Below are 135,954 nucleotides of genomic sequence, written 5' to 3'. Positions count from 1 at the left end.
CGCCTCTCTCCCAAGATAGCAGAAGAAGCTGAAAGCCAAGAATATCTTGACGCCGTTGAAAGGATGGAGCCCGAGGTTGAAGATCTAGCTAGTAGGGTCGTAGATAGTCTAAATATTGATATTTCTCTTTCTGATGACAACGCCTGACTCGATTGAGCATCCCCTTGTAATATTACACTCCTTTTTAAATGAAGATTCTTTATTTTTGTTGATGTATTCTTCGCTTGGGTGTGGTTGAAGTTATTTGGCTTGCTGAGTACTTTGTCTTGTTTCCGTCTCTGCTCCGTAAAACAATTCTGTGCGTTATTCTGACGAGGCCCCTTGATTTGTCGGGTGCTTTCCTTTTCTTCCTCCCTTGTGATTCGTCGAGTGCTTTGTCCGTGCTATGACTTGTTAGATGTAGATCTTTGTGTTAACAACCTTTCGCCTGCGCTATGTAAAACGACTCGGTATAGAATGTTGCCTCAACAAACTTCGGTGTCCGAGTGCTTTCTTGAGTGGCGCTTGTGCTTTTGTGAGGAATCGAAAAAGTGCACTCACTGAGTGTAGCCCCCGAGCCTCTTGCTATTTGGAACAAAAAGTTGGAGGGTCTTGATTCTTGTCTTCAAAAAATTATGTGGCTATGTATCCTGCTTTCTCTGAGTTCTTCTCTTTTAGAAAAGAAGTCGGATGAAGAGTCTTGATGTGTTGTCGTCGTTGTAGTCTTGAGCTTCTTGTATTCTTGGTCCTTTGTCTTTGGTTCCGAGCCTCCGGGGGGGTAGTTGAAATGAAAGGCCGAGCTCCCTAGCTTAGTGTTGATTAAGCTATGATGTTGGCCGAGGCCCCGAGCGTATATCCGTGTTGTTTTGTTCGGGAAGAACTCGGATGTGAGGTCTTGGCGTATTCTTTGATAGTCTGTTGTTGTCAGATGTAGTTGTATGGTGGTGGTTGAGTGTAAATGCCTTTTGTTCACGGGTTGTACTATGCCGGTATATTCTTCCGAATATGCCCGTCTTCGAGTACTGCCTCTTCTCGCCTGAGTCGTCCATTATTGTGTCCTGTCTTTTCACTGTGTCCTTTGTTAGGCTTATTTCGTTGGTACTCCTAGTCCATGTGCGCCGATCCTTTGGTCTATAAATACTGTCCCGGAGTGCTTGTTTTCATTCATTGGATACTCTGTTGAAGCCTTGGTGGTCATGAACATGGTAGTTTGTGAAGTAGAGCAGCCCCCGGGCATGTTTTGTAGTTTCTGTGTGTCTTGTCGTAGCTGGAGGAAGTCTTGTGATAGGGATTAGAGGTAGGCTAATCCCGCGACAGCATTGTGCCAGGATGTACATGGTGGTAGTTGGAGGAAGTCTTGTGATGTGGGCTTCGTTCCTTCATCCGGTAGTTCTGGGTTGATCCTTATCGCCTGTCTTGAGACCGTCCGGTGCAGATCAACACCATATCCAGCATCACATCGGTCTTGGGTAGACAGATGCTCGCTGGCCTTCTCTGCTCCATGTTGCCCTGCCGTGCTGCCAATTTCCACCTTGGATGCACTGCGTTCGTCCTTTGAAGAAAACAGTGTAGCTGATGGCGGTCTGTCCTTCCGAGTAGCAATTTGGGATACGTAGTCGTTCCAGAGCCTAGTCGTGTCCGTGTTCCTCTTTGCTACTTTGCTTTTCGTGGTGCCGAGTTCGTTGGGTCTTGTAAGATTTGTAATCTTCTATTTTTGAAGTCACTTGTAATGTAACGAATCTTGTCTTCTGAGTTGTCTTTGACTTTTCTGTTGTGATCCCTATCGTTCATGAGACTACCGAATTCTTTCTTACATAACCGGGTTCTTTTGTTCCTCGTGAGGTAGCCCTTTTTTTCTTCTTGGTTCAACGAGTTGTTCTTGTGGCTATCTGATAACCCTGTCGTGGTGCTGCGCGGATAAGTCCGAAATCTGCCTGTTGGTTTGTACCGTTGTGTGGATTCGTGCCCTCCGTCGTTTTAGCTGCGTCGGTAAATGGACCATTGCGTTCCCACGCTGTGCTTTAACGGGCCTTATGGGCCATTTGTATCACTGAGAAATCTATTTAAAGACCTTTTATCTTCCTTTCCCTTGTCGCCCAGCTCTTGCCTTTAAACCCTAGTTCTCAGAAACCCGCCGCCGTCATTGTCGTCATCGCCCGAGCACCATTATTCTAGCTTCATCCTCCTTAGCGCCTTTGTTGCTTCCGCCAGTTCATGGGAAAGAAGAAGACCGCAAGCAAGTCTCAGGCGACCTTCGTGGACGAGGAGTCATCCCTGTCTTTGATTGAAAACCAGGAGTTTGTGGCCATGAGGGCAGCTCAGAAGGTTTGGCCGGCTCCAACAACCAACGAAGACCAGCTGCACGAGCTCGTTAGTGATGGCTTGATCCAAAGCAAAGTCATCGCTGAATGGAGAGTTTCGGGCGAGCATCGGGTTCCGGCCCCGGGTCCTGGTGAGATTGTCCTTTTTGTTTCTTTTGTCCGCGCTGAACTTTGTCTTCCTGCTTCTGTCTTCCTTCATCAGTTTCTTGGGTATTTCGGGGTTAGTCTGAACTATCTAACCCCCAATGCCGTTCTCCATCTTTCTGTTTTTGTTCACCTTTGCGAAGCCTTCCTTGGGATCCCTCCTTCTCTATCTCTTTTTCGCTTTTTCTTTTGCCTGAAACCTCAACCCCGCCGCGAGGAAACCAGTGCCCTCGGCGGTTGCGGGATTCAGTTTCGCCAGGGTCTCAAAATCAAGTTTTTTGATTATGACCTTGTCGATTCTATCAAAGATTGGCGTGCCGAGTGGTTTTACGCTGCCAATTTGATCCCTTCTCTTGTTGTTCACTCCGGATCCGGTCTTGTGGCGAATGACCAGTGGGACAAGAAGCTTGAGTCTCCTGCTGAGATTCAAGCGATCCAGCCACTCCTTGATAGGATTAGCACGTTGAAACAGCAGGGATTGACCGGCTTTGGTATTGTCTCAAGTTTTCTTCGTCGCCGGGTTCAGCCCTTGAAAGAGCGGGAACATCTCGGCTTTGAGTATTCTGGGGCCGAGGATCCTTCACGCATGGTCCCAGCTCTTAAGCTGACCGGTGAGGAGGTACTCGAGCATCTCCAGAAGATGCTAAAAGGAGTGAGCGTCATTCCTCCTGCCGTCTCTGAGTACTCGGCCAACAACCCGCCCCCAGCTGTGAGTTGTCTATCTTTTTTTTATTTGAGTTCTTTATGTACTCTTGCTGCATCCGTTCTTGCTTAGCTTTTCCTTGTCTTGGTGTTTTGTCTTTTTTCGTAGGAGCATGGGCGGAACTTTGTTGATCCGATCCCCCTTGATGTTCTCCCTGCTGTGGCGGAGACTAGGGATCGTCTAGCTGGTACTTCTGCAATTAGTAAGTCTCAAACTTTTACAGCCCTTCCTGGGGTTTCTTTCAGATTTGTTGATGTATATGAAGAGTATGTTCCTTGTCTAGTCCCTCGCGATCCTCGCAGTGTCCCAAAGAGGGGGCGAATGGATGGGTCTTCATCTGGCTTGCCTGTCTCCAAGAAGCCTCGCAAACCAAGTACTCCCTCAGGTACTCCAGTTGTTGCTAGCATGCTCTTAGGTGAGCACATTTAGTACTCTTTGTTCTTTTATTTTCATGTTTCTCTCTTGAACCGAGTACTTTTCATCTCTTTTTTAGCAGGTGCTCTGGTTTCGTTGGCTGAGGAAGAAGAGGATGATGAAGTCCCCCTCATCATGCGGCGGTGAGTTGTTTTTCATATTCTTGTCGCATTGAATCTTTCCTCTTTGTTTTTAATTTTAGTCTTGAACTTTTTTGAAGTAATCGGAGGTCAGGTGTGAGTTCTTCCGAGGCTCTCGCGCCGACTTCTTCCAGAGCTCCGGGGTCGAGTTCTTTGGTTGCCTCTGCCCCGAGCTGTACTGCTCCTCCGGTGTGGAGTTCTTCCACGGCTCCAGTTCCGGCTTCTTCCACGGCTCCGTTGTTGGCTGTCCCGCTCTCATCGCCGGGTGGCGGGGACGTCTTCGCCGTCGTGGTTCCCCCTGCGAGGCCTTCTCTTGGCTTCGCAAAGAAAAAAGTAGTCGGGTGAGTAGATTCTTGCTTTTATCTTTTTGGCTTTTATCTTTCTTTCTCTGGTTCTTATTGGTGCTTCCTTTTATCACTTTTCAGTGTTTCATCTTCTCTAATTTCTTCATCGACTTCTTCTCTGCCTCCCGCCGTGCCAACGAGTTCTGAGCCTCGAGACTCACAACATTCTATTGATGAAGTCGCGGCGGGGGCTTCAGAGCTACCTGGTGGAGTCGCGGACTTGGTCGCTCCGGAGGTAACTGTGGCCGTCACGCCGGGTCCTTCTGGGGGTTTGTCTCTGGCTTCCCTGGAGGTTGCTCTGGTCGCTCCTCCTTCACCCCAGCCGGCTTCTCTTTCCCCTTCTTTTGCCTCCGGCAGCCCCTCCCTGTCCGATGACGTGGTGCAACAGTTCGATGCCACTCATCGGTTATCGGAGCTGACCGCAGCCTGGGGGAGCTTGTCGACCCTCGCGACTTCTTTTGGTGAAAAGCTCCAGGTAAGTTTTACTGCCACTTCTCTTTTGCATGCTTGTTTTTCTTCTATCCTTACGCCTTGTTTCTCTTTGCCTCTTTCTGCTCAGTCTTTTTCTCGTGATCATTCTGGCTTCTTTTTCTCATCTGAAAATGAGAGGAAGTTGTCTTCGGAGGTGGACGCTCTGAAAGCTGATCTTGACCTTCTCCGGGTTGAGTTGGAGACGGAGCGTCAATTGCACCAAAAGGAGGAGAAAGCCCTTCGTGCCCGGGTAGTGGAGACGGAGAAACAGAGAGATGCTGTGGTGGAGTCTGCGAAGAATGAATGCAAAGGTGCCATGGGTTCTGCCTGTTTCTTCTTGTATTTTGACTTCTTTTTCCGCTGACTTGTTCTTTGGTGTTCTGTCTAGCTCTCCGAGTTGAGAAGCAAAAGCTCTCGGAGAGTATTGATGAAATGAAGGCCCTTGTCCGTTCTAGTCATAATAGAGCTGAGGAGGTAAATACTCATGCTAAGGAAGAACTCGCCCTTGCTAGGCTGATTAGGCGTGGAGCTGACAGAGATCTTGTGTAGGCCCAAAAAACCATTGAAGGCTTGTCCGGGAAGCTGGCGACGGCTACCGAGAATTGGAATGCCTTGTGGAAATCCTTTCGTTCGGTGGCCGATGTCCTTCGGACTCCAGCGGATGACGGGCAATCTTGGGCGCAGTTCATTCCCCGGATTCCGACTCGTTTCCAAGAGTTCGCGAAGAGGTGTGCCCAAGTATGTACCAAGAATGTGCTGGCCCAGGTCCGGGTCCTTGCTCCAGAAGCGCCTCTCTCCAAGATAGCAGAAGAAGCTGAAAGCTAAGAATATCTTGACGCCGTTGAAAGGATGGAGCCCGAGGTTGAAGATCTAGCCAGTAGGGTCGTAGATAGTCTAAATATTGATATTTCTCTTTCTGATGACAACGCCTGACTCGATTGAGCATCCCCTTGTAATATTACACTCCTTTTTAAATGAAGATTCTTTATTTTTGTTGATGTATTCTTCGCTTGGGTGCGGTTGAAGTTATTTGGCTTGCTGAGTACTTTGTCTTGTTCCCGTCTCTGCTCCGTAAAACAATTCTGTGCGTTATTCTGACGAGGCCCCTTGATTTGTTGGGTGCTTTCCTTTTCTTCCTCCCTTGTGATTCGTCGAGTGCTTTGTTCGTGCTATGACTTGTTAGATGTAGATCTTTGTGTTAACAACCTTTCGCCTGCGCTATGTAAAACGACTCTGTATAGAATGTTGCCTCGACAAACTTCGGTGTCCGAGTGCTTTCTTGAGTGGCGCTTGTGCTTTTGTGAGGAAAAAGTATTCCTATCTGGATGTAGCCCCCGAGCCTCTTGCTTTTCGGAACGAAGTGCTGGAGGATCTTTTGAAGTTAAATTTCGGTCGACTCAGCCAATTTGCTTTTTGTTAGCTTTTAGCTACCCTCATCAGCAAGTTATAGCGTTTTTTCAGCTATTTTGCTCTTGGTCGGGATGCTTAGGCAAGTTTTCAGCCATTTTGCTTTTTTGTTTCGGGTGTTAGCTTTTAGCTACCCTCATCGGCGGGCTCAAGCATTTTTTCAGCTATTTTGCTCTCGGCCGGGATGCTCAGGCATGTTTTTAGCCATTTTGCTTTTTTGTTTCGGGTGTTAGCTTTTAGCTACCCTCATTGGCGGGCTCAAGCATCTTTTCCGCTATTTTGCTCTTGGCCGGGATGCTCAGGCATGTTTTCAGCCATTTTGCTTTTTGTTTCGGGTGTTAGCTTTTAGCTACTCTCATCGGCGGGCTCAAGCATCTTTTCAGCTATTTTGCTCTCGGCCGGGATGCTCAGGCATGTTTTCAGCCATTTTGCTTTTTGTTTTGGGTGTTAGCTTTTAGCTACCCTCATCGGCGGGCTCAAGCGTCTTTTCAGCTATTTTGCTCTTGGCCGGAATGCTCAGGCATGTTTTCAGCCATTTTGCTTTTTGTTTCGGGTGTTAGCTTTTAGCTACCCTCATCGGCGGGCTCAAGCATCTTTTCAGCTATTTTGCTCTCGGCCGGAATGCTCAGGCATGTTTTCAGCCATTTTGCTTTTTGTTTCGGGTGTTAGCTTTTAGCTACCCTCATCGGCGGGCTCAAGCATCTTTTCAGCTATTTTGCTCTCGGCCGGAATGCTCAGGTATGTTTTTAGCCATTTTGCTTTTTGTTTCGGGTGTTAGCTTTTAGCTACCCTCATCGGCGGGCTCAAGCGTCTTTTCAGCTATTTTGCTCTCGGCTGGAATGCTCAGGCATGTTTTCAGCCATTTTGCTTTTTGTTTCGGGTGTTAGCTTTTAGCTACCCTCATCGGCGGGCTCAAGCGTCTTTTCAGCTATTTTGCTCTCGGCCGGAATGCTCAGGCATGTTTTCAGCCATTTTGCTTTTTCGTGAAAACAACTCGTTGGAGTTCATGACAAGACATGCTGTGGATGAATATCGTCTTTATTGATCATGAGTATAAACTAATACATATGTTGTTGAAGAGTATTGTCTTTTGTTGATTGTAGGTCCCTTGTGGCTTGCATATCTGTTTTTTCTTGAGTTGTTTTTACGCGTAGAATCTTCTTAGCTGGCTGATGTGCCATGTATTGCTGACTTCTTTTTCATCTTCGGTCATCAACTTGTATGTGCCTGGTCCGGTGACTTTTGTGACAATGAACGGGCCTTCCCATGGACTGAGTAGCTTATGTCGTCCATCAGTCTTTTATATCCTTCTTAGTACTAAGTCTCCAACTTGTAGTGATCGTGGTTGGGTACTCTTGTTGTAGTGCCGTCTTAAGCCTTATAGGTATCTAGCTGATTGGAGGGTAGCGTTTATTCTGACTTCTTCTGAGCTGTCGAGTTCTAATCTTCTTGTGTGTTCTGCTTCTCCTTCATCATATTGTTCTATTTTTGGGGAAGTCCAGATCAAGTCGGCGGGTAGTATGGCTTCTGACCCGTAAACTAGGAAGAAGGGTGAGTGGCCTGTTGCTCTGCTTATTTGAGTTCGTAGCCCCCATACTACTTTCGGTAATTCTTCAATCCATTTGGACCCATAGTCCACTAGTTCTTCGTATAACCTTGGTTTTAATCTGGCTAGTATGAGTCCGTTAGCCCTTTCTACTTGTCCGTTGGCTTCTGGATGTGCAACGGACGCATAGTCTATACTGAAACCACAGTCTTGTGCCCAGCTCTTGAATTCCGTAGCTGTGAAGGGGGAGCCTAGATCTGTGATGATTCGATTGGGCATGCCGAAGCGGTGCATAATGTCTTGGATGAACTCGACTGCTTTGGTTGCGCTGTACTTCGTGAGTGGTTTGTATTCAATCCACTTAGTGAATTTGTCGATTGCTACGAAGATGTACTCGAAGCCGCCTTTTGCTTTTTTCAGGGGTCCTACTTGATCTAGCCCCCAGCAGGAAAAAGGCCAAGCGGGTGGGATGCAGATAAGATTGTGAGCTGGTATATGGGCTTGTCTTGCAAACATTTGGCAACCTTTGCATTTTCTGACAAGCTCTTTGGCGTCTTTCAAAGCGGTTGGCCAGTAGAATCCGGTGCGAAATGCTTTGCCAACCAGTGTCCTTGAGGCGGCATGATTTCCACAGCAACCTGAGTGTATTTCATTTAGGATTTCTTTGCCTTCTTCAAATGAGACACATTTTAGTAATACTCCTGATGATGCTGCTCTTCTGTAGAGTTTATTCCCTACTAAAACGTAGTTTTTGCTTCTGCGAACAACTTGTGTGGCCTCTGCTTTATCTGCTGGCAGTTTATTTTCTTTGATATAGTCAATGAAATCTTGGGTCCATGAAGTGTTGATTATCAAGATCTGAACGCCTTTAGCCTGAATTTCATGTGTTGTTTCACCGGGTTGTTTGATAGAGGGAACTGATAGCTCTTCTATGAATACGCCGGGTGGAACCTTTGCTCTGTCTGATCCGAGCTTGGCAAGGACATCTGCTGCAATGTTAGAATCGCGTAGGACGTGTAAAATTTCTAATCCTTGGAAGTGTTTTTCAAGTTTCCGTATTTCAGCACAATAAGCACCCATGTTTTCTTTGGTGCAGTCCCAATCTTTATTGACTTGGTTGATGACCACTGCTGAATCGCCGTATATGAGTAATCTTTTTATTCCAAGGGTAATCGCGACTCGTAGCCCGTGGATGAGAGCTTCGTATTCTGCTTCGTTATTTGTAGCTTGCCATAATATCTGAAGGACGTACTTGAGTTGTTTTCCTTCTAGAGAAATGAGGAGAACGCCTGCACCGGCCCCGCCTAGTTTGAGTGATCCGTCAAAGTACATTTTCCAGTGGTCGAGGATTGTATCTGATAAGGGTTGTTGAATCTCTGTCCATTCGGCCACGAAATCGGCGAGGGCTTGAGATTTGATTGCTTTCCGTGGGGTGAAATTGATATCAAGAGCTCCAATTTCAACTGCCCATTTGGATATGCGCCCTGTGGCGTCTTTATTGTGTAGGATGTCTCCAAGTGGAAAATCTATCACTACGGTAATCTTGTGGCTTTCGAAATAGTGGCGAAGCTTCCGTGAGGTAATGAGTAGAGCGTAGAGTAGTTTTTGTACGTGTGGGTACCGGATTTTGGATTCTGACAGTACTTCGCTGATGTAGTATACTGGACGTTGCACTTTATACACGTGCCCTTGTTCTTCTCTTTCTATGACTATTGCTATACTGATTACGGTGGGAGTTGCCGCGATATATAGCATCATATCTTCATCTTTCTTTGGAGGTGTCAGGATAGGCGATGAAGTGAGGTATTCTTTAAGTTTTTTGAAAGCTTCGTCGGCTTCTATTGTCCACTCGAACTTGTCTGTCTTCTTTAGTAGTTTAAAGAAAGGTAACCCCTTTTCGCCGAGTCTTGATATGAAACGGTTGAGGGCCGCCATGCATCCTGTTAGTTTCTGCACATCTTTGACACTTCTAGGTGGGCCCATTTCTGTTATAGCTCGAATTTGCTTGGTGCTGGCTTCGATCCCGTGCTGACTAACCAAAAATCCGAGTAGTTGTCCTGAGGGAACTCCAAATACACATTTATTTGGGTTCAATTTTCATCTCCATTTCTTCAAGTTTTCGAAGGTTTGCTTTAAATCTTCAATTAGAGTGTCTGGGTTCTTTGTTTTCACCACCACATCGTCCACGTATGCTTCCACATTTTCACCTATTTGATTCCCAAGGCAAGTCTGGATAGCTCTTTGGTATGTGGCGCCGGTGTTTTTTAGTCCAAACGACATGGTCTTGTAGTAGTAGGCACCAAACGGGGTGATGAAAGATGTCTTGCTCTGGTCTTCTTCTTTTAGTGCGATCTGGTGATACCCTGAATAGCAATCGAGAAAAGATAATAACACAGATCCTGCTGTCGAGTCAACTATCTGGTCAATGCGTGGTAGCCCGAACGGATCTTTTGGGCAATGTTTGTTGAGATCTGTGTAATCGACGCACATACGCCACTCGGCCGTGTTTTTCTTCTTTACGAGGACCGGGTTGGCTAGCCAATCTGGATGAAGGATTTCCTTGATGAATCCGGCTGCCATCAGTTTTGTTATTTCCTTTTTAATTGCTGCCTTCTTGTCGGGTGAGAATCGTCGTAACCGTTGTTTTACAGGTTTGGAGCTTTCGTTAACATCAATTCTGTGCTCAGCCAACTCCCTTGGGACTCCTGGCATGTCGGCTGGCTTCCAAGCGAAGATATCTTTGTTGTCCCGAAGAAAGTTGGTGAGCGCGAGTTCCTATTTTGCCGAGAGGTGAGCACTGATAGTTGCTGTCTTAGAGGTGTCGCCTGTGCCTAAGTCGATTTGCTTGACGTCGGCTTCTTTTGGTGGTGCGATGATACTTGGTTTTTTAGCCGGTATTTCTAATTCTTCTTGGCTTGTTTCTGCAGCGATTGCGGCTATTTCTTTTCTTCCATTGTCAGCTTGTGCTTTAGCTGCAATTTGGATCGCCTGAACGTCGCAGTCAAAAGCACGCTTTAAATCGCTTCGAAGAGAAAGGATACTGTGGGGTCCTGGCATCTTTAGCAGTAAGTACGGATAATGTGGTATTGCCATGAATTTGGCCAGTGCTGGACGTCCTAGGATTGCATGATATGATGAATCGAAGTCGGCGACTTCGAATTTGATAAACTCTGTTCGGTAGTTTGAAGGAGTTCCAAAGGTAACAGGTAAAGTAATTTGTCCGAGTGGCATGGCTGCTTTGCCGGGTACTATTCCGTAAAAAGGTGTGCTTGTTGGTGTAATCATCCCGGCGAGTTGTAGTCCCATTTTCCTTAGAGTTTCTGAAAAGATGATGTTAAGCCCAGCTCCTCCATCGATTAGTACTTTGGTGACGGTCATACCAGCTATAGGCGGATCCAGAACCAATGGATAATGGCCTGCGTTTCCCACGCTAGTCCATTGGTCTTCTCTGGTGAATTGGATAGGATACTGTGACCAATTGAGGTATCTTGGTGTAGCCGGTTCTGCTGTCATAATGGTCCGCAGTGCTAGTTTTTCTTGATGTTTGCTTCTGCAATCCGGAGCCCCTGAGAAAATCACTGCTACCATTCCCCTAGGTTTTTGAAATCCTTTGTCCTCGTGGTTGTCTTCTTCTCTTTTCTGATTGTCCTCTTTGGTGTCTTCCTTACTATCTTTTCTTATGTATCGATCTTTGAAAGTATAGCAATTTCCGATGGTGTGCCTCCCACTAGGGTGCAATGGGCAACGTATGTTTTCAATGTCATCATATCTTCTGGGTTTGGTAAACTTCTTTGATTTGTCGGCCATTGCCACAGTATTGTCTGGTCTACGTTTTCTTTCTTGATGTCTGCTATTTCGATGATTTTGCTTATCCAAGTTGTCCTGGTTGTTTCTGTCCGGGAACCTTTCTCGTGTTTTTTCTTCTGCAGTAATCATCTTTTCTACTGTTCGTCTGAATTCTTCATTGTTTCTCGGATTTTCTTTGCAGAAGTCTTGAAATTGCCACCTAGCCATGATTCCGTGAGAGAAAGCTTCAATTACTTCTCGTTCGGTTATGTCATGCACTTAAGCTCGTAGTTCGCCGAATCGTCGATAGTAATTTCTGAGACTTTCACCTCCCTTTTGCTTGAGTCCTTTTAATTCTGCATGGGTGATTGGATGTGTAATGATTCCTGCAAAATTCTCACAAAAAGCTCTTTGCAAATCCTCCCAATTTCTGATAGATCCTGGGTTCAGTTTGTCGAACCATTGGAGAAGCATGGCTTCCAGTGCCATGGGAAAGAACAGGGTTTTGATATCGTCGTCTCCTCCGGCTAGTTCAATTGATTGTGAATATATTCTGAGCCATTGCCTTGGTTCAGTTTTGCCATCATACTTGGAGTGGTTAGACGGTTTGAATTTGTGAGGTAATCGTACCAATGCAAGCCTGTTCGCGAAACAGGGGAATCTGTCGTGTGTCTTGGTTTCTTTGAATTCGGATTCGGCACCTTCTTCTGGCCAACTGTCGTTCTGACGGGAATAATCTTGCGAGATTGTCTGGGTAGGTACCCTACTCCTAGTCTTCCTTGGTTGTTCAAATCGGTGGCCTTGATTATGTTCCTTCCTACTTCCTTCGTCATGGCTTCTACCCGGCCCAAGTCTTTCGAAAGCGGATTTCTTTTGATTTTGATCTTCTTGCCTGTGGGTTGTTGATCTGGCGGGTAGTCTTGATCGAGCTCTCTCTTCATGCGTTTTCGGGATCATCGATCGGAGCAAGTCCTGGAGCTGTTCATACTTCTCACTGGAATGTGAAGTTTTTCCGAGTTCTTCTAATGCTTCTCGAATCTTATCGTAAGGTGTATTCGCCGTGCGTCTCCCCTCGACTTCTCGTTGCGATTTTCTTTTGTCGTACTCAACCAATTCTGACTCGTATCTGATCCAAGCTTCCCTGCGCTGCCTAGCACGGTGTTGACGTCCTTGCTTCAACTTGTTTTTTCTTTCTCTAGCTTGTTTCTGACTATCTGTTTCTCCGTCGTAGCCTTGGGTAAAAGGTGATATGTTGGATTCTGATTCATCTGATGATCTGACATCGGGTGCTTCTGGGGGATTTAATGGTGACCGCGGTCGTCGAACCATGAGCACTTCTCGCGTATGAGTCGTTCTGTTATTGGCGTTAGTTTTCATGCTGTCGGAGTTGCTAATAACTTTAGTGGATGCCTCGGTGTCGTAGATTGAGTCTCCTTCTTGGTAGGGTAGAATTGCTATCGTCGTCGTGCCGACTAGTTGGGTACCGCTGTCCTCAGGAACAGAACCTGGCCAGTGGATGATGCAGTCTTGGGATGTTATTGTTAGCATGAGACCCTCCTGAGCTCCTGTCAGTGGTATCCCGCATCTTGGATTGAAAGACCTTTCGAACTGTCCCTGATAGGATTTTGCCATGTTGTCGAGCCCAAATGAAAAAGAACTCGACTTCTTGGAAGAACTCTGAGGGTAATCCGAGTTGTTTTGGGTTGTGCTCTGGAATCTTGCCAAAAAAGAACTCGGTTTCTTGAAAGCACTCGGATAAAACTTCGCCTTGATGTTTGAATTCGAATCGGATACGAGTGGCCGTGAAATCTGATTTGAATCGGATACTGTGAGCTGTGCGAATCTTCTGGTGAGCTGATCTGTTGTAGTTGGTGAAATATGAAATTCTTTATGATGATCTGGATCTTTGAGGAGATGGCCCTGAAGCTTGCCGTTGTTGTCTGCCTCGCAGATCCATGAGCCGAAGATGAAAGTTGATCCCGTCGGGAAGATTATGTTGTCGAGGTCCATCGAGTTCTTGGATGCAAAGTCGCCGAAATCCCCTACCTGGCGCGCCAGCTGTCGATGTTTTACCACCGATAGCCTGCCACGGGGGTACCCGAGGCAGTATGTTCGGGCTTCGGCGTATGCCGAACTCGATGGTTAACGCAAGACACAGTCGATTTATCCTGGTTCAGGCCCTCGATCGTAGATCGAGTAATAACCTTACGTCCAGTCGGCGTTAGCCTTTGCGTTGGATTGATTGTCAAGTGTTATGTTGTACAATGGTCCTGTCATCTCAGGGGTCCTGCCCTCCTTTATATAGTCAGGAGGCCAGAGTCCTAGTCCGTTTACAATGAGATTTTCTAGTAGGATTACTTAATAGCTATACTACTAAGATTACATGGGGAGAATCATAGTTGGACTAGATATTCTCTCTCCCTTGCGGGGTATCCTGTGGGTCCCGCATCGACAGCAGGCGGTAGGTCAACAAAGTCAGCACCAAACGGCTTCGGGTCTCCTTCCTGCACGAGGATCTCCTCCTCGTATTCCTCAATGACCTCTTCGTAATCCTGCTTATCCACGGGCATGAACTCTACCAACTCGTGATCTATATGCATAAAATGATGATGCAACATTTAGTAATACGACAACAGCAGCTCTTAAAATAAAATACATCTATCAATCTACTAAGTGAGTTCTGCCGACTAAGGTGCTAAGCTATAAAGTCAACGGTGAATGTGCTTGCTCTCATCTCGAGGCTACGCTCGGGGACTGGCTGCCTGCTCGGCTAGTCTTCTACTTTCTGACCCTAGCATCACGCGACTACGTCACCTACTGTCAGGTCGGGGACTAGCTGTGGGGGTATGACCCTCGGTATCCCCAAGACAAGACATGGGCCGCATCATCAGAGGTGGCCCGGCCCACAAGATCAAGACGTGCACGGCGCTGCTCGGCGTGCACCGCAAGACATTGTATAGTTTTAAATAGGATACTTTACTTATAACCCTGTCCCTCCAGACTATATAAGGAGAGGCAGGGGTCCCCTAGCGGACACGATCCATCTAGATCTATCTACTACATCTCAATACAATACACCAAAGACACAAGACGTAGGGTATTACGTCGATCAGACGGCCCGAACCTATCTAAATCACTGTCTTTGCGCCTTGTGTCACCATTCGATTCCTGATCACGCGCACCTCCACCGATCAATCTACCATCGTGGGATACCCTCGGTGGACTGTCGAGCATTTTTGTCGACAGTTTCTCAAGCGTAACGGTTCAGAACAAGAAGAGTTACCAACAGTTGGGGGGTGGATTATGATTATGAAGCGACCTCATGGCTAACGTCTCTGTCAAAGAAGTGAACAGTGGATGATCTGCACATTGTGCCTTGTCAAATGAGAGATGGTGAAGGTCGAGCAATTGACTATTGTGTAAGCTAAGCTTTCCTTATGCGGGTATGCATTGCATGCCAGTTTCATTTCTCTCTTCACGTACGCTTTCAACGGTAAACGTATACGCTTCACCACTTTTATTTTAGTCGTACAATACGGCATTTCATCCAAGCTACTAGCTGCTACTGCTGCTGTTCGTTACACGCTCTTGTTTCAGCCGCGGTGGCGGGGGCACCAGTAGTCACGCCACCACGGCCGCTCTCGCTTCCGCTGCCGCCGCCGCCGTCGCTTCGCTTCTTGAGTTCCCGGAACACCCGCGAGCTCTCCTCGAAGATGTGCGCGCGGCGGTCGTAGTCGGTGGGCCGGCGCCCCTCGTCGTCCCCCGTGATGGCCGCCTCCTCCAGCACCTCCAGCTCCTCAGGCACCAGCTCGGCCTCCTTATCCGCCTGATCGACCGCCGGCGCCGGTCCGTCCTTGCGCGCCTCAACGGGCTCCGTCGCCCCGCCTCCGCACGGCGCGCGGGCGCGCAGTCGCCGCGCGGGAGCCACGCACAAGCACCAGGCGACGCCGTGGCTCGTCGTGGCCCGCCGGGGCTGGCACGTCGTGCCCGTGCCCGCGCGCGCGCGCTGTACCTCCGGCTGCGCCCGCGCGGGGGCCAAGCGCAAGCGGCAAACGGGTTGCATGTCTCGGGACTCGGGCAACCGGCGCCGGGGATCGGTGAACACACGCTATGGGTTGGTGGTCCTTCGGGTGAAGACTGCAGAGCCGGGGAGATCCTGGCCGGTGTGGCATGCTGCGGCTTTATCCGTGGCGCGTGGGCGCGTGGCGGGAGCGGGAATGGGGAGGGCAAGACCCGGGCGCCTCGCACGCGTACGGGTGGCGGGGCCGCGCGACGCGTGGGGCGACCACGCATTTGGGTTGGTCGGGTCGATGGGCAGAGGTGGCTGGGTGAGTGGGGGACTGGGGGCGGACGTGGTGACTCTACGGACTACGGAGGCTGGACGCCTGGACCTGGACCGCTGGAGCGACCGTCAAGCATGGGCATATTTCGCTTCTGCAGTTCTGCAGTAGACGACACTAGACAGTAGTGCAGTCCGTCACGTCTCCACGGATGGATCATCATGACTTGAAGGCTGGGTACTGGGTGGGGAGCATGACGCGGGTGACCGCGCGCCAGTTCGGCACTTCGGCTAATCTGCAGACGCACGATACGATATCCACTTGCCGCCGTCCCACATCTTGTTTTTTGCTTAATGTAATGTAATTGCTGAACACGCACGCACGTCGTGGCTTAATTGCGCGGCAATCAGATTTTCAGTGCTAGAGACTATTTGGACTGGAGTACAGAAATTTTAAAGAAAACCGGTCCTCTATTCTGCTGACATCAGTGTTTAGAACGGACGAATACACAACCGAGAGAGAAAAAAAAGAGTTCGTGCTAAGGTAGTTTGGACCAGAACATGCTGTGCTGACGAGCAATGCCGCGGGGCCGAGCAAAAAAGAAAGGGCATGCATGGCCAAGCTCAATCAAATGGTCCCAACCGTAAGCCGAACCTAAAACTGTCTCCAACAAGAAACATATACCACCACTCCAACCCTAAATGAATAATAAGAGATCTAAAATCAGTCTCCAACAGATACCTATATGGAAGACCTATTTTGGTTGCCCGAAAGGCACAACCTAAAAATTGTCATCCTCTTTCCTGGAAACTCATTTGCAGAAAGGATTATCTTTTAGATCTTGTTGTTAGAGAAGATGTCGAATATATATTAAACATTTTGCATGTAATATTACTCAAAGAACGAATAAATCTTATATTTTAGGTGTTGTCATAAAAGATAGCCTAACGAAGCAACAAGGATGCGAGGCGAAAAAGTTCACAGATCCACGTCAGCGAACGTGCACGCTCGCACGGGTTCCCCCGGATCTTCTGAGAGACTGTTGTGTGCAGGTCATCTTTTGCCCTCCAAGTAGGTACGTTTGATCCTGGCATGAAAAATACTAGCGCTAGGCTAGACACAGTGTTTGGTAATAAAAAAAACATAGCTTTTTGGGGCAACCTTGCCCCGCTCGTCTAGAAAAGCATCGCTCCTGAGAGAGCCGATTCAGCTCACCTTCAACGGCAAATCACGCTGGTGCCGAAGAAAATGCGCACGAGACGATCTCATTCGCAACGAACTCCGCTTTTCCCCCGTCCACACCGCCATGTTCCTCGGCATCCCATGCGATTTTTGCTCCAACACCTCCATAAATCTAGCCAGATCTCAATTTGCAGGCACCATAATCTCCACACAGTAGCTCCATTCTTGTCCTCTCAAACTTGACCGCTGCGAGACCACAAGATCGATTTCCTAGGCTGTCTTCAGTAGGACAGAGAGCAGAGCAGGGGATAACAGAGAGCAGGGACGGATGAGCAGGCTCCTCCTCTTCAGCTTGCAAGGTCTGTAATCAATCCCTAATGTCTATTTTTTTTCATCCAGAGATTAATTGTGATTGGAATACGCCTGAGGACTCTTTAGATTGGGGATTAATTCCATAGAGTAGATGGTGTGCTTAACGATTGGGCTATGATATGGTGTGCGCGCAGCACACTGCAGTCTGCAGATCTATTTAAAGTATAATCCTGTGATTTCTAGTCAATCCCCTCCACACATAGATATTTGCTACTGTATCAACAATTCCTCGAATGAACAAGTACTCAGGATGGAGATTTAATTGGTGATAAGAATACGAATCGTGCAGAGGATGTTGACCTAGGTTTGCAGTACGATTCAGATTGCCTGCCTGAAGAGGAGGACGGCAATAATGGGGGAAGCTCATCTAATAAGTGTACTGCTGCTAGCAAGCCTGAAAAAGTGAAGAGGACTAAGCGTGATGATTGTGCGATCTCAGAGGTGTCTCATGTTCTGCGTGATATGTCTGACACCATGTGCTTCACTCATGGCGCTCATCCAAATGAAGAATTATTCAAGACAATTGATGCTACGAAGGAGTATCCATTATTTGTTCGACTTGAATTACAAGAGTATCTTGTAAATAATGAGAAGACTGCTGCTATGTTAAAGGGAAGACCATTGGAGGCCATCAAGGAGCACGTCAAGAGATGGTTTGTTAAAAACTATCCACCTCCGATGATTTGAGTTTGTTTAGATCAGACTTTACAATAAGCATGCGCATTTTATGCTTTTCATAGGACTAAGGAAAATAATGGACCCCCGGTTGCAACGCCATGTTTTAAATGGATAGTATTTTATTTAGACAATGGTTATTTTATATGTATTTTATTCTTATACAATTATGAGCAATTTGATTCAGCACGCTTGTATCTGTTTCCATGTACATAAATGCTAAATTGCAAGGAGAAGCGAGACAGCAAAGTTGGCAAGCTGTATACGCAACCAAACGATAAGCTAGCTGGCAAAAGAACCAAACGTGCTGTAGTGGCAAGGTTGACCTTGCTGAAATTGGCAAGTTTGTCCAACTGAGCTATATCCAACTCAGCGAGACTACCAAACGCACCCGTAATTTTCCACTCGAACTTTTACAGCACTCATACGAAGTTCAGTGACCGACCAGGCAAAGCTGAGCCCTTGAGTGGAGCCTCTCTTCCGCATGTGATTTTTTCTATAGAAAGAGCTTCAGCCGCTCGCCATGGATTACAAACCGTACACCACATGCGGCTGTGAGCGTATGAAATTTGTCTTCCAAGTCGAAGCACCACGACGATTCGGAACCATGCATAATACAGAGACGGTATCCCTAGTCTACTGGGTTCCTTGGCAGCAGAGGATGACCTGAAGCTGACCTGGATCCACTACTGCACTCCGTATTATTGGCTGCCAGCGCTCCACTCGTCAATTATTCTACTGCGAGTTCAACTTTCAAAAGAAAAAAAAAGAGGCTAGTTTGGCCGGCCGGGGAAGACGATGGTGGTGGGTTCCACGGAGATGGCACTTGTGCGCGACGACTTGATTTCCGAACGAATGAAGAAAAAGCCCGAAAACCTCTCTTCACGTCGCCTCCTCCCGTGGAAACACGTCACAACACACATGCATTTATTTATTTATCGATGCGCGCTTGATTACACCGCTATGGAAAGGGAAAGAAAACCTTTCGAAAACGTGCCCCGGTAGTCTGATCTGAAAACCGAGAAATGCTCCTGTTTTTGTTTGGTAGACTTCGGCTTTCTGCTTTCTTCTCAACTTTTTAATTACAAAACCTCAAACGTATTGTGTTTTTATGTATGTTGTAATAACGATAAAATATATCTCCGTTTCAAAACAATAAAATATATCTGGCGCCATCGTCAAGTAAAGTTAATTGTTTAGTCAAGGTGGTTACAACACAGTCTACCACTCCTTCCATTTTTAAAATTTGAGCGTTTTGATTTTTCTAGATATATAATTTTTTTATTTTAAAATAATAACAAAAGCTACGTACGTGGAAACAATAGACGACTTATAATTTGGAATAGAAGAGTAAGACTTTAAAGTCTAGGTTTAATGTCCTACAGATGTCTCATCATTAATATATATATATATATATATATTTCTTTATTGATGGGTAAAATGCTCGTCATCAACGAGACATCTATATAATTCTTTCAAACCCAATATCTAATAAGCCTCTTTCTTATTTCTTTTCTCTTGTGGACAATATTACCTACACATCTATTTCTATGAAGTTGTCTGACTAATTTTCTCATACTTAATATGTAAAGAAAAAACTCCGACACTAGACACACGCATAATAAGTATCATACTAAACGCAAATGTACAAAAGTCACTTGACCCTGACAAAATGTGCTACCAGGAGACATGTCATATATTTGTAAACTTTCACGTACTTCATTGCCAAACAAAAGCTAACAGTGTAACACCTCAGGTGTTTGCCACCAGTTAAGCAATGGGTTTGAGCTCAAATATGGCATATTAAGTGATGATGAAGATGTCAAGGTCAAACCTATAGAAACGAGCCCCAACCTAAACTTGGATATTGCACCTTTGCTTGCCTATAGACCCCTTTTCAAGATATATGCTTGGGTGGTGTTATTGGAATATCTTCATGTGTCTCACATCAATACCCCTCTATATGGATCACTGGAAAAGTTTCATGAAGTTTGGAATCAAAAAGTCACATGAAATGATAAGTTATATCCTTATTGGAATGATTTTACTAAGTGCCTGAATTGCACTATTAAGTGAATGGAAATGTAGGTCATCAATCAAACCTTGCAACCTTGCCCAAATGACTCTAGATGAACTCTATAACAAAAGTCATGAAAGGTTCATGTTGAGGAGAAGTCAAGAAAATGCCTCAATCGGTCAATAACTCTAATTTAAGCTTCATAGTGACGATACTTTGACCTATGTTGACCAACCACTTACAGTGCTTGCATGGAGTTGCACCTTAAATAAAAGTTGAAGATTGGGTAGAGTAGAACAAACTTTGTTTTTGGACTAAGAGCTAGATCAACTTGGAAATAAGTCAAACAGAGGCTCGAAGTGGGAACCTGCTGCTGATTTCAACACTTAGAATTATTCTAAGTCAGTTTCGCTAAGCAACGACGTTGGCATTCCGCGTTCTCTGAAATTCGTTAAGCAACTTGAGTTGGTCCAAAAAGAGAAGTTGAAGGTTATACTATGGAGAAGAGCATGCAAAAAGTTGCACTGAGTTTGACCGAGTTTTGACCTTCGAAAGTGAATTTCCGTGACCATTATCAAGGCGCTGACACTGACAGTTTGTGGCCTAATTACCCGCTGTTGAAGAGCTCTAATGACCTTGGTCTCTAAATGAAAAATGAAGAGCAGATCGTGGGCTACAAACTTCATTTTAGGCCCAAAGTCCAATTCGCACCCGAGACGGCCCAAATCGGCTTCCCACCATGTCCATTCCGGCGCCTGCCATCTGTTCGTCGAAATGCCGCGTGGCCAGCGCATGGCAGCCATGCCGAGCTCGCGCCCTGCCATTGCCGTGCGCCACTGCCGCGTGTCCTGCTGCCCTGTCGCGCCCCTGCTACTCCAAAGCGTATGCCCGAGCTCCCCCTGGTTCACTCGCTCGCCCTCCCATCGCCTCTCTCGCTCCAACCGCGAGCCTGCGCGCGAGTGCCAGAGCGCGGCCACCATGGGCGCCGTCGCTGAGCTTGCTGCCGTCGAGTCCTCGCTGCCTCCGAGCTTCCCCGCGTGCGCCACCACCCTCTCAGTCGTGTGCCGCTCCCCCTGCACCAATTGGCCGGTCACCGTTACCGCCGTAGCACGCCGCCGCCGCCGGCATTGCCTGCTGCCGTGGCCGGCACTCCAGCAGGACCCAGCCGGCCGAGTCTGGGCCAGGGCATGGCCAGGGCGTGGCCGCGGCCGAGCTGGCAGCCCCCCCCCCTCGCGTCCCTGGCTGGCCGAAGGTCCTCGCCGGCCGGCCGAACCGGCTCCGACGGCCTCCTCTGTTGTGATTCACGTGAAGGACCTCGCGCGGCAATTCGACTAAAGTGAGGGGTGTAACTGCAATGTCATAGACTCAGGTGAATAGTGACATAAGGACTGGTTTGTAATTATTTTGTAGGAACTTTGGAAATTCATAGTAATTCATAGGAAATTCGTAAAATAGTAAATGAGGACTTTTTGGAATCCTTATGAAATTCTCTGTGCACTAGATCTATAATATTACATGTTTTAGTTTAAATATTTTGCGGTAAAAATAGATTTGTGCAGTAAGGTTTTAATGCTAGTTGAATTTGTTATTTTTCATAACTATAGATCTAGGGCTCCAAATGAAGTAAAATTTTTGTGGCATGCTACTCATGTGATAGTTGATGTGTGGTAAAAATTTCATGAGTATTGGATGAAGTATGAGTGAGTTATTGGTTTATCTTGCTCTCACATGAATTCTTGCTTTAGCAACTTGTCTTTTTCGTAGAGGTTGCTATACATATCCAAATGGAGTGAAATTTGTACAGTAGACTATTGAGAGGATATGTGAGCCACTGTAATTTTTGTAGAAGTTATTGTGCACTTTTGATATATGTTCATTAAGTCACCTTGTTATCCAAAATAAATTAAGAAATGCATTAAAAGAATTTATTTGGTCATGGACACTAGGTTTTCTGGTGTTCTTTAGTCATGTGTGACATGTTGGTAAAGTTGGTTTTGCCTAATTATGTATTTGCAACATAAGTTAATAATTATTTTCTTGCCGATGTGGTTTATAGACAGATTTGGGAACTTAGCAAAGTTCTTCATGATAATGTGCTTTGTTGTGAAACTTGTTTATACAAAAGTTGTAGATAATTCATGTATCTAGCTTCTATTAAAATTTGGTGTCATTTGGCCAAGTAGTTTAAGAGTTATAGCTGTTTAAAGTTGGGTTTCAGAAATGGCTGCTTTCTGTCAATTGTAGACCAGTTTCTGTAAATGGGTATATTTGACTTAGTTAACTTGAGAATCATGCTGAGATGCTTAAAGATGAAATGTAGATAATTTCCTAAGCTTTCCAGAATGTCTTGTTTCATATCATTTGGATTTATAAAACTCCAGATATGATTGATTTATGAAGCTGCTGTTTGCAAGTCCAGAAATTGGCATATTCCGGTTATAGTTGTTGCTTCACCTTGACTTGCTTTGCATGTTGCTAAGTGTGGTTCATGTCCTTGGTAATTAAGTTAAATACACCTGAGATCTTGTGAGACTTATGTGCCATGTATAATATTATTTGTTATCTTAGCATGATAGATTGTGTGATGTTAAGTTAAGCATCGCAAAGCACTTAAGTGTGTTTAGTGTAAACGATGCTTGTCTTGCTTGCTATTTGTGATGCGTCTCATGGTACTATTCTTCATATTCATGCACTTGCATCTTGCATCTCATCTAGGTACGCTAGATGAACCGCGTGAAGGATGTGATGTTGGAGCCAAACCCGAAGACGGTGTTTGATGGATCTGTCCCGAAGATGGAAGGACTAAGCGAGTGCTAGGATCTGAGATGTCACCAGGATGGTGCAAGCTAACTGAACTGACTGGTGTCGGATCCCAGGCAAGCCCCGGAGCATTATAAGCCTCCTAATTTATAAAAGCAATTCTTTCTATATATGAGTTATATATTGTTGCATTAAGTTGTAGGAGTTGGTTGAAACCGTTGATGCATTTATTACTATCCTTGCCTACCTTATTACCTTTTTACCCTGTTAGGTCAGGATCGAATAACTGCTTAGCCTTGCTTAGACCGGTAGCGATCGGTGATATCCGGTCACCTACATTATAGGTGGTTACTGGAAGAATTTAGCTATGGAAAGAATGATATCCTGGAAGTAACCATGGGGTAATGTAAATGGAGACCGGACGGGATGTCGATAGAGAAGCAACAAGACATGGAGGTCTTGGGTGTGGATCTATCCCCGTCTGTGTCGATTAAGGACCGACCGTTGTTGGGCCTCGAGTCATGTTGAACGCATGCCTTACATTTAGCTGGCCGGATAAAGTACCTTCCGACCGCGAAGCTGGGAGATTTTTCGGGCCGAGTAGATTGCCCGCAACGCACTGTGCCGGAGCAGGTGTGGTAGGACACGGGGGCGAGATGATAAGACCAAAGTGCAGTCGGTCGGCCCCCGGGTACATGTGGTTCCTGGCAAACTCGAGATTCCTGGAAAGTTGACTCGGTGATCAATATCTCACTTTAGCGGGTGAGTGAGGTTTGTGTAAGGAATAAATCACCAGCTGGTTAGGAATCGATTCGAATCGCCATCGCTCCTGGATAGTGAGCACTTGACTCGAGTTACTTCATCGTAGTAATTATTATGGAACAATGATGGTTATCTGGATGGTATGGGATATGCTAAATTTAAATTGGTAGCTGGATGCTATTGGTTAATCAAGTGATTGCTATAGTACAGGTGCTTACCTAGATGGATAGGTCATAATAAAGATGATGCAAAGTACTTAAATTGGTTTCTTCATGATAGCTTATGCTTTTCGCAAATAAGTCAGCTAGCCCACTAAAGAAAGCCTTGCATGATCCTTGGTGTCATTTGTTTTGGTTTTCGACGGGTAAGTCTGGCTGAGTACATTCAAGTACTCAGGGTTTATCCCACCTTGTTGCAGGTGATGTTCTCGACCTGTTGATGATGGTGGCTAACCACCGGTGGGCTCGGTGATTCTATACTTACTTCTCATCTATATGCTTTTGTCGGATGATGTCACTTATGCTAGCACTATATTTGGAACTTATATTAATGTAATCATTTGAAAGCTATGTTGTTTTCACTAAGCGGTTTTGAAACCCCAAACTTGTACTATTATTTGTTAACCCCTTTGTAATATTATTTCCGCTGCAACCCGATGTATGTGATGTGTATTTGCTTAATCACGCGATCTTGGTTGTGATGTTGATTTACCGAGGTCTTTCGGGACACTCGGCGGACTACCGGGTTTATATGAGTGAAAGTTATGGGTGTGTCAACGTGTTAGCGGGGACAACCGTACTCGATCTTGTATAAATTGGGCGGTTCTGTCACAGCTGGTATCAGAGCGAGATTAAGCATAATACTATCATGTACATAGTTTTAAAAACAAAGTTTTGGTTTTAAAACTCCTATTTTGACTAAAACTTTTGCTACAAGCAAATTTGTCAAAACTTATTTGCAAAACTATGCTAGCGACATCTTCCTTTATGCCCAGTTAAGGACTATTAGGTGGCTATCTAAGTACTAACTTTGGGGGATGTACTTTATCGAAATTTTTCTTTCGTCGTCCATACGGCGTGCTATTGTATGGATGCCATTCGTTTGAATGGTAATGTATGGATCAATTGCCTCTACGCCCAGGTAAGTGTGAGTTGTGAGAGTATGACCGTCCAACTATCGGTCTAGGGGAGAGTTAGCTGTGGTTACTGGAATATTTACATGTTACACACATGTATATATGAAGGTACTTAATTGTGGGTATATCTGTCGGGTAGCTATGGATATCGAAGTATATACATCTGGGGATGTATATATGGAGAGTATCTTAGTTTACTACTTTCATTGTGTGCTTATTTATCTTTTTGTGGGGATGGGCTGCAATGAATTTGCCTGCAGGTACGCTAACCACGAATGCGTAGATTGAATGTAGCTGACGACTAGCTATATACCGAGAGAGTACGTGTTATGCCACCGACATAGAACGTGATTGTCGCCTTAGGCTGGTAATTTTTTGAGGACGAATAGGACGAGCATGCATCATGATTGTGCTTGTGCATAAATATGCTTTCCCTCACCTTGTTCTAATACTAAGTAACTTGTGATCAATGTGATGTTACTATCTTCTCTGTGTGAAGTTAAACAAGAATGCCTTGTTCCTTGTTGCTTGAATAGGAAGTGCTTGAGAAAAGTGTGTGCTTAGCCTTGCTAGAAATAATTGTGGTTACATGCTTAAACCTATAATGTCCTCTAGTTTAGTCAAGTGGTGGGTATGTATGCTTGTTATTTAGGTAGTGCCGTAGTTGTCACCCTTTTGTCCTCGGTAAGCGTACGAGTATTGAAGAGCGCTATCCTAGAACCACGTCCAAATTTTGGTAATCACTTGGTGGACACAAGACGTATATGGAAATTTGGCAAGAAGTCCCCTGCTTAGTTGTCTTTGGCAATTAAGCTATGCTCTCTTGCGTTGTGTTTTGATTTTCGGATCCCTTGCTTGTTGACTCCTAACCTTGTGACTACCTTTGTTTGCTATCCCTCCTTCGCATAGTGCTTGCTCCTATGCAACCCAATTTATGCCATGTGGGATTTCTTGTGGGTTGTATGTTCAGTAATGGTGCCATGATTAGCGATCTATGGTGCCGCGACGAAACCGAGAGCCTCCTGTGGGCGCGCACACAAGGTTGTGCTACTCGGCACGCGCTGGTATCAAGGTTTCTAGTCATGATCCATTACAGAACTGCACCGATATGTTATTCTCACTTGAGCTCTTCCTTGGTTATCTCTCCTTATCATGTCAAGCGATCTATATGCAGAACTAGATGCAATAGGACTTCCTTCTAGAGTAGTCCAACGGTTAACCTTTGAAGAACAGGTCACTAACAGGAACATAAATAGACTGCAAGAGGTGATAGACAAGTGACTCTACTCGACGTGACTGTCCCTATAATGACGTCGATCATCTAGTGAGCAACTTATGTCATTTTCATTGGATCAGAAAGGTGCACCACACTTAAGGTTGAACAAGTTATCAGTCGGAAGGTAAATGGACTAGGATATTATGTGATGTAGTAGGTCACCTAGTGCTCATGAGCTTCCTGTCCAAGTCTTGACCTTTATGTGCAAGGTGATCAACCGACCTTCTTTGGTGTGACCCCTTTCTGCTGACTTCAATGGCGACCATCTATAGGCTTTGACCACAATTTTTATTATCAAGAGTGAAGATTCGGAACCTTTTTAGTGTTGAGGGACAACTGATTTGTTACCAGTAGGAAAGTCAGTCTTCAGTTAGGTAACGACTATTTGGTAACTATGAAGGCCAGATCTCACAGAACAATGTTGATCAAGGAAACAACAAACCTGGCCCCGCAATGCAAGTGCTACTTCTTCTCCAAATGTGCTATCCAGTCAATTCTATCTTTGACAATCACGTATATAGTACAAGACGTTGTATCGGCTAGGTAGGAGCTAGCAAAAGCACGTCCCTGATTTTAGTTAGCATCTTTATGCCCTAAGGTGCCAATTACACATGTGTCCGGACTCTATTGGATGAAGTGCCGAAGGATATATAGGAATGGTTCCTTGTCAATGTAGAAATGCCCTACATGTGGAATAATGTTTTGTGCCCTGCGAAAACAGCCCACAAGTCCAATGCTTGTGCATAGTCAAGTTGGTGCCTAGAACGATGGTTGAAGTGTTACTAGAGAAGCATGTAAGGAAAACTCTAGCCTCCATCCTCAGCTAGAGAAAGGCTATTGCTGCTATGAGAAAGATTATAGAGTGCAAAACACACATCTCAATGTGCGAAGCGAAGAAAAGAGAGGACACGAAATCTGTCCAGATTTTGTGGCACTAAACCGGTTATCTTCAAGCCGGCGGTTAGTGACTCAAACGAAGTTGAATTGACCCCAAACTTGGTGATCTCATTCTTTGCTTAGGACCCTTCAATGTCCTAAGTTGGTTTGAGTATTAGTTGAGTAAAACATCGGATTTGAGAGATACCTTGTCGGCTCGGTTGCTGCCATTTTCAAACACAGCAGTTTTGGTAGATGAATTGTTTGGATGGTCAAACGGTGCCCATTTGAGTTGAATTTTGGTGAGTAGTTAGAAGACCCATGGATCTACATGTCCACAAAAATTTGTGCATATTGGAGCAGTAGTTTGTGAGATATGAATAGAAAACAAAAGGGTACAGAATCTGCAATTTCGCTATGACTGCGATCATCATTTGCATTAAACGGTTGTGTTTGTAATTCATGCCAAGAAATTACAACTTGTAGGTGTATTGCTGATTAGACAACCCTCCATACCCTTGAGAAGACTAATTGCACCCCTATGTGCCTTGCCTTTGCCCTCTTAGATCAGCAATGCATGAGCAGTCAAGGTGTTCTAGAAGTAAAAATTGTGCCCTTGCAATTCAAAAGCGATTGGAAAGGTGTCTAACCATATATTTTCTTGGATTATGGTTTTTGAGATATTGATTGGCCTTAGAATGGAAGCCTCGACGACAAATGTAGTAAGAAAGCTGGTTTTGCTACGATGCAAGTCAACCTAACTTGCTGTGCAACTGCACCACGAAGGCAAAATTGTGCTCAACCTGCTTGGTAGTGAACTAGTCCCTAGTTTTGTGATTACTTGCAACTTGTATTGTCCTCCAAGACTCGCTAACATCCTTCTACGTCAATGGTTCTCCAATGCTGACATGCCTTTGGTACCTTATATGTGTTTTTACCCAAGAGGTTGCATCAGATTCAACCCAGATCACTGTTGCAACTTGGATCCAAAGGCTCCCTAAGGAATGATCATCGAGAATGACAGAGTCAGCTATTACGTTTACCACTCACTCGGCAGACTCAGACCATACAATATTGTTATCAGAGAAAGAGAACTGCACACATGGAACCATTGCAACAAGTATCCTTCAGAAGATTATCATCTAATGCAAAGTCCATATGGTCTGTGCTATATCCACTCGGGAAGTAGATGCTGCAAGTATTTAGTCTATGTTTGTATCGCTCTTCGTACATCGAGGACGAAGTACGTAGGACATTGCTATCTTGGATTCCTCCCAAAGTAACAATACTTCATGAAGGCCAACGAAGGAAATTCTTCAGACAAAACTTACTACAAAGGACAAGTATCAGAAAGTGTCTTGACCAAATTAGCCTCTCTTATGCTTGAAGCTATGTAGCCTAAAGCTCTGGCTGATATGGGAAACTGGTAGCATGTCTCTCTTCCACAAAAGTCTTTCGTCCTGAATCTCGGGACGCGATTCTTTTAAGGGGGGAGGGCTGTAACACCTCAGGTGTTTGCCACCAGTTAAGCAATGGGTTTGAGCTCAAATATGGCATATTAAGTGATGATGAAGATGTCAAGGTCAAACCTATAGAAACGAGCCCCAACCTAAACTTGGATATTGCACCTTTGCTTGCCTATAGACCCCTTTTCAAGATATATGCTTGGGTGGTGTTATTGGAATATCTTCATGTGTCTCACATCAATACCCCTCTATATGGATCACTAGAAAAGTTTCATGAAGTTTGGAATCAAAAAGTCACATGAAATGATAAGTTATATCCTTATTGGAATGATTTTACTAAGTGCCTGAATTGCACTATTAAGTGAATGGAAATGTAGGTCATCAATCAAACCTTGCAACCTTGCCCAAATGACTCTAGATGAACTCTATAACAAAAGTCATGAAAGGTTCATGTTGAGGAGAAGTCAAGAAAATGCCTCAATCGGTCAATAACTCTAATTTAAGCTTCATAGTGACGATACTTTGACCTATGTTGACCAACCACTTACAGTGCTTGCATGGAGTTGCACCTTAAATAAAAGTTGAAGATTGGGTAGAGTAGAACAAACTTTGTTTTTGGACTAAGAGCTAGATCAACTTGGAAATAAGTCAAACAGAGGCTCGAAGTGGGAACCTGCTGCTGATTTCAACACTTAGAATTATTCTAAGTCAGTTTCGCTAAGCAACGACGTTGGCATTCCGCGTTCTCTGAAATTCGTTAAGCAACTTGAGTTGGTCCAAAAAGAGAAGTTGAAGGTTATACTATGGAGAAGAGCATGCAAAAAGTTGCACTGAGTTTGACCGAGTTTTGACCTTCGAAAGTGAATTTCCGTGACCATTATCAAGGCGCTGACACTGACAGTTTGTGGCCTAATTACCCGCTGTTGAAGAGCTCTAATGACCTTGGTCTCTAAATGAAAAATGAAGAGCAGATCGTGGGCTACAAACTTCATTTTAGGCCCAAAGTCCAATTCGCACCCGAGACGGCCCAAATCGGCTTCCCACCATGTCCATTCCGGCGCCTGCCATCTGTTCGTCGAAATGCCGCGTGGCCAGCGCATGGCAGCCATGCCGAGCTCGCGCCCTGCCATTGCCGTGCGCCACTGCCGCGTGTCCTGCTGCCCTGTCGCGCCCCTGCTACTCCAAAGCGTATGCCCGAGCTCCCCCTGGTTCACTCGCTCGCCCTCCCATCGCCTCTCTCGCTCCAACCGCGAGCCTGCGCGCGAGTGCCAGAGCGCGGCCACCATGGGCGCCGTCGCTGAGCTTGCTGCCGTCGAGTCCTCGCTGCCTCCGAGCTTCCCCGCGTGCGCCACCACCCTCTCAGTCGTGTGCCGCTCCCCCTGCACCAATTGGCCGGTCACCGTTACCGCCGTAGCACGCCGCCGCCGCCGGCATTGCCTGCTGCCGCGGCCGGCACTCCAGCAGGACCCAGCCGGCCGAGTCTGGGCCAGGGCATGGCCAGGGCGTGGCCGCGGCCGAGCTGGCAGCCCCCCCCCCCCTCGCGTCCCTGGCTGGCCGAAGGTCCTCGCCGGCCGGCCGAACCGGCTCCGACGGCCTCCTCTGTTGTGATTCACGTGAAGGACCTCGCGCGGCAATTCGACTAAAGTGAGGGGTGTAACTGCAATGTCATAGACTCAGGTGAATAGTGACATAAGGACTGGTTTGTAATTATTTTGTAGGAACTTTGGAAATTCATAGTAATTCATAGGAAATTCGTAAAATAGTAAATGAGGACTTTTTGGAATCCTTATGAAATTCTCTGTGCACTAGATCTATAATATTACATGTTTTAGTTTAAATATTTTGCGGTAAAAATAGATTTGTGCAGTAAGGTTTTAATGCTAGTTGAATTTGTTATTTTTCATAACTATAGATCTAGGGCTCCAAATGAAGTAAAATTTTTGTGGCATGCTACTCATGTGATAGTTGATGTGTGGTAAAAATTTCATGAGTATTGGATGAAGTATGAGTGAGTTATTGGTTTATCTTGCTCTCACATGAATTCTTGCTTTAGCAACTTGTCTTTTTCGTAGAGGTTGCTATACATATCCAAATGGAGTGAAATTTGTACAGTAGACTATTGAGAGGATATGTGAGCCACTGTAATTTTTGTAGAAGTTATTGTGCACTTTTGATATATGTTCATTAAGTCACCTTGTTATCCAAAATAAATTAAGAAATGCATTAAAAGAATTTATTTGGTCATGGACACTAGGTTTTCTGGTGTTCTTTAGTCATGTGTGACATGTTGGTAAAGTTGGTTTTGCCTAATTATGTATTTGCAACATAAGTTAATAATTATTTTCTTGCCGATGTGGTTTATAGACAGATTTGGGAACTTAGCAAAGTTCTTCATGATAATGTGCTTTGTTGTGAAACTTGTTTATACAAAAGTTGTAGATAATTCATGTATCTAGCTTCTATTAAAATTTGGTGTCATTTGGCCAAGTAGTTTAAGAGTTATAGCTGTTTAAAGTTGGGTTTCAGAAATGGCTGCTTTCTGTCAATTGTAGACCAGTTTCTGTAAATGGGTATATTTGACTTAGTTAACTTGAGAATCATGCTGAGATGCTTAAAGATGAAATGTAGATAATTTCCTAAGCTTTCCAGAATGTCTTGTTTCATATCATTTGGATTTATAAAACTCCAGATATGATTGATTTATGAAGCTGCTGTTTGCAAGTCCAGAAATTGGCATATTCCGGTTATAGTTGTTGCTTCACCTTGACTTGCTTTGCATGTTGCTAAGTGTGGTTCATGTCCTTGGTAATTAAGTTAAATACACCTGAGATCTTGTGAGACTTATGTGCCATGTATAATATTATTTGTTATCTTAGCATGATAGATTGTGTGATGTTAAGTTAAGCATCGCAAAGCACTTAAGTGTGTTTAGTGTAAACGATGCTTGTCTTGCTTGCTATTTGTGATGCGTCTCATGGTACTATTCTTCATATTCATGCACTTGCATCTTGCATCTCATCTAGGTACGCTAGATGAACCGCGTGAAGGATGTGATGTTGGAGCCAAACCCGAAGACGGTGTTTGATGGATCTGTCCCGAAGATGGAAGGACTAAGCGAGTGCTAGGATCTGAGATGTCACCAGGATGGTGCAAGCTAACTGAACTGACTGGTGTCGGATCCCAGGCAAGCCCCGGAGCATTATAAGCCTCCTAATTTATAAAAGCAATTCTTTCTATATATGAGTTATATATTGTTGCATTAAGTTGTAGGAGTTGGTTGAAACCGTTGATGCATTTATTACTATCCTTGCCTACCTTATTACCTTTTTACCCTGTTAGGTCAGGATCGAATAACTGCTTAGCCTTGCTTAGACCGGTAGCGATCGGTGATATCCGGTCACCTACATTATAGGTGGTTACTGGAAGAATTTAGCTATGGAAAGAATGATATCCTGGAAGTAACCATGGGGTAATGTAAATGGAGACCGGACGGGATGTCGATAGAGAAGCAACAAGACATGGAGGTCTTGGGTGTGGATCTATCCCCGTCTGTGTCGATTAAGGACCGACCGTTGTTGGGCCTCGAGTCATGTTGAACGCATGCCTTACATTTAGCTGGCCGGATAAAGTACCTTCCGACCGCGAAGCTGGGAGATTTTTCGGGCCGAGTAGATTGCCCGCAACGCACTGTGCCGGAGCAGGTGTGGTAGGACACGGGGGCGAGATGATAAGACCAAAGTGCAGTCGGTCGACCCCCGGGTACATGTGGTTCCTGGCAAACTCGAGATTCCTGGAAAGTTGACTCGGTGATCAATATCTCACTTTAGCGGGTGAGTGAGGTTTGTGTAAGGAATAAATCACCAGCTGGTTAGGAATCGATTCGAATCGCCATCGCTCCTGGATAGTGAGCACTTGACTCGAGTTACTTCATCGTAGTAATTATTATGGAACAATGATGGTTATCTGGATGGTATGGGATATGCTAAATTTAAATTGGTAGCTGGATGCTATTGGTTAATCAAGTGATTGCTATAGTACAGGTGCTTACCTAGATGGATAGGTCATAATAAAGATGATGCAAAGTACTTAAATTGGTTTCTTCATGATAGCTTATGCTTTTCGCAAATAAGTCAGCTAGCCCACTAAAGAAAGCCTTGCATGATCCTTGGTGTCATTTGTTTTGGTTTTCGACGGGTAAGTCTGGCTGAGTACATTCAAGTACTCAGGGTTTATCCCACCTTGTTGCAGGTGATGTTCTCGACCTGTTGATGATGGTGGCTAACCACCGGTGGGCTCGGTGATTCTATACTTACTTCTCATCTATATGCTTTTGTCGGATGATGTCACTTATGCTAGCACTATATTTGGAACTTATATTAATGTAATCATTTGAAAGCTATGTTGTTTTCACTAAGCGGTTTTGAAACCCCAAACTTGTACTATTATTTGTTAACCCCTTTGTAATATTATTTCCGCTGCAACCCGATGTATGTGATGTGTATTTGCTTAATCACGCGATCTTGGTTGTGATGTTGATTTACCGAGGTCTTTCGGGACACTCGGCGGACTACCGGGTTTATATGAGTGAAAGTTATGGGTGTGTCAACGTGTTAGCGGGGACAACCGTACTCGATCTTGTATAAATTGGGCGGTTCTGTCACAAACAGCTTGTTTGGTTCCCTGCATTACCTCCTAACCAGGCTCCAGGAATGTAGGCTGGGCCTGTTTGATTGCCTGTAAAGGCCTTGTAACCTGGCTCCACCATGCACCCACTACTACCCCTTAGCCTGGCTTACTAGAAACGAGCGGATCGGGCATTTCCGTTGAGCCAGGCTCGTCTTAGCGGTTGTCTCACCTCGCGCGCCCAGCAACAGGAGTTCCTCACCTCCTACCCCGGCGACGCCTCACCTCCCGCCCGACGAGTTCCTCACCTCCCGCCCGCGCTGACTCAGCTCCCGCCCCAATGTCGGCCTCACCTCCCACCTGCGCCGCCTCACCTCCCGCCCCGCATCTGGTGCTCCTCTACGCGTGCAGGGCCCCTACCTCTGCTCGCTCCCATGGCACCGGTCGTTGTATCCATTCTCCTCCACCCCGCCGGTCGGGGATCCATGCTTCTCCTCCACCACACCGGTCGCCGGATCCGTGTTCCTCCTTTTGGCAGAACCGTCTAATCTAATGTCCTCTCATGGATACTTGTTCTTCATTAGACGCTAAGTATCCAAGAGAGTGCACTAAATCATGTTGTTTCGTCAAGCACACCCCAAGGAGAACTCGAAAATCCACGTTTTTCCATCAGGATCATAAATGAGAGAATAAAGCTTACAATATTTTAAGCCATTTCTTACATCACTTAATTGCAGTAGCAGAATATTACCTCAATTGATTATAACAGCGGAAAATAACAATGTTATCAGACTTTTCAGTGAAAAATGTATATAACGGTAAGTTTAAGCGCTAACATGAGGAACATTTATATACATGGAATGATAATATGTTGTAAGTCTTTTCCTTTGCAAAAATATTTTATGAAAATTTTGAATAAACTCTATGTCAGCAATGTAAGGAAATCCTCGCTGAGCCCACTAGGAGGTTTCCACACACAAAAGCCTTCTACCATCCATCGATCACTTGCAACAGGGAGAATAAAACACTGAGTACTCAATTGTACTCAGCAAGACTTACCTGACAGGAGGAAAATAAAAGACTCTAAGGATATGCAAGGCTATCTGGCTTGTGGGTTATTGTATCTACAGGAAGCATTGTTAAACGTACGTCCTTATATTTAATTTTATTAGCCGTCATCATTAGTTCATTAACTAACCATTCTATGTAAGCATCTATGCTACTTTTCAAGCAGGTGGTGAGCAATCAGAACTATTTTACCATCTTTCATATTCCAGTTCTTACTACGGTGCTAGACCGTAGCCAAGTCACACCGTCTCACAGAAACGGCGATTCGTGAATCAATGTATCCCAGTTGGGTACCCCAAAACACACGCCCCATTTGTACCTCAGGCACAAATAAAGACCAACCCATTCCACTCCTATCATGGTGTCTAGGTCCCCGTCCAAACTTAGACTCTAAATCCCCACACTTGAGACTCGATCTCAATATGGTGCTTAGAACTTCACCTTTTCCCGTCTCCCATCAGTCGGTCTGAAAAGAGCTGAAACCCACGACAAGAGTATAACGAGCCTTCCCGCTACCATAAGCAAGTATGTGTTCAGGATAATAAGTCTGTGACGTGACTACCATTCACAACAACGGATGGTTCTCAATCGACACATGCGGAACAAATACAACTCGAGCCTTGCTCGAATGCCTAACTAAGTCCAGATCCAAAGTACTATTCCGCCCGATCTCCAATTATCATCCTAATATATATATTTCATGTGATAGTAATATGATAATAACAACAATAATATTTTTCCTATCTCTCGCGAGTGGTAGGTAATCACTCGACTTCTACCGGATCCTGTAGCATAGCAATCTACATGATCCTGACATACTAGTAGGACTCATAGAATAAGGATATATATATGAAAGTGGTGTTCATTCAACTCCTTAAAACTTAATGCACAAGTATAAAATAAAGTGTAGAATAATAGGGGTTATACACCGGGGTTTGCTTGGGTAAGATATAACCAAAAGTTAGCATTCCATCATAGCGACACAATCATCAGACACTATCTTTTCCGCTACTTTGGTCGACTCCATAATCCATTGATGTTCCTATTATGATATACGTGGATGCAACTCAGAGACGTAAATAATCAACGACAATTGCAACTCTAAAATACGATTACGCTCCGCAAGCTAACGTGCTAGCTTTAATGACTAACGTACTAGTCTACGTATACATGTCGTCAAGTAAGACTTTGTTTCCCAGAAAATGTTCTAGTTTTAAAATCTCAAGGTGTTTCGATATTTTATTGATTGAATATATATTTTTGAACTATGGCTCATTTAGCTACCTTAGCAAACTAATTATTATGGAGCTAAAAAATTATAGTGAGCACCTAATAATGTTAGAAATTTACTGTGAAAGTTTCAGAGCCAATACTATCACCATTTTATCACAAAAATTTCTACAAATTTATATTTTAACAATATTAAGCATCTCAAATTAATTATATAACTCCTAAGAATATAATAAAACTATGTGAACAAGTATACTAGCAGATAGATCATGATTTTAGAAACCTAACAAAATTAGTTTCATAAATTTTGGCCAACTACACAAATTTCTATTGAATTTACAAGTTTGTCTGATAAACTAAATTAGAAAATGCATTAGAAAAAGGAAAAAGGGCCGGTGGCGACTTAATCGGCCCAACAGCCCAGCACGGGCGTGGCTGCGCGCGCGTCGCGATGGACCAGCACGGCCCAAAGCCGGGGTCGCCCACGCGCGATGACGGTTTTGTAGAGAAGCCCCCGAGTTTCGAGGTAATAGTACGACTACCATGTGTAATGTTCCTATCGACAGTGGCTTTACGACCAAGCCCTCGGTTGTTTTCGTCCTCACCATGGGCAGGGCCCTGGAATCCCCGCGCTCGTCGGCGCGGCGACCGACGGCATAGGGTAGCTACGTCGAGCAACCTAGGCTCGCTAAGACGGGAGTAAGGGGTCGACCACCATCTACGGCTAAACGCGCATGACTGGGTGGCAGTTAGTGACTCGGAGGCGCACTGTTGCGAGCTGCAGCGGCGCGACTGTTCAGACGAGCCAAAGCAGCTAGAAGACTAACGAGTGAGCGGGTGAGCATAAAGAGCTTACAGCGAACTTGTCCGTGGTGATGGTTTGGTCAGAGGCGGTCCGAACAAGGTTGGCCACATGCAACCGAGCGGGGCGGCGGCGCTCTGCGATGGACATCAGCCCGTCATCATGCCGTCGACGAGCATCATGGCCAAAATAGCGCGAGCACTGGACGGAGGGAGTCAAGGCGAGCTCAGGGTTACGAGCAATTGAACTGCTACCACTCCTACATGCCTTACCTCCTGACCTACCGGTTCAGTGACGCACATGACCGGCGGCGGGGAGAAACCGAATTCAACCATGACAAACAACGACTAGGCTCGGTGTGAACGGGGCACCTAGCTAATTTCCTCTGCTACTCGTTGACGCGAGGAATTGAACTAGGAAGCCTCGGGCTGGTGATTAAGAAAGGGGAAGGGAGAGTGGTGCACTGCCACTGCCACGTCGCGGGAAGCAGCCCCGACAAAGGTGGCCCGGCCATGACCCGACGAGGCACGACATCGCGAGGATATGACCGCACGAGCGAGGGACAGACGACGCGTTGGTTAGCGCTTGGATAGAACCATTGAAGGTGTGCCCACGTGCCGCCACCGCACGCAGCAACACAGTGTCACGATGCAGTAGACTACGTACGACGTCGAGCTCGGGCTTGGTAGGTGGGTTGTGCGGCTGGGAACAAATGCTACAGTGCTGGGTGAGTCGGAGGGCATGGGACAGCGCCATGAGCAGCGGCGCGGCTCGAGACAAGGAGGGCGGCCGGTGGGGTAGCCGCACAGCAGGGCGACAGCAGCGGCCGAGGGTCCAGTGCCGAGGCCATCCGCCAGCAGCAGGCGTCGCAGCCAAAAGTGGCCAAGCCACGGCCACGCCGTAGCCAGGCCAAGGGCGGCCACCATTAGCCCGCCCATGCACGCGCACGGCCAGAGGCAGCCACTGCGTGCACCCAACGCGGTGACCATGCACTCCCGCCCGAATGGCCAGACACATGCTAAGCACGACTTTTAAAGCGCGTTGAAAAACTAACCTAACATAATTGAAGCTAAACTACCTCGAGTATGCTAACGAGGGTATATCAGTCTACCATAAGGAGCAAAAACACAACATTGATCTTTAACTAGATTTTTCAGAATTAATTCACCAACGTGGCATTGTCACACTCCTTTCAAACTTAAAATTTCTTTCAAGCTGAATTTGACTTCAAGTTCCATTTCCAAGCCAATAGGAATACTAGCTAGTCATATTATTTTTCTACAGCAAAAGTTACATTGTCATCTACAACGTTTGTACTTCAAACCTTATTTAGGTGTCACACACATGTTCTATAATACTTTTGCTCAATAAAAATTGGTTTTTCACCCTACTTGACATAACATGAGTTATTGAATAAATTTCTACTCAACATTTTTATTGGTTATTTTAGGCTACAAGAAATTTATCAACACCTTCTATCACATACATTATTACATAAACATGATGCTCATGACATGATTTAGTAGTTTGTTTATGGCGTAAAACCGAGGGTGTTACACTCCTCCCCGCCGGTCGCCGGATTCGTGCTCCTCCTCCACCCTGCGAGTCGGCGGATCTGTGCTCCTCCTCCACCCCACCGGTTGCCGTGCCCTGCTTTCGCTCCTCCTCCGCCACATCCGTGCAGCAGTCGTGGCCACTGACTGAGCACGCCCTCTTCTGCCGCCGTTCTTCCGACCGAGCACGCCCTCTACTGCAGCGGCGCCACCGCCGTGGGCTTGCGTGGCAAAGAGGCCACAGGCTCCCTCTGGCTAGGCTGAGGCTGCCCGCGGGCGCGGCCTGCTGCCGCGCAGTCGTAGCGGTCCCGTTCTCGCCGCCGTGGCCGCTGGCTGGCCGAAATCAGCCCCATCCCCTATGGCGACGATGAACGGAGACGATGAATCAATGGAGGTAAGGTCACCATCGTAGAGAAAAACGTAACAGAACCAAATAATCCAGGCAACCAATCAAAATCTAACTTAGCTAGGCTTAGCTAGCACAGACAACCAAACACTGCTAGATTGCATTGATCTGGACAGGCTTGAGTAGTCAGGCTTATTTGTCTAGCCAGACTTGGTGGAGAAACAAAACCAAACACACCCTATGTGTTCATTCGCGTAAAAATGATGGACTGTGCAATGTTTTTCTCTGGGAAAAGCTCAATTCCCACTCTAACCGACCTCATCGAGTTGCTTCATGGCGCTGCACAAGAATTTCAAGCACATTCTCAGAAGAGAGACCAAGAATTACACTACCAAAAATATCCCTTCAAAACGGGAGGCGGTTTCTTCTCTTTTAGCTCGAGACGAGAGAGGCTGAAAAGGGTTGTTGGGCAGCCAACTCAAGAGATTTTGAACTGCCACACCTGAACCTGAACTGAACTCGCCACAATCAGCTGAAGACAGGTTCCGTTCCACGATAGCCCAACGCACTGGGCGAAACTGGAAAAGGCCCCAAAAAGGTGCAACGCAGCGCCGCAACAAATCACACGCACGCACACGTCGAATCAGGTGAATAATTCGCGCACCTCCACCCGTTCGGCCCCCCCCCCCCCCCCCCCCCCCCCGATCTCGCGAACGCGAAAAAAAAAAAGAAAGAGCGCAGGGAAAAAAAACTTCATCTCGTCTCACACCACACACACATCCGCCGCCTGGCGTCTCCGCGTCTCCCCTCGCCACGTCGCCGTCCGCCGTCTATCGGGCGAAATCCTAGGTGCACCGCGAGGCGCAGCCGGATCCGCGCGATCCCACCCGGGAGCGCGCCGCCGCAGTCGCCGCCTCTGCCGCAGCCGCAGCCGGCGCGCGCTCAGATCAGCGTCAGGCGCGCCGCCGGATCCGCCGCGCCGACAGGGAGGGCGCCGCAGCACGCCCAGCTCGGCATTGGTTTGGCTCGATCCGGAGGTGCCCCGACTGCCGGTGCGTGTCCTGATCCTGTCCTGGTCCCCCGGTTGTCTCCCTTTGGCGCGATCTGGGAAATGTTCTCTGTAAAGTATTTTTTGGGGGTTTATCCGCTGATTTTATTCAGTGAAAGTAGTGCGAATTGTTTGATCCAGCTTATGGACATAGCTCCGGTCTTAGAAAATTAGGATTTTAGGTGCTTGAATCGGTACTCATTGATGGATAAGATTTCGAGTTTTTTTCCCTTTTGCTTGACTGCGTGAGTAATATTGTTTCCCGTTGTGTGTATTTACAACAACAACAAAGCCTTTAATCCCAAACAAGTTGGGATAGGCTAGAGTTGAAACCCAGCAGAAGCCGTCAAGGTTCAGGCACGTGAATAGCTGTCTTCCAAGCACTCCTATCTAAGCCTAAGTCGTATATTTCATCCTTTCAAGTCTCCTTTTATTGCCTCTACCCAAGTGAACTTCGGTCTTTCTGTGTCTCTCTTCACGTTACTATCCTGGCCTAAGATTCCACTACGCACCGGTGCCTCAGGAGGTCTCCGTTGGACATGTCCAAACCATCTCAACCGGTGTTGGATAAGCTTCTCTTCAATTGGTGCTACCCCTAATCTATCACGTATATCATCGTTCCGAACTTGATCCCTTCTTGTATGACCACAAATCCAACGCAACATACGCATTTCCGCGACACTTATCTGTTGAACATGTCGTCTCTTCGTAGGCCAACATTTTGCACCATACAACATAGCATGTCTAATCGCCGTCCTATAAAACTTGCCTTTTAGCTTCTGTGGTACCCTTTTGTCGCATAGAACACCAGATGCTTGCCACCACTTCATCCACCCTGCTTTGATTCTATGGCTAACATCTTCACCAATATCCCCGTCTCTCTGTAGCATTGATCCTAAATATCAAAAGGTATCCTTCCTGTTGTGTGTATTCCCGTTGTGTGTATTTACGAAGCTCTGTTTTTGCTTCAAGTTACCTGCATCCCGTAGAAGCTTGTGGAGTTTTCATCTTGCTTTGAGTTGTAGCTCGTCGAATTGTGCTCCATTAACATGTTAGCCGCTGTCCTTACAGTACTACACTGATTGATGAGACTAAAGCTTTTGCTATATGTTGTTTCAATAGGTTGGAGTAATCTGTTTGCGCGGAGCTGCGCTTGGTGCTAAAAACTGTGCAACTATGAGATGTGTTCAGCATATAGCGTGCTGGAAGCCTGCATCGTGCAACTGAGCCCATCCTTCTGGTAGCTAGAGTCCTTGTTCCAATGATGCAGGGGTTGGTAGGTGGCGGTTGTATATGACTACTGGTGATCCCTTGTTCCTGTCATCATCTGGAAGTGCAGATTCACCTTCAAAGCATCAGGCTCCTGCGCGGCCTTCGGTAGGCTCATTAGGCTGCCTCTGTGCAACTGTTTCATTCTCTTCATCACTGTACGAGGATTGTGAAACGGCTTCTGTCACACTCACGGATGAAAGAGAGGCTCAACCAAGACATTTACGGGAGGAGTCTGATGTGAGCAGGGTGGCAGAGCGCTTCCAGTCTGCTGATTCACACTTCTTCCATTGTCTCTCGGTGGAATGCTCTCAGAAGGAGAGGCAGCGGAAGGTTTCCTGGGGTGTTGCAATGGAGATGCAGCATTCTCCATCATCCCCAGAGATCGGAATGGTATCTTCTTCCCATGAGAAGCCAAATCGCTCCCAGAGAATCAGGAACAAGAGCTCACAGTTTGAAGATCCATTTTTATCCGACCATGAGCCAAGGCTAATTTACATTAATGATCCTAACAGGACAAATGATCGATATGAATTTACGGGGAATGAGATCAGGACAAGCAAGTATACTTTTATTACGTTCCTGCCTAAGAACCTCTTCATACAGTTTCATCGGCTGGCATATGTATACTTCCTGGTTATAGCTGCTCTTAACCAGCTCCCTCCTTTAGCTGTATTTGGAAGAACTGCTTCTCTTTTCCCACTACTCTTTGTGTTGTTTGTGACTGCTATAAAAGATGGATATGAAGACTGGCGGCGTCACAGATCTGACAGAAATGAAAATAACCGAGAGGCACTCGTACTTCAACATGGTGATTTTCGGTTGAAAAAGTGGAAAAACATTTGTGCAGGGGAGGTTGTCAAAATTCATGCCAACGAGACCATGCCGTGTGACATGGTTCTCCTGGGTACGAGCAATCCAAATGGTATAGCTTATATCCAAACTATGAATTTAGATGGCGAGTCAAACCTTAAAACAAGGTATGCTCGCCAGGAAACTACTTCCATGATATATGACGACGCATATTCAGGCTTGATCAAATGTGAGCAGCCCAACAGAAATATCTACGAGTTTACAGCTACCATGGAGTTGCACAGTCAGAGGGTTCCGCTTGGACAATCGAACATTGTATTACGTGGATGCCAACTTAAAAACACTGAATGGATTATTGGGGTTGTTGTCTATGCTGGTCAGGAGACAAAAGCTATGTTGAACAGCACGATATCTCCTTCAAAGAGCAGCAACCTAGAGAGTTATATGAACAGGGAAACCCTTTGCTTATCAGCTTTCCTCTTGATCACATGCTCAGTTGTGGCTACTGGGATGGGGGTTTGGCTGTTTAAAAATTCTAAAAACCTGGATGCCCTGCCATACTACAGAAGAAAGTACTTCACCTTTGGGCGTGAGAATCGAAAAGATTTCAAGTTTTATGGCATTGCTTTAGAGATATTTTTCTCCTTCCTCAGTTCTGTGATAATCTTTCAGATAATGATACCGATATCTCTGTACATCACAATGGAGCTAGTCAGGGTGGGGCAATCATACTTCATGATTGGAGATACACGGATGTATGACAGTAGTTCAGGTTCAAGATTTCAGTGTCGATCCTTGAATATCAATGAGGACCTAGGACAAATCCGATACATATTTTCTGACAAAACAGGCACTTTGACACAAAACAAGATGGAATTTCAGCAAGCTAGTATCTACGGGAAGAACTATGGCAGTTCCTTGCAAGTCACCAGTGACTTTTTCACATGAAATAAGCACTACAGGCAAGGCAACTGACCTCTTTTTTTTTTTTGGACCAACCTTTCTTTCTTGCTGTAAGAACTTTTGAGTTTTGAGCCTTTTAACTTGTTCTTTAGGAGAAAGCTGAAAATCAAACATGGTTGGGCTATATTCCATCCATCACTACTATGTATTAGGTTGAACCTTGAGTTTAAATTTCCACCTCCCACCATAGCTTTAATGGAGTTCTGTATGCTGCAGCTCATAAATAGTTAACTACATTCATTTTTATCTTTGGTCCTTGTATCTTACTTAAACAGTCTATGCTCCAATCTGAAGAAAGAAAACGTCACCTTGCCTTTCCCACAGCTTATTGACAAAAACAGCCAAAGCATATATGTGGTCTCCCCATTTGGGTGCTTGATACTACCATGCCATGATAGTGGACCAACTATATTATTGTCTAAACCATTGTTCCATGTCCGTGCTTGAAACTGGAAACCTCTGTAGGTGCCTTGATTACTGTAGCTCATGGTGACTTAGCGAGTATGCCATTTTTGTATTCTTTTGTTTGAACTACATGAGATGATACCTTATTGGAGGTCAGAAATTAAAAAAATATGAAGTGTCTGGGATTAAACGAACAGCCAGCAACTTGGTTCCTGTCCAAGGTCCAGGTTTTTATAGAAAGTCTTTGAAAGCTCGTCCGCACTATGCAAAATTTAGAATTTTTCTGATTTCTTACCTTTTGAGTTTTGACTGCAAATATAACAATTTCATTTTGGTCTCAGTTGTGTTTTATTCATTCATTTTCTAGATCTGAGCTCCAGATCATTTACCCGTCAATGCTTAAGCTTGTCTCATTTTGCAGAGTCACTGAGACAAAGTGGCAGGAAGCCTAAAGTCAATGTTGATTCGGCACTCACGGTGCTTCTGAATCAACCATTGATTGGGGAGGAAAGACTTGCTGCTCATGATTTTTTCCTTACTCTGGCTGCCTGCAACACAGTAATTCCAGTTAGCACAGAGAGTTCTCACGATTTGACAAGTGAAGTGGATGAGACAGGTGCAATTGATTACCAGGGTGAATCACCTGATGAGCAGGCTTTAGTAACTGCAGCCTCTGCTTACGGGTATACCCTCGTGGAAAGAACAACTGGACACATTGTTATAGATGTTCTAGGCGAGAGGTTAAGGTAAATACTGCTACCCTCTGAGTTCTCTGACTAAGTTGTAGCCACTGCTGTATCAGTCCCAATGAATTCATTTTGCACCTTTGTTTTTTCAGAGTGTATATTTACTTACCAATCTTACATTGTCATAATCAGGTTGGATGTTCTTGGTCTCCATGAATTCGATAGTGTGAGAAAAAGAATGTCCGTTGTTGTAAGGTTTCCGGACAACAACGTAAAGGTTCTTGTGAAAGGTGCTGACACATCAATGCTAAGCATTTTGAAAGTAGAAATTGGTGATGGACTTTATGATTCGCTGCATGTTAAAATAAGAGAAGCTACAGAAAGTCATTTGTCAGCTTATTCATCAGAGGGTTTACGAACCTTAGTCATCGGTTCAAAAAACCTGACAGATGCAGAATTCAGTGAATGGCAGGAAAGGTACGAAGAAGCTAGTACCTCCATGCATGAGAGATCAGCAAAGCTCCGTCAAGCAGCAGGTCTGGTAGAATGCAATCTGACCCTTCTTGGTGCAACTGCAATTGAAGATAAATTGCAGGATGGTGTTCCTGAGGCCATTGAGTCTCTGAGACAGGCTGGAATCAAGGTGTGGGTTCTAACAGGAGATAAGCAAGAAACTGCTATATCGATTGGTTTGTCATGTCGACTCTTGACTCAAACCATGCATTCGATCATCATAAATGGTTCCTCAGAGGTTGAGTGCAGGCGTCTTCTAGCTGAGGCTAAAGCCAAATTTGGAATAAAGTCGGCTGATTTTGGGCGGGATTCGCAAGGTACAGAAGATTTGTACCATGATGATATTTCTCAACTGAGGCCCTCAAATGGCCACCTGTCTGAAAGTGCAGTACAAAACTTTGAACTAACCGGAGTTATTGCTGGTGACAAGTCAGAGTACAATGAGAAAGTGACCAATTTTGATGGCACTGAATTAGCACTGATAATTGATGGAAGCTCCCTTGTGTATATTCTAGAGAAAGATCTTGAATCAGAGGTTTGTTATTGATGCTTTTATTATTGTGGCATATTCTTAATATATTGGTTTATTAAATGCACAATCACTTCTGCATATCATTCCTCAATGCATAAGAAATATCTGCAGATACAAATGTCAAACTGAAGCTTATTTGTTGCCCCTTCATTCTTCATTAACTTTTCACTACTTTCTATTTCACAGTTATTTGACTTGGCAACTTCATGTAAAGTCGTCATCTGTTGCCGTGTTGCTCCTCTGCAAAAGGCTGGCATTGTTGATTTGATTAAAAGCAGAACGAGTGACATGACCCTGGCAATTGGTGATGGTGAGATACTGAATCTGATTCTTTGCTAGTTAGTACCTCGTGTTTTTCTATTCCATCTGTTGGCCAACCAATCGTTGAAATTCTATGGGCTAATTGTTAGTTATGAGTAATGACTGAAGACCACCACCTTTAAGAGTTCAGGTAGAGTTCAAACTCTGGTAATTGGGTCCTTTTTTTTTTTTTGGGTTTTTCCATTGTATACTTTTTTTCTTGAACACGCAGGAGAGCTGCGTATCGTTATATTAATAGAAGAAAAAGTCATACATAGCCCCCCCCCCCCCCCCCCCCCCCCCCCCCCCCCCACGCACACACACACACTAGTACATAGAAACTAAATCACCGGTTAAAACAATTGTATACTTTCTTATACTGTTTCTCTTATTTTGAAGTATATTGTAAGCACCCTTAAAACATTTGATGCAGTGTTTTGATGTACCTGTCCATATCTGATATTTGCGGTTTGAAAGAATCCAGTTCGAGTGTGTATTGGTAGTAGTTTATACTCTACAATTTCACTGTATCTTGAACGTAACACTTAGCACAGACCATTTCTTTCAGTGGCACGTAGGAGATGAAAGGATTTGATTTCCCAGAATGAAATGAAAACTAGCTTTCACTTACATTTGCTTTTTTGTCGTGTTTCAAATTGGTCAGGTGCTCCTTGACCTTTGAAAATTATAGAGTTACCCTATGGGGAATTAGCAGTCCCACGAATGATATAAATACTACTGTTTCTCTAGCTTTACTAACATCAGCGGCACCTTTTTTTCATCTTATTCTTGGGACTCTACATATTATTCCACACTTTGACTTTCCAAGTAACACAAAGGAAACAGAGCCTATCATTCCTTCCTGTTTCCTGATCCTGTTTCATCTTTTGGCAGGGGCAAATGATGTTTCAATGATACAGATGGCAGATGTTGGTGTTGGCATATGCGGTCAAGAAGGTCGTCAGGCGGTGATGGCTTCAGACTTTGCTATGGGTCAATTCCGCTTTCTGAAGAGATTACTTCTTGTACATGGGCACTGGAATTATCAGCGTATCGCATACATGATCCTGTACAACTTCTACCGGAATGCTGTCTTCGTGCTAATGCTTTTCTGGTACGATCTTCCCCTCTATATACCTTTCTTGTTGTTTGAACCTCTGGTCTCTGTAGAACCCTTTTCTTGTGTGTGTGCTTAAGCATTCAAATTTCAGAATTTTACCGTTACAAAGTATGATGCTATTTTTCTCTGCTACTTTAGAAGACAGAGTTGGTGATGGTGTGAATTGATCTTTGTGTGCATGCCTATGTGCCATGTATGATTCATTGTAGAGAATTGATTTGCACATAGTTATATTTATATGTGTTATCTCATGAATCTTGATATGTTAAAAGTTTGACATGTATTTTGTGGATTCAAGGATAAAGAGGCAGTAAGGGCTTTCCATCTTACAGTAGTTGTTCCCTTTGAGATTCATCAGAGTTTAGACCAACTTGTATTATCGCATATATCTTGATTTTCTGAAAGTTTGACATATTTCCTCATGTGTGTAGGTATATCCTATACACGGCTTATTCTGCAACTCTGGCATTAACAGATTGGAGCAGTGTTTTCTATTCCCTTATATACACATCAGTTCCAACGGTAGTAGTCGGCATTCTCGACAAGAACTTAAGTCATAATACCCTTCTTTGTTACCCAAGACTCTATGAGGCAGGGCTTCGAAATGAGGGCTACAACTTGACACTCTTCTGGATCACAATGCTCGATACATTGTGGCAAAGCCTTGTCCTTTTCTATGTCCCTTTCTTCACATACAATATCAGTACAATGGACATATGGAGTATGGGAAGTTTGTGGACAATTGCTGTGGTTATAATTGTCAATATTCATCTAGCCATGGACATTCAACGTTGGGTGCTTATAACCCATCTTGCTGTATGGGGTTCTATAGCTGCTACGTTTTTATGCATGGTGTTAATTGATTCTATACCAATTTTCCCTAACTATGGGTAAGTTCTGACTCACTGGTTTACTTATCACCTATGGCAATAGCATGTGATTCTATTTTCTTATTCCTGGCAGGACAATTTACAACATGGCTGCTTCAAGGACTTACTGGCTTAGTGTTTGTCTTATAATAGTCCTTGGATTGCTTCCTCGGTTCCTTTGTAAAGTAGTATATCAGACCTTTTGGCCATCTGATATTCAAATAGCAAGAGAAGCTGAGCTTTTTAAAAAGCTGCCCCAACAGTTGGGTTCAAGGCCTGCAAGTGACATCAGCTAACAACGGTTTCACAAAGTTATTTTGTCAATCTGAATTTGAGGCTGTGTTGATTCAATTGTTGAGCTGATTTTTGTTGAAATTTTGGTAAGTTCTGTTTGTTACCCCTTTTATATGAGGTATTTTGTACCTGCCATGGACATTGACAGGTTTACACGTTAAAATTTCTGTAAAAATATATTATGCCAAATAGAAAATAAAAGATATATTATGAAATCGGTTTCCATGATGAATCTTGTAGCCTATGGATCCCATGGTCTAAAGTTTAGTTGGCCACTTTAACTCACTTGTGTGGTATGACAAACAAATGGCTTTTTTGCGAGGCTGGCTAAGCTTTAGACAGCATTTTAGACCACCAGTTTGGAGCCTCAAGAGCTAAAGTGGTTTAAAGTGCAGTGGCAAAACTTTAGATGATGAGATCTAAACAGGACCTAAATCTGCTTATATTTGTGATTCTGTAACTGTATCAGGAATTAGCAGTTTTCTATAGAATTGAAGAACGTTTCAACTGCAGTTTCAGTAATCAGTAGGTCAGACATGGATATTCTTCTGTTTATCTAGCTGCTAGTGTTTACAGTATATACCAGTGCCTGAGCTTTTTCTTATGACTAATTTCTTGTTTTGGCTTAGATTATACGCAGAGGCAAAATTTGGTAAGGTGTATAAATTCGGCTCGTGGAAGAGGCTTCAGAATGCAATGGAGCTGCTGACAAAGGGAACTGACTGTACTGGTAGTGACGAAACGCTTGGGCCTTCGGGGGCTAGTAATGGACAATTGTACAGATATGGGACACAACGATACATACACTTGTATTTTAAGGTAGAGCTTGGTAGTTTGTGTTTAGGAAATAAAAATGTAAATAGATACAAATTCTTTTCGCACTCTGGCATTTTTTTTTGTATCTCTGACTATATGTTAACCATCTTCATTTTCTTCCAGCTGCTTGAGGGTTTAGCTGTAGCGCCTTGCGCTGTTGGAATTTTACATTTTATTTACAGCAATACGAGGCCCAGTTCCCTAATGTAGTGGTTCCAAACCACATGGAACTTTGTTGAACATTTATTTCTGGATGTATCAGTTTTAATTGCGTTGATGTAATGTTTTGGATGAAATGGCACCTGAAATAATTCACCTTTCTTCCACCATGGTCGAAACCGAATTTCATTACATTCAAGCAATGGAATTACAAAAGTTTTTGCTTGGAGGAATTTTGGAGGAATTTGGATAAATCTAGAGGAATTTGTGAGAGAAAAATATTGTTCTGGATAAAAAAAGAAGCGGATCAAGCCGGGTTTAAAGGCACGTGAACGGGGCCATTAGAGCATACAGTACTAAGAACGAAAAGGGCAACCTCACTAGGTCTTGTCTAGAGATAGCAATAGGTACCCGGCCAGTTTTTACCCTATAAGGGTAAAAACTATTTGCCAATTTCTTTGCCTATAGGTTTGTTAATGGGGGAAAAAAAACTCAGCGGATTTATGGGCGTGGGTCTGAGGTTGTAGTATCTAAACCCGCAAACCATGTGTTTTTTTAAATATGACCAATTATAGAAGAGTAGATCACATTAGCCCACAATACCCGTCGGTGTTTTCGGACTACCGACGAGTAAATTTGTATTTGCGCGTTTGATTCGAATGGTGTGCTCGGAGGATATTTATAATGGTTTGGACTTAACGTCCCTACATCCAGTTTACTGCTGCTCGTGTTATCGGCACTTGGTTTACAATAGAGATTACAAACAGACGAGAGAGGGAAAGAATCCCAAGTCTCTGGTGAAAGGACTGAACGGGTGCTGAGAGCTCGATCGCTGCTCAGCCGTGTGCTCGTGCCATGCTCTTATGTTTTTATCTTATGGTTCGGTCTCGTACGAATCTGGATCCCCTTTCATGGGGCGCACTGCTTCTTTTATAGGCGAAGGGAAAGCACGGGTTACAACGGAGGAAAAGGAGAAGAACGAGAGAGAAGAAGGCTTCTAGATCGTCGGGTCCTCGTTCATGCAGGTCCTGTAGATGTCAACAGGGACGACTCCACGTCGTGGCCCTATTCGTTATTGGTGCCATACGCATGCGTCATCTGCCGGTCATGGCGTTTCATTCCATCCCGGCGGACGTCGTGGTGAACTGACGTGCTTGTCAGCATTCGTACGACGGTTAGACAGAACAGCACCGGCACGCCCAACACTGTTCTTGATGTGAATCCTTAGGTACAGCCCGTCATGGCCACGGGTTACATCGAAGCGTGCCAGTCTCTTCCGAGAGAAGGACGACGCCTGATCTCCATGATCGGTGGCTTGTGCATCGCTGCAGGTTCTTGTTTGCAGGATCTGTAGCAGGGTGGCTGGCAGCTATGGCAGCACTGACGGCAAGGTCTCAGTTCCGTTTGCACATTCTGATGGAATGAATAAACCCTGTGCCGACGATATCGCAGCGACGGCAGTCCACGAGGAGGAACCTGGCCAGACCTGCTTAGGCGAGATACATAGCCAGAATGCTTGGCAACAGGATGATATGCTTAGGCGAGATACATAGCCAGAACCTGGCCAGACCTGCTTAGGCGAGATGCATAGCCAGAATTCTTGGGGTCGGGTGAGACGTAGCACGAACCTAAGGGGTCGAGCAAGATGGAACCCGCGGCCTTAGGGTCAGGCGAGACTTTTTAATACGTCTTGCCCCAGCCGGAGAAGTCAGCGTGAGCGCCAACTTCCTTGCTTTAGATATCCCTAATATCGATACCCGACAATACCCCAAGTTTCGCAACTAGATCGGTCCATTAGAGGCATATATAAAACGAACTTCCCATCACAAAACCCTAGCTTAGGTCACTCCCCGCGCCCCCCCCGCACACCCGGCAATACTACAACAGTGGCACGCATCTAGATCATGCATTCACACAGCTTCTGTGTCACGTCGTCCGAGAGGCTGAGACCCTGACTAGTTCATATATGTATGCCATTAATATATGAACTATGGTGGCTCAATGTTGTATGGTTGGTGAAATTTAATTTATCATTTATGTTAATTTTTCTTTGTACTATGTAGAGTATATGTGTCGGTGTTTCGGACCGGGGGATCCTTAACCAACGAGTGAATTTGTGCTACGTGCCTCTAATCCCCGATGGTGATGCAAAGAGACACAAGGTTTATACTGGTTCAGGCAATCAACGCCCTACGTCCAGTCTGAGAGATCGATCTTGTATTCCTTGCACCGGAGTGCTCGTAGTAGGGGGTTACAAGCTAGGTGAGAGAGGGAGCTAGCCCCAGGTCTCGGCCGGGGGTGGTGCGGGCTGCTTGAGGCGTTGTTCTCAAGCAGCGTAGAAGTGTGTGGTTCTATTGGTAAGTTCCTCTTTCTGCTCGTCGTTCTCCTCGTACCTAGAAATGGCCCCGGTCCCTCCCTTTTATACTCTAAGGGAGAACCAGGACATACATATGTTGCTACATAGCGTCCGATAAGTGGGGATGGCGTGTCCGAGCCCTGCAGCCGGCCACTGTTGTGGTATGGTCGATGGAGTGGCCCCGTCCTTGTCGTGCAGAAGTGACGCGCCGGTCATACTTGATCTTGTGCGTCGTGGGGCTCCAGTATAGCTTGAGGCAGGGCATGGCGGGTGACGTGCCGGTCATCGTGCGATGACATCGTAGGGGGCCGAGGCTCTGCAGATGCCGAGTCTGAGCCATCGTGGGGGCTCGGCGGACATGGATCCCCAGGCTGCCGAGCCCCTGAAGCAAACTGCCGAGGCTTTGGAGGGAATTATTGGTCCTGGGTACCGATTCCGAGGCCACAGTATCCCGGTCGTGGCTCCCCATGCCGCGTTGTTCTCGGAGCAGGAGTTGGCAGCACAGTGAGGCATGGGCGTCAACCATGTGCATAGCGGTGGGCATAGTGGTGGGTAACCCCTGTCCAGTCCTGCCCCCCATCCCGTCGGCCATTCCGCTGTACTGTGCCGAGCATGCGGCCGATGTCAGTGGCAGCAGTTGGTTGAGTTAATGCGACGCGACATTTTGTCAGAGGGACAAGTGAAGGAAGAGGCAGCGGAGTGTTGCCGAGCCCGCCTCGCGCGAGGCAGAGGGTCGGCGACCCGGCCGAGGCCTGCGACGAGAGGGGGTCGGCCGAGGCCTTCGGTGGGGGATCGCCCGAGGCCAGCGGTGAGGGGGCCTCGAGCGATATGGAGAATTGGCCGAGGCCTTTGGTGAGAGGTCGCCCGAGGCCAGCGATGAGGGGGCCTCGGACGAGTCGAAGAGTCGGCCGAGGCCAACGATTATTAGCTGGTTTTGATCTTTACGAAGTCTAAGCAGTCGTTTTTTGGTTCTTGCTTAGGGTACCCCTTCTCGCGGTATCCGACAGTAGCCCCCGAGCCTTGGGGGGAGTGGAGGCACTCCCCCTGAGGTTCTGACGAGAATTGACTCTTGATAGTTCCTATCGGGATGGTGTTTCGTACTCAGGGTTTCGGTGGGTGCGCGCGAGCGCACCCACCGGGTGTAGCCCCCGAGGCCCTGGAGGAGTGATTTCACTTCTTCTAGGGCTTTTGTCTCTTTGGAGTGAGGGGTTTTCATTGTGTTTGCCGAGCCCGTGGATGCGAGTTCAGATCGCTGGGCCTCGACGATGCTGTGAGAAGAGCCCCTTAGCCTCTGCCTAGAGCAAGAGGGCCATCAGGGGTTCCCCCGGCTTTTTGTACGACCCTCGCGCTTCCTTTTCGCTCGGAAGGAGGGGTGGAAGATGCTATGCTACCCTTGGTGGGCGCGAGCGATGGCATTTTTGGTGAGCTGTTATTGGGTAAGTCCGAGTGGAGGCCCGTACCTCGTTCGCTGGGGGTAGGCTAGCGGTCTAGGGACGCGCTCCAAGAGTACCAGAGGGTTTCTCTAGTGGGTGCCGAGGCCGTTCGCTGGGCCTCGGTGGCTCGGTGCCTCCCTACGGTGGGATCCCATTCAGAGACCTCCCTGCCGGTCTCGGACACGACACAGGGCGTCCCAAGCGTTTGCTTGGGCCTCGGCCTCGTACAGGCTCGCCCGTAGTCGCCCCTGACTCTGTTGCCCTAGGGTGGCTGTCGAAACCCCTAAAGGCCCAGCCTTCGAACCCCTGGACCATAACAGGCTTGGGTCGCTTGCCTTTATCTTGGGTGCAGGAAGAGCCCCTGAGCCTCCGCACGGAGCGAGAGGGCGGTCAGGGGTCCTTTCGACTTTTTTGTCCGTCCCCCGCACGTCCTTTTCGCTCAGACGGGGGGTTGTTTGCTGAGCCCACTCGTGTGCGAGCCTGAGCCGCTGGGTCTCGGCAAAGTTGTAGGAGGAGCCCTCGAGTCTCTCGCACGGAGCGAGAGAGCGGTCAAAGGTCCCCCTGGCTTTTGGTTCGCCCCTCGCGCGTGAGGGTTTGTCTGCCGAGCCCCCCTCGGGTGCGAGCCTAGGTCGCGGGGTCTCGGTGTCTTTGCAGAAGGAGCTCCCTAGCCTCTGCACGGAGCAAGAGGGCCGTCAGGAGTTCTTCTGGCTTTTTGAACGACCCTCGCGCTTCCTTTTCGCTCGGAAGGAGGGTTTGTTTTGCCGAGCCCCCTCGTGTGCGAGCTTAAGTCGCTGGGCCTCGGCAATGTTTTGCAGGAAGAGTCCCTTAGCCTCTGCGCGGAGCAAGAGGGCCGTCAGGGCTGACTTTTTGTTCGACCCTCGCACTTCCTTTTCGCTCGGAAGGAGGGGTGGAATGTGCCACGCTACCCTCGGTGGGCGCGAGCGATGGCATTTCCGGTGAGCAGTTATCGGGTAAGTCCGAGTGGAGGCCCGTACCCCGTTCGCTGGGGGTCGGCTAGCGGTCCGGAGACGCGCTCCAAGAGTACCGGAGGGTTTCTCTAGTGGGTGCCGAGGCCATTTGCTGGGCCTTGGTGGCTCGGTGCCTCCCTACGGTGGGATCCCATTCGGAGACCTCCCTGCCGGTCTCGGACACGACACAGGGCGTCCCAAGCGTTTCGCTTGCTTGGGCCTCGGCCTCGTACAGGCTCGCCCATAGTCGCCCCTGACTCTGTTGCCCTGGGGCGGCCATCGAAACCCCTAAGGGCCCAGCCTTCGAACCCCTGGACCGTAGTGGGCTCGGTGCCCAGTTCCTTTGCCTGAAAGGAATCGGGTGGGGGTTATTTCTCTCCCTACGGCTAACAACGGCAGGCACGTCTTTTGAGGTAGCTTTTTCAGGGAGGCGAAACAGCGCCTGCTGCTGCTGTGGTTGGACGCGACGTGGTGTCAGCCGACGGGACATAACCGTACACGCAATTAATGAGGAGGGAGTGGGCGCGTGGGTGGTAAGACCAGATCTGGATAACCGCAGCGAATTTTTTGGGGGTAACTTCCCCGATTTCGTCGCCCACGATTTGCTCCCTTCCCTGCATAAATACGAAACAAGCCTCGCCCCTTCTCCCCTTACCTTGCCTGTGTCTGCCTTTGCTACCTTCTAGCTATTGCTAAAGAAAAACAGAGAGCACCGGAAAGAAGGGAGAAAGGGGGGGAGTGAGAGGCAGAAAGCGAGCCTTACCACTGTAGTCACGACCTCCACCGCGCGCATGGCCAACGTCGTGGTCCTCCCGGCGGACCCATGGGATCGGTCTGACGTGACCGTGGGAGTGCTGCAGTCGCTCGTCGACGTCAGTCTCCTCCGCCCAATCACCGATCCCAGCAGGCCGGAGTGGATGGCTCCAGGAGGCGAACCAGAGCCGAGGCCTCGCGACGGCTACGTCGTGAGCTTCGTGTCCTTCCACGAGCGTGGTTTTGGCCTTCCGGTGGATCGGTTCATGCGGGTGCTCCCGCATTACTATGGCGTGGAGCTCCACAACTTCAACCCCAACTCCATTGCGCAGGCGGCCACCTTCGTCGCCGTCTGCGAGGGGTACCTGGGAATCCCTCCCCATTGGGAGCTGTGGCTTTACCTATTTCGGGCGACGCATACCACCAGGCCGACGGGTATGACGGGCACGAGGAAGGCGACGAGGACCGGCGGCTGCACTCTCCAAGTGCGTTAGGACTGGCTGAACCTCTACATCCCAGCCCAACTTACGTTGTCCAATCGTCGCTGGTACTCCAGCTGGTTTTACCTCCGCAACGACGACGGCGGGCTTCCTCCTTATACTGGGAGGGTAGTGGAGATTCAGCCGGAGCACTGGCGGTATGGCGTCCCGAGCGAGGAGCAACACAGGCTGCGGCCACTGCTGAAGGCGCTAGAGAGGCTGCGCGATCATGGCCTTACGGTGGCAGTGGCGATGGCGGCCTTCCATCACCGGAGGGTGCTGCCGCTGATGGCGTGGCGGCGATGTTTGTTCGAGATGATGCCGGACGAGCCGATCGACGGCATCCGGATGTCCGTCGCGCCCTTCTCCGACGAGGAGGTTCTGCGCTGGGTGAACGAGGCGGTCGAGGGGCGGCAGAAGATCGGTGGCCTGTCCCCGTTCTCGATGCGCCCGATGCTGGGGTACCTTTCCCTGGTGAGTTGTGTGCGGCTGCAGCCTCTGAGGCCTCCTTGTTCCTCTCCTTGGCCTGAGCCCTTATTCGTATTTGTCGTTTTTTGCAGGGGATGAGGGACATACGAGCCTCCCCATCGCCCGTCCCTGAAGACGCACAGCGGCGGGCGGCGAACCGGGCGTACGCAGAGGCCCAGAAGAAGAAGAAGGACGCTAAGACGACAAAACGCAAGAAGAAGATTGTTGAGCGCGACGCTCTGGAAAAGCGTCGCCGGAAGCAGAAGCTCGAGGGTCTCCCAGTGGAGGCGTCTCCGTCGACGTCAGTGGAGGGTTCGAGTGGCGACGATGGTGGTGAGGTGGAGCGGGGTCCCCTCGACCGCCTCCCTGACGTTAGGGAGATGGTTCTTGGGGCGTCGGCGGGCGGTCCGGCGTCCTAAGGAGGAGGAGGAGACGGCGACTCGGGGCAGATGAGCGCTCGCCCCGCGACCGAGGCCGATACGCCCGAGACGAGGGCGTTGGGAAAGCGCGCCATCAGCCCACTGGGCTCGACGGCAGAGGTGGAGCAGGCGGCTGCGGGGCTGGCTCCACCGGGGGTTGAGCGAGCGCCGGAGTCCGACGAAGGTCGGCCGGCCTCGGCGGATACGGGGGCCGCGCCACCGCCGCCGTTGCAAAGGAGGGACGTGGTGAAGAAGCGGTTGGGCATCCGCTCAAGGTGAGTATTTCGCTAGTGAAGTCTTTTAACATCTCCTGCTTTGTTTTGGTCACGGGTCTGACCGTGTTTTGCCCTCAGCAAGAAGCATTAGGCAAAAGTGCCTGCCTTTACGCCACGCAAGGCGCTCAAGGTGGGCATGGGTTCCATCGCCCTAGGGGTGGTGGAGGTACAAGAGTTGGTCGCCTAGGTAGGGGCTACCTAGGCGGCCATGGGGCGAGAGGAGGAGGAGGAGCCTACACTCCGCGAGGCCACAGCACCTATAGCTATCGAGGCCACTGTGGGTGCGGCCAAGACCCCCTCGGCCGTGGAGGCCACCGAGGGCGAGGTCGGGGTCGAGGCCCCCTCTGTCATCGAGGCCACCGAGGGCGAGGTCGAGGTCGAGGCCCCCACGGTCGCTGAGGCCCTCTGGACCTCAGGGGCCGAGGTGGTGGAGATCGCGGCGCCCGGGAACTTCGGGGCCGAAGTGGTGGAGGTCGGAGTGAGCGCGGCGAGGGCGGCAGACCTTGAGGTGGAGACAGAGGCGAGGCAAGCCTCAACCCTGCCGCTAATTCAGAGCGTGCTTCCGGTACAAGGGAGCGCCCGGGAGGCGGAGGTCCGCCCGATCCCTGCCGATAATGCTTCCCGGGGGAAGGGGGTGGCCGATGCTGAGGCGGCCAGTGCCGTGGAACAACCGGCTTCAGCTTCGGGCGAGGGAAGTGCGGCCCTCGTGCGAGTGCGGCCTGAGCCGTACGGGTGGGATCACCCACGCGTCTGGTGGCGGAGCCGGGATGACCCCGAGGGGGAGCCCATCTTTGCACTTGAGGACGTGGCCGAGGGGGGTCGCTGGGACACCCTCGAGCAGTACCATAGCCTGGCGGAACGGTCACTGCGGACAGCGCTGTCCGTCGTGGCCAATGACCTGCCAGGGGTTTCGTAGGTACGTATCCCCCTTTTCTCGTGTGATGTCGTCTTTCTCCGGGTTTATTCGTAGTGCTCAACTTGTGTTCTGCCTATCCAGGAGCTCGAGGCCCGGTCCTTCGGGAAGTCACTGTTCCTTTGGCGGGAGAGGGGCGTCTAGGACGAGCTCTGTCGGCAGAGGGAGCTGCTTGCCCATGCTAACGAGCTTCTGTCGGCGCGGAGCGCGGAGGTGGAGGATCTTCGTCTTCGCTGTGACAACCGGGAGGCTGAGGTGGCCATGGCTCAGGGGCAGGTCGCCCCTTTGGCGGCACGGGTTAAGGAGCTGGAGGAGGAACTGGCCCGAGTGGCCGACGAGCGAGACGCCTCCAACTCCCGGGCGGAAGAAGTGAAAGCCACCGCCATAGCCACCGCCGGGCAGCTGGGTGCGGAGCAGCAGGCGCACGAGCTGACGAAAGGTGCCTTGGCAGAGGCCACCAAGGCAGCCAAGGCTTCCCAAGGTGAGGCCCTAAAATGGAGGGAAAAGGCCGAGGGTGAGTCCTGTTCCCTTTGTCTCGTTCGTCTTTTCACGTGTTCGACACCTGACTTCTTCTCGCGACGCAGAACTAGAGAAGGAGGCTTCCAGGGCAGCCGAGGCCTCTCGAGTCGAGGTCCAGCGCTGGAAGGAGAAGGCCAAGGGTGAGTCCCGCAGGCCTCGCGCCCCCATTTGGCCTGTTTTCTTTGACGCTTAATCCCATTCTACTTGTTTTGGCGTAGGGTTGGATGATGAGGTCTCGCGGTTGACCGAGGCCTCCGTCGCACTGCAGACAGTGCTCGATCACGAGATCGAGGAGCACGAGGTGCTACAGAGTGCAGCTCGCACCATCTGTGAGGCCCTAGAGATGGAGGGGGTTCAATCAGGCAGCTCCCTTAGGAGCCGCCTGACTGCGTTGATTGGCCAAGTGCGTCAGCGACTACGGGAGGCGCTACACACATGCGTCAAACGCGCCCTGGCCATCGTCTCCTCACACTATGCTGGCGTCAACGTCGAAGGCGTCAGTGACAGCTATGTCCTGTCTGAGGATGCCATCGAGGCTGAGGAGGAGCTGACGAAGCTGGAAGCGGCAGTCGAGGGCCCCGGCACGGCGTTGGTGAAGTTATTCGAAGAGGAGGTGGTCCCTCCTTCGTCGTCTGCCGACGCGGGAGACCCTGCGCCTTGACCTGGGCCGAGGGGGCCATGTAATAAGTTAGATTTATTACTGTATCGTGACATTTGTGGCCGTCGAGGCCTTTGTGAGGTGCTTGTATATATACGTTTTTTCTAATCGCTTTATTGTATTTCCGAGCCTCTGTCCTCTGTCTCGCCTCCGAACGTATCATCTGTAAAAACTCCCTTGGAGCCTAAGTTGTCCCTCGGGTAAAAGGTGGTGAGGGAGTTGCCGTAGCCCAGAGGTGTAGGTCATTCTCACGGCTCAGCCGGCCTTTTAGCCTTGAGACATACTTTTGGTCCTTAGGTTTTTTACAAATGATCTGTTAGAGCGCGCTAGATAGAGTTTGGCATAGGAATTTAACTGAAAATTGATTAAGAAATGGTGTCCGAGACTTAGGGGGGTTCCCCCCCTTCTAGCCCTCGAGGGAGGTTCAGCCATGCGGAGGCATGGCCGAGTCTCCCTTGAAGCGTTATCGTAAAGCGTTTTACCTTCTGTTCCGATTTCTAGACAAGTCCTTTTGAAAAACCCCCCTCGGAGCTTAGGCTGCCTCTCGAGTGAAAGGTGGTGAGGGAGTTGCCATAGCCCGGAGGCATAGGCTTGTCTCTCAGCTCGGCCAGCCTTTTACTCTTGAGGCGAACCTCTGGTCCTTAGGTTTTTTTGTAATCGACTTGTCCTGGTACAGGATAGGTTCCCCTTGATGGGGGTTTCTCGAAAAATTAGAACAACTAAAGACGCTTCTTTAATGTATTTCGAGAAACAAAATATACAATGCTCGGAAATTTAAGGGTAGAAGCGACGTAGCTGTTCTATGTTCCAAGCGTTGGTGAGGACTTCACCCTTCTCGTTGGCTAACTTGTAGGTCCCGAGCTTCAGCACTTGAGCGACGATGTACGGCCCTTCCTAGGGTGGGGTCAGCTTGTGGCGGCCCTTGTTGCTCTGCCTCAGCCTCAGCACTAGGTTGCCCACCTTCAGGTCTCGGCTTCGGACGCGCCGGGCTTGGTAGCGTCGTAGGGCTTGCTGGTACCTGGCTGAGTGTAGCAGCATGATGTCTCGGGCCTCCTCCAGTTGGTCGAGGGCGTCTTCACGGGTAGTGCGGTTGCTTTGCTCATTGTACGCCTGTAGCCTCGGGGAACCGTATTCTAAGTCAGTGGGGAGGATGGCCTTGGCTCCATAGACCAGGAAGAACGGTGTGAATCCCGTGGCTCGGCTCGGGGTGTTTCTTAGGCTCCAGATGACTGACGGGAGTTCGGCAAGCCATTTCTTGCCAAACTTCTTCAACCGGTTGAATATTCTTGGCTTAAGGCCTTGTAGGATCATGCCGTTGGCACGCTCTACTTGGCCATTCATCCTAGGGTGTCCTATGGCCGACCAGGCCACCTGGATGTGGTGGCCGTCGCAGAACATCAGGAACTTGCGACTGGTGAATTGTGTCCCATTGTCAGTGATGATGGTGTTAGGAACCCTGAACCTGTGGATGATGTCAGTGAAGAATAGAACCACTTGCTCGGATTTGATTTGCGTGATCGGGCGAGCCTCGATCCACTTGGAGAACTTGTCGATGGCTACCAGTAGGTGGGTGTAGCCCCCGGGGGCCTTCTGTAGAGGCCCAACCATGTCCAGACCCCACACGGCGAATGGCCATGTGACGGGGATGGTTTGGAGGGCTTGGGCCGGGAGGTGCATCTGCCACGCATAGTACTGACATCCCTCGCAGGAGCGTACTAGCTTGGTGGTGTTGGCAACCGCCGTTGGCCAGTAGAAACCTTGGCAAAAGGCGTTTCCGACGAGTGTCCGAGGCGCCGCATGGTGCCCGCAGGCTCCCGCGTGCAAGTCCCAAAGCAGGGCTGGCCTGCCTCGGTAGTGATGCATCGTTGGAGGACGCCTGACGGGCTTCGCCTGTACAACTCGCAGTCGCAGAGGACGTAAGTTTTGGCTCATCATGCAAGCCATCGGGCTTTGGTCCTATCTGTAGGGAGCTCTCCTCGGATGAGGTAATCAAGGAGCGAGGCTCGCCAGTTCGTACCCTGGTCGGCCTCGGGAGGCTCTGCTTCGATTTCCATGACTTCAGGCTCGACTGCGGAGGCCTCGGCGGCAGAGGGGGCCTCGGGCCCTTCGACAAGCTTGACCGGTGAGCCATCTTCCGCCACCGGGGTGCAGTTGATGGAAGGTTTGCGGAGGTCTCTGGCGAAGATGTTTGGGGGGACCGAGGCCCTCGCCGACGCCATTTTTGCCAGTTCGTCCGCGACCTCATTGTACTTTCGTGCAACGTGGTTGAGTTTGAGACCGTCGAACTTGTTCTCTAGGCGACGTACTATCGTGCAGTACGCCTTCATTTTGGGGTCATGGCAGCTTGACTCTTTCATCACCTGATCAACGACGAGCTGCGAATCACCCCGTACGTCGAGACGTCGCACTCCCAGTTCGATGGCGATTTGCAGGCCGTTGACGAGGGCCTCATATTCGGCCACATTGTTGGAGGCGGCGAAGTGAAGCTGGATCATGTAGCGCATGTGTACTCCGAGGGGCGAGACCAGGAGCAGGCCTGCGCCAGCCCCAGTCTTCATCAGAGACCCGTCGAAGTACATGGTCCAGCATTCTGATTGGATCTGAGCGGGTGGCAGCTGTGTGTCGGTCCACTCGGCTACAAAGTCGGCCAGGACCTATGATTTGATCGCTTTCCGAGGTGCGAAAGACAAAGCTTCCCCCATGAGTTCGACAGCCCACTTGGCTATTCTACCCGAGGCCTCCCGGTTTTGGATTATCTCTCCTAGAGGAAAAGACGACACCACAGTCACTGGGTGGGACTCGAAGTAGTGACGCAGCTTGCGTCGAGCCAAGACTACGGCGTAAACCAGCTTCTGGATGTGGGGGTAACGCGTCTTAGTCTCAGAGAGCACTTCGCTGATGAAGTAGACAGGTCGTTGGATGGGTAGAGCATGTCCCTTCTCCTGCCTCTTGACTACTACGGCCGCGCTGACCACTTGGGTCGTCGCGGTGACGTAGAGTAAGAGGTGCTCGCCCTCGGTGGGCGAAACCAGGACGGGGGGTTGGTGAGCAGTGCTTTTAGCCTGGCGAGGGCTTCCTCGGCCTCGGTGGTCCAAGAAAAGCGCTCGGACTTTCTCAAGAGGCGGTACAGGGGTAGGCCTTTTTCACCGAGGCGCGAGATGAAACGGCTTAGGGCCACAAGGCATCCCATGACCCTCTGTACCCCTTTGAGGTCTCGGATTGGGCCCATGTTGGTCACGGCCGAGACCTTCTCTGGGTTGGCCTCGATGCCACGTTCCGAGACTATGAATCCCAAGAGCATGCCTCGGGGAACCCCAAAGACACACTTCTCGGGGTTGAGCTTGATGCCCTTCTCTCTGAGGCATGTGAAGGCAACCTCCAAGTCGCCGACGAGATCACCGGCCTTCCTAGACTTGACTACGATGTCATCCACATAGGCCTCGATGGTTTGCCCGATGTGTTCGCTAAAGACTTGGATCATGCACCGCTGGTAAGTAGCCCCTACGTTTCTAAGGCCGAACAGCATGGTTATGTAGCAGTACATGCCGAATGGAGTGATGAAAGAAGTCGCGAGCTGGTCGGACTCTTTCATCTTGATTTGGTGGTAACCGAAATACGCATCAAGGAAGGAGAGGGTTTCGCATCCTGCAGTGGAGTCGACGATTTGGTCAATTCGTGGTAGTGGGAATGGGACCTTCGGGCATGCTTTATTTAGACCAGTGTAGTCCACGCACATCCTCCACTTGCCACTTTTCTTCCAGACTAATACAGGGTTAGCCAACCACTCTGGATGGAATACTTCCTTGATGAACCCGGCTGCCATGAGCTTCTGCACTTCTTCGCCAATGGCCCTGCGCTTCTCCTTGTCGAACCAGCGTAGGCGCTGCTTCGCTGGCCTGGAGCCCGCCCGGATATCTAAGGCGTGCTCAGCGACCTCCCTTGGTATGCCTGGCATGTCCGAGGGACTCCAAGTGAACATATCGACGTTCGCACGGAGAAAGTCGACGAGCACGGCCTCCTATTTGCTATCGAGGGTGGCGCTGATCTTCAGTCCTCGGCCGTTGGGGACGGTGGGATCGACAGGGACGAGCTTGACGACCTCCGCGGGCTCGAAGGTCCTGACGCGCCGCTTGGCGTCGGGAACCTTGCTACCAAACTGGTTGAGATCGGCGATGAGGGTCTCGGCCTCCATGATGGCCTCGGCGTACTCGATGCACTCGACGTCGCAGTCGTATGCATGTTTGTATGTGGACTTGACGGTGATGATGCCGTTGGGGCCTAGCATCTTGAGCTTGAGGTAGGTATAGTTGGGGACCGCCATGAACCTGGCGTAGCACGGGCACCCCAAGATGGCATGGTAAGCCCCCTTGAATCCAACCACCTCGAAGGTGAGGACCTCCTTGCGGTAGTTGGAGGGAGTGCCAAAGCAGACGGGTAAGTCGATGCGCCCGAGGGGTCGTGTGCGCTTTCCTGGCACGACGCCGTGGAAGGGCGCGGAACCGCCTCGGGGCCGTGACTGGTCGAGCTCCAGGAGCCCTAGAGTGTTGACGTAGAGGATATTGAGGCCGCTGCCTCCGTCCATGAGCACTTTGGTAAGCCGGGTGTTGCCGATGATCGGGTCGACGACAAGCGGGTACTGCCCGGGGTTTGGAACATAATCGGGGTGGTCATCCCAATCAAAGGTGATTGCCTCCCGAGACCAATCGAGGTACCGGGGGGTGGCCACCTTGACCGAGAATACCTCCCGGCATTCCCTCTTTCGCTGGCATGCCGTGAGGCATGCCGAGGGTCCACCGAAGATCATGAAGGCGTTGTGTACCTCGGGGAACCCATCATCTTTATCACCGTCCCTCTTGCCGGCGCCCCTTTTCCTGGCGTCATCGTCGTTGGGGAGCCCAAGCCTGGCGTAGTAACGCCGGAGCATGGTGCACTCCTCGAGGGCATGCTTCACCGGACCTTGATGGTAAGGATAGGGCTTCTTAAGCATGTCGTCAAATAGCCCGGGGCCCCAGTGAAAGGTCCTTGTTTGGTTTTGGTAATTGAGTGACAACTTAGATGGACTAATTGTGTCTATGTGAGATACACAGGTGATTAGTCCACAGGTACATGTGTGTGAGCAACATATGCCATGGAGGTGAAAATGGCTTGGAGATGTTGCAAAGCTCACACATGTGATGATGAAGGAGCTTAAATGCACATGAGACATGACATTGAGTTATGTGATCAAGGTGGAGAAGATCAAGATAAGACTTGGCTTGATGGACCGGTTGCAAGCGTGAAGGGCAAGTCGAAGGCTTTAGAGTGATGGACCGCGTGGCGGTGAAGCTTGAGCAAGACTTGGCGCCAATGGACGATGGCAACGGTGAAGAGCAAGTAGAGTCAAGATCGATGAACCAATATGATCATATGATGATATAAAGTGGATCATATCATTGTTGATCGTGTTGGTGCATGTGTTGCATCAACATTGGAGGAGATGAAATGGAATGCGCAAGGCAAAGGTATAACCTAGGGCATTTCATTTCACCGGTCATAGGTGTGTAGAGAAGTTTATGACCGGGTTTAGGATAGATGGCCGTACTATCAAGAGGGGCAAACTTGTTTGTATATCGGTCATCTAGTGCCACTCGAGTGATCTAACTTTGCATTGTCGCTAGGATCGAGTGGCGTGGCAAGTTGAGTGGCTAACATCCTTTGGGAAATGATTGTGAAAATGCTAACACACATACACATGGTGGTGTACACTTGGTGGTGTTGGCACATTTATAAAGGAGGTGGTGTTTGTAGGGGTGAGATGGGTTTGGGTCCCTCTCTCCCTCCCGCCGAGCTTGCGAGGTGGGATTCGGCGCTTTCGGGAAAATGGAATGCCTATTTTCTATTGCGCCGGATGCAAATTCTTATGGTTAGCACATTGGAGCAAGGGTGAAGAAGTTAGAAGTGAAAACGAGTTGGTCGCGAAGATGCTGGCGTCGGTCAACTGACCAGACGCTGGATCTGCATGCACCGGACGCTGGCTGGCTGCGTTCGGTCAGGCTGACGTACGGTGACGCAGTAGCTGGAATGTGACCGGACGCTGGCTGCGTCCGATCGCGTTCGACCGGACGCATCCGGTCATGCTCGGGAGCTTACTGGAAACGACCGGACGCTGAGGGTCCAGCGTCCGGTCAGTTGAAGCTGCTGCGTTCGGTCAAGTCAGTGACCATTGGAACTGGGACACGTGGCCGTCTGCGGGCGACCGGACGCTGAGGTCCAGCGTCCGGTCAACACGACCGGAGCGTCCGGTCGGCCCGACCGTTGCCCAGTGAAGGGGTAACAGCTAGTTTAGCCCTTGGGGCTATAAATAGAAGTGGCCCTCAGCCATGGCTAGTGTGGAGCACCTCAAGGGACTTAGTGTCCATGCTTGTGAGTGCTTGGGAGCCCTCCATCACACATATACTTGATAGTGATCATTCGATTGTGTGAGTGAGCGATTCTAGTGCGATTGCATTGTGAGGTTGCATCGAGTGGCACTAGGTGATCGAGTTGCAAGCCGGTGGTGCTTGTTACTCTTGGAGGTTGCCACCTCCTAGACGGCTTGGTGGTGGTCTCCGTCGAAGCGCGCAAGAAGCTTGTGCGGCGCTCCGGAGAAGTGCTTTGTGAGGGGCATTGTGCTCGCCCCGCGGGAGCCACGAAGAGCAACTCTAGTAAAGCGTGTCATTGAGCTACCCTCACTCAAGGGGTAGGTTCTTGCGGCGCCCGACATGCGGGCTTAGCGGGTGATGCTAATTAGCCGCCGAACCACCAAGTGAGCGGTCGACATAACGGAGACTAGCGTGTTGGCAAACACGTGAACCTCGGGAGAAAAATCATCGTGTCAACCTTATTCTTCCCGTTGGTTTGCATCCCCGTTACACAAGCGTGCAATTACTTTTATACATATTAAGCTTGTGTAGTTGCTCTTGTAATTAGATAGCTTGTGTAGCTTGCTAATTACCTTCTTGCTTGTGTAGCATAGAAGTAGCTCCCTTGCGTGGCTAATTTGATTTTAGTAACCTTGTTAGTCACATTACTTAGTTTGTGTAGCTAAGTATTTGCGCTCTCTAATTAGGCATTGGTTGCCTTGTTATTGAGCATTGCTAGTGAGCTTAGTTAGCTTTGTGCTTTTGCTTACTAGCATGTGTAGGAGCTCCCTTGTCACTTAAAGTACTAGCGGCATAGGTTTGTGTAACCTTGCTCCTAGAATTGTTTAGGAGAGCTCTAGCTAGCCTGGCACCTTTATTGCTTAATTGTTATCTTTGCAAGGTGCTAGTGAACATATATAGTGGGGTGTAGTCTTGGCTAGACCGTTAGTTTAAATTCCGCATTTGTATCGGTTAGCCGACGCGATTAAGTTTTAGAAAAGACTATTCACCCCCCCTCTAGTCGCCATCTCGACCCTTCACATGGGGGCCTCAGGGATTCCTGCGATCTGCTGCGGCGACATGGCCGGCCTCGAGGACCTCCTGCTTCCCTGGGCGACCGTTCTTCTTTCTCTTGGGGACGCGGGTGGGCGAGGCCTCGGGGGCCTCGTCCTTCTGCTTCCCCTTGGCGTCGTTGTTGGGGAAGATGGCCCCAACCGCCTCTTCGCCCGAGGTGAAGTTGGTGGCGATGTCGAGGAGTGCGGCCGCTGTGGTTGGTACGTTCCGGCCCAATTCTCGGACTAGGTTTCGGTAGGAGGTGCCAGAGAGGAATGCTTGGACGATTTCCGAGTCATCGACGCGGGGCAACTCGGTGCATTTCTTGGAGAAGCACCAGATGAAATCTCGAAGAGATTCGTCTGGCTTCTGGCGGCAACCTTTGAGGTCCCAGGAGTTCCTGGGGCGCACGTAGGTGCCCTGGAAATTTCCAACGAAGACCCTCACCAAGTCGTGCCAGTCGTGGATCTGTGCGGGGGGAAGGTGTTCAAGCCAGGCTCGCGCTGAGTCTGACAAGAACAAAGGGAGGTTGCGGATGATGAGCAGGTCATCGTCCGCACCACCTAGCTGACAAGCCAGGCGATAATCGGCTAGCCATAGCTCAGGGTTCGTCTCGCCACTATACTTTGTGAGGTTGGCAGGTTGCCGGAACGGGGCTGGGAAGTGAGCGTTGCGGATGGCTCTACTAAAGACCCGAGGGCCAGGTGGCTCGGGAGAAGGACTGCGTTCCTCTTCGCTGTCGTAGCGGCCGTCTCGGTGTGGGTGGTAGCCCCGACTGGCTCCGTCGTCGTGGCGCCATAGCCTGCCAACTACTTTGTGGTCGCCTTGTGCCTCGCGTTGGTCTCTAGGTCGATCGCGCACCGAGGGGGCCCCGTTGGCCGTCGGCGCGCGAGCGGGCTCGGGACGGACCGAGGCACCCTGGCCCCGGCGAGGTTGCGCCGTGGGTTGCTCCGAAGTGTCTCCACGCCGGCGGGAGGCAGAACTTTCGGCCTGCTACACCGCAGCGGTCTCGAGGAGGTCGCAGAGCTCTCCGCGGACCCGTCGCCCCTTGGTGGTGGAGGGCTCGGGCATTGCTCAGACCAGCATCGCAACTGCTGTGATATTCTGGCTAGCACGATTAAAGATTGGGGGTGGCTCACCCCCCTCGTTGTCATTGATGCGGTGATGGACATCGCGAGCCCTCCGTCGGGCTCCTTCGCCCTCACCGCGCCCTTGCTGCTCCTGCTCGAGAGTGTCCCGAAGCTGTTGCAGGAGGAGTCGGTCTTGTTTGACCTTGGCTTGAAGCTCGCGGAGCTGCTCCAGGTCTGGGCGTCGATGCTCCCCACGGACGGGATTCTCGTTCCGTGCTGCTGGGGCTTCGAGACACGGAGGTGTGGCATTGCCCGCCCCTGGCCGGGGCAGGGAAGGGTTGCCTGTCCTCTTGTCCTCTTCGCCCGCCCTTGGCATCCCGAGCCCGACATGGAAGCACTCACGAGACGGATCGTAAGTCCCTTCGTTGTCGAAGCTGGAGTAGCCGAAGCAGTAGTCGCTTGCAGTCATGAAGCGGCGCATGGCTTCGGGGTCACAAAGACTGGAGAAGTCTGCTCCAGCCCACGTCTCGTCTTCTTTCGAGGAGTCGGCGTGGGCGTGCGCCGATGTTGCGGGGGAGAAGTCGAGGGCGAAATGTTGGTGGAGTTCTGAGGGCTCTGCGTGCTTGGAAGCGTAGGCGGAAGCGAAGGCGGCGGCAGCGTTTATCAACCCGAAGGGGTACAGGGATGGTGCTACTGCCGGGCGCCGCTCCACCGGGGCTAGCCCCTCAGGAGGTGGTGGGACAGAGCTTGATGACGAGGCGTCGCCGTGCATCGCCAGAATCTTTTCCTTGCCCAAGCTCAGGTTAGATAAGTCCTCGACCAGGGACTCTGCACCAACAGCTGGGCAAGGGATACCGGCGGAGCGCGGCGCGTCGCCCCGAGCTTGCGTGGTGTCGGAGCGTTCCCGCTCGCGTCGCGCCTGGCAAGTGCTATGGGAGCCGCGGGCCGCGGGTCTGTGGTAACGTCGTTGGGCTGTGGAGCTCGGGGTGCGAGGAGTACCATATCGTATCCACATCCTAGAGACATGAACTCTAGGCTCCTGAACCATACCACTGTGCCGAGACGCAATGGTCGTACGGGGTTTGCCATCCGGAACTTGCTGGGACGATGAAGCTAACACGCAGCGTGCCCCTACCTGGCGCGCCAACTGTCGGTGTTTCGGACCGAGGGGGTCCTTAACCAACGAGTGAATTTGTGCTGCGTGCCCCTAATCTCCGATGGTGATGCAAAGAGATACAAGGTTTATACTGGTTCAGGCAATCAACGCCCTACGTCCAGTCTGAGAGATCGATCTTGTATTCCTTGCACCGGAGTGCTCGTAGTAGGGGGTTACAAGCTAGGTGAGAGAGGGAGCTAGCCCCAGGTCTCGGCCGGGGGTGGTGCGGGCTGCTTGAGGCATTGTTCTCAAGCAGCGTAGAAGTGTGTGGTTCTATTGGTGAGTTCCTCTTTCTGCTCGTCGTTCTCCTCGTACCTAGAAATGGCCCCGGCCCCTCCCTTTTATACTCTAAGGGAGAACCAGGACGTACATATGTTGCTACATAGCGTCCGATAAGTGGGGATGGCGTGTTCGAGCCCTGCAGCCGGCCACTGTTGTGGTATGGTCGATGGAGTGGCCCCGTCCTTGTCGTGCAGAAGTGACACGCCGGTCATACTTGATCTTGTGTGTCATGGGGCTCCAGTACAGCTTGAGGCAGGGCATGGCGGGTGATGTGCCGGTCATCGTGCGATGATGTCGTAGAGGGCCGAGGCTCTGCAGATGCCGAGGCCGAGCCATCGTGGGGGCTCGGCGGACATGGATCCCCAGGCTGCCGAGCCCCTGAAGCAAACTGCCGAGGCTTTGGAGGGAATTATTGGTCCTGGGTACCGATTCCGAGGCCACAGTATCCCGGTCGTGGCTCCCCACGCCGCGTTGTTCTTAGAGCAGGAGTTGGCAGCACAGTGAGGCATGAGCATCAACCATGTGCATAGCGGTGGGCACAGTGGCGGGTAACCCCTGTCCAGTCCCGTCCCCCGTCCCGTCGGCCATTCCGCTGTACTGTGCCGAGCATGCGGCCGATGTCAGTGGCAGCAGTTGGCTGAGTTAATGCGACGCGACGTTTTGTCAGAGGGACAGGTGAAGGAAGAGGCAGCGGAGTGTTGCCGAGCCCGCCTCGCGCGAGGCGGAGGGTCGGCGACCCGGCCGAGGCCTGCGACGAGAGGGGGTCGGCCGAGGCCTTCGATGGGGGATCGCCCGAGGCCAGCGGTGAGGGGGCCTCGAGCGATACGGAGAATTGGCCGAGGCCTTTGGTGAGAGGTCGCCCGAGGCCAGCGATGAGGGGGCCTCGGGCGAGTCGGAGAGTCGGTCGAGGCCAGCGATTGTTAGCTGGTTTCGATCTTTACGAAGTCTAAGCAGTCGTTTTTTGGTTCTTGCTTAGGGTACCCCTTCTCGCGGTATCCGACAATATGCTAATTGTGAATATGTATACTTATTACTGGCACTGACATGGTGTGCTTGCTTTTGTGGACACAGGGTGACCCGTTGGGTACCCATGACCCAAGTGAGTACGGATTTAGGCACAAAATTAAACTTCTGACGGGGTCATGGGTTTTTAAACAAGTCCATTTTATGTTCATGGACATAGGTTTGTGTTGTCAAAACCCAGCGGCTTTGTGCCTATTGCCGTCTCTAGTGCAGCCAGAGAGGCCCCTAAAAACCACTTGTATGTCAAGCCACCAAACTAAACTATGGCTCCGTTCGCTGGTCTGAAACTAATTGAAAAACACTGTTCCGGTTGAATTGTTGTGAGAGAAAAACACTGTTCTGGCTGGAAAAAAAAAACCGAACAAGCCAAATATAGGATAAGCCGAACAGGGCCTATAAGCAAACTACCAAAGTTAACCCACACTGCAAACGAGTGCGTTGATACAAGCCTAGCTCGGCTCAACAAGCCTAGCTTGGCTGTCTCAATGCACAGGTTGGAAATAGAAGGACCTAGCTCGGCTGTCTTAGCGTATAGACTGAAAACTGGTGCGTTTGATTCGTAGAATGAGGTGGTCCATTTCTTCTCACTCACTTTTTTTATTTGGTTTGTGTGAATTGATCCATCACAATCTTATTTCTCACAAGCTAATAATTAGTGCATGCACGAGGAATGGGTTGATTTTACCAAAATTCATGAAATAAATAAACTCACAATGCATTACCTCATGAAGCATGAGGTGACTCCACAAACCAAACACAGAATCATCATCTAAAGATTGCTACATGTTGGTTGACTTGCTAATCCCATATTGCTTTCTCTGATCAAAATACAAAGAATCATCATCTAAAGATAGCTACATGTTGGTTAACTTGCTAATCCCATATTGCTTTCTCTGATCAAAATAAGCTTACGCTTGCTATTCAAGACGGAGAGGATAGTTGTTAACTAGGTGTCATAATTGACACCCAGCTAATTTTTTGCAGCTAATAACACGATAAGTGCATAATCAATCGCAAATATATCATTAGATCCACGACACATTTTTTTTATACATTTCAGCTCTGGCAATGATACATTTCAACCTCCTACGAGTTACATCACCTCACAAGGATTACAAAGACTAACCCTCTTATGCTCTCAAAGTGATAGTTTATTGTGCCGACCTTTTGTATTGAGTAGCCACAACTGGACAAGTAAAAATCTCTTGGTCAAATCGTTCAACACAAGTCACCACCTGTACATCTGGAATCTTACGCGAACTTTAGAAGATGTCAGCTAGTTGTGAATCCAGAGGAAAAAGGTACTTCACTGCAATGAGAACAAAATATTAAAAAAGATTACACAAAAATTCAGAGGGAAATGACACTTAAATGCAATTGAGGCTGTTATACGAAAGTCAAAAGGTGCGCTGCCAGCTGGTAACAAAAGCAACCTAGAAGACTAATAATTATGAAAGTTTTTGTGTGTAGAAGGGAAATTGGCTTTTAGCCTTTTACTGTTCGTTGCTGTAAAATTAAGAAGAGTGGAAATGTGCAATAAATAAATACGCCCCATAGGAACAGGATTGACTAAAAGATAAGAGGCAAGGTTCAAGAAAGGAGCTAAGTCAATAAAGATCTGGGGTGAAGCTTTGAGCTCACTCAACAAGAAGCCTAGGGATAGCATAAGTCAAAGTACAGAGTTCACTAATCAAGTTCACCATGCACTAACATGCTAACAAGACATTAGACAATATTAGTAGGGCAGTAGATGCCATCAATGCATGCATTCATATGTACGTTTCCTGACAAAATGAGCACATACCATAGCATTCTGCCAGGAGTACAGCTGCATTCAGGCCAAAACTTATCATGCACGTTTATCCTCCGGAAAGATATGCATGTTTACCATATCTCCAGTTCCTTTCACTGCACTGCCTACTAGAGAGAGCCCTTCCTCATCAGCTCCCTCACCTGCATCCTCTGAATATGCAAACCTGTACATTACAGGAACAGTGAAAACCTAAGTTGGGAATCGGGGAAGTACACAGCTAAAAACTCATGATGTATCAGGAATTGACATGCTTAACTGAGATTAATTATCAACGTGAAATATACATATCCGAAGATTAAATGGATTAATATATAGTTGAATAGGGAACATCTTAAGGATCATAGAAGTTGCTTCAGCAAAGTTCATTATGAATATCATAAAGAAATAAAGAATATGATTGTAAATCTGTTTCAGAATATATGCTTGTGCTGCTGCTAAAAACAACCATCTGCAGTAAGCAAATAAGCCTTCTTGACAGGGTGTAGTATAAATCGATGACAATGACAGCTTATATGATGAGATACGGTACTACAATTGACACCATATTGTTTAAAAGGAAAGCCAACTCAAACAAACAATCCAACTCAAATGAGAAAAATGAAAATCATAGTCAAAAGTTTACCCTGTTGGATTGCGAGATGGAGACCAAAGGATGCATATGATGGCGAGGAGCACATAGGAAAGGACATTCCAAAAGGAGGGGATGATCCAAGCCCGTTGCCAAAGTTCACTCAACGGGTCAGTTGCATTGAAATATAGCTGATTCAAGACAAAAACAAGCCAGACCATAATCAATATGAATTGCAGAAAAAAAGGGGTTTTAGATTTTTTTCTCAAACATTTATCAAGCAGATCTATGGTCACAATGGCTAAAATAAAGTGTCTATGGACATCTCCAAACCTATTTTAATGATCACCACATAGAAGAGGGGAATCGACATAGAACTTGGCTCTTGCTCCTACACTCATTCGGTCATTCCCATGAGGCAACTGCTTTCTAGGGGCAATATGATATCTACATTACATGGACCACATAAATGAACTTTAGAGTTGATAAAAGATACCTCATAGCCAATCCAAGCGATTGAGATAAGCACTGACACAGCCAGAGAGTTTGTAAACTTCCGATATAATTCAAGTTTTGCCATGCTTCTCCGCAGCTGTAATAAAATTAAAACCAGATGAGCACTGGGTATGTGACGGGGGGGGGGGGGGGGGGGGGGAGTCATTTCGTTAAGATATAGGCACAAAACCAGGGTTACTTTGTAACAGTGAGAATGTAAAACACATGACAGGCAGTCATAATTTAGTACTGGGAGATTAATATGACATGTAACTAGCTAAGGATTGCAAATATGTAAGCGAATGCACTGTGAAGCCATTTAGATATTTTTCAGAAAGACTGGAAGTGCTAGAATCAATCATACATGACCATACTTCATAGTAACAGGCCGCATGGTGCATAACCTAGCTAAACATAAAAGGAAACATATTCTGGGACTAGTAAGGCTAGAAAGTGGTTACCTGGAGCTTCTCCAAAGTTCTAGAGAGGGATGAAAATATCCAGATGATAAAGGTAGCATCAAGTACGGCAACAGGCAACACTAGGAATAGCCTTGTCTTTCCAGAGAAGTCATTGATATTTCCCAGATTTTCAACAAGTTCAAGAGCTTCTGAAGCAACAAAATAGATGAAACCAAGAGCAGCAACTCTTGATGTTATGCCACCCAATGTGGGTAGAACAACACCGTAGCCCATCGAAACTACTAATAGAAGAAGCCGGGAAACAGTCTTCTTCACAGCTGTAAATGTAACTGCCCACAAGGTAATGCCCATAGGTCTGGTTCCAGTTGAATTAAAGTTAGCATACTCAAAATACCAGAAAGCCATTTCACACATGCCAAGAGCAATAACAGCTGTTATATGGTAATGCAGCTGCAAAATGTCCTTCCAGCATCGCACGAACTGAATGAACCATAGAAGTCCAAGTGCAAGATATGCAAGTGACATGAAACCATAAAATGTCATCATTGGAGCCATTTTACCAGGGAGATAACCCTGTGGATTTCTCCAAACAGTTCTTCCTGTAATCTTCAATCCCTTAAGTTGAGGATCACAGAACATAAAATAGAGGTAATACATCCCTGTTTTGTTTATCGATACAATTTGAGTTACCATAGTGGTTTCTTCATTTTTACCATCAAAGAATGTCTGGATCCTCTTAGGCCAGTCAGGGTTCTCAGGATTTGGACGTATGATCACCTCACCTACTCTACAAGATTTCTCCTTATCAAGCTCAGGCGTGCAGCATATTGCATCAGAGTGCAGGTATGAACCTCCAATTTTGTCCCTGTCCTGTATCTCAACAATTATAGCCTCCACCAATCCTGTCTTTTGCTGCATCTCCTCATGCCTAGATGCTGACTCCAGGGTGCGATGAAAAACAACGGTGTCAAATCTGAAAGATTAGTCCATTAGATCACAGAAGAGTAAAGATTTGAAAGACATCTAACCATGTCATTCTTATTGTCACGATACTTTGTTGTTAACCCATGCTGTTTACCACGAAATTGTTTGTGAACAAAATGCTTAATGAAATGGATGCTCCAAAACAGTTGACCTAATGTCCACTACTCCACTGCTCTGCACAGTAATAACAGTGACACGACATGTGCCATGATACAGAACCTAAGCTAACTTTACTGTTTTTCATATGTTCATGGCATCAGAGCATGACAATCATACTAGAACTTGATACATAGAGGATACACACCATCCAAACAGTGATTGTTTGTATCCCCTTCAAAATGCTTAATGAAATGGATGCTCCAAAACAGTTGACCTAATGTCCACTACTCCACTGCTCTGCACACAGAACCTAAGCTAACTTTACTGTCTTTCACATGTTCATGGCATCAGAGCATGACAATCATACTAGAACTTGATACATAGAGGATACACACCATCCAAACAGTGATTGTTTGTATCCCCTTATTGGAGGCTTGATGCGAGGCACTAATGCTCCCTGATTCCAGCCCCATAAGTCATAACACAGCAGCCAAAACAAAGAAACTGAACTATGCAAGGTGGTCAAACGCACTGTGACACACACTAAATCACTGCAACTCAGATATAACACTAACTAAATTTTAGCAGCTATATCCAAACAAGTCAACAGATCAGCCTACATGAAACCAAATTGTAAAACAAATGGCTTGATTCCTCACACATATATATAGTACTAAAAGCAGCAGCAAGAACCCTATGAATGGCAAATGCTCAAGATGCAAATTAAGAATTAACAGTAAAAAGATGAGGGTTTTACCTGTATGCCATTATAAAAGTTTGAAATTACCCACAAGCCACTAAAAGGTTCGAGCGGTCATAGGTCCCACTGGTCAGAACTTTTTTACCCTCCACGCCATTCCGTCCACCTTCTGTCGCTTTTTTGCCGTTTGAATGCCCTGACACGTGGGTCCGGCCATTGAAGATGTCAAAAATGCCCTCTGTCTCTCGTACCTTATCCTCTTCTTCCTCCGCTCGCTCGCCCTCAACGGCGCGGTGATGGTGCTGTTCTTCGGCATGTGGTGGCCCCTGCTGGCTGGCACTGACTGACGGGTCAGAGCTGGCAGACACGGTGGAGGCCCTACTGCGGCAGCGGTCCGAGGTGCTGGGCCACGACCTGGCGTCGTTGTTGGATCCCGTGCGGAGCGCACGGCTGCGGCGCGTGCAGGAGGCACAGGACGAGATGGCGTCCATCAAGGTGCGGCACGACGGCGGGCAGCTGTACGTGGTCCGCCTGGTGCAGTGCCTCTTCCTCCGCATGCGACCGATCATGGGGCTGGCCAAGGAACAGCTCAAGGCGGTGCGTGCGCTCCGAGAGCAGGACGTGGCGATCCTCGACGCCGCGCTGGCCACGCCGTAGGCACCGCCTCCTCTGCTCTGTGACCTCGAGGAGCTGGAGGGCCTCCCGGCAGAGGTGGGGTCCGCGAGGGCCTACCTCAACGAGGCGCTCCGCTTCCTCGGCGACTGTGACGCCGCGCTCGGCGTCCATGGCGCCGGCGGCGTGGGTAAGACCACGGTGCTGAAGCTGGTCGCGCGCTTCGACCAAGTCCTGCTCATCGCAGCCTCCAGGGACTGCAATGTGGCTAAGCTCCAGAACGAGGCCTGCGGGTGTCTGCCGGAGCCCGCATGCATGGGATGCCAATGTGACTGTATCCTACCGTAATGAATCACAATGCAGTTCAAAGCAAACTCTAAACATTCGTTGGAGGTCAGCATCCCGCACGAGGAAGCTCAAGAGTGATTCGGCTGCTGCTCAGAACGGCCTCCAAGGTGCTCGGTGAGTGCCGGTACCGGAACGCCGTCTCCACCATCATTCTCCTCTCCGACGGTCGGGACAACTACAGCATGCCACGACGCCGCGTCCGGCGCGGGGCAGTGTACGAGGTGCTGGTGCCACCGTCCTTCTTGCCTGACAGTGACAGCGCCAGCGAGGGCTCTGCGCCCATCCACACCTTTGGTTTCGGCAACGACCATGACGCGGCGGTGATGCAAGTCGTTGTAGAGGCCACCGGCGGGACGTTCTCTTTCATCGAGAATGAGGCAGTCATCCAGGACGCCTTCGCGCAGTGCATCGGCGGCATGCTCACCGTCGTGGTGCAGGTGGCCCGCGTCGCCATGGCTTGCGGCCATCCCGGAGGACATAGTGGTGGCGAGGCGCGCCGGAGCACGCGGAGGTGGAGCGGGAGCGCGTCCGGCTAGAGGCGATCGAGGACAAGGCAGCGGCTAGGGCGGCCACGGAGCGGGGCGCGTACCAGGAGGCGGCGGAGATACTTGGCAACACGCTGGACCAGCGCAAGGGGCCCAAGTTCAAGACCACCTCGCCCCTCAGCGACACTCTCCATGGTGGACACCATCAACGTCATCGTCTGGATCCCCGTCTACGACTGTCATCATGCCCGCCGTGCGCTCCTACATCGGCCGGCCCCGTGGGTTCACGCATCAACAATGAATGGGCATCGGCCTTTGTCACGGCGGGCGTGCTGGACATCGTTCAGACTTTCAGTGGCACCGAGGAAACAAAAAACTTTTGCATGACGCTAAGACACGAGGGCAATTTAGACTTTTCTCACCGTAGTTTGACACCGTTAGCATCAAATGTGGATGGAATGGCGCAGAGGGCAAAAAAATTTCGACCAGTGGCACCTATGACCGCTAGAACTTTTTAGTGGGTCGTGGGTAATCACAAACTTTTATAATGGCATACAGGTAAAACCCTCTAAAAAGATAAGTAGTCAAGGCTTCAAGCTGCCTGCAACATAGTGGATCACAAACGACTAAAAGGAAATAACCAACTTTTAGGACCTACTGTAATCCCAGCCTCGTCACATGCCAGGCAAACAAAACTAGAGCTGAACTAAGGCAGTCAAACTGACTGCGACATACACTAGATCACGACTCAATAAAACAATAATTACCTTTTAGCAGCTGTTTCCAACTAAGTCAATAGATCAGTCTACCTGAGCACAAAACTGCAAGAATTTCCACTTGATCCAACACATAATATCAAAAGAAACAGCCAGAGCCCTAAAATTCAGGGCAAACACTCAAGACGCAACCACGAGGAACGCAACTTGTCGGCAGAAGTTCCTGCCGTCCCAAACCAAACCCTCTTACACTACCTGTCGCACACACCATTGCCCCGGAACTAGCTCGGCCGAGATCAACGAAATGCGCCGCATTCAGCAGTCCCATCTGATCCTGCCCACCAGCACCCCCTCGATGCGTACACGATCCGCAAAACCCTAGGGGCGCGGGGAAAGGCGAGCCGAGGGAGCGAGAACCCGGCGGATGCGGTGGCGGGCGCGTACGGCGTACCTGATGAAGGATGCGGAGGAGTTGGATGAGGGGTCGGACGCGTAGAGCCCCTCGCTCCCGCCGTGGAAGAAGAAGGAGTTGGCCCGCGGCGCGAAGCCGCCGCCGGCGTACTCGTGGATTGAGGCGTCGGCGCCCCGAGCCGCGAAGAGGGCGAAGAGGGAGAGCCCGAGCGCGAGCGAGAGTGTGGCTCGCCGCATCGTCGGGAGGGTGCGCGCGGGCGCCGCCGTGGCCGTCTCTGCTAGTTGGCGGCTGCCGCTGCTCTTGTTTCGGGTGCTCAGGAGGAGGGCGGCGATGGATGGAGTGGAAAGGTTCGAGGGCCCGTCTTGCTGGCAGTAGCAGAGAGGGGGCAGCCGGTGGAGGATGGTTAAGGTTGGTGTAACCGGGCATCAACGTCGCTTGTGTTGTCCGTTAAGGATATCACTGATCCGTGCAAGGAGCCAAAGACCTGAGAAATTCACAGTGCGGCGTGTACATACAATCGTGAAAATCGCTGAAATTTGGGTTGATTTATTGCGAAAAGAAAAAATACTGTTGATTTACTAAAAAAAATACTGTTAGAGTAGTGGAGACGAACATGACCTTGAGAATAGTCAACATCATCTAGTACACAGTATACTGTACATTGTACACTAATGCAGCTAATGACGACCAACGGTCTCCGATAAAGAACCATTATGGACACCTAAACATAAAATAGATAGTAAGAGACCTAAAATCAACCTTCAACAGAATACCTATACGAAGAGCTATTTTGGGTTGCCTGAGTGGCATAACCCAAATATGAGCATCTTCTCTCCTGGAAACCCATTTACAGAAATGATTCTCTTTAGGGTCTTGTTGGAGAAGATGCCGAATAGGTATTGAACCTTGTGTCTGTAGCGCTACCAAAAGACGAATGAGTCTTGTATTTTGGGTGTTGTCGTTGAAGATAGCCTAAACTTACTTTTTTTTGTTTCGTAGTTCATCAACTCGATTCTATTTAGGTCATATCTTTATGAAATTCACGGTATAATGTAATAGGCAATACATCCTGCACATGTTACTTCCGTTGGCAGAGATGATAAATTTTCTTTGAACATCTGAAATTGAAACGGATGGCGGCACTGCATTGAAAGGTGAAAGAATGGATTCATTTGATTTCAAAAGATAAAGATGTCAAAACATAATACATCCTAATTTTTGTAGATATAAAAAAGGGTAATGCTCCTACGCGGGAATCCACATGTCCGTATGCAGCGCGCCCCACTCCGCCTCGCTACTGCTATCTCTTCCCTCGCCTTGAGCACCCCGCCTACGCCGCTTGCTCCTATATCTTGCCCGTCATGTGCGCCCACCTCTGTTGGTTAGGCCGCTTGCTCCCGAGCGCGTCGCCTGCCTCTTTTTAGTGCTGGTGCTACCGTCGCGTGTGCCCAGCCTACGCCGCTTGCTCCTTTCTCTTGCCCGTCGCGCGCCCACCTCTACTGGTCGAGCCACTTGCTCCCACGCTTGCCGGGCGTGTCACCCGTCTCTGCTGGTGCTACCGTCGCGCGCCTCAGGTCGGTCCTTGCCGAGCCAAGGGCACCCACAAGCGCAACCCGTGCTGGTGGTGCTCGCACGTCACCGCTCACTGCCGGCTCCCACCCTGAGGACGGAATCGACCGGGCCCGGCCCCTTCCCCTATGTTGCAAATATATGTTTCAAGTGTTTAAATGTTTCAGAGGTGTGTTAGAAGTGTTTCATATGGATGTTGCAAAAGTAGATCGGGATGTTGCATATATTGCAAGTGTTTTAGAGGCATGTTGCAAGCGTTTGTTCAAATGTTTAATCTATTTCAGTCCTATGTTGCAATAAGTGTTTTCATATTGCAAGTTGTAATTGTATTATCTGGATGTTGCATATGTTTCTACACATGTTTCAAGTGTATGTTCTAAATGTTTCATCTGCTTCAGACGTATGTTGTATCCAAGTATTTCATATTTCAGAGGTAGAGAGTCATGGGGCATGGCTCGGGCGTTGGGTGATGGGGCGCAGCGAGCCGGGGCCAGCGGATGGGGCGTGCTGGGGCCAGCAATCGATGTTCGCGGCGCACCTGGGGTCGTGTGGACGGGGCACACTCGTCCTTATCCTAGGTCTCGGGTCCCGCTCGCACGGAGAGAGATTAGGGGGTTCAGGTGGAAGGAGCGGCGGGCGTGGAGAGGAGGCGTTGGCATCCGGACTCGCTAAGAGAGAAGAGGGGGTCTAGGAAAGGAGCGACATGCATGACGTTTTTCGCAGGCGTGCGTGACGGAGGCGCCGACATCCGGACACGCACTTCTGTCCTGACGTCCAGGCACTAGTATCTTTCTATAAAAAAGAGAAAGGAGGGGCTTTTAGAGGTTAAAGATGACTTCAGCCCCCTCTTTCATTAAATCCTAGATCCACCACTGGTTGCAAACTAAACGATGTGTTTGCTGGTTAGGTTTATTTAATTATATTTTAGAAAATGTAAACTATTTCCAATAAGAAATATTGTTATATTCTTAATTAGATTAGATAGAAGCCAAATATTCATGATAAACAAATTTTAGAAAACAAAGTTAGTTGTATGAGTTCCAACACCGAGGACGTGACGTCCTCGTCTAACCGATCATGCTAGGCAAGTCAATCCAATACTGAGCGATGGAAATCAAACACTTGTTGTTAATGTCTGGGTTAGGTGCATTTCTCAAGACGAGAACCAAACATCAAACATGCTCTAGGTTTGATGTTTAAAAAAATAGAGTTAAATGCACCAGAGGCTTATTAACCTGTGAGGAAGTTTCAGTTAGGTCCATCAACTTTTAAAATATCTTTTTGGGTCCATCAACTTTATATGTCGTATCACTTAGGCCCATATCCCTCAATGTTAGCTTCTCATGATGACTGGCCTGCTGACTTGTCTATCTCAAACAACTATTGACCCTTCATTTCGTCACACAGGTGTAGGGTCTAGATAACGGACTAGAGGGGGGTGAATGGTTATTTCTTAAACTTAATCACATCGGCTAATCGAAACAAATACAAAATTAAAACTATCGGTCTAGCCAAGACTACACCCCTATATCGAAGTTCATAAGCACCTTATATAGATCCTAATTAGGCAACAAAGGTGTTGGACTAGCTATAGCTCACTTAACTAATTCTAGAAGCAATGTCACACAAACCTATACCACTAGTACTTCAAGCAATGATGGAGCTCCTACACATGCTAGTAAGCAAAAGCACAAAGCTACCTAAGTTCACTAGCAATGCTCAATAACAAGGCAACCAATGCCAAATTAGAGAGCGCAAATACTTAGCTACACAAACTAAGCAATAAGACTCACACGATTACACAAACTAAATTAGCCACGCAAGGGAGCTACTTCTATGCTACACAAGCAAGAAGGTAACTAGTGAGATACACAAGCTAACTAATTACAAGAGCAACTACACAAGCACTATATATATGAAAGTAATTACAAGCTTGTGTAAGGGGATTGCAAACCAACAGAAAGAACAATGTTGACATGGTGATTTTTCTCCCGAGGTTCACGTTCTTGCCAACACGCTATGTCCCCATTGTGTCGATCGCTCACTTGGTGGCTCGGCGGCTAATTGGCATCACCCACCAAGCCCGCATGTCAGGCACCGTAAGAACCTACCCCGAAAGTGAGGGTAGCTCAATGACACGCTCAACTAGAGTTGCTCTTCACGGCTCTCACGGGGCGAGCACAATGTCCCTCACAAAGCTCTTCTCCGGAGCACCGCACAAGCTTCTTATGGGCTTCAATAGAGACCACCACCAAGCCATCTAGGAGGTGGCAACCTCCAAGAGTAACAAGCACCACCAGCTTGTAACTCGATCACCTAGTGCCACTCGATACAACCTTATGATGCAATCATACTAGAATCGCTCACTCACTCTATCAGATAAATAATATCAAGCTTAAGTGAGTTAGAGGGCTCCCAAGCACACCTACATAAGCCACCAAGGCTCAAGGGTGCTCAGCTCTACTAAGGTGTCGGCCAAAGGTTGACCCACACTTCTATTTATAGTCCCACGAAAATAGAGCTGTTGTACCCCTTCACTGGGCACTGCTCGGGGCGACTGGACGTGCCGGTCAGATTGATCGGACGCACCCTACTAGCGTTCAGTCGTGCTATGTCGTCCATGTGTCGCTTTGCGTTCAACTGGAGCCGCCCGATCTCAACGTTAACTTCACGAGCCAACGGTCACATGACGACCAAACGCATCACAGCGAGGATGACCGGACGCTGCAACACCTAAGTCTGGTCGATTCCAAAGAGCTCCCCGAGCCTCTGTTTTGCGACCGAACGCGTCCGATCACAGGTGATCGGACACAGCTCAGGGTCCGGTCCTCACTGGCTTCTCACGTTTGCCTGTGTTAGCGTATGTCAGCCTAACTAGATGCAGGCCCTGCGCGTCTAGTCACTCTTCACGCTAGCGTCCGATCATAAGACCGAGACCATGCACTGAACTGCTGCCACTGATTGTACGCGCCGGTCCTGTCGAGGCCAGCATCCGGTCACTCACAGTGAGCTCCTTTCGCCTCCATTTCTTCACCGAGTTGATCCGTTTCAACTCCAACTCCTCCTTTGCAAATGTGGCAACACCACCAAGTGTACACCACCATGTGTATGTGTGTTAACTTTTCACAAACATTTTCCAAAGGATTAGCTACTCGATTTGCCATGCCACTCGATCCTAACGACGCTGCAAAGTTGGATCACTCGAGTGGCACTAGATGACCGATATGCAAATAAGTTTGCCCCTCTTGATAGTATGGCCATCTATCCTAAACCTGGTCATAAACTTCTCTACACATCTATAACCAGTGAAATGAAATGCCCTAGGTTATACCTTTGCCTTGTGCATTCCATTTCATCTCCTCCATTGTTAATGCAACACATGCACCAACCAATCACCAAATGATATGATCCACTTCATATCATCACATGACCATATTAGTTCATCGATCTTGACTTCACTTGCTTTTCACCATTGCCTTCATCCATCATCGCCAAGTCTTGCTCAAGCTTCACCGCCATGCGGTCCATCGCTCTAAAGCCTCCAACTTGCCCTTCACGCTTGCAACTGGTCTATCAAGTCATGCCTTGATCTTTTCCACCTTGATCACATGACTCCATGTCATGTCTCATGTGCAATAAGCTCTTTCATCATCACATATGTGAGCTTTGCAACATCTTTGAGCCATTATCACCATCATGGCATATGTTGCTCACACATATGTACCTGTGAACTAATCATCTGTGTATCTCACTTCAACACATTAGTCCACCTAAGGTCGTCACTCAATTACCAAAACAAAACAAGGACCTTTCAATCTCCTCCTTTTTGGTAATTGATGACAACTCTACAAAGATATGAAAATTAAGCTCATTTCAAGCTAGCACTTCACACAAGTGTAAATTGCCAACTTGATTTAGATTTTATGCCACTTATCCAACATTTAAGCTCTATGTTAAGATTTAGATAAGCATCATAAAACCTGACTTGGTAGTGATAGCTCCCCCCTACATGTGTGCTCAAATGATTTGGATTCAAGTTTGCACACATGCATAAATATAAAATTTGTGGGAGTGTTATCACTACTAAGTGATGCTAAGGTGTATAGAATAACCTTTGAAGCGTGACACCAATCGGAGTTGCACTTTTAACACCATCCTTAGCATCATGAGTGGATAGAGAACAAAAACACTAGAAACCCCATGAGATCAATATTATAAGCAAGGTTCTAGTACCACGTGTAAAAATATGAGTCTAGCTAACATCCTATGTATGCTAGTTATCAAATCATCATTCAAATTCTACAACTAGCATACACCACACAAGCATGCATATTGAATTTAAAAGCTTATGCAATACAAGCAAGCATATGAATATGCACATATCAAATGCAATCAATCAAAGTTCATGAGCTTACTCCCCCTACTCGTGTGCTTCTCTTATCCAAGAATTTTGATCATTCTCAATTACTCAATATTGCTCCCTCTTTGTCCATGTCCATGTCCAACCTCTACTTCTTTGTCTCAATTTCTCCCAAAGCATACACAATCTCTCCCCCTTTGTCATCAATTTCTATAAAAGGTGTGCTTCTCGCAACACCCCCTAGCTTCTCATTGATGCAAAAGGTTGCATTTGGGGTAGATGGTTGACACTTGAATCTTGTATTTTTTATGGACATCACTTGATTGTTGGAATGACACCACTTGTAGCCCTTGAGATACCACACATAGGATCTTTGACCTAATTTGTGGAAAACCTCCCCCTATGTCATAGCATGGGTCATCCATTTGATAAACTTAGAGCTCTTGTAGGTGAGGGATGCATTCTTTATTTGATGATCACTTAAAGTTAAGGATCACTTGTGGAACCATCGTCTTGGATGATTGATACCGCGTGTAGATGTGATGCCACTTGAAAGAATTTTCTAGTATAGAACCACTTGTTGGATTTATTAATAAAAAACCATTTCTTGATCCTTTGTTATCTTCATGAGTACCACTTATAGGATATCACTTGTGAGTTGATCTAGACATCACTTATGAATTCTTGATGAAATACTTGAGTCTAGATACCACTTGAAAGAAACAAAACTAGATATCCATTTGCATTGTTGTTTTGTGCTTGTACTCTTATCACTTATCATGAGCTTCTAAGTTGATTTGAACTTAAATTGATTTGCCTAAGCTTCCAAGTCCGGTTTGAACCCTCCCTAAGCTTCTTCACACTCATTTGGAGGTTATCTTATCAAGGTTGTACTTGTCACTTGTTGGCAATCCATATTAAATCAAGTATTTGGGTTCACTAGCTCATGAACAAATTCATATACTAACCACTAGATCAACTAACCATTTCAAGCAATAGTGGTAGGCTATGAATTTAAATATTTTATTTGTTATGCATGATCCTATGAAGCATGTACTATATGCACTAATCGCATACTAGTAAGGGATGAAATGATCTTGTACATTACAATGATACCTTTGCTATGCTGAAGTAGAGGATAGTCACATAGATTTTAATTTATTACTCCAATAGCAATGTGAAGTCTAATTATAAGCTTGGTGAAGACCAACAGATACCATTTTGAATTCTATTCTTCACCCATATGAAATGAATACCACTTATGATCAAGTGCACTATCTTATTGTGGTTAGCTTGCTTAATCTTTTGATCAATGCTTGCATGAGAGAACTATTTGGAATACCATTTGAATTACCATGACTAGCTCTCTTTTGGATGTTGCTTGCTTTTCTTGATCAACCCTTTTGATTGCTTCAACTAAGCATCTCAAATGTCTCTCAGATCACCACTTCCATGTTAGCCTTCCAAGTATCACACTTGGTTTACCTACACATAGGCGGCAAACCCCTACACTTAGGGAGAAGTGACCTCTCTCCAAAGAACCATTCTTGACACTCACTTGAAATAACTTGATTGATTGATCCAAGTAATAGACTTAACTTGATGAGTAACCTTGATTCCTTCTTTAAGTTATTTTCTTTCTACTTGTTTAAGTATTTTTCTTTCTACCAAATGATTTACAATAGTCATTATAACTTAAACTTCATCTTCATCTTGAGTTTGATCTTGATCTTCTAATTTGAGTACCAAATGTGTGCAAAGTACACTCCACAATCAAATTACCTTGTACTCTTTGATTGTCATATTTCTAGATCATCTCAAAACCAAACTTAGGTACCTCAACCATTTATAAACATGTTTCCAACTTGAGGATATTTCAATCAAAGTGACTCTAGATTAATCCAACATTTATCACTTTTCTGGCAGATTTTGTACCCTTTAATGAGAAATGCATATCTCCCAAAGTACAAAAATCCAAATACCACGAGATTTGGTGGAGATGTGCTTAACTAAGTTATATAGCAGCTGTAAAAATTTGAGCTTCACTTGACTTCTAGATTGCTACCATATTTCAATTCTTCCACCACTGCTATATGCTAAAAACTGCTGCACTATAGCTGACAAGATCCACACTAAAACCGAAGCATCTCTTATCCAACCTTTATTAAATTTCTACAGCATCTTATACCATAAGTCTAGAGCATTTACACCAATTTTTATGCCAATTCAATAAGTTTTGATCACTCAAACATGGCTAAGATCACAGCTAGCTCAGATTTTACAATATAGGACATATTTCAACTATTGAGTTATACTTCATCAAATATGAATCAAACTTGAAACCAACTTATTTGAATACTTTAACAAGACATAAATCCATTAAATCCACTTACTAAATATCATATTATAAACTTATCCAATTCAAATCAATCCAAACTTGATTACTAAGTTATTTATCCATTCAAACATCTCATAGTAAGCAACATTGCATATTTATCCAATTCAATCAACTCATATGCACCCAAATGAAATGATCAACAAAAGATATACCTTGGTTAGCTCATGATCATCTAACTAGCAAGCTTCAACTCAAATAATTTTGCAATCCATCAAATAATCCAATAAATCACCACAACTTGAATATGACACTTGTATGTTGATAGCACTTGGACTTCACTCAATTTTCACTTGGCATTGGGTTTGGATGTGCACTAGGCTTTATATCTTGACTCAACATATGATGATCAATATTAAGTCAATTGAATCAAGTCTCTAATGCTGATGGCACCTACAATCAATCATCCACTTTTTGATGGTACCTAAATAAGTTTGGGTTCTCTCAAGTTAGGAGCAACATACTTAGGCAAAGCCTTAGTATGAGTAGCGGGATATTTTGCAATAGCAACCATAGAGGTACCATTATCATCCTTCCTAAGCATAGAATCATCATCAATTAAAATAGACTTAGGAGTGTTACCTAGGGGACATGAATGTGCCATGTGTCCCCTTTCTGGCATGAGTAGCACTTTCTCTTTGATTGAGCCTTCTCTTTCTTGCTCATGTGGTGCTTCCCATTGCCTTACCTCTCATAGATTGCTTGAGCCTTCTTCTTAAGCTTGGTAGGACACTTAGAGACAAAGTTTCCCCGTATTTCCTCACTTGAAGCACTTGATGTGAGTATAGACTTTCTTTTCATCTTGTGTCCTACTCATCATCTTGGCATCTTGAGTTTGCATTGGATGCCTTGCCTTTTCACCTCTTTTTGTTTTCTTCTTCTTCGTCATCAAGTCACCACCATCTTCATGATAGATCTTGACTTGCTCTTAGGGTGTCTTCTCTTGCTCAACTTGTGGCTTCGGTTGAGGCTCTTCTAATTGTTTCACCAATTGCTTGGTTGGGCATATTGAGGTAAGATGACTCCAAGTGCGACACTTGAAGAACTTCACATGCTTGAGCCTCTCTTTTTCTTTTATCTTCTTGAGCTTCTCAATGTTAGGGCAACTATTTGCAAGGTATCCTGCTTCATGACACCGGTAGCACATGGTATGAGAGAGCTTTCTTTATTATAGCTTCTTCATCTTTCTTTCTCTCTTTCTTTTGTCCTTTGTCATCTTCTTCTTGAAGCCAAGGCCACACTTGTCACCATAGTTTCTTTGAGTCTTCAACACGTGCTCAAAGGTGACTTTTGAGTTGTAGCACCTCTCTAACTTATTGCTCAAATTCTTCACTTTATTTTTGAGCTCATTGTTCTCATTCAAAAGATTAGTCTCACAAGACAGAAGTAGAACAAGCATCTATATGTGAAGAGCATGTACATATCTAATAAATCATTACAAGAGGTGGATACATGCTTCTTCCCTACATCACAATAGTTAGTCACATGTTGCAATTGATCACTTGACTCATGTGATGAGCTCTCATTATTTTTAAGTTTCTTTGAAAACACTTTAATGAGAGAAGCATGTTGTTCTACTAATTATTCATGAGATGCAAGTAGTGTCTCATGAGTCAATTTTAGCTCACCATGTGAAGATTTAAGAACATCAAGTAATTTCTTATGTTCTTCACATGAGTTCTTTAGAAATGAGTTTTCATTTTCCAATTTCAATGTTTTAGCTTTCTAATTTTCTAAAGACATGGTTATGCTAGCAAGTCTACTAACAAGCTCATCATATGAATCAACATGATCAACCACATTAGCATTTGATACCTTGGTATCACCTTGTGACATGAAACAATGTGGTGTAGTGGATGGGCTTGTAGTAGCATCGCAATCATGGCCCGAGCATGAACCATCATCACCATCAAATGTGCATGAGGTAGGATCATCATGTACATCACTGAGGCATCACCATCAACCTTGTCAAGTGATTTTGTGGTAGCATCATTATCATCATCACTTGACCATGAGGTGGAACAATCTTCCACAATCACCAAATTGTGGTTATGCTCAACACACTCATGTGCCTCCACCTTGTGATCATCCTCCTTCTTGAATTTGCCATCATCACTTATGGAGGAGTCATCGTAGAAGGCTTGGAGTGCCATCCACATATCATGAGCACTCTCCAAATCCCACACACGTCTAAAAACATCATCATGTAAAGCACACGTTAGATAATAAAGAGCATGTGTATCAAGTTGTTAGGCAATCCTATTGTGCTTGGGTTAGGTTGTCCTTATCCAAAGCAGCGGTGGTGGCGACGCTTGCTAGCGCGCCCACAACGTGTTTGACAAAATGAAGGGTCAATAGTTGCTTCAGATGGACAAGTCAGCAGGCCATGTCATCATGAGAAGCTCACATGGAGAGATATGGACCTAAGTGATACAACATACAAAGTTTATGGACCCAAAAAATCACTTTAAAAGTTATTGGACCTAACTGAAACATCCTCACAACTTAATGTTCCTATCGTGCATTTAACTCAAAAAAATATTATGAAACTTGCATCATAAGTTACCCCCTACCCTAAATGAGGGTTTCCTATCCTCTGGAGGCGCCGTCGCCAGAGTCCACCAAGCTAGTCGATCTCTCGCAGGTTTGACTACCAAACTGCTCGCTCGTGTGCGGATTACACTGCGTTATCTAGCGAAGGTCAAGAGGAAGGAGTATGGCATCAACATCGAGGAAGGATAAGGTAGAAGGCGAAGACAGGAAGGAACCAGAACTGAGTCTAGAGGAGAGATTGGGGGGGGGGCTAAATCTGCAAGAGGGAGAAGATGAATACCTAGACTTCTCGGGGGAATTCGAGGATTTAATCAAGGATGTATGGTGGCTAGCCCTATTTAGAGTTCATACAATGAAACCTTTTGGCCATGCGGCCTTGTTCAGTGCAATGAGGGTCGTGTGGGTGGCAGCAAAGGAGGTCACCTTTAAAGTTCTAGGGTCAAATCTATTCTTGGTCCAGCTCCATTGTCTTGGTGATTGGACGCGAGTGATGGAAGGCAGTCCCTGGTTGTTTCATGGCGCTGCGGTGGTGATGGAGGAGTACAATGTTTTTTCCAACATCAACGCATACAAACTAGATATAATTCTAATTTGGGTTCGTATCCAAGGCATTTCAGAGGGATTGATGAAGAAGAAGGAACTAGCTAAAAAAGTCACAAACAAGGTAGGGCAGTTGATCATGATGGTAGTCAATGAGGGGAGGATCAACCCGATGCCATACTTTCGGGCCAGGGTTTGGCTTTACCTCGATAAACCACTAGTGAGAGTGGTACCAATCACGCTGAAGGAAAGAATGGTATACCTTGTGTAGTATGAGAAACTCCTAGGCTTTTGTTTCCATTGTGGTATGATAGGGCATGAATGTCACAGAATGCGGCAAGTAGGGTTCATAGCAAATCCCATTGCGAGTGGGGTGATTGGCTACACATCACGTTCACACCCTCCATTGTTGGGAGAGATGATTGCAGAGGTGGAAGGGGACGAGGTCATGGAAAGAGGCAGAGGTCGATTTGTAGGGCATGATGAGTGGATGGATTGGGATGCGGACAGTCATGGAAACTTCCCAGGGAGAAGATGATGAAATAGATCTCTTGGGTGCAAAGAAGAGAGATGCTCCCACTGATGGGAGGGGTCGTGTGGCACAACAGATCAATCTGATTGAAAACACGACAGTGCCAAACATTGATATTAGCCCTTTGAAGGAGCAGGAGAAGAAGAGACCAAGGAGAAATGGAGGAGAAGAAGATGATTTAGACACAACCATGAATAGATCGATGCTCTCCTTCGAGGAGAGTGACCAAGGCACAATGAAAATCTTAGCATGGAACTGCCGTGGGCTCGCAAGCGCCCGAGCAGTGAAGAGTGCTTCTGGAGATCTAGAAGCGAGAGAGGCCAGATGTGTTTTTCCTATCTGAGACTCATCTAGGGAAAGTTAAGGCAGATGAGCTAAAGAGGAAGTTGTAGTGCGACCATTATATCATTGTTGAGAGTGATGGCCTATAGCGGAGGTTTGTTATTGTTTTGGAGGAAGGATATTTCGATCAAAATGCAGGAAACTTCGCAATATTTTATTTATGTGTTGGTTGATGATGGTAGAGAGTGGAGGCTCACCGGTATATATGGTGAACCAAGGTGGGGAGGAGATGGAGAAAACTTGGGTGGCGTTGAGGACTCTCCATGGAAGAATGCATAAACCAGTGGTTAGCTCTGGGAGACTTTAATGAGATTCTTTTTCACCATGATTAGGAGGGAGGGCGTCTGAGAGCTCAATGCTTTCTCCAAGCTTTTAGTGAAGCTTTGAATGATTGTAGCTTGTCGGATATGGGCTATAACTGGTGACATATTCACCTGGCAACTGAGGAAAAATCAGGGAGCGGCTAGATCGGGGAGTGTCAAATGCATTATGGAATGATCTATTCCCCAATGCTAGGTTGGTGAATGGAGAGATGACTAAATTGGACCATTGACCTTTGATCATTGAAATTGATGGTCCACCTGCTCCTGGTCGATCCAGCTCAACGGGGTGCTCAAAGGTTTGAGTCTCGCTGGTTGAAGGAAGAGACGATGGAAGAGATGGTTCAAGCTGCTTGGGCATGAGCAACAGCTAGACGTGAAGGGTCCATCCTTTATGCAGAAGATGAGGGATGTGCATGAGGAACTCCATACTTGGGACTAGAAGGTGTCGAAGGGTCCGGTCTACCGCATAAAGAACTTACAAAAGGAGCTTGAGAGGGTGCAGGAGATGACCTCGGACGGATGATAGCATTGCTGCCCAAAAAGAGATCCTAGTTTGGTTGGAACTATTGATGGAGCAAGAAGAACTAACATGGATTCAGAGGGCGCGCGCTAACTGGCTAAAGCATGGTGATCGTAATATCAATTTTTTCATCATTATGCATCTAGTAGGAGGAAGAAGAATACTATTAAGGGATTGGTCGATGACAATGGGATAAGGCATGAAGACAGTAATACCATGTGGTCCATGGTACATGATTATTTTGCCCATCTATTCCAAACAGAACCTTATGAAATTAATAATGACTGTGCTGAATGCTGTGAAGCTGAAAGTCACACCAGAGATGAACCAAGGTTTGTTAGCCCCATTTTCTTATGATGAAGTGAAGTATGCACTTTTTAGTATTGGTGATTTAAAAGCCCTAAGGCCAGAGGGGCTTTTGTCGATGTTTTTGGATCACCGACTGAGTAAATTTGTATTTGCGCGTCTAGCTCGGATGGTGTGCTCGGATGACACAAGGGTTTATACTGGTTCGGGCAGGAACATCCCTACGTCTAGTTCGCTGCTGCTCATGTTACCGGACACTTGGTTTACAGTAGGGGTTACAAACTGGCGAGAGAGGGAAAGGATCTCAAGTCTTCGGCGAAAGGAAGTGAACGGGTGCTGAGAGCTCGATCGCTGCTCAGCTGTGTGCTCATGTCGTGCTCTTGCGCTTTTATCTCGTGGTTTGGTCTCATGCAGATCTCGACCCCCCTTCATGGGGTGCCCTGCTTCCCCTTTTATAGGCGAAGGGAAAGCATGAGTTATAACAGAGGAAAGGAGAAGAACGAGAGAGAGAGAAAAGAAGGCTTCTAGGATCGCCGGGTCCTTCTTCTTCATGCGGGTTCCACCGATCCTGTAGATGTCAACATGGATGGCTCCACGTCATGGCCCTGTTCATCACTAGCAAGATGCGCAGGCGTTATCTATCGGTCATGGCATTCTATTTCATCTCAGCGGATGTCATGGTGAACTAACACACCTATCAACATTCGTACGAGGGTTAGGTAGAACAACACCGGCACGCCCGACGCTGTTCTTGATGTGAATCCTCAGGTATGGCCCATCATGGCCATGGGTTACATCGAGGTGTGCTAGTCTCTTCCCTGGTGTCAGAGTTTTGACCTAGGCCCATATGCTTGGACCTGGAGTGGTTGGCGATGGTATGGGTCTCTGTTGGACGAGATGGAAACCGTGTCCTTAGGGTCAGGAAAGACGGAGCCTGTGCTCAAGGGGTCGGACGAGGCAGAGCCCGTGGCCTTAGGTGAGACCCCAGCGGCCTTGGGGTCAGGCGAGACGGAGCTTGTACCCAAGGGGTCAGACGAGGCAGAAACCACGTCCTTAGGGTCGGGCGAGACGGAGCGCGTACCCAAGGGGTCGGGCGAGGCGAAAACCACATCCTTAGGGTTGGGCGAGACAGAGCCCGCACCCAAAGGGTCGGGCAATGCAGAGCCCGTAGCCTTGGGTGAGAGCCCCACGGCCTTGGGGTCGGGCAAGACGAAGCCCGCACCCAAGGGGTCAGGCGAGGCAGATCCCACAGCCTTGGGTGAGACCCCAGTGGCCTTGGGATCGAACGAGACCTTTTAATACATCTTGCTTCATCTAGGGAAGTCAGGGTATCTCTAATATTGATACCTGACAGGCTTCATGCAATATTGGCATATGTTGGGTGATGATCTGGTGCAAGAAGTTTTGCAGGCTATAAACTCAACGTCTGTTCCGGATGGTTGGAATGATACTACTATTGTGATGATTCCAAAAGTTGGCAACCCAGAAAAGGTGGCTCAATTCTGACCCATCAGCCTATGCAACATTGTTTATAAGGTGATCTCTAAGATGCTTACAACTAGAATGAAGGGTGTCATGCCAAATGTTATTGGTGACCAACAGAGCGCCTTTGTGCCTCAGCGTTTAATAATGGATAATATACTTATTGTTATGAATGTGTTCATGCCAGTAAGAGGAAGAAAGGAAAGCGTGAGCTGTGTGCAATAAAGCTGGATATGCACAAAGCGTATGATAGAATTGAATGGGGATTCTTGGAAAAAATTATGCTCAAACTGGGATTTGATGATCGGTGGGTGAAATTGATTATGGCTTGTGTTTTCTTTGTTAGATACCCGGTTCGATTCAATTCAATGGAGACAAAGATGATTACACCCACCAGGGGTATCCGGCAAGGGGACCCCTTGTCCCCATATTTATTTTTAATTGTGGCGGGACGCCTCTCTAGCTTGATCCAGCAAGTGGAGGAGGGGAGAATTGGAGGGAATAAAAGTTTGTAGGGAGGCACCCATGGTGTCTCACCTCTTATTCGTTGATGATTCGCTAATTCTAATGCATGCAGATAAATCTAATGCACACTATCTCAGAGGTATTCTTGATATGTATTGTCAAAGCTCAGGATAAATGCTAAGTGCAGCTAAATCAAGTATCTTTTTCTCGAGTAATACAGAGGCATATGTGAAACTTGAGGTATGTGAAACTCTGGATATTATGAGTGAGTCTTTAAATGATAAATATTTGGGCTTACCAGCTTTGGTGGGAACCGATAGGAGTGATTGCTTCAGACACCTAATTGATAGAATCTCCATGCGGATCAATGGCTGGTAGGAAAAGCTTCCTTAGCATGGGTGGTAAAGAGATCTTAATCAAATCAATCGCCCAAGCCGTGCCAATATATGCAATGATGGTCTTCAAAATCCCAATCAACATTTGCAAAGGGATGACGGATGCCATATCACAGTTTTGGTGGGGGTGATGACGATGATAAGAGGAGGATCCATTGGCAAGCTTGGTAGAAATTATGCTTACCAAAATATAAAGGGGGCATGGGATTCAGGGATTTCCATAGCTTCAACTTAGCCATGCTAGCGAAACAAGTTTGGAGATTATTGTATAATCCAGATTCTCTATGTGCAAGGGTGTTGAGAGCTAAATATTATCTAGATGGGAGACTCCTTCAAGCCAAGCTTAAAAGTGGGAGTTCTTTTACTTGGCAGAGTGTGCTTGCAGGCCTTGAATGTTTTAAGCGAGGCTATATATGGCGTGCCGGAGATGGTACACAAATTAACATATGGAATGATAATTGGATTCCTGGAAGCCACAATTTGAAAGTTTTAACACCGAGAGGCAACATTGTGATCTCAACTGTGGATGAACTTATTAATCCTATTGATGGTAGATGAGATGAGGCGCTGATCAGATCGCTATTTTGGTCAGTTGATGTGCACCAGATTCTCCAAATTCCAATCTATAGTGGTCGAGAAGATCTTATTTCCTGGCATCCTAATCGGAATGGCTTATTTACTGTGAAATCTGCATATCACTGTCAGTGGGCACATAAATTTGCGTCCAGGAACTATACATCTGTGGCAGGAGGTTCAGGTCTACAGCCGGTGTGGAAAAAAATTATGGAAACTCTCAATGCCGAGCAAGGTTAAAATCTTTGTATGGCGAGCTCTTCATGGGTGTATCCCATGTTTTGCTATCTTGGCTAATAAGCACATTACAAACATTGTAAATTGCCCGGTATGCAAGATGGAGGTGGAAGACATGAGACATATTCTATTCTCATGTAGCCGTGCAAGGGAGGTTTGGAGTGCACTGGATGTCTGGCCCCATATTGAGAAATTATTGATCATTGATAGATCAGGCTCAGTGCTGATACAGGAGATCATCAGAAGGGGCGGTGAGGACACTGAACTCAAGATTGGCTGGACTGAATTCATTCTCACTGGATGTTGGTACATTTGGTGGCGAAGGAGACAACTAGTCCACGGAGAAGATATCCAAAATCCATCAAGATCAGCAATGTCTATTGCAGCAATTACAACAAACTACTTTACTGCAGCAAAGAAGGTGGCTGTGATCAATCAGGGATGGAGGAAGCCATCAAAGGGATATTTGATGATTAATATTGACGGAGCATCAAATATTGACGGAGCTTTTGACAAAACAAAAGGTTCGGGAAGCTCCGGTGCTGTCATCAGAGATTCAGGGGGTGTGTTCATCGCGACGTCTCATACCCCATGTCTTAGATGCGGCGTCATCGGAGGCAGCTGCTCTTCGTGATGGTCTTCTTTTAGCCCAACAAATTGGATGTAATCGTACTGAGATCCAATCTGATTGCATGGAAGTGGTTCAAACGATGCAGGATGGAGGGTTCTCGGCTACGGCTGCAGTGGCTATCTATGATGAGATTGTTATACTCTGGAAAGAATTTAGTGAGATATCTATTAGTCATTGCAGTAGACTATGTAATTCAATAGCCCATGAGTTAGCTAGGCAAGCTTTATTACGAAAGTGTTCTCACATATGGATAGATGATCCCCCTTCATTTATTTTCCATCTTCTTGTAAACGATGTAACAGTCTTCGTGAATCAATAAAGTTTGCCTGAAGTAAAAAAAACTCAAAAAATATTATTCTGATTGTATCATTTTTATTAACAAATCTATCTAACCTCCATACATGGACTCCGGTCTCTCTATATATTACAACCATGCCTTTTCTTTTTCATTATATCTCGCGTGCATGCTTCTCTCTCGTCAATGATTGGGTGGCCATCGCTGCCGTCTATGCTAGTTGCTCAGGTCTTTTTCGAGCCCTTTGCCGATGAGCACCACTAGTTACACCCACTCATTGATCTCCCCTTCCTGTAATGTGAAACCAGAGCACCCAAACCTAAGTTACTATTTGTATTTAGACTTGATCTAGTTACAAGCATATATGCATGTATTATGCCTACTAACTTCGATTGTTTTGTAAAAAAAAATCAATTATACATGTACACCTATGTCCTTTTCTAGGTTTGCTCCTAATTATAGATGGCTAACAAGGTCGAGCTTAATGGACGACACGAGGTATGACCCGGTACCGCCCTAGGCACGACCCAAACATGTAGGGCTCGATGGCTAGCGTCGTGCTTTGGACCTAACTTTTGACTCGTATTGCCCGAACGAGCACAACATGTTTACATGTCGGCGGCGTGATAGGATTGCTTCATTCTATAACCCTAAATGCATCCTCGTAATGCTTTTTTTTCCTAGTCCGACTCTCCTTGTCGCATGTATTGCCTCCTCCCCATTTGCCACTCCTTTCCTTTGCTGCTTTCATCCCTCTCCTTTCGGCTTCGGTCATCTCCTCCCTTCTTAGCAACACTCCTTTCCCTTGTGGTCGTTGCTCCCCTCCCGGCCTCCCCCCTCTCGTTCTAGCCCTTCCTCCTGTCCGTAGTTGGGCAACACGACAGCATCAGCTAGGCGATACTATAGTGGTGCATAATCGATTTGTGTATGCGTATGTATGGATGATGGATCTTTGACTTGTGTTTTTTGGTATATTCTTAACTCTTGAGTTTTCCAATTTGTGTATTGGGTCTCTAGGTCGACACAGGCACATGAGCTCACCGGTGGATCTTATTTATGGGCCACCTAATCCGATCTGAACGAAAAAACTTAATCGAAAGTAAGAACCTGAGCCTAAAAAAAACACAATCCCATTCAATCCGCGAATGAGGTGGAGCTCAGGCTCCTTTGATCTAATCTCATGTTTGATCATATCTATTCACTAGGTTTGACGTGCCAATATATATGGGCGCAATTAGTATGTTTGGCATATAGAATCTGTTTCGATTCTTTTGAGAATCAGCCGAAACCGTGCCAACGGCATAGATGTAAAATGTTTCTAGCGGAAACAGTTCCAAGTGATTCTTATTTTTGTTCCTACGAATATGAATTACTGAAACAGGTTTTGCGGTGATTTTGATTCTGCAGCCAAATGGTGTAGTGATTCTGATTTCCTATCCAAAATGTTTTCTGAGAGAATTTGAATCTGAAACGTTTTACGAGAATTTAGATAGCCCCCAAACTAACCCTAAGGCTCCGCGGTGTCGTGACAGTTGAGACCGTCAGCAAGCATGGCACGACTAACTGTGCTCGTTCCTAACCGTGTTCGTGCTCGTGCCCCTGCCATGCGGTGCAGTCGTTTGGCCATTTTACCCTACTTCGAATCGGATCGGAGGTTCATAAAACGCCTCCTCAATTCCTGAGTCCGATTAAGCTCTTCGTGTTTGACTCAGTCTCGAATCAGCGGTCCATAAAACGCAGAGGCACTCATCAATTTCTCACATCGTCTCATAGTGTAGCCTCCCTTCTTAACGTGCTTCCTCCATCCCATCCGCATCTGTTCTCTCCGGCGACCAGCGGCCGCATCGAGCCCCTCCCACAGCCAGCGGCCGGCGAGCATGGCGGTGTACTACCGGTACAAAAGCAGCGTTGACACCTTCTCCGTGCCCATGCCGGCGCCCTCTATCCCCGTCGCCGACCTGAAGCGGCTAATCCTAGGGACCGCCCGCCACGGCCACGGCCGGACGCGTGGACGCGGGCCGACGGAGAGCGTCGCGCTCTACGACTCGATGACCGGCGAGGAGTATACGGACGACTGTGCTCTTGTCCAGCGCAGCTCGATGGTGCTGGTGCGCCGGGTCGCTGGGCCTCCCGCCGAGGCCATCACGTTTGCCTCCCAACCGCCGCCCAAAGCACCGACGCGTGATGGCGCATCGTCGGATTTTTCGGTCGTAACATCGAGTTCACCGGCCGAGGGTGACGAGGACAGGGCCATCAGCAAGGTGATCGACGCCGCGCAGCTCGAGTGGGAAGACCAACACCGAGGGCGTCGCTGTAGTAACCGCGGCGCACTAGAAGGAAGGCCGGCCCCACCGGTCGGGTACGTGTGCCGCAGGTGTCGCGTCCCGGGCCACTTCATCCAGCACTGCCCCACCAATGGCGATCCCAGATATGATTTGCTGCCGAGGGCGTCGTCTAACGCCAATCTACCTACTACGTCGTCGGCGTCCCCGAGCCCTGACGACGGAGTCCCACCGGAGCTCCACTGCAAGATTTGCAACAAAGTGATGGTGGACGCGGTGGTGGCCTCCAGGTGCTGCTTCGGCAGTTTCTGCGACGCGTGCATCAGGTGCCAGATCGCCGCCAAGTCCAGGTGCGTGTGCGGCGGGCAGGCGCGTGCCGACGACCTGATCCCCAACCTGAAGTTGTGTGCAACCATCACCAAACTGCTCGCTACAAAGGCCGCCGGCAGCGGATCCGCTAGCACAGACAATCGGAAGAGCTCCGCCGGCAGCAACGCAGAGCCCACGTCGCGGAGTTCGGCCACCTTGCAGGAGAACCTCAGCCACGTATCGGCAACTGCCGGCTCAGAGCACAGCGATGGGAACGCATCGTCATCGACGTCGAAGAGCGCGGCAGCTCCGGCGGCGGTGCGTGAGCCAGCAAGAACGAAGCAGACTACGGCGGATCCGCAAGTAATCGCTGCGTGCACTGGCTACCCCGAGCAGTACGGCTACGGTGGCCCGGCATGCTACGATCCTTTCTTCGGTGCGACGCCGTGGGCATGTGATCTGTACACGTACCACGGGATGCCTTACGGTGGCGGTTACATGAATGCCCCGGTACGAGCGGCTACCACGATGGATGGGGATGGCAGGGGAGGAAGAGGACGGCCGATGGGGGGAGTATCAGAGACACGCGGAGGGTGGTTTCAAGAGGAGATGCAGAAGCAGATTGGAGGTTGCCGTCTAACACAAGAACTTGAAGCCAGAGTTTCTGATCACTGCTGATGTCCGCTGCTGATCGGCGGCTTCTTTTTCCACTAGTGCTAATGACTTGCCTATGTAAGGGGGAGTAGATGTGCCTATATTATGTAATGATGTATGTACTCGATAAATTTTGCTAGATCAGACGACTATGTATGTTTTCAGCAGTGTGTCTCAACTCTCAAGAATCAAAATATCTTACATGAAGGCTCCGTTCGGATGGTATGGTTCTGGAGGAATTTGAATAGTTTGGAGGAATTCTAGAGGAATTTGTAAGAGAAAAACACTGTTCCGGATAAAAAATGAAGCGGATCAAGCCGGGTTTAAGGACACGCGAATAGGGTCGAAGTATTTTTAAACTGCCAATTTGCTCTGTAATGGAGACATTACTCTTTAGGCCTTGTTTGATGCGCATGTATTCATCTCAATCCATATGTATTGAAGTGGATTGGAGTGGAATTAAACTAAACTAAATTCCATTCTATTCTACTACAACACATATGGATTGCATCAAACAAGGCCTTATTGTTTCTGCAATTACTGTACCATGTCGAAGTTAAGATTAGTTAAGCATTTAGGATCGGTAGTGTCGGGGTCTCTGGCACATCTTGTTAGTTGGTAGTACTTGGTAGTGGCGGCAGTCGCATCGCATCGCATGTGCCCAGAAGGCCAGAATCCACGCGACACCTCTGCAATCCTGCTGCAGCTCCACGAAACCCCTGTGGGCTTCCGACCGGCTCAACATGTGCAAGATTTCTCGTCTAAAAAAAACATGTGCAAGATTTCAGCATGGGCTGTGTGGGCCAATCTTCGGCCTCCTTTGATGGACCATATTTGGCTCAATCAGTCTATTCGCTGGTTGGTTTCTGAACTGATAAGTCCTAGCTGAAACCAACAAACGAACAGGCTGAATATATGCTCGCGTTTCGGCCAGCCTGCTCATCTGATCTCTCTAATGGTCTAAACCAGACAACTATTTAACTTATCATTTAGTCAACAAGAGAATTACAACTACCATAATTGGAACCCAACTACTTCCTCCCTTTTAAATTATAAGATGTTTATGGCTTTTCTAGATTCATAACTTTTGCTATACACCTATCTATTTATTATATCTAGACTAGATACATAGTAAAAGCTATGAATCTACAAATGCCAAAACGTCTTATAATTTGAGATAGAGGAAGTAAGAGCATCTCTAAGAGTTCCATAAATCTCTTCCTAATTCTTGTTTTTTAGTAAGATGAGAAAAAATCATCTCCAACAACTTCTAATCTTTTAGAACTCAGAAAAAGTCACCTTGTTCCGCGTAAAGTTACGCGCTTCCGAGTCGCGCGTATCTTATCTTCCCGCGTGTGTTTATCGGCCAATCTGAACGTGGAAGGGCGTGGAAAGAAGAAAGAGTAGAAAAAGGTTCCTGATGTAAATGTATAAGAGAGAAAGAATATATAAAAGTGGTTAGGATAATAATTTAGAAATAGTATAGTATTCCTGATGTAAAAAATGTCTTCTATATTTTAGGAGTGGATTATTATAAACTCTTGGAGATGGCCTTCTTTATCCCTTCCAATACATTTTTAGGAGTTGTAAAACTCTATGTTTTTGGAAGAAAATATTGGGTACTCTTAGAGATGCTCTAATTAACATCGTAAGTACATGAGGTTGAGTGGGATTTACTTTTCTTTTCAAAAATAATTATTTGGTAATTGAGTTCGATTGACCTTACTTAATTAAAAACAGAATTTTAGACTCTTTAACTTTTGAAACCATCCGATTTACCTCTTTCTGAGCAATTTTAAAAGCGACTTTGGCTGACATGGTGCAACGTCAGCCATGGCCCACGAGAAAGGTAAATCGGACTTTTGTGATAGCTCAAGAAGATCAGTTAGACTTTATTTATACAAAAAATAGAGATATTTTTACAATAAATAATTTTTTGAAATAAATATGCATTAAACTATCTAATTTAATATTGGAAAAAATTGCTTTAACTTAGAAAAATATGAAATCAATTTAATATTTTTTTTTCTGAAATCTTATATGGTCTCCTAAAACCTAAAAAGGGGGCTATTAGGAGTATGCTAAAGCAAGAAAATAGTGTTGTTTCCTCCAAATCATAGTTTTATTGGGATGAAGAGAACTACTTGGTACAAGTTGTTCTTAATAGTATAAAAAAGGTTCAAGCATTAAAACTAGATTTGGTCGAAAAGGTAAACTTTGGTTGAGTGTTTTAGCTTAGCTCAATTGTGATAGCTGAATAATTCACTCCATAATTGATGGTTTTATCTCCGACTTAGGCCTTGTTTGGATGTTGTTGGATTCCTCTCAATCCACATGTGTTAGAGTAGGTTAGGGTGGAATTTAATTCAAGTTCCACTCTCATCCACCCTAACATATGTGGATTAATGCGGATCCGACTATATCCAAACAAGGCCTTACGATGTGTTTGGTTCATGGAAATGTAACGTGATCTCATTACGAGGGAAATCAGGTCGCGATACATGTGCTTGGTTCGGCCCAACCCGTTATGAGATACCATGGAATCGGATATCGCTCCATTCACCGCTGTTACCACTCGTTCATGAGTTTTACCCCATTACGCCGCCGCCGTATCCTTGCTCAAAGGCTTCGAATGACTCCGCTCTCGCAACCAAACAGATCAAGATATCAGGGACCCTCCTGTTACTCCCCCGCCATCTATTTCTAATACTGCTTTGTCATCTTAGTGCCTTAGAGGGAATGGCCATGTTGTCAAGTCAACCTGAGCCTGACGATGTTGGCGGGTTAGAAGATGTATGGACACTATCGGCTAGGGGAGTGAAGTGAAGGGGCACGAGGGATCCAACATATGGAGCTGTTTGGTACAGTTTTAGCTTTGAGATTTATGTTGGATCTGTAGTTTATATACTAAAGTAAAGTATCTAAAATATTTTTTTTAAATGTCACCTGGGGAGATTGTTCCCCCACTAGAATTTTTATTTCAAAACTTGGTGGCACAGATTACATTTGTTCGGCCACAAAATGTTGTGGCGGGGGTTGATGATGTTGTAGCTCTACATTACATCACTAAACACATGACACCAGAGATCAGCTATGGCTCTCGAAGGTACCGACTGTCGCGGAGTTAGAACCGTGGCAAGCATTATTATTCGTGTCGGTGTCAGAATACTGGTCTCCGGTGGCTCGGGTGGACTCAAGAACACAAGAATCACAGAGAGGATGTAACTGTTTATCCTGGTTCGGGCAAATCGGTGCCCTACGTTCAGCAACTGATGATCCTTATGCTTAAAAGCACCCAAAATCAGGGGTTACAACAGGGTTATAGAGAGATTTGGTAGGGAGTTAGCTCGGTGCTAATCCTAAGGTTGCCTCACCATTAGTGGAGTCTTCCCATCGTCGGAGAGGAGGAAGACGATGGGATGAGGTGGAGGAGCTCTCGGTGCCCCTCCCTGGGTTGCCTTGCTCTCAATGCTGAGCAGAGGCCAAGGAATGGAATGGAACGGAATGATCTATCTTATGATGATCATCCCCCACTAGGTCTGACCTTATCCCTTATATAACAAGATAGGTCGGGTACATGGTGGTTTGGGGGAGCGAGTCTATGGTCTACATGCGCTAGAGTCTAGGAGGGCCTTGTAGCTATGCGCGGTGGACCCTGGCGGTGTTGTGGAGCCAAGGAAGCCTTGGGCGTCGTCCGACTGCTCTATTCTGACACTCTACGTGTCAGGCTGTGTCGACTTGGACCGTCCTCCCCTAGGTGGACCTTTTGGAGTCTTCTTGGCATTGAAAGAGGTTAGCTTCAGGGGCTAACATGCGGGCCCAGGGGCCTTTAAGCCCCTGGAGGCTGTAGGGAAGCTTTGTCTTCTTGTGTCACGCCCCGTGCGTAACCTTGTCGGGAAAGTGGCTGGCAATGCCGTGCCCAAGGGGCAGCACCAGGGAGCCCCTGAACCTTAGTAGCTCGAGGAGTGTCTTCTTGTGCCCAGGCCTTGGCTGGCGTCGTTGGCTAGGCAAGAGCCAAGGGCTGGGCCAGAGTGTTGATGTTGATTAGGAGCCTCAGGGCTCATGCGAGCCCCCGAGCCCTAAGCGGATGTCATGGCGTAGTCAAGCTCGACAGGGTTTCTTCTCTGGAGGGTGTGTGCGAGCGTACCTAATGGGTATAGCCCCCAAGCCCTTGGATGATCCTGGAGGGGTTGGTCGGGGGGTCTTCTTCATTCAGGAACCATTAGACCATAGGCTTAACATACACATATATTTGGATCTCGTCAGGAGCCCCCGAGCCCTTCGTGGCCTCACTTGGCATGATGGCAACGAAGGGCTGAATTCGATCTTCTAGTGACCAAACCCTCCTTGGTGGGGATGGCTTCATTGACAAGGGTGTTGTGCCCTGCTTGGGGCCTTCTTCTCCAACATGATGGGTGTTGCTCAGCTATCGAGGCTGAGCAATGATGGTGCTAATCCCTTCGTCTAGGAGTTGCCAACCTTAGGCCCAGGGGTGCCCTCCTTTTCGATTAGAGCCTACCATGGGTCAGGTGATCGAGAGCATCTGAGCTTTGGCTTGAGGCCATTTGATCATCCGAAGCGCCACACCCTTCTGAGGGCCATGGTAGCAAGTCTCGATCCTCTCAAGACGGCCTTCTGGGGCCGACCTTCGGTGGGCATAGATCGAGGTGTGGTGAGCATGCCGAGCCTTGGACGAAGGCCCTCGTTGGGCCCACTACTCAGCGGCTCCTACCCTAACTCTAGGGAGTTGGTTGGTTTTAGGGGTGTGTCACCCAAGTGCTCGTCTATCGGGGGGTCAGGTTGCTCCATCTAGGGAGCTGGCGTAGCCCTCTAGGCCATTGTGGGGCCTCCCTATCAGCGGGAGTGGTGCCTTCTAGGCATGTTCCTTCTGCTGATGTCTTGCACAGGCAGTTGATAGCATCTAGGCCATTGTGCTTGGTGGAGGAGTTATGGCGTGCACCCCCGTGCCATCGCACTTTGTTTAGGAGATGGGACATTGAGGCCATGTTGAGCAGATCTGGTAGAGGAGGAGCTGTGGCACTTGGTGCATGTGGATTTCGGCATTGATGATAGCCGGTGCACCCATGGGGAGTCAGATCCCCTCGAGTCCCATGAGGAGGCATGTGTGGAGAGGGCAGCGTGCGTGGTGGAAAGTGGAGCATGGACTTGACTCATTGTCAGCCGTTCCTTGATTCCGCCTTTACTGTGTGGCCGTCATCATGCAACTGCGCTGATGCATGCTGTAGGGATTGAAGAGATGTCTAGACGGTTCCCTAAGCCCCTTCTAGCCATTGATGGCTGATCAGAGGGCCTAGAGCCGCTCATAGCGCATTGTGTGGGCTATAAAGGGGAGCCCCAAGGGACACGGTATCTTCAATCCCTTCCTTCAGCCCCTTCTCTTCTTCCTCTTCAATTTTAGCTCACCATGTGAAGATTTAAGAACATCAAGTAATTTCTTATGTTCTTCACATGAGTTCTTTAGAAATGAGTTTTCATTTTCCAATTTCAATGTTTTAGCTTTCTAATTTTCTAAAGACATGGTTATGCTAGCAAGTCTACTAACAAGCTCATCATATGAATCAACATGATCAACCACATTAGCATTTGATACCTTGGTATCACCTTGTGACATGAAACAATGTGGTGTAGTGGATGGGCTTGTAGTAGCATCGCAATCATGGCCCTAGCATGAACCATCATCACCATCAAATGTGCATGGGGTAGGATCATCATGTACATCACTGAGGCATCACCATCAACCTTGTCAAGTGATTTTGTGGTAGCATCATCATCATCATCACTTGACCATAAGGTGGAACAATCTTCCACAATCACCAAATTGTGGTTATGCTCAACACACTCATGTGCCTCCACCTTGTGATCATCCTCCTTCTTGAATTTGCCATCATCACTTATGGAGGAGTCATCGTAGAAGGCTTGGAGTGCCATCCACATATCATGAGCACTCTCCAAATCCCACACACGTCTAAAAACATCATCATGTAAAGCACACGTTAGATAATAAAGAGCACGTGTATCAAGTTGTTAGGCAATCCTATTGTGCTTGGGTTAGGTTGTCCTTATCCAAAGCAGCGGTGGTGGCGACGCTTGCTAGCGCGCCCACAACGTGTTTGACAAAATGAAGGGTCAATAGTTGCTTCAGATGGACAAGTCAGCAGGCCATGTCATCATGAGAAGCTCACATGGAGAGATATGGACCTAAGTGATACAACATACAAAGTTTATGGACCCAAAAAATCACTTTAAAAGTTATTGGACCTAACTGAAACATCCTCACAACTTAATGTTCCTATCGTGCATTTAACTCAAAAAAATATTATGAAACTTGCATCATAAGTTACCCCCTACCCTAAATGAGGGTTTCCTATCCTCTGGAGGCGCCGTCGCCAGAGTCCACCAAGCTAGTCGATCTCTCGCAGGTTTGACTACCAAACTGCTCGCTCGTGTGCGGATTACACTGCGTTATCTAGCGAAGGTCAAGAGGAAGGAGTATGGCATCAACATCGAGGAAGGATAAGGTAGAAGGCGAAGACAGGAAGGAACCAGAACTGAGTCTAGAGGAGAGATTGGGGGGGGGGGCTAAATCTGCAAGAGGGAGAAGATGAATACCTAGACTTCTCGGGGGAATTCGAGGATTTAATCAAGGATGTATGGTGGCTAGCCCTATTTAGAGTTCATACAATGAAACCTTTTGGCCATGCGGCCTTGTTCAGTGCAATGAGGGTCGTGTGGGTGGCGACAAAGGAGGTCACCTTTAAAGTTCTAGGGTCAAATCTATTCTTGGTCCAGCTCCATTGTCTTGGTGATTGGACGCGAGTGATGGAAGGCAGTCCCTGGTTGTTTCATGGCGCTGCGGTGGTGATGGAGGAGTACAATGTTTTTTCCAACGTCAACGCATACAAACTAGATATAATTCTAATTTGGGTTCGTATCCAAGGCGTTTCAGAGGGATTGATGAAGAAGAAGGAACTAGCTAAAAAAGTCACAAACAAGGTAGGGCAGTTGATCATGATGGTAGTCAATGAGGGGAGGATCAACCCGATGCCATACTTTCGGGCCAGGGTTTGGCTTTACCTCGATAAACCACTAGTGAGAGTGGTACCAATCACGCTGAAGGAAAGAATGGTATACCTTGTGTAGTATGAGAAACTCCTAGGCTTTTGTTTCCATTGTGGTATGATAGGGCATGATGTCACAGAATGCGGCAGTAGGGTTCATAGCAAATCCCATTGCGAGTGGGGTGATTGGCTACACATCACGTTCACACCCTCCATTGTTGGGAGAGATGATTGCAGAGGTGGAAGGGGACGAGGTCATGGAAGAGGCAGAGGTCGATTTGTAGGGCATGATGAGTGGATGGATTGGGATGCGGACGTCATGGAAACTTCCCAGGGAGAAGATGATGAAATAGATCTCTTGGGTGCAAAGAAGAGAGATGCTCCCACTGATGGGAGGGGTCGTGTGGCACAACAGATCAATCTGATTGAAAACACGACAGTGCCAAACATTGATATTAGCCCTTTGAAGGAGCAGGAGAAGAAGAGACCAAGGAGAAATGGAGGAGAAGAAGATGATTTAGACACAACCATGAATAGATCGACGCTCTCCTTCGAGGAGAGTGACCAAGCACAATGAAAATCTTAGCATGGAACTGCCGTGGGCTCGCAAGCGCCCGGGCAGTAAGAGTGCTTCTGGAGATCTAGAAGCGAGAGAGGCCAGATGTGTTTTTCCTATCTGAGACTCATCTAGGGAAAGTTAAGGCAGATGAGCTAAAGAGGAAGTTGTAGTGCGACCATTATATCATTGTTGAGAGTGATAGCCATAGCGGAGGTTTGTTATTGTTTTGGAGGAAGGATATTTTGATCAAAATGCAGGAAACTTCGCAATATTTTATTTATGTGTTGGTTGATGATGGTAGAGAGTGGAGGCTCACCGGTATATATGGTGAACCAAGGTGGGGGGAGATGGAGAAAACTTGGGTGGCGTTGAGGACTCTCCATGGAAGAATGCATAAACCATGGTTAGCTCTGGGAGACTTTAATGAGATTCTTTTTCACCATGATTAGGAGGGAGGGCGTCTGAGAGCTCAATGCTTTCTCCAAGCTTTTAGTGAAGCTTTGAATGATTGTAGCTTGTCGGATATGGGCTATAACGGTGACATATTCACCTGGCAACGAGGAAAAATCAGGGAGCGGCTAGATCGGGGAGTGTCAAATGCATTATGGAATGATCTATTCCCCAATGCTAGGTTGGTGAATGGAGAGATGACTAAATTGGACCATTGACCTTTGATCATTGAAATTGATGGTCCACCTGCTCCGGTCGATCCAGCTCAACGGGGTGCTCAAAGGTTTGAGTCTCGCTGGTTGAAGGAAGAGACGATGGAAGAGATGGTTCAAGCTGCTTGGGCATGAGCAACAGCTAGACGTGAGGGTCCATCCTTTATGCAGAAGATGAGGGATGTGCATGAGGAACTCCATACTTGGGACCAGAAGGTGTCGAAGGGTCCGGTCTACCGCATAAAGAACTTACAAAAGGAGCTTGAGAGGGTGCAGAGATGACCTCGGACGGATGATAGCATTGCTGCCCAAAAAGAGATCCTAGTTTGGTTGGAACTATTGATGGAGCAAGAAGAACTAACATGGATTCAGAGGGCGCGCGCTAACTGGCTAAAGCATGGTGATCGTAATATCAATTTTTTCATCATTATGCATCTAGTAGGAGGAAGAAGAATACTATTAAGGGATTGGTCGATGACAATGGGATAAGGCATGAAGACAGTAATACCATGTGGTCCATGGTACATGATTATTTTGCCCATCTATTCCAAACAGAACCTTATGAAATTAATAATGACGTGCTGAATGCTGTGAAGCTGAAAGTCACACCAGAGATGAACCAAGGTTTGTTAGCCCCATTTTCTTATGATGAAGTGAAGTATGCACTTTTTAGTATTGGTGATTTAAAAGCCCTAAGGCCAGAGGGGCTTTTGTCGATGTTTTTGGATCACCGATGAGTAAATTTGTATTTGCGCGTCTAGCTCGGATGGTGTGCTCGGATGACACAAGGGTTTATACTGGTTCGGGCAGAACATCCCTACGTCTAGTTCGCTGCTGCTCATGTTACCGGCACTTGGTTTACAGTAGGGGTTACAAACTGGCGAGAGAGGGAAAGGATCTCAAGTCTTCGGCGAAAGGAGTGAACGGGTGCTGAGAGCTCGATCGCTGCTCAGCTGTGTGCTCATGTCGTGCTCTTGCGCTTTTATCTCGTGGTTTGGTCTCATGCAGATCTCGACCCCCCTTCATGGGGTGCCCTGCTTCCCCTTTTATAGGCGAAGGGAAAGCATGGGTTATAACAGAGGAAAGGAGAAGAACGAGAGAGAGAGAGAAAAGAAGGCTTCTAGGATCGCCGGGTCCTTCTTCTTCTTCATGCGGGTTCCACCGATCCTGTAGATGTCAACAGGGATGGCTCCACGTCATGGCCCTGTTCGTCACTAGCAAGATGCGCAGGCGTTATCTATCGGTCATGGCATTCTATTTCATCTCAGCGGATGTCATGGTGAACTAACACACCTATCAACATTCGTACGAGGGTTAGGTAGAACAACACCGGCACGCCCGACGCTGTTCTTGATGTGAATCCTCAGGTATGGCCCATCATGGCCATGGGTTACATCGAGGTGTGCTAGTCTCTTCCCTGGTGTCAGAGTTTTGACCTAGGCCCATATGCTTGGACCTGGAGTGGTTGGCGATGGTATGGGTCTCTATTGGACGAGATGGAAACCGTGTCCTTAGGGTCAGGAAAGACGGAGCCTGCGCTCAAGGGGTCGGACGAGGCAGAGCCCGTGGCCTTAGGTGAGACCCCAGCGGCCTTGGGGTCAGGCGAGACGGAGCTTGTACCCAAGGGGTCAGACGAGGCAGAAACCACGTCCTTAGGGTCGGGCGAGACGGAGCGCGTACCCAAGGGGTCGGGCGAGGCGAAAACCACATCCTTAGGGTTGGGCGAGACAGAGCCCGCACCCAAAGGGTCGGGCAATGCAGAGCCCGTAGCCTTGGGTGAGAGCCCCGCGGCCTTGGGGTCGGGCAAGACGAAGCCCGCACCCAAGGGGTCAGGCGAGGCAGATCCCACAGCCTTGGGTGAGACCCCAGTGGCCTTGGGATCGAACGAGACCTTTTAATACATCTTGCTTCATCTAGGGAAGTCAGGGTATCTCTAATATTGATACCTGACAGGCTTCATGCAATATTGGCATATGTTGGGTGATGATCTGGTGCAAGAAGTTTTGCAGGCTATAAACTCAACGTCTGTTCCGGATGGTTGGAATGATACTACTATTGTGATGATTCCAAAAGTTGGCAACCCAGAAAAGGTGGCTCAATTCTGACCCATCAGCCTATGCAACATTGTTTATAAGGTGATCTCTAAGATGCTTACAACTAGAATGAAGGGTGTCATGCCAAATGTTATTGGTGACCAACAGAGCGCCTTTGTGCCTCAGCGTTTAATAATGGATAATATACTTATTGTTATGAATGTGTTCATGCCAGTAAGAGGAAGAAAGGAAAGCGCGAGCTGTGTGCAATAAAGCTGGATATGCACAAAGCGTATGATAGAATTGAATGGGGATTCTTGGAAAAAATGATGCTCAAACTTTGATTTGATGATCGGTGGGTGAAATTGATTATGGCTTGTGTTTTCTCTGTTAGATACCCGGTTCGATTCAATTTAATGGAGACAAAGATGATTACACCCACCAGGGTATCCGGCAAGGGGACCCCTTGTCCCCATATTTATTTTTAATTGTGGCGGGACGCCTCTCTAGCTTGGTCCAGCAAGCGGAGGAGAGGGGAGAATTGGAGGGAATAAAAGTTTGTAGGGAGGCACCCATGGTGTCTCACCTCTTATTCGTTGATGATTCGCTAATTCTAATGCATGCAGATAAATCTAATACACACTGTCTCAAAGGTATTCTTGATATGTATTGTCAAAGCTCAGGATAAATGCTAAGTGCAGCTAAATCAAGTATCTTTTTCTCGGGTAATACAGAGGCATATGTGAAACTTGAGGTATGTGAAACTCTGGATATTATGAGTGAGTCTTTAAATGATAAATATTTGGGCTTACCAGCTTTGGTGGGAACCGATAGGAGTGATTGCTTCAGACACCTAATTGATAGAATCTCCATGCGGATCAATGGCTGGTAGGAAAAGCTCCTTAGCATGGGTGGTAAAGAGATCTTAATCAAATCGATTGCCCAAGCCGTGCCAATATATGCAATGATGGTCTTCAAAATACCAATCAACATTTGCAAAGGGATGACGGATGCCATATCGCAGTTTTGGTGGGGGTGATGACGATGATAAGAGGAGGATCCATTGGCAAGCTTGGTAGAAATTATGCTTACCAAAATATAAAGGGGCATGGGATTCAGGGATTTCCATAGCTTCAACTTAGCCATGCTAGCGAAACAAGTTTGGAGATTATTGTATAATCCAGATTCTCTATGTGCAAGGGTGTTGAGAGCTAAATATTATCTAGATGAGAGACTCCTTCAAGCCAAGCTTAAAAGTGGGAGTTCTTTTACTTGGCAGAGTGTGCTTGCAGGCCTTGAATGTTTTAAGCGAGGCTATATATGGCGTGCCGGAGATGGTACACAAATTAACATATGGAATGATAATTGGATTCCGGGAAGCCACAATTTGAAAGTTTTAACACCGAGAGGCAACATTGTGATCTCAACTGTGGATGAACTTATTAATCCTATTGATGGTAGATGAGATGAGGCGCTGATCAGATCGCTATTTTGGTCAGTTGATGTGCACCAGATTCTCCAAATTCCAATCTATAGTGGTCGAGAAGATCTTATTGCCTGGCATCCTAATCGGAATGGCTTATTTACTGTGAAATCTGCATATCACTGTCAGTGGGCACATAAATTTGCGTCCAGGAACTATACATCTGTGGCAGGAGGTTCAGGTCTACAGCCGGTGTGGAAAAAATTATGGAAACTCTCAATGCCGAGCAAGGTTAAAATCTTTGTATGGCGAGCTCTTCATGGGTGTATCCCATGTTTTGCTATCTTGGCTAATAAGCACATTACAAACATTGTAAATTGCCCGGTATGCAAGATGGAGGTGGAAGACATAAGACATATTCTATTCTCATGTAGCCGTGCAAGGGAGGTTTGGAGTGCACTGGATGTCTGGCCCCATATTGAGAAATTATTGATCATTGATAGATCAGGCTCGTGCTGATACAAGAGATCATCAGAAGGGGCGGTGAGGACACTGAACTCAAGATTGGCTGGACTGAATTCATTCTCACTGGATGTTGGTACATTTGGTGGCAAAGGAGACAACTAGTCCACGGAGAAGATATCCAAAATCCATCAAGATCAGCAATGTCTATTGCAGCAATTACAACAAACTACTTTACTGCAGCAAAGAAGGTGGCTGTGATCAATCAGGGATGGAGGAAGCCATCAAAGGGATATTTGATGATTAATATTGACGGAGCATCAAATATTGACGGAGCTTTTGACAAAACAAAAGGTTCGGGAAGCTCCGGTGCTGTCATCAGAGATTCAGGGGGTGTGTTCATCGCGACGTCTCATACCCCATGTCTTAGATGCGGCGTCATCGGAGGTAGCTGCTCTTCGTGATGGTCTTCTTTTAGCCCAACAAATTGGATGTAATCGTACTGAGATCCAATCTGATTGCATGGAAGTGGTTCAAACGATGCAGGATGGAGGGTTCTCGGCTACGGCTGCAGTGGCTATCTATGATGAGATTGTTATACTCTGGAAAGAATTTAGTGAGATATCTATTAGTCATTGCAGTAGACTATGTAATTCAATAGCCCATGAGTTAGCTAGGCAAGCTTTATTACGAAAGTGTTCTCACATATGGATAGATGATCCCCCTTCATTTATTTTCCATCTTCTTGTAAACGATGTAACAGTCTTCGTGAATCAATAAAGTTTGCCTGAAGTAAAAAAAACTCAAAAAATATTATTCTGATTGTATCATTTTTATTAACAAATCTATCTAACCTCCATACATGGACTCCGGTCTCTCTATATATTACAACCATGCCTTTTCTTTTTCATTATATCTCGCGTGCATGCTTCTCTCTCGTCAATGATTGGGTGGCCATCGCTGCCGTCTATGCTAGTTGCTCAGGTCTTTTTCGAGCCCTTTGCCGATGAGCACCACTAGTTACGCCCACTCATTGATCTCCCCTTCCTGTAATGTGAAACCAGAGCACCCAAACCTAAGTTACTATTTGTATTTAGACTTGATCTAGTTACAAGCATATATGCATGTATTATGCCTACTAACTTCGATTGTTTTGTAAAAAAAAAATCAAGTATACATGTACACCTATGTCCTTTTCTAGGTTTGCTCCTAATTATAGATGGCTAACAAGGTCGAGCTTAATGGACGACACGAGGTATGACCCGGTACCGCCCTAGGCACGACCCAAACATGTAGGGCTCGATGGCTAGCGTCGTGCTTTGGACCTAACTTTTGACTCGTATTGCCCGAACGAGCACAACATGTTTACATGTCGGCGGCGTGATAGGATTGCTTCATTCTATAACCCTAAATGCATCCTCGTAATGCTTTTTTTTTCCTAGTCCGACTCTCCTTGTCGCATGTATTGCCTCCTCCCCATTTGCCACTCCTTTCCTTTGCTGCTTTCATCCCTCTCCTTTCGGCTTCGGTCATCTCCTCCCTTCTTAGCAACACTCCTTTCCCTTGTGGTCGTTGCTCCCCTCCCGGCCTCCCCCCTCTCGTTCTAGCCCTTCCTCCTGTCCGTAGTTGGGCAACACGACAGCATCAGCTAGGCGATACTATAGTGGTGCATAATCGATTTGTGTATGCGTATGTATGGATGATGGATCTTTGACTTGTGTTTTTTGGTATATTCTTAACTCTTGAGTTTTCCAATTTGTGTATTGGGTCTCTAGGTCGACACAGGCACATGAGCTCACCGGTGGATCTTATTTATGGGCCACCTAATCCGATCTGAACGAAAAAACTTAATCGAAAGTAAGAACCTGAGCCTAAAAAAAACACAATCCCATTCAATCCGCGAATGAGGTGGAGCTCAGGCTCCTTTGATCTAATCTCATGTTTGATCATATCTATTCACTAGGTTTGACGTGCCAATATATATGGGCGCAATTAGTATGTTTGGCATATAGAATCTGTTTCGATTCTTTTGAGAATCAGCCGAAACCGTGCCAACGGCATAGATGTAAAATGTTTCTAGCGGAAACAGTTCCAAGTGATTCTTATTTTTGTTCCTACGAATATGAATTGCTGAAACAGGTTTTGCGGTGATTTTGATTCTGCAGCCAAATGGTGTAGTGATTCTGATTTCCTATCCAAAATGTTTTCTGAGAGAATTTGAATCTGAAACGTTTTACGAGAATTTAGATCGCCCCCAAACTAACCCTAAGGCTCCGCGGTGTCGTGACAGTTGAGACCGTCAGCAAGCATGGCACGACTAACTGTGCTCGTTCCTAACCGTGTTCGTGCTCGTGCCCCTGCCATGCGGTGCAGTCGTTTGGCCATTTTACCCTACTTCGAATCGGATCGGAGGTTCATAAAACGCCTCCTCAATTCCTGAGTCCGATTAAGCTCTTCGTGTTTGACTCAGTCTCGAATCAGCGGTCCATAAAACGCAGAGGCACTCATCAATTTCTCACATCGTCTCATAGTGTAGCCTCCCTTCTTAACGTGCTTCCTCCATCCCATCCGCATCTGTTCTCTCCGGCGACCAGCGGCCGCATCGAGCCCCTCCCACAGCCAGCGGCCGGCGAGCATGGCGGTGTACTACCGGTACAAAAGCAGCGTTGACACCTTCTCCGTGCCCATGCCGGCGCCCTCTATCCCCGTCGCCGACCTGAAGCGGCTAATCCTAGGGACCGCCCGCCACGGCCACGGCCGGACGCGTGGACGCGGGCAGACGGAGAGCGTCGCGCTCTACGACTCGATGACCGGCGAGGAGTATACGGACGACTGTGCTCTTGTCCCGCGCAGCTCGATGGTGCTGGTGCGCCGGGTCGCTGGGCCTCCCGCCGAGGCCATCACGTTTGCCTCCCAACCGCCGCCCAAAGCACCGACGCGTGATGGCGCATCGTCGGATTTTTCGGTCGTAACATCGAGTTCACCGGCCGAGGGTGACGAGGACAGGGCCATCAGCAAGGTGATCGACGCCGCGCAGCTCGAGTGGGAAGACCAACACCGAGGGCGTCGCTGTAGTAACCGCGGCGCACTAGAAGGAAGGCCGGCCCCACCGGTCGGGTACGTGTGCCCACCAATGGCGATCCCAGATATGATTTGCTGCCGAGGGCGTCGTCTAACGCCAATCTGCCTACTACGTCGCCGGCGTCCCCGAACCCCGACGACGGAGTCCCACCGGAGCTCCACTGCAAGATTTGCAACAAAGTGATGGCGGACGCGGTGGTGGCCTCCAGGTGCTGCTTCGGCAGTTTCTGCGACGCGTGCATCAGGTGCCAGATCGCCGCCAAGTCCAGGTGCGTGTGCGGCAGGCAGGCGCGCGCCGACGACCTGATCCCCAACCTGACGCTGCGTGCAACCATCGCCAAACTGCTCGCTACGAAGGCCGCCGACAGCGGATCCGCTAGCACAGACAATCGGAAGAGCTCCGCCGACAGCAACGCAGAGCCCACGTCGTGGAGTCCGGCCGCCTCGCAGGAGAACCTCAGCCACGTATCGGCAACTGCCGGCTCAGAGCACAGCGATGGGAATGCGTCGTCGTCGACGTCGAAGAGCGCGGCAGCTCCGGCGGCAGCGCGTGAGCTAGCAAGAACGAAGCAGACTACGGTGGATCCGCAAGTAATCGCTGCGCACACTGGCTACCCCGAGCAGTACGGCTACGGCGGCCCGGCATGCTACGATCCTTTCTTCGGTGCGACACCGTGGGCATGTGATCCGTACACGTACCACGGGATGCCTTACGGTGGCGGCTACATAAATGCCCCGGTACCGAGCGGCTACCACGATGGATGGGGATGGCAGGGGAGGAAGAGGACGGCCGATGGGGGGAGTATCAGAGACACACGGAGGGTGGTTTCAAGAGGAGATGCAGAAGCAGATTGGAGGCTGCCGTCTAACACAAGAACTTGAAGCCGGAGTTTCTGATCACTGCTGATGTCCGCTGCTGATCGGCGGCTTCCTTTTCCACTAGTGCTAATGACTTGCCTATGTAAGGGGGAGTAGATGTGCCTATACTATGTAATGATGTATGTACTCGATAAATTTTGCTAAATCAGATGACTATGTATGTTTTCAGCAGTGTGTCTCAACTCTCAAGAATCAAAATATCTTACATGAAGGCCCCGTTCGGATGGTATGGTTCTGGAGGAATTTGAATGATTTGGAAGAATTCTGGAGGAATTTGTGAGAGAAAAACACTGTTCCGGATGAAAAATGAAGCGGATCAAGCCGGGTTTAAGGACACGCGAACAGGGCCGAAGTCTTTTTAAACTGCCAATTTGCTCTGTAATGGAGACATTACTCTTTAGGCCTTGTTTGATGCGTATGTATTCGTCTCAATCCACATGTATTGAAGTGGATTGGAGTAGAATTAAACTAAACTAAATTCCATTCCATTCTACTACAACACATATGGATTGCATCAAACAAGGCCTTATTGTTTCTGCAATTACTGTACCATGTCGAAGTTAAGATTAGTTAAGCATTTAGGATCGGTAGTGTCGGGGTCTCTGGCACATCTTGTTAGTTGGTAGTACTTGGTAGTGGCGGCAGTCGCATCGCATCGCATACCTTCTGTACCATAGCGTTACCACTAACTCGAAGAAACACGCCCAGAAGGCCAGAATCCACGCGACACCTCTGCAATCCTGCTGCAGCTCCACGAAACCCCTGTGGGCTTCCGACCGGCTCAACATGTGCAAAGATTTCTCGTCTAAAAAAACATGTGCAAGATTTCAGCATGGGCTGTGTGGGCCAATCTTCGGCCTCCTTTGATGGACCATATTTGGCTCAATCAGTCTGTTCGCTAGTTGGTTTCTGAACTGATAAGCCTTGACTGAAACCAACAAACAAACAGGCTGAATATATGCTCACGTTTCAGCCACCCTGCTCATCTGATCTCTCTAATGGTCTAAATAGAATCCAGACAACTATTTAACTTATCATTTAGTCAACAAGAGAATTACAACTACCATAATTGGAACCCAACTACTTCCTCCTTTTTAAATTATAAGATGTTTATGGCTTTTTTAGATTTATAACTTTTGCTATACACCTACCTATTTATTATATCTAGACTAGATACATAGTAAAAGCTATGAATCTAGAAATACCAAAACGTCTTATAATTTGAGATAGAGGAAGTAAGAGCATCTCCAAGAGTTCCCTAAATCTTTTTCTAATTCTTGTTTTTTAGTAAGATGAGAAAAAATCATCTCCAACAACTTCTAATCTTTTAGAACTTAGAAAAAGTCACCTTGTTCCGCGTAAAGTTACGCGCTTCCGAGTCGCGCGTATCTTAACGTGTTTATCGGCCAATCTGAACGTGAAAGGGCGTGGAAAGAAGAAAGAGTAGAAAAAGGTTCCTGATGCAAATGTATAAGAGAGAAATAATATATAAAAGTGGTTAGGATAATAATTTAGAAATAGTATAGTATTCCTGATGTAAAAAATGTCTTCTATATTTTAGGAGTGGATTATTATAAACTCTTGGAGATGGCTTTCTTTATCACTTCCAATACATTTTTAGGAGTTGTAAAACTCTATGTTTTTGGAAGAAAATATTGGGTACTCTTAGAGATGCTCTAATTAACATCGTAAGTACATGAGGTTGAGTGGGATTTACTTTTCTTTTCAAAAATAATTATTTGGTAATTGAGTTCGATTGACCTTACTTAATTAAAAACAGAATTTTAGACTCTTCAACTTTTGAAACCATCCGATTTACCTCTTTCTGAGCAGTTTTAAAAGCGACTTTGGCTGACATGGTGCAATGTCAGCCATGGCCCACGAGAAAGATAAATCGGACTTTTGTGATAGCTCAAGAAGATCAGTTAGACTTTATTTATACAAAAAATAGAGATATTTTTACAATAAATAATTTTTTGAAATAAATATGCATTAAACTATCTAATTTAATATTGGAAAAATTGCTTTAACTTAGAAAAATATGAAATCAATTTAATATTTTTTTTTCTGAAATCTTATATGGTCTCCTAAAACCTAAAAAGGGGGCTATTAGGAGTATGCTAAAGCAAGAAAATAGTGTTGTTTCCTCCAAATCGTAGTTTTATTGGGATGAAGAGAACTACTTGGTACAAGTTGTTCTTAATAGTATAAAAAAGGTTCAAGCATTAAAACTAGATTTGGTCGAAAAGGTAAACTTTGGTTGAGTGTTTTAGCTTAGCTCAATTGTGATAGCTGAATAATTCACTCCATAATTGATGGTTTTATCTCCGACTTAGGCCTTGTTTGGATGTTGTTGGATTCCTCTCAATCCACATGTGTTAGAGTAGGTTAGGGTGGAATTTAATTCAAGTTCCACTCTCATCCACACTAACATATGTGGATTAATGCGGATCCGACTACATCCAAACAAGGCCTTACGATGTGTTTGGTTCATGGAAATGTAACGTGATCTCATTACGAGGGAAATCAGGTCACGATACATGTGCTTGGTTCGGCCCAACCCGTTATGAGATACCGTGGAATCGGATATCGCTCCATTCACCGTTGTTACCACTCGTTCATGAGTTTTACCCCATTACGCCGCCGCCGTATCCCTGCTCAAAGGCTTCGAACGACTCCGCTCTCGCAACCAAACAGATCAAGGAATCAGGGACCTTCCTGTTACTCCCCCGCAATCTATTTCTAATACTGCTTTGTCATCTTAGTGCCTTAGAGGGAATGACCATGTTGTCAAGTCAACCTGAGCCTGAAGATGGTGGCGGGTTAGAAGATGTATGGACACTATCGGCTAGGGGAGTGAAGTGAAGGGGCACGAGGGATCCAACATATGGAGCTGTTTGGTACAGTTTTAGCTTTGAGATTTATGTTGGATCTATAGTTTATATACTAAAGTAAAGTATCTGAAATATTTTTTTAAATGTCACCTAGGGAGATTGTTCCCCCACCAGAATTTTTATTTCAAAACTTGGAGGCACATATTACATTTGTTCGGCCACAAAATGTTGTGGCGGGGGTCGATGATGTTGTAGCTCTACATTACATCACTAAACACATGACACCAGAGATCAGCTACGGCTCTCGAAGGTACCGACTGTCGTGGAGTCAGAACCGTGGCAAGCATTGTTATTTGAGTCGGTGTCAGAATACTAGTCTCTGGTGGCTCGGGTGGACTCAAGAACACAAGAATCATAGAGAGGATGTAACGGTTTATCCTAGTTCGGGTGAATCGGTGCCCTATGTCCAGCAGCTGATGATCCTTATACTTAAAAGCACCCAAAATCGGGGGTTACAATAGGGTTATAGAGAGATTTGGTAGGGAGTTAGCTCGGTGCTAATCCTAAGGTTGCCTCACCATCGGTGGAGTCTTCCCATCGTCGGAGAGGAGGAAGACGATGGGATGAGGTGGAGGAGCTCTCGGTGCCCCTCCTTGGGTTGCCTTGCTCTTGATGTTGAGCAGAGGCCAAGGAATGGAATGGAACGAAATGATCTATCTTACGATGATCATCCCCCACTAGGTCCAACCTTATCCCTTATATAACAAGATAGGTCGGGTACATGGTGGTTTGGGGGAGCGAGTCTATGGTCTACATGCGCTAGAGTCTAGGAGGGCCTTGTAGCTACGCGCAGTGGACCCTAGCGGTGTTGTGGAGCCAAGGAAGTCTTGGACGTCGTTCGGCTGCTCTGTTCTGACACTCTGCGTGTCAGGCTATGTCGACTTGGACCGTCCTCCCCTAGGTGGACCTTTTGGAGTCTTCTTAGCGATGAAAGAGGTCAGCTTCAGGGGCTGACGTGTGGGCCTAGGGGCCTTTAAGCCCCTGGAGGCTATAGGGAAGCTTTGTCTTCTTGTGTCACGCCCCGTGCGTAACCTTGTCAGGAAAGTGGCTAGCAATGCCGTGCCCAAGGGGCAGCACCAGGGAGCCCCTGAGCCTCAGTAGCTCGAGGCGTGTCTTCTTGTGCCCAGGCCTTGGCTGGCGTCGTTGGCCAGGTAAGAGCCAAGGGCTGGGCCAGAGTGTTGACATTGATTAGGAGCCTCAGGGCTCATGTGAGCCCTCGAGCCCCAAGCGGATGTCGCGGCGTAGTCAGTCTCGGCAGGGTTTCTTCTCTGGAGGGTGTGTGCGAGCGTACCTAATGGGTATAGCCCCCAAGCCCTCGGGTGATCCTGGAGGGGTTGGTCGGGGGGTCTTCTTCGTTCGAGAACCATTGGACCATAGGCTTAACATACACATATATTTGGATCTCGTTAGGAGCCCCCGAGCCCTTCGTGGCCTCACTTGGCATGATGGCAACGAAGGGCTAAATTCGATCTTCTAGTGACCGAACCCTCCTTGGTGGGGATGGCTTCGTTGACAAGGGTGTTGTGCCCTGCTTGGGGCCTTCTTCTCCAACATGATGGGTGTTGCTCGGCTGTCGAGGCTGAGCGATGATGGTGCTGATCCCTTCATCTAGGAGTTGCCAACCTTAGGCCTAGGGGTGCCCCCCTTTTCGATCAAAGCCTACCGTGGGTCGGGTGATCGAGAGCATCTGAGCTTTGGCTCGAGGCCATTTGATCATCCGGAGTGCCACACCCTTCTGAGGGCCATGGTAGCAAGTCTCGATCCTCTCAAGACGGCCTTCTGGGGCTAACCTTCGGTGGCCATAGATTGAGGTGTGGTGAGCGTGTCGAGCCTTGGACGGAGGCCCTCATTGGGCCCACTACTCAGCGGCTCCTGCCCTAACTCTAGGGAGTTGGTTGGTTTTAGGGGTGCGTCACCCAAGCGCTTGTCGATCGGGGGGCCGGGTTGCTCCATCTGGGGAGCTGGCATAGCCCTCTAGGCCATTGTGGGGCCTCCCTATCAGCGGGAGTGGTGCCTTCTAGGCATGTTCCTTCTACTGATGTCTTGCACATGTAGTTGATGGCGTCTGGGCCATCATGCCTGGTGGAGGAGTTATGGCGGGCACCCCTGCGCCATCGCACTTTGTCTAAGAGATGGGACATTGAGGCCATGTTGAGCGGATCTAGTAGAGGAGGAGCCACGGCACTTGGTGCATGCGAATTCTAGCATTGATGATAGCTGGTGCACCCATGGGGAGTCAGATCCCCTCGAGTCCCACGAGGAGGCGTGCATGGAGAGGGCAGCATGCGTGGTGGAAAGTGGAGCATGGACTTGACTCATTGTCAGCCATTCCTTGACTCTGCCTTTACTGTGTGGCCGTCATCATGCAACCGCCCTGAGGCATGCTGTAGGGATTGAAGAGATGTCTAGACGGTTCCCTAAGCCCCTTCTAGCCATTGATGGCTGATCAGAGGGCCTAGAGCTGCTCATAGCGCATCATGTGGGCTATAAAGGGGAGCCCTGGGGGACATGGCGTCTTCAATCCCTTCCTTCAGCCCCTTCTCTTCTTCCTCTTAGATCCATCTTCTTTGGCGGCGATGGCGATGATGAAGTATGATGCTTCCCTCTGGGTGAGCCTGTATTGGCACGCCTTGTGATTGCTTCATCGAGGGTGGAAGGACTCTAGAGAAGGAAAGGCCATGGCATCACGCGGAGGAGGGTTAGGGTTAGTGCCGAGGGGCGTTGTCCTTTCCTCATGCGTTGCCACCCTCGGCATTTCCCTGACTACATCAATTGAGCACCGCTCCTTCCTTGGTTGCTTCCTCCATCGGTGCCCCTCTTGCATCGCGGCTAGGGCTGTTGGGAGCGCAGGGGCAACGAGTGTGGCCGCTTGGGTGATGTAGTCTTGCTCGTGGTAGTAGGCTTGCTTGAAGTTGTCCTCGACAGTGATGACCCCCTCTGGGCCAGGCATCTTGAGCTTCAGATTGGTATAGTTGGGGATGGTCATGAACTTGGCAAAGCATGGTCGACCAAGGAGGGCGTGGTAGACGCTGGGGAGTCAACCACCTCGAAGGTGAGTGGCTCCTTATAGAAGTTATCTGGTTGGCCGAAGGTGACATTGAGCTAGATGCACCCGAGGGGCACGACTTCCTTCCCTAGCATGATCCCATAGAATGGTGCCTTATTGGGGCATGGGCTGCTTCGGGGGATGCCCATCTTGTCGAGGGTGCTAGCATAGAGTATGTTGAGGTTGCTGCCCCCATCCATCAGCACCTTGGTGAGGCACGTGGTGCCCATGACTGGGCTAACCACGAGCAGGTAGCACCTTAGATGAGGGACATAATTAGGGTGGTCCTCCTAGTCGAAGTTCATGGCCGTCTAGGATCATCAGAGCCGCGTTGAAGCGGCAACGGTGTGAATGACGTTCACCTCCTACTTGGTGATGTAGCATTGCCAGTGAGATTCATAGGCCTAGGAGCCCTTGAAGATCATGAGGCAGCACTCGGCCTCGGTGAAAGGTCCTAATGGCTAGAGGGGGTGAATAGCCTATTGAAAATTTGTACAACAACACTTAACACAACGGTTAGACAAATATGAGGAGAAGCGAATGTTGCGCTAGCCTACTAAAAATACAAGACACCTACCACAATTCTAGTTGATATAGTCTCTATCCACACAAAAGCTATGTCACTACACTAAGTTAGTGAGCTCTCAAAGACTAACTAAAGAGCCTCACTAATGACTAGACCCGACACAAGCTAGCTCTCAAAACTAATTACACTAAAGAGCTTAGCTTACACACTAGGAATGTAACACAAGAGAGGATGGCAATGATTATACTGACGTATCGAGGTATGAGCCAATCACAAGATAGATGCAATCAATCAATCACAAGATAACTAATAAAATCCTCGGATAAGGTGACACAAGATTTTTTTACCGAGGTTCACTTGCTTACCGACAAGCTAGTCCTTGTTGTGGTGATTTAGTCACTTGGAGGTTCACGCGCTAATTGGCATCACACGCCAAACCCGCAATCAGGTGCCACACAACCAACACAAGATGAGGATCACATAAGCCACAAGGAATCCACTAGAGTACCTTTTGGCTCTACATCGGGGAAAGGTCAAGAACCCCTCACAATCACCACGATCGGAGTCGGAGACAATCACCAACCTCCTCTCAATGATCCTCACTGCACCAAGCCATCTAGGTGGTGGCAACCACCAAGAGTAACAAGCAAATCCCATAGTGAAACATGAACACCAAGTGCCTCTAGATGCAATCACTCAAGCAATGCACTTGGATTCACTCCCAATCTCACAAAGATGATGAATCAATGATGGATATGAGTGGGAGGACTTTGGCTAAGCTCACAAGGTTGCTATGTCAATGCAAATGGCCAAGAGAGTGAGCTTGAGCTGGCCAAGGGGCTTAAATAGAGAGCCCCACAAATAGAGCCGTTGGGCTCCTCACTGCACTAGTTACGGGGTGACCAGACACGCTAGTCAAAGTGACCTAATGTGCGGCGCCCTAGCGTCTGGTCTGCAATCCACATCCACATGTCCTGCGTTTAAACCACGGCCGCCCGATCCTCAATGGTCGAGAGCCTCCATCACGTATTAATGAGCAATTGGACGCTGCAAGCTGAGACCAGATGCACCACGACTGTGTTCGCTCACCTGCTCGCCAGCACACTCAACACCATGACCTAACGTGCCACCGTGCGACCTGACTCAACACCCCTCTGCATTTGATTGGATCCAGTAAGGGTCTAGAGATGGTTTTTACCAATTAGATGCGTCTGATCAAACCTGACCAAATGCATGTCATGTCAGATCCTCCTCAACTTTCCTCTGTTGCTTAGGTCAGCGTACATCACAAGTGACCTGATGCTACGCCAGTGAGTCCAGTGAACTTCACCTTCAGAGTCTAGTCAACAAGGCTGAGACCGCGCCACTTCACCAACACTGATCGGACGTTCAGGTCTAGCATCCGGTCCTATGTCCGGTCACAACAGTGGCCTCCTCGACTTCACAAACTTCACCATCCCTTGCTCAAATGTGCCAACCACCAAGTGTATCACCTGGTGCACGTGTGTTAGCATATTTTCACAAACATTTTTAAGGGTGTTAGCACTCCACTAGATCTAAATGCATATGCAATGAGTTAGAACATCTAGTAGCACTTTGATAACCGCATTTCAATACGAGTTTCATCCCTCTTAATAGTGCAGTTATCAATCCTAAATGTGATCACACTCGCTAAGCGTCTCGATCACTAAACCAAAAAGCTCCTATCAAATTTCACCTTTGCCTTGAGCTTTTTGTTTTTCTCTTTCTTCTTTTCCAAGTCCAAGCACTTGATCATCATGGCTACCACACCATCATCATGATCTTCATAATTGCTCCATCACTTAGAATGTGCTACCTATCTCATTGATCACTTAGATAAAGTAGGTTAGCACATAGGGTTTCATCAATTCACCAAAACCAAACTAGAGCTTTCACTCAGGGAACTCATTGTCTTCCTCCTGGGCGCCCCCTACCGGGTCGCCGTCCTTTAGGGTAGGCTTCTAGGCCTTGCCCTATTAGCTGAGGGTGCCATAGATGTAGCCTTTCATGGTGGCGTAGTCCTTGAGGAGGCGCTTTGCTTGCCCCCCGTGGAATGGGCAAGGGGTCCTCGAGCACCTTCTCAAAGTGTTCTAGGCGTACGCCTCACCCGCAAGGTTAAGGTCTAGTGATGCTTGACCACAGCCACCATCTCCTTCCCACAGTTCTTTCGGTCCTTGTTCCTCCTATCACGTCATCGCTGGGACAAGGTAGGGTTGTCACCGCCATCACCTCCGCTAAGGTGATTGGCGGCCTTGGCTTTGTCACTAAAGTTGGCCTAGACCGCCTCCTCGCCGATGGCATATCAGGTGGCAATGTCTAGGAGTTCCCACATCATGTGTGGGGTCTCATAGCCAAGCACGTGGACGAGTGCCTTGTAGGTCATGCCGCAGATGAAGGTGTTGATGACATCGGTGTCGGTGATGTTGGGGAGCTCATTGTGCTTCTTGGAGAAATGTTGGATGTACTCCTGGAGGGTCTCGTTAGACCTTTGCCTATAGTTATGGAGGTTCCATGAGTTCTCGGGCCGAGTGTACATACCATGGAAGTGGCCGATGAAGACCAAATGGAGATCGCCCCGCAGTAGATGCTGCCATGCTCGAGCTGCTCAAGTCAAGCTCTGGTAGATCTTGATAGAAGCAGGGAAAGGTACTAGATGGCGAAGTCATCTTCTGATCCCACGGCCTTCATGGCAAGGTGGTAGTCGTCTATCTAGTGATCTGGGTTGGTCTCACCATCGTACTTAGAGATGTGCATCGATGGAGGAAAACACCTAGGGTAGGGAGCCACCCAGATCGCTACCCCAAATGCTGAGGGGGCGAAGTGATCTGGGGCACTGCCTCTGCCCCATTGCTTAGGGGTATATGCAACTATGTTTGAACATGGCGCCTAGCTTCGATGTTGTCATGAACGTCGCGGGGGTCACTGATCCAGTGGCACATGAGGGGACACTAAGGAGAAAGGTCATGCCTTTGCTCCTATTGAGGCTTGGCACCCTAGATCCATGGCCGGTTGGAGCTATTGTCGGAGGTGTCGCCGCTACTCCCCCCCAGCATATGGGGCGTGCATGTCAGAGCGGTCCCTATTGGGAGTGGCCATCGTTTAGGATGGCTAGGAGAGTGTGGCGCGGTGCTGGGATGCTAAGCTCTTGGTTTGCTGCTCAAGAGCGACATGGAGGAGCCGCTTTGCCTTGTTTAGCCGCTCGTTAGTCTTTAGGTCTAGCGTGTTAGAGATGTCTTCTAGGCAGCAGGCGGTAGCAGCCATGTTGTATGCCATGTAGGGAAAGTAGAGGCTACTGGGAGCCCCCATGTGGGTGTCATCATCATCGCTAAGAGGATGCGTGACTCATTGTCATGCAAGGTCCTACCTTTAGCGCTCGAGCTCTACCACAATGGCCTCTAGGTCCACCTACCGAGCTAGCAGGCGATCCTCCTTCTCTAGGAGGTAGGCGTTGTAACACCCTGGGTGTTAGTCATGAGTTAAGCAGTGAAATTGGACTTAAGTAGGATATGTCAAGCAATTATTATGATCTCTAGTTTGTAATTTTGAAGTGATGATGAATGTGTTGAGGTCCAATCTATTAAATTGAGTCCCAACTTGAACTTAGACAACACACCTTTGCTTACATGTGGACCTTGGTTAAGGTTAGGCATGAGTAATGTTAAACATGCTTGTTTCATGTACATTACATCAACATGCATCCATCTTGACCAGTGGAAAAGTTTCATGAAGTTTGGAATCAAGAAGTCACATGAAATGACAAGCTATAACCCTGATTGAATTGCTTTATTAAGTAAATAGGAATATGAGATGTCGACCAAACCTTGGTATCTTTCCCAAATGACTCTAATTGAACTCTACAACAAAAGTGATGAAGAGTTCATGTTGACCAAATGTCAAGAAAATGCCTCAATTGGTCAAAAACCCTAATTCCAGGGTCACTAGTAGAGAACAGACCTTTGATCCAAGGGCCAAACCAGGCTCTAGTCCCGGAAAATATTACGCTCGGGACTAGAGAGACCTTTAGTCCCAGTTGGTGGCTCCAACCGGGACTAAAGGTCCCTGCCCAACGGCTCCTGCGCTAGGCCGTTGTGATAGGGGACCTTTAGTCCTAGTTGGAGCCACCAACCGGGACTAAAGGTCGACCTTTACTCCCGGGTGGTGGCTCCAACCGGGAGTAAAGCTCTTGTCTCGGCTAGTGGCATGGCCCGAGACTAGAAAGTGACCTTTAGTCCCGATTGGATCCACCAACCAGGACTAAAGGTCCCCCCTATAAATCCCGCTGGCCGTCTTCTCCCTCCCCGAGCCCACCCAAGAGCTTCGGTTCAAATTTAAGCAGTGTTCTTGCTCTTTCTCCATCCATTCTTTGATTCCTCCATCGATTTCTTCGATTTCTCCATCGATTCTTCAGTTCTAAAGGTTACCAACTTCATACTCTCATGTTTCACCATTGTCTTATCTCATTTTGTTCACTATATATATATGGTTCTTGTCGATGTTTCACCACCGATAGCCTACCACGGGGGTACCCGGGGCAGTATGTTCGGGCTTTGGCGTATGCTGAACTCGATGGTTAACACAAGAGACAGTCGATTTATCCTGATTCAGGCCCTCGATCATAGATCGAGTAATAACCTTACGTCCAGTCGGCGTTAGCCTTTGCGTTGGATTGATTGTGATATGTTGTGTTGTACAATTGTTGTCCTCCTCTCTCAGGAGCCCTGCCCTCCTTTATATAGTCAGGAGGCCAGAGTCCTAGTCGGTTTACAATGAGATTTCCTAGTAGGATTACTTAATAGTTCTACTACTAAGATTACATGGGAAGAATCCTAGTTGGATTAGATCTTCTCTCTCCCTTGCAGGGTATCCTATGGGTCCCACATCGACAAGCCCTCGAACACTTCATGGTTGAGCTCTGAAAGTCTCGCTTTGCTCCTTCAAGTCTTGTTGAGTAGGAACAAAATGTCATCCGAGTGCTTTCTAGAGTGAAACCTTGTAGCGCTTCTTGGGATCTTTGAGTGGTGAGTGCTTTTTGAAGAAAAAGTACATCCATCTGGTTGTAGCCCCCGAGCCTCTTGCTATTTGGAACAAGGAGCTAGAGGATCTTGTCTTGAAGTTGCTCTAATTGTTCGTTGAAGTTTTATCAAAAATGATTTGAATATGGCTCGTTCCGGGTTCTTTTTGTCGTAATGTCTTGAAGTGGTCTGCGTTGAGGAAGTCTTTTGGTGACGTGTGCTTTTTCGAAGAAAAAGTGCACTCACTGAGTGTAGCCCCCGAGCCTCTTGCTATTTGGAACAAAAAGTTGGAGGGTCTTGATCCTTTATGTTGGTTGAAAATTTGTGTTCTTAAGTAGTCCCCGAGACTTGGATTATGTCATCATCCGAGTAGTTTTGCGGCATCTTTCCGTAGCGGCCCTTTAGTCTTGAATTAAACCATCATCCGAGTAGTTTCACGGCATGCAGCCTCCGAGCTTATGTCCGGGTTCTTTTTGGGTGGGTGCAATTTTTCGTAAAAATTACACTCACTGAGTGTAGCCCCCGAGCCTCTTGCTTTTCGGAACGAAGAGCTGGAGGGTCTTTTGAAGTGCAATTTCAGTCGACTAGTTTTAGCTTTTAGCTACCCTCATCGGTGTGCTCAAGCATTTTTTCAGCTATTTTGCTCTTGGCCGAGATGCTCAGGCATGTTTTCAGCCATTTTGCTTTTTTGTTTCAGGTGTTAGCTTTTAGCCACCCTCATCGGCGGGCTCAAGCATCTTTTTAGCTATTTTGCTCTCGGCCGGGATGCTCAGGCATGTTTTTAGCCATTTTGCTTTTTGTTTTGGGTGTTAGCTTTTAGCTACCCTCATCGGCGGGCTCAAGCGTCTTTTCAGCTATTTTGCTCTCGGCCGGGATGCTCAGGCATGTTTTCAGCCATTTTGCTTTTTGTTTCGGGTGTTAGCTTTTAGCTACCCTTATCGGCGGGCTCAAGCGTCTTTTCAGCTATTTTGCTCTCGGCCGAGATGCTCAGGCATGTTTTTAGCCATTTTGCTTTTTGTTTTGGGTGTTAGCTTTTAGCTACCCTCATCGGTGGGCTCAAGCGTCTTTTCAGCTATTTTGCTCTCGACCGGGATGCTCAGGCATGTTTTCAGCCATTTTGCTTTTTGTTTCATGAAAACAACTCGTTGGAAGTCATGACAAGACATGTTGTGGATGAATATCATCTTTATTGATCATGAATATAAACTAATACATATGTTGTTGAAGAATATTGTCCTTCGTTGATTGTGAACGTTGGTCCCTTGTGGCTTGCATATCTGTTTTTTCTTGAGTTGTTTTTACGCGTAGAATCTTCTTAGCTGGCTGATGTGCCATGTATTGCTGACTTCTTTTCCATCTTCGGTTATTAACTTGTATGTGCCTGGTCTGGTGACTTTTGTGACAATGAACGGACCTTCCCATGGACTGATTAGCTTATGTCGTCCGTCAATCTTTTGTATCCTTCTTAGCACTAAGTCTCCGACTTGTAGTGATCGAGGATGGGTACTCTTGTTGTAGTGCCGTCTTAAACCTTGTAGGTATCTGGCTGATTGGAGGGTAGCGTTTACTCTGACTTCTTCTGAGCTGTCGAGTTCTAATCTTCTTGTGTGTTCTACTTCTCCTTCATCGTATTGTTCTATCTTTGGTGATGTCCAGATCAAGTCAACGGGCAGTACGGCCTCTGACCCATAAACTAGGAAGAAGGGTGAGTAGCCTGTTGCTCTGCTTATTTGAGTTCATAGCCCCCATACTACTTTCGGTAATTCTTCAATCCATTTGGACCCATAGTCCACTAGTTCTTCGTATAACCTTGGTTTTAATCTGGCTAGTATGAGTCCATTAGCCCTTTCTACTTGTCCGTTGGCTTCTAGATGTGCAACAGACACATAGTCTATACTGAAACCACAGTCTTGTGCCCAGCTCTTGAATTCTGTAGCTGTGAAGGGGGAGCCTAGATCTGTGATGATTCGATTGGGCATGCCGAAGCGGTGCATAATGTCTTGGATGAACTCGACTGCTTTGGTTGCGCTGTATTTCGCGAGTGGTTTGTATTCAATCCACTTGGTGAACTTGTCGATTGCTACAAAGATGTACTCGAAGCCGCCTTTTGCTTTCTTCAGGGGTCCTACTTGATCCAGCCCCCAGTAGGAAAAAGGCCAAGCGGGTGGGATGCAGATAAGATTGTGAGCTGGCACATGGGCTTGTCTTGCAAACATTTGGCAACCTTTGCATTTCCTGACAAGTTCTTCTGTGTCTTTCAAAGCGGTTGACCAGTAGAATCCGGTGCGAAATGCTTTGCCAACTAGTGTTCTTGAAGCGGCATGATTTCCACAGCAACCTAAGTGTATTTCGTCTAGGATCTCTTTTCCTTCTTCAAATGAGACACATTTTAGGAGTACTCCTGATGATGCTGCTCTTCTGTAAAGTCTATCTCCTACTAGAACGTAGTTTTTGCTTCTGCGAATAACTTGGGTGGCTTCTGCTTTATCTGCTGGCAATTTATTTTCTTTGATGTAGTCGATGAAAACTTGGCTCCATGAAGTGTTGATTACCAAGATCTAAACGCCTTTAGCCTGAATTTCATGGGTTGTTTCACTGGGTTGTTTGATAGAGGGAACTGATAGCTCTTCTATGAATACACCGGGTGGAACCTTCGCTCTATCTGATCCGAGCTTGGCGAGGACGTCTGCTGCAATGTTGGAATCGCGCAGGACGTGTAGAATTTCTAATCCTTGAAAATGTTTTTCGAGTTTCCATATTTCAGCACAGTAAGTACTCATGTTTTCTTTGGTGTAATCCCAATCTTTGTTGACTTGGTTGATGACTACTGCTGAATCGCCGTATATGAGTAATCTCTTTATTCCAAGAGTAATTGCCACTCGTAACCCGTGGATGAGGGCTTCATATTCTGCTTCGTTATTTGTAGCTTGCCATAATATCTGAAGGACGTACTTCAATTGTTTTCCTTCTAGAGAAATTAGGAGAACGCCTACACCAGCCCCGCCTAGTTTGAGTGATCCGTCAAAGTACATCTTCCAGTGGTCAAGGATTGTATCTGATAAAGGCTGTTGAATCTCTGTCCACTCGGCCACAAAATCGGCGAGGGCTTGAGAATTGATTGCTTTCCGTGGGGTGAAATCGATGTTAAGAGCTCCGATTTCAACTGGCCACTTGGATATGCGCCTTGTGGCATCTTTATTGTGTAGGATGTCTTCGAGTGGAAAATCTGTCACCACGGTAATCTTGTGGCTTTCAAAATAGTGGCGAAGCTTGCGTGAGGTGACGAGTAGAGCGTAGAGTAGTTTCTGTACATGTGGGTACCAGATTTTGGATTCTGACAGTACTTCGCTGATGTAGTATATGGGACGTTGCACTTTATACACGCGCCCTTGTTCTTCTCTTTCTATGACTATTGCTGTGCTGATTACGGTAGAAGTCGCCGCAATATATAGCATCATATCTTTGTCTTTCTTTGGAGGTGTCAGGACAGGTGATGAGGTGAGGTATTCTTTAAGTTTTTTGAAAGCTTCGTCGGCCTCTATTGTCCACTCGAACTTGTCTGTCTTCTTTAGTAGTTTAAAGAAAGGTAACCCCTTTTCGCTGAGTCTTAATATGAAACAGTTGAGGGCCGCCATGCATCCTGTTAGTTTCTGCACATCTTTGATACTTCTAGGTGGGCCCATTTCTGTTATAGCTCGAATTTGCTTGGTGCTGGCTTCGATCCTGCGCTGACTGACCAAAAATCTGAGTAGTTGTCCTGAGGGAACTCCAAATACACATTTATTTGGGTTCAATTTCCATCTCCATCTCTTTAAGTTTTTGAAGGTTTGCTTTAAATCTTCAATCAGAGTGTCTGGGTTCTTTGTCTTCACCAATACATCGTCCACGTATGCCTCCACATTTTCACCAATTTGATTCCCAAGGCAAGTTTGGATAGCTCTTTGGTACATGGCGCCAGCGTTCTTTAGTCCAAACGACATGGTCTTGTAGCAGTAGGCACCAAACGGGGTGATGAAAGATGTCTTGCTCTGGTCTTGTTCTTTTAGTGCGATCTGGTGATACCCTGAATAGCAATTGAGAAAAGATAATAGTGCTAATCCTGCTGTTGAGTCAACTATCTGGTCAATGCGCGGTAGCCCGAATGGATCTTTTGGGCAATGTTTGTTGAGATCTGTGTAGTCAACGCACATGCGCCACTCGTCCGTGTTTTTCTTCTGCACAAGGACCAGGTTTGCTAGCCAGTCTGGATGAAGGATTTCCCTGATGAATCTGGCTGCCATCAGTTTTGTTATTTCCTTTTTAATTGCTACCTTTTTGTTGGGTGAGAATCGTCGTAGCCATTGCTTTACAGGCTTGGAGCTTTCATTAACATCAATTCTGTGCTCAGCCAACTCCCTTGGGACTCCTGGCATGTCGGCCGGCTTCCAAGCGAAGATATCTTTGTTGTCCCGAAGAAAGTTGGTGAGCGCGAGTTCCTATTTTGCCGAGAGGTGAGCACTGATGGTTGCTGTCTTGGAGGTATCACCTATGCCTAAGTCGATTTGCTTGACGTCGGCTTCTTTTAGTGGTGCGATGATGCTGGGCTTTTTAGCCAGTATTTCTAATTCTTCTTGGCTTGTCTCTGTAGCGATTGCGGCTATTTCTTTTCTTCCATTGTCGGCTTGTGCTTTAGCTACAATTTGGATCGCCTGAACGTCGTAGTCAAAAGCACGCTTCAAACCGCTTCGAAGAGAAAGGATACCGTTGGGTCCTGGCATCTTAAGCAGTAAGTACGGATAATGTGGTATTGCCATAAATTTGGCCAGTGCTGGGCGTCCGAGGATTGCATGATATGACGAATCGAAGTCAGTGACCTCAAATTTGATAAACTCTGTTCGGTAGTTTGAAGGAGTTCCAAAAGTAATGGGTAAAGTAATTTGTCCGAGTGGCATGGCTGCTTTGCCAGGTACTATTCCGTAAAAAGGTGTGCTTGTTGGTGTGATCATCCCAACGAGTTGTAGTCCCATCTTCCTTAGAGTTTCTGAAAAGATGATGTTGAGTCCAGCTCCCCATCGATTAGTACTTTGGTGACGGTCATACCAGCAATAGTTGGATCTAGAACCAGTGGATAATGGCCTACGTTTCCCACGCTAGTCCATTGGTCTTCTCTGGTAAATTGGATAGGATACTGTGACCAATTGAGATATCTTGGTGTAGCCGGTTCTGCTGTCATAATGGTCCGTAGTGCTAGTTTTTCTTGATGTTTGCTTCTGCAATCCGGAGCCCCTGAGAAGATCACTGCTACCGTTCCCCTGGGTTTTTGGAATCCTTTGTCCTCGTGGTTGTCTTCATCTCTTTTTTGATTATCCTCTTTGGTGTTTTCCTTACTATCTTTTCTTGTGTATCGATCATTGAAAGTGTAGCAATTTCCGATGGTGTGCCTCCCATTAGGGTGCAATGGGCAATGTATGTTTTCAATGTCATCATATCTTCTGGGTTTGGAAAACTTCTTTGATTTGTCGGCCATTGCCACAGTATTGTCTGGTCTATGTTTTCTTTCTTGATGTCTGCTATTTTGGTGATTTTGCTTGTCCGAGTTATCCTGGTTGCTTCTGTCCGGGAACCTCTCTTGTGTTTTTTCTTCTGCAGTAATCATCTTTTCTACTGTTCATCTGAATTCTTCATTGTTTCTCGGATTTTCTTTGCAGAAGTCTTGAAATTGCCACCTAGCCATGATTCCGTGAGAGAAAGCTTCAATTACTTCTCGTTCGGTTATGTCATGCACTTAAGCTCGTAGTTCGCCGAATCGTCGATAGTAATTTCTGAGACTTTCACCTCCCTTTTGCTTGAGTCCTTTTAGTTCTGCATGAGTGATTGGGTGTGTAATGATTCCTGCGAAATTCTCACAAAAAGCTCTTTGCAAATCCTCCCAATTTCTGATAGATCCTGGATTCAGTTTGTCGAACCATTGGAGGGGCATGGCTTCCAGTGCCATGGGAAAGAACAGGGTTTTGATATCGTCGTCTCCTCCGGCTAGTTCAATTGATTGTGAATATATTCTAAGCCATTGCCTTGGTTCAGTTTTGCCATCATACTTGGAGTGGTTAGACGGTTTGAATTTGTGAGGTAATCGTACCAATGCAAGCCTGTTCGCGAAACAGGGGAATCTGTCATGTGTCCTGGTTTCTTTGAATTCGGATTCGGCACCTTCTTCTGGCCAACTGTCGTTTTGATGGGAATAATCTTGCGAGGTTGTCTGGGTAGGCACCCTACTCCTGGTCTTCCTTGGTTGTTCAAATCGGTGGCCTTGATTATGTTCCTTCCTACTTCCTCCGTCATGGCTTCCACCAGGCCCAAGTCTTTCGAAAGCAGATTTCCTTTGATTTTGATCTTCTTGCCGGTGGGTTGTTGATCTGGCGGGTAGTCTTGATCGAGCTCTCTCTTCATGCATTCTTGGGATCGTCGATCGGAGCAAGTCCTAGAGCTGTTCATACTTCTCATCGGGATGTGAAGTTGCTCCGAGTTCTTCTAATGCTTCTCGAATCTTATCGTAAGGCGTATTTGCCGTGCGTCTTCCTTTGACTTCTCGTTGCGATTTTCTTTTGTCGTACTCAGCCAAGTTTGACTCATATTTGATCCAAGCTTCCCTGCGCTGCCTAGCACGGTGTTGGCGCCCTTGCTTCAACTTGTTTTTTCTTTCTCTAGCTTGTTTCTAACTCTCGGTTTCTCCATCGTAGCCCTAGGCAAAGGGTGATATGTTGGATTCTGATTCATCTGATGACCTGACATTGGGTGCTTTCGGGGGATTTAATGGTGACCGAGGACGTCGAACCATGAGCACTTCTCGTGTGTGAGCCGTTCTGTTATTGGCATTAGTTTTCATGCTGTCGGAGTCGCTAATAACTTTAGTAGATGCCTCGATGTCGTAGATCGAGTCTCCTTCTTGGTAAGGTAGAATAGCTATTGTTGTTGTGCCGACTAGTTAGGTTCCACTATCTTTAGGGACGGAACCTGGCTAGTGGATGATACAGTCTTGCGTTGTTATCGTTAGCACGAGACCCTCCTGGGCTCCTGTCAGTGGTATCCCGAACATTGGATTAAAGGATCTTTCGAACTGTCCCTGATAGGATTTTGCCATGTTGTCGAGCCCAAATGGAGAAGAACTCGACTTCTTGAAAGAACTCTGAGGGTAATCCGAGTTGTTTTGGGTTGTGCTCTAGAATCTTGCCAAAAAAGAACTCGGTTTCTTGAAAGCACTCGAATAAGACTTCATCTTGGACACAGAGCTTGAATTCGAGTCGGATGCGTGTAGCCGTGAAATCTTATTTGAATAAGATATTATGAGCTGCATGAATCTTCTGGTGAGCTGATCCGTCGTAGTTGTTGAAATAGGAAATTCTTCATGCTGATCTGGATCTTTGAGGAGATGGCTTTGGAGCCTGCCGTAGTTGTCCGCCTCGTAGATCCATGAGCCGAAGATGAAAGTTGATCCCATCGGGAAGATCATGTTATCGAGGTCCATCGAGCTCTCGGATGCAAAGTCGCCGAAAGCCCCTACCTGGTGCGCCAGCTGTCGATGTTTCACCACCGATAGCCTGCCACGGGGGTACCCGGGGCAGTATGTTCAGGCTTCGGCGTATGCTGAACTCGATGGTTAACGCAAGAGACAGTCGATTTATCCTGGTTTAGGCCCTCGATCGTAGATCGAGTAATAACCTTATGTCCAGTCGGCGTTAGCCTTTGTGTTGGATTGATTGTGATATGTTGTGTTGTACAATTGTCCTCCTTCTCTCTCAGGAGCCCTGTCCTCCTTTATATAGTCAAGAGGCCAGAGTCCTAGTCGGTTTACAATGAGATTTCCTAGTAGGATTACTTAATAGTTCTACTACTAAGATTACATGGGAAGAATCCTAGTTGGATTAGATCTTCTCTCTCCCTTGCGGGGTATCCTGTGGGTCCCGCATCAACAGTTCTTTATTGTGGTTTTTTCATTTGTAAGCAATTTGAGCTCAAAATCACTTCAAGCTTGCATATTTACATGAAAGAAGGTTAAAGTAGCTATTAAAAACTAGTATTCACCGTTCATTTGTAGCATGTATAGCACACTTCATTGTTTAGAGATATAGAGAATTTTAGAGTTTTTTTAATTTTATTTGTTTATAAAATGAGAAATTTATAGTGTATTAAAAAATGAGTATAGAGAGTAGATGGCAACTGCTTCCGGGTCCTCAACCTCTCATGGGTTTCCAAAGCGACTTAGGTTAGGCCTCCCACTCATTGCATGCGGTAAGTGTCATGGTTTTGCGGTTGCGTTGCTGTCTCTGTGCACTTCGCTCATCTTCCTCATTTCTTTCTTCCACTGTCAACCGCTATGTCTTGGTATACCAGTAGAGGTTTGAAGCACACCGGGGACTAGTGCCTTCGACTGGTATGACAGATGCAATGCAAGGCCGTGCAATAGGAAGCAAATCCGTTCTCTTTTGACGATACGCCCAAACAGCCAGGCCTGACAGATTTGGTGGTTGAACGGGTCCGTCGGCCATCGCCGTGCGACTGTACGACAAAGAACGGCATCGATCGATCATAGTATTTTATTGTCCGGAGTCCGGTCTAGGGTGCAATGAAACGCAATGACAATTGACAATGCATTGCTAGGTCAAAATATGGTCATTTCTATGGACTCCGCAACTAAACATTTTATTTTAACTTTTTATGAAATAAAAAACTTAGAAAATAGTTAGAAAATCCATACTAGTTGAACTTGTGGACCGTGTTTAGCTCGGCAAGCATGTTCTCTGCCGAGCAGTAACGGACATCAAGGAGGAGCTTTGATTCTACGAGGGAGAGCAGCAACGGTCATGGAAGACCGTGTTCCCTTCCTCGTAGAATCGAAGCTCTTCCTTGACCAAGTACGGTGCCGTTTGGTGGAGAAATGCTCGCCGAAATGATCATGTAAGCAAGGTCAACTAGTATGGATGGTTATTTATTGAAACATGTTTTTGAGCTATAAATCCTGCTAGCCGTCTTCTTCCTCCCCGAGCCCGCCCGAGAGCTTAAGTTCAAATTTAAGCAATGTTCTTGCTCTTTCTCCATCCATTCTTCGATTTCTCCATCGATTTCTTCGATTCCTCCATCGATTCTTTGGTTCTAAAGGTTACCAACTTCATACTCTCATGTTTCACCATTGTCTTATCTCATTTTGTTCACTATATATATGGTTCTTTATTGTGGTTTTTTTTCATTTGTAAGCAATTTGAGCTCAAAATCACTTCAAGCTTGCATATTTACATGCCAAACTATATTTGTTGGACAAAGCATGGAGAAACCGGAGTTGTAATGGAAGAAGGTGAAGAAGAACAATGGGGCAATGATGACATTTTTGCTAAATATGGTGCCTTCAATGATACTATAATGGGGGAAGCTGAAGAAGAGGTGGGGGCAAAGGAGAAGCCCGCTAAAGAAGAGGTGGGGGTAGAGGAGAAGCCTGCTGAAGAAGAGGTAGGGGCAGAGGAGGAGCCCGCTAACAATCTTGGTCAGGCCATTCGTGACGCACAAAGAGAATGTGAAAGTGAAAAGGAGAAGATCAAGTTCGACCGCATGCTAGAGGATCACAAGAAATTGCTATACCCAACTTGTGATGCAGGGCAGAAAAAGTTAGGTAACACATTGGAATTGCTGCAATAGAAGGCAAATAATGGTGTATCTGACAAGGGATTCGCGGAGTTACTAAAAATCCAAAAGAAGATGCTTCCGAACGATAACGAATTGCCCAGCACTACGTATGAAGCAAAACAGGTAGTCTACCCTTTAGGATTAGAAATCCAGAAGATACATACATGACCTAATAACTGCATCCTCTACCGTGGCATGGAGTATGAGAAGTTGGATGCATGCCTTGTATGTCACGCGTCGCGGTATAAGATCAGGCGAGATGACCCTGGTGATGTTGAGGGCGAACGTCCCAAGAAGAAAATCCCTGCCAAGGTTATGTGGTATGCTCCTATAATACCATGCTTGAAAAGTCTTTTTAGAAACAGAGACTATGCAAAGTTGTTGTGATGGCACAAAGAAGACTGTAAGGTAGACAATATGTTGAGACACCCTGCTGATGGATCCTAGTGGAGAGCAATCGATAGAGAATTCGCCGAGTTTGCAAGTGACGCAAGAAACTTATGGTTTGCTTTAAGTATGGATGGTATGAATCCTTTTTGGGAGCATAGCAGTAGTCACAGCACTTGGCCTATTACTCTATGTATCTACAACCTTCCTCCCTGGTTATGCATGAAGCATAAGTTTATTATGATGCCGGTGCTCATCCAAGGCCCAAAGCAACCTGGCAACGACATCAATGTGTACCTGAGGCCACTAGTTGAAGAACTTCTACTTTTGTGGAACTAGCTAGGTGTACGCGTGTGGGATGAGCACAAGCAGAAGCACTTTGACCTGCAAGCATTGTTGTTCATAACAATCAATGATTGGCCAGCTCTAAGTAATCTTTCAGGACAATCAAACAAGGGATATAATGCATGCACGCACTGTTTCGGTGACATGAAAGGTATATTCTTGAAAAAGTGTTGCAAGGTCATGTACCTTGGGCATCGATGATTTCTTCCTGCAAATCATCCTGTAAGAAAGAAAGGCAAGCATTTTAAAGGTAAGGCAGACCACCAGACCAAGCCTCGCAACCGAACTGGTGAGGATGTCCTCGATATGGTCAATGATGTGAAAGTAATATTTGGAAAGAGACCTGGTAGCCAACCTATTTCGAAGGACGCCAACGGTCACGCACCCATGTGGAAGAAGAAGTCCATATTTTGGGAGCTACCCTATTGGCAAGTCCTAGAGGTCTGTAGCGCGATCGACGTGATGCACCTAACGAAGAATCTTTGTGTGAACCTGCTAGGCTTCATGGGCGTGTATGGGAAGCCTAAGGACACAATTGAAGCATGACAGGACCTACGGTGTTTGAAAGAATGAGACAACCTGCATCCAGACAAGACAGATGATGGACGCCAGTACTTAAGTCCTGCCAGCTACACTCTTAACAAAGAAGAGAAGGACAACTTGTTTGAATGCCTAGATAGCATTAAGGTACCATCTAGATTCACCTCGAATAAAAGGGTATAATAAATGTGCCAAAGAAGAAATTTGGACACTTAAAGTCCCATGACTGCCACGTGCTCATGACCCAATTGCTTCTAGTTGCATTAAGAGGAATTCTACCGCCAAATGTACGTCTAGCCACCGTGAAGCTATGTGCATTCCTCAATGCAATTTCTCAGAAGGCAATCGATCCAACAGATCTAGCGAAGCTACAGAATGATGTGGTTCAATGTCTTATTAGCTTTGAGTTGGTGTTCCCTCCTTCCTTCTTTGATATCATGACACACCTCCTATTTCATCTGGTCAAGGAGATTACTATTCTCGGTCCTGTGTTCCTACACAACATGTTTCCCTTTGAGAGGTTTATGGGAATCCTAAAGAAATATGTTCACAACCGTGCTCAGCCAGAAGGAAGCATCGCCAAGGGCTACGGAACAGAGGAGGTCATTGAGTTCTGTGTTGACTTCATTCCCGATATTAACCCAATTGGTGTTCCTGAATCGCGACGCGAGGGGAGACTAAGTGGAAAGGGGACACTAGGGAAGGAAACATATATTGGTAAGGGTGATGATTATTTCAATAAAGCATACTGCATAGTTCTATAGAACTCCTCCTTGGTAGATCCGTATATCGAGACACACAAGAACCTCCTCTAATCTGAGTTCTCAGGGAAGTCTGAAGCGTGGATTATGCGTCAGCACATGGAAACTTTTAGCGAATGGTTGCGAAAAGAATGTTAGGGTGATGAGAGTATTGATGAGGAGCTATATTTGTTGGCTAGGCAGCCATCGTGGCATATCCTCACATACAAAGGGTATGAGATAAATGGGAATACATTTTACACAGTAGCACAAGATAAAAGGAGCACCAACCAGAACAGTGGTGTCCGCATAGATGCCACCGACCCTAGTGGGAACAAGCAAACATACTATGGCCGCATAGAGGAGATATGGGAACTAGACTATGCATCTCATTTTAAGGTACCTTTGTTCAAGTGCAGTGGGTAAAGATGACTAGAGGCGGCGTAGCAATCAACAACCAGTATGGAATGACAACAGTGGACCTCAATAATATTGGGTACAAAGGTGAACTGTTTGTCCTTGCGAAG

The 135,954-nt window shown here is 47.3% G+C and overlaps 4 protein-coding genes and 2 pseudogenes across 4 annotated transcripts; 4 read left to right on the top strand and 2 right to left on the bottom strand.

Annotated features, from left to right (window-relative positions):
• Window positions 1-14,555: 14,555 nt before the first annotated feature.
• On the bottom strand, window positions 14,556-15,931 carry LOC136499597 (uncharacterized). Its single transcript, XM_066495200.1, has one exon. The coding sequence runs from the start codon at window positions 15,316-15,318 to the stop codon at window positions 14,818-14,820; it is 501 nt and encodes a 166-aa protein (XP_066351297.1). The 5' UTR covers window positions 15,319-15,931; the 3' UTR covers window positions 14,556-14,817.
• Window positions 15,932-38,405: 22,474 nt separating this feature from the next.
• On the top strand, window positions 38,406-47,581 carry LOC136545134 (phospholipid-transporting ATPase 1-like; annotated as a pseudogene).
• Window positions 47,582-55,790: 8,209 nt separating this feature from the next.
• Window positions 55,791-56,709, top strand: LOC136466166 (uncharacterized). The gene is made up of 3 exons (XM_066464615.1): window positions 55,791-56,010; window positions 56,114-56,188; window positions 56,267-56,709. Exons 1-3 carry the CDS (start codon window positions 55,791-55,793, stop codon window positions 56,707-56,709), a joined length of 738 nt encoding a protein of 245 aa, XP_066320712.1.
• Window positions 56,710-68,668: 11,959 nt separating this feature from the next.
• LOC136545125 (uncharacterized) lies at window positions 68,669-75,710 on the bottom strand. The gene is made up of 6 exons (XM_066537161.1): window positions 75,364-75,710; window positions 71,008-71,941; window positions 70,548-70,643; window positions 70,106-70,242; window positions 69,475-69,646; window positions 68,669-68,979 (listed from the first exon to the last, which is right to left on the bottom strand). Exons 1-5 carry the CDS (start codon window positions 75,558-75,560, stop codon window positions 69,520-69,522), a joined length of 1,491 nt encoding a protein of 496 aa, XP_066393258.1. The 5' UTR covers window positions 75,561-75,710; the 3' UTR covers window positions 68,669-68,979; window positions 69,475-69,519.
• Window positions 75,711-94,719: 19,009 nt separating this feature from the next.
• Window positions 94,720-96,111, top strand: LOC136466157 (E3 ubiquitin ligase PQT3-like). The gene has a single exon (XM_066464611.1). It carries the CDS (start codon window positions 94,720-94,722, stop codon window positions 96,109-96,111), a length of 1,392 nt encoding a protein of 463 aa, XP_066320708.1.
• Window positions 96,112-110,940: 14,829 nt separating this feature from the next.
• LOC136466149 (E3 ubiquitin ligase PQT3-like) lies at window positions 110,941-112,268 on the top strand (annotated as a pseudogene).
• The last annotated feature ends 23,686 nt before the right edge of the window (window positions 112,269-135,954 follow it).

Source organism: Miscanthus floridulus, chromosome 1 (assembly GCF_019320115.1).
Source record: "Miscanthus floridulus cultivar M001 chromosome 1, ASM1932011v1, whole genome shotgun sequence".
NCBI classification, from domain to species: Eukaryota; Viridiplantae; Streptophyta; class Magnoliopsida; order Poales; family Poaceae; genus Miscanthus; species Miscanthus floridulus.
The sequence above is the reverse complement of the archived record's forward strand: the minus strand, read 5'-3'. Positions and strand labels throughout refer to the sequence as shown.

What these genes read in the sequence shown, in the direction of transcription:
- LOC136499597 (XM_066495200.1), bottom strand. Translation starts at nt 15,318, where the DNA reads ATGCAACCCGTTTGCCGCTTGCGCTTGGCCCCCGCGCGGGCGCAGCCG.
- LOC136466166 (XM_066464615.1), top strand. Translation starts at nt 55,791, where the DNA reads ATGGCTCAGGGGCAGGTCGCCCCTTTGGCGGCACGGGTTAAGGAGCTG. An exon ending in GGCAGCCAAGGCTTCCCAAG is followed by an intron (nt 56,011 to 56,113) that starts GTGAGGCCCTAA and finishes CTCGCGACGCAG; the next exon opens with AACTAGAGAAGGAGGCTTCC. An exon ending in CTGGAAGGAGAAGGCCAAGG is followed by an intron (nt 56,189 to 56,266) that starts GTGAGTCCCGCA and finishes GTTTTGGCGTAG; the next exon opens with GGTTGGATGATGAGGTCTCG.
- LOC136545125 (XM_066537161.1), bottom strand. Translation starts at nt 75,560, where the DNA reads ATGCGGCGAGCCACACTCTCGCTCGCGCTCGGGCTCTCCCTCTTCGCC. An exon ending in TCCTCCGCATCCTTCATCAG is followed by an intron (nt 71,942 to 75,363) that starts GTACGCCGTACG and finishes CTAATCTTTCAG; the next exon opens with ATTTGACACCGTTGTTTTTC. An exon ending in CCATCTCGCAATCCAACAGG is followed by an intron (nt 69,647 to 70,105) that starts GTAAACTTTTGA and finishes TGTAATGTACAG; the next exon opens with GTTTGCATATTCAGAGGATG.
- LOC136466157 (XM_066464611.1), top strand. Translation starts at nt 94,720, where the DNA reads ATGGCGGTGTACTACCGGTACAAAAGCAGCGTTGACACCTTCTCCGTG.